Source organism: Melospiza georgiana, chromosome 26 (assembly GCF_028018845.1).
Source record: "Melospiza georgiana isolate bMelGeo1 chromosome 26, bMelGeo1.pri, whole genome shotgun sequence".
Classification (NCBI taxonomy): domain Eukaryota; kingdom Metazoa; phylum Chordata; class Aves; order Passeriformes; family Passerellidae; genus Melospiza; species Melospiza georgiana.
The window spans coordinates 3,203,891-3,344,496 of record NC_080455.1 but is presented as its reverse complement, the minus strand read 5'-3'; the positions used below and the strand labels follow the sequence as shown (position 1 = coordinate 3,344,496).

Below are 140,606 nucleotides of genomic sequence, written 5' to 3'. Positions count from 1 at the left end.
CCGGCAGGGTTGCAGCACGTCCCTGCAGGTCCCCCAGCTGTCGCTGTCACTGATCTGTGCCGGTGGGCAGCTCTCCCTGGTGGCACCGACCAACGCCCAGCCCAGAGCCTGCTCAGCACCGAGCCCGGGGCACAGCGCGGCTCCCTCGGCTCCCGCACACCGAGCCTGCCCCGGGGGCTGCCCCGGGGGGATCCCAAGCACACCCATGCCTTAGTCGGGGCTGACTCGTGGCTAAATCCAGCTTAAATAACATAAAATCCACCCCAGCTTTAAGGCTGTTGAGGTGAACACGAGCCCCAGGTGCTGCAGGAGCTGGGTTGGTGCCTCTCGCTGGGGTGGCACCGGGACCCCCAGAGCAGCGTGCCCCTGTCCCCGTCCCCGTCCCTGTCCCTGTCCCTGTCCCTATCCCTGTCCCTGTCCCTATCCCTGTCCCATCCCTGTCCTGTCCCATCCCTGTCCCTGCCCCTGTCCCTTTCCCTTTCCTTGTCCCTGTCCCTTTCCCTTCCCTTTCCCTTCCCTTTCCCTGTCCCTATCCCTGTCCCTTTCCCTTCCCTATCCCTATCCCTATCCCTATCCCTATCCCTATCCCTATCCCTATCCCTATCCCTATCCCTATCCCTATCCCTGTCCCTATCCCTGTCCCTTTCCCTTCCCTATCCCTATCCCTATCCCTATCCCTATCCCTATCCCTATCCCTATCCCTGTCCCTGTCCCTGTCCCTGTCCCTGTCCCTTTCCCTATCCCTATCCCTATCCCTATCCCTATCCCTATCCCTATCCCTGTCCCTATCCCTGTCCCTTTCCCTATCCCTATCCCTATCCCTATCCCTATCCCTATCCCTATCCCTATCCCTATCCCTATCCCTATCCCTATCCCTATCCCTATCCCTATCTCATCTCTATCCCTATCCCTGTCCCTATCCCTATCCCTATCCCTATCCCTATCCCTATCCCTATCCCTATCCCTATCCCTATCCCTATCCCTATCCCTATCCCTATCCCTATCCCTATCCCTATCCCTATCCCTATCTCATCTCTATCCCTATCCCTTTCCCTATCCCTATCCCTATCCCTATCCCTATCCCTATCCCTATCCCTATCCCTGTCCCTGTCCCTGTCCCTTTCCCTGTCCCTGTCCCCCAGCCATGCTCCGTGCCCTCCCCGCAGGGAATAGAGCAGCAGAGCGACTCCGAGCAGCACCGGGGCCATCCCTTGGCAGAGGCAGAGCCGGACATGCCCGAGCCAGCCCCGCTCGGCGGGGACAGGAGAGCGGCGGAGAAGAAGCAGCGGGTGGAGAAGGTGGGAGCCAAGGGCAGCGCTGCCGGGCCGCCAGGTGGGTGTGTGGGTGTCTTGGTTTGGAAAGACAGGAGTCTGCCAAGGAAGGCAGGAGCCTCCCCTGAAATGGAGAATGCAAACCCTCCCCATCCCCCTAAATTGCTATAAATTTTAAATTAAGGAGCTCTCAGGCAAAAATATGGGAGCAGGAAATAACAGTTCTTTAATAGGCAAGAAAATAAAAGGATAAAATAAACAATGCAGTAAAATAAAACAACACTGACAGAGTCAGAACACAACCTGACACCCTGTGGGTCAGGCTGTTGGCAGCAGTCCCAATTGGAATTGTGGCTGCAGCCCTCCTGCAGTGTCAGGGGTGGTTCTGCTGGAGCAGGGATCCTGTAGAAAGGTGCAGTCTCTTCCTCTGAAGATCCAATGGCAGAGGCAGCTGCTGTTCCTCTGGGGAATCCAGTGGAGAAGCCATGCTGGTGTTCCAGAATCTCCAGATTATATCCAGGCAGGAATGCTTGGCTCCTCCCTCTGGGCTCACATCTCCCAACGGGATGCTGTAGTTCTTATCAGCCATGCAGTGACATTCCATAGCTGTTATCAGCAGATGTCCTCTCCTGGGGGATGAGTGATTGTGGTCACTCAGAGAGAGAGATAAGGCAAACTGCCCACTTGACAAAGATAATCTGCCATACAGATGGCAATGGAAAACATCTTGAATTGCAATCTTCAACAGTGGGAAAGGCCTTTCCTGCCCCAGAATGGCCACAGAGACACAGTCCTGTGTCCCTGGACAGCCCTGGAGGCACTGTCTGACCATGGAAAGGGGAAATCAGTGACTCGGGGATGGAGATGGGGCTCCTCCGCCTCCTGCCAGATCCTCCTCCTCCTCCTCCTCTCCATCCTGCCCAGATTTGCTGCTGGAGGAGGAGCACAGGCAGAGCTTTTCCCAGCTTGATTGCCAGGATACTCTAATGCCACCATGGCCCAAACCCCTCGGTCTCAGCCCCCCGGACACTCTTGTCCCCACTCCTGCAGTGCAAACACGTGGCAGGAGCGGCTCCTGTCCCTATCCCTGGCCCTGTCCCCTGCTCCTGTTCTTATCCCTGTCCCTCTCCCCTGTCTCTGCCCTTGTCCCTGCCCCTGCCCCCATCCCTGTCACCGTCCCTTGTCCCTGTCCCTGCCCCCATGTCCCTGTCCCTGTCCCCTGCTCCTGTTCTTTGTCCCTGTCCCTGCCCCTGTCTCCCTGTCCCCATCCCTGTCCCTGCCCCTGTCCTTGTCCCTGCCCCTATCCCCGTCCCTATCCCTGCCCTGAGCAGGCTGTGCATGAGGACATTAAGAGCTCTTCCCACTCCCCAGCTCAGAGCCCTCTTCCTCCTCGCAGTTCCCCCAGTAACATTTTCCGTGTCCCAGTCCCCAGGAGCCTCCCCGTGCCCAGCAAGGCGGAGCCGCCCAGCCTGGACCCCGCGGAGGAGCCGCTGCTCTGGGAAGGGCTCACCCTCAACAAGTGCATCCTGGTGGCCTCTGTGGTGGCCCTGCTGAGCGTCACCTTCCAGGTGCTGCAAGGTGAGCGGGGAGCCGGGAGGAGCGGGAAGGGGTGGCCAGGCCGTGCTGTCACCTCCTGTCCCCTGCTGTCCCCTCCTGTCTTGCAGCTCCATGCTCCAAGGAGGGACTCGCCCGTGGCCACCAGGAGCCTCCACCTCCTCCCGTTCCCGGTGGGTCCAACCTTCCATCCCTCCCCGATGCCCCGGGTCTGGCCTGGGACAGGGACAGGGCCCTGTGAGCCCCGGGCTGGGATGTCCCACCCAAGCAGCCCCAGCTGACCGTGGCCTGTCCCTGTCCCCTCCCAGAGGTTGTGAGCCCCAAGGTGGAGGTGCCAGAGGCGGTGACTGCCCAGCCTGCGCCGCCACCCGAGAGCAGCGCGGTGGAGGAGGATGATGATGATGATGATGGTGACGATGACGATGACAGCGAAGCTGACAGCAACCTGGTATGGGTCAGGGTGGCACCTCCCTGCTTGTCCCCAGGGGGAGGGATGGAGAGGGGTCCCTGTCCCTGGGCTGCATCAGCAGTTCTGGTCCCCTCTGTCCCCACAGGGAGAACCCTGGATCTTCAAGAAGTGGTTTGGCCGTGCAACACCAGAGGATGAGGATAAGGACGGGGACAAGGATGAAGACAAGGATGAGGATGAAGACAAGGATGAGGATGAGGACAAGGATGAAGAACCTGCAGATGTCCCCGGGGTGCCAACGGCTGTGATGGAGGGGAAGAAGAGCCAGGAGAAGCAGGAGAAAAAGGTGGAGGAGGAAGAGGAAGAAAAGGAGGAGAAGGAGGAAGAAAAAGAAGAGAGTGAGGAGGAGGAAGATGAGGAGGAAGAGGAGAAGGAGGACAAGAAGAAGGAGGAGAAGAAGGAAAAAGGCCGGGAAGGCCGAGCTGTCCATGCGGAGCGGAGCAGCCGGAGGGAGCCACGAGCCAAGGACAGGGACAGACCCGGCCGAGCCCCCCGGGCCCCCAGGGAACCCGAGCAGCAGCCGCAGAGGAAACGGGACCGGGAGAGGAGGGAGAGGAAGGAGAAGCAGCGGGAGCGGGATGAGCCCAGGAGGGAGGGGTGGAGGGGCCGGCCCGGCAGGGCTGAGGGCGGCCGGGAGAGCCCCAGGCGGGACTGGAAGCAGCAGAAGGGCAGGAGGCCCTGGGAGCCGAGCAGGGACGGCAGGGCCAGGGAGGGCAAAAGGCGCGACTGAGGCCGGGCTGGGCACGGGGCTGGATGGAGCTGGGTCCAGGGGGATCCAATCCCACCCTGCCTGCCCTGCAGAGACGCCCCGGGCACAGGCAGCACCAGGACCCCGAGCAGCAGCAGAGCAGCCCAGGAGCCTGGCATGAGCTCCCCGGGGGCTTTGGGAACCCCTGGATCAAAGGTGACCTGAAAGGACTCATGGAAGGAGCTTCTTTGGGCCTCCTGCCTTCTCCATCCCCACCCAAACCCCTCTGCAGTTCCCCTCCACTCGTGGTTCTGGGGATCCCCATGAACAGAGTCGTGTCCAGACTGTGCAGCTCTTGGGTTAATGGTTTTATTGAGAGCAAATCAAGAGAGAAGAACATTCTGGGTTACAGAACCAGGCTGCAGCCGTCCTCAAAGGGACATCAGGGACAGACCCAGACCTCAGCCAGCCCAGTGCCATCACTGGGGTGGCCCAGGAGGTGCTGGTGACAGAGCAGGGCTGGAGCCCTTCACCCAGGGGATCCCTGCAGGCCTTGCCTTCTCCGAGTCGCTTTAGGAAGGAAACACAAGAGCAATATCACACAGCCAGAGATGTTCGCAGCCCCACCCATGGCAGGTTTCAGTATTTGCTAAATCAACAGTGGTTAAAATAAACTATTTTCATTTTTAATAAGGTATTCAAGTGGAAGTTTTTAAAAAATAAGGTAAAAAAAAAAAGGAAAATGAGAAAAGCCCTTGTCCCTGGTTACATGTTTTGTCCCTGGTTACATGTTTTGTCCCTGGTTATGTGTGTGTGTGTTTTCAGGGTTCATCCTGCAGGTCTGTGAGGTGGGACTGGTGGGTACCAACCTCCAGCCCTGCAAACCCCGAGGAGGTGCAGCCAGGACAAGCCCAGGAGCTGCTCCCAAGGGTTTGGCTGGGCTGGAAGATGATCTGGGGCGGGCAGTCCGTGCTGACGCCGGCGGGGTCACGGAGCAGGTGCTCTGGCACCATGAATGGTGTGAGCAGCCCGGGAGCTGTAACGGGATCGCTCCCTCCCTCCTCCCCTCGGCCCGGCGGCGGGGTCAGCGCGGGGTGAGCAGATGTGACCTGGCCGGGAGCCCCAGGACACGGCCAGGCTCGCACAGAGCCGTGTCCCCAGGGCAGGGCTGGGCTCTGCCAGGGGATTTGGGCTCTTGCTCTGCTGTCACAGGCAGAGCTGTGCATCCAAGGAGGGTCCCGTGGGATGGGGAATGGCCAGAGGATGCTGCAAGGCTTGGAGGCACCAGCAGCTGCCCTTCCCTGCACTACAGAGCAGAGAGTGAGGGATAAACAAGAATGGTCCAGCCTGCATCTGCCAAGCTTTATCCTCCCCCATTGTACCCAGCAGAGTCACTCCGGGCACCCCCAGCGACAGGAGGGGACATCCCCAGTGGGACACAGCCCCAGGGACAGGCGTGGATGAACCCAGAACCAGAGCGACGCTAAAGAGCCAAACCATGGGGCAAGGAAACACGGGAGAAGCACCAGACCCCGAGAGGGGCCGGGGTGGGGCGGGCGGGGAGAGGCCGGCGGGAGCCTCACCGGCAGCCGCACTCCTCTGCCACCATGTTGGGGAACTTGCGGATCTCCAGCCCGTCCGAGGACAGGCTGATGATGAGCTGGTCCGAGTAGCGCACGGGCACGCAGCACGGAGCCCTGCGCAGCGGCGAGCCCTGGTCCTGCATGCCCAGCAGCAGCACCGTGTGCGAGAAGTAGCTGGGGATGCGCGTGGACAGCGGCAGGCGGCAGGGCCCCTCGCAGTTGTTGGCCGCGTACATGGTGGGCATGATGACGAAGTGGCTGTCGCGCAGGTCGATGGTGAGCTCCTGCAGGCGGCAGTGCCCCTGCTGCCGGGCGCTGCGGTTCTGCCGCTGCACCTTCCTGCGCTCCTGCCAGCGCGCCCGCACCGACTGCAGCGCCTTCAGCAGCAGCAGCGTGCGCAGCTTGCGGGAGCCCGGGCCCCGCTCGGCCGCCTCGGCCTCACCGGGCTCGGCTGGGTAATAGCAGAAGGAAAGGAGGTGCTGGAAAAGCGCCGCGTTGGCTTGGAAAGCCGGGATGTCCCTGAGCTCCTGGATGACCAGCTGCAGTTTGCCCATCAGCAGCTGCAGCACGGTGCCCTCCGGCTGCCAGTCCCCCAGGTGCTGCTCCAGCACGGCCCCGCTGTCCTGGGCCAGCAGCAGCACCGAGGGCTCCTCCGACTGCACCAGCCGCTCCAGCGCCGCCTCCTCCGACAGGTTGAGCAGCTGGTGAGGGAGGGTCTCCATCATCTCGAAGTCGAGCCAGTGGTGGGCGCTGGGCTGGGGGGGCGGCTCGCTGGAGGAGCTCAGGAGCTGCCGGATGAAGCGGCTCAGGGTTGCCAGGAACTGGGCGCTGCCCCCGGGCGCTGGGGACGAGGTGTTGGCCTGGCCCGGGGCCGTGGGGGTCGGCAGCTCCTGGGGTGGGCTGCAAGGACAGCACAGGGAGAGTCACGGGGGTCCCACCAGGCTGTGCCCTACAGCCAGCCCTGTCCCCACAGCCGGGGCTGCCCCTGCCCCACTTCATCCCCCAGCCCCTGTGTTCTCCCGTGCCCGCAGCGACAGCCACGGACCTGAGCTGGGGGTACGGAGCCGTGTCCAGCACCCCCTCAGCAGAGAGGTAGGAGGATGGGGCCAAAGCCTCCTCTTCCTCTTCTTCCTCCTGCTGCCGTGACTTGGCCAGCAGCAGCAGCACCGGCGTCATGCGGGTGAAGCATTTCTCATCGGAGCCGAACAGGAGCTGCTGCACCTCTGTGCGGGGCAGGGGGGCACCTGCTGCGGCCACGAGAGGGGAGGACGTCGGTCTGGGGTCTCCTGCGTGTCCCCACCACCTCTCGCGGGCCTGAGAGGACCCCAGAGGCCCAAGCGAGGACAGGAGGGCGGGGATGCTGCTGTCCCCAGGGTCCCCCCGTCCCTACCTCCGGCGCCGCCGTGGATGCTCAGGGAAGCCGAGAAGCGGAGCCGCTCCGCGCTGCGGGTCACCGAGGCTGCGGCGGCTGCCAGGGCCAGGTACTGCGTGTCCCTGGAGAGGCAGAGCCTCTGCATCGAGGCAGAAAGCACAGAAACCCCGAGGGAGGGCGTGAGTGCGGCATCACGGGGGGCACACTCACCTGAGCCCCCGCTGCGGTCCCTGCGGGGCCCGGGTCACCCAGGCCAGGGAGCGGCCACAGGGAGGGTGGGGAGCGCTGGGAGCTTCATCCCCATCCCCAGAGCTGCTCCGGGGTGCAGGGAACCCAGAGAACCCCCCAGGGGCAGGTTCAGCACCCCAGACCGGGCTGGGGACCGGGGCAGCCCCGCTGGGCAGGGCGAGAGCTCCATCTTCAGGCACGGCGGGAGCGGGAGACGGGGCGGAGCTGCTGGGAGGGGACCGCAAAGGGACCGGGAGGGTTGGCCAAGGCCTGGAGGGGTGACAAGGGGCTGGGAGGGGATTGTGAATGGATTGGGAGGGGATGGTGAATGGACTGGGAGGAAGGATGAATGAATAGGGAGGGAGCTGGAGGGGCTGTGGAATGGGCTGGGAGGGATGACAGCGGCACTGGGACACCCCATCCCTCCCCTGCTCCCAGCAGGGCCCGGACCCACCTGGTCCCTCGGCAGCCCCGGGCCCGTGGCCAGCAGCTCCTGCGGGAGCCCGGAGCCCTCCCGGCGGCCCAGGTAGAAAAGCATCACGGCCGCCTGCAGCTGTCCCACCGCCCGTCCCACCTCCGCCTGGAAAACCAGCTGGAACCGCAGCTTCACCTGCGCCTCCCACTGCACTGCAACGGGGGAGACACGGCCGTGAACCCCCTACCGAGCGTGGGGAAGGGGCTTCGGGCCCAGCGCTATCCCCGTGAAAGGACCGGAGCAGCGGGACCGGAGCCGAGGGGCAGAAGGGACGCAGCAAATCCCGGCTCCAGGGAGATGGAGAGCGGGACACACCCCGCACCCGGCGGGCACGGAGCTGCCTCCCCCAGAGCCCATGGAAATCGGCTTTCAGTGCCTCGGGAACGCTGTGGGCACTGCCCGGGGGAGAGGCAGCTCCCCGCTGCCCGGCACTGCTGAGCCCAGCTGAAAATCCAAAGCCAGAAGCAGAAAATTTCAGGACCTCTCGTTATAGATTAAATTGGAGGCTGTAACTCCCTCTCCAGGACCGGGATCACCCCCGGGATGGGACAGGGGAATGTGTGTTGAGGATCTCCCATAAGGCTGAAGCTGCAGGAGCTCCACAGCCCCAAGAGTGGAGATCAGCAGGTGCTGGGCTACCGGCACAGCAGGAGCAGCTGGGTCTGAGCCTCTCCGTTCTCCCCAGAGCTGGGAGGGGACCCAAACACAGAAAGTGAGAAACACTCATGAGAGCAGAGCAGAAGCCACCAAGAATCATAGAATGTCCTGAGCTGGAAGGGAATCACCAAGAATTACCAGTCCCACCCCTGTCCCTGCACAGACACCCCAACAATCCCACCCTGTGCATCCCTGAGAGTGCGTCCCAAACGCTGCTGGAATGTGGCACTGGGTGTTGGACAGATGGCAGAGCCACGCTGCCATCCTCACCTCCTTCAAAACATGCCCAGAAACGTTTCACTCCATCACTTCGCTGTTTTTAAAGGGAACCCAACCCCCAGATTTAATTCTGTGTTTAAATCCCCGACTCTGGGCCAGCAAACAGCACCACCACCCCGAGCCTGCATCCTTCCCCTCCCTGCTCCACCCCAGAGCCTGCAGGGCTCTCCACCAACCTTCCTCCAGGTGCAGGACCAGGAATCTCTCCAGGCCGGGCTCCAGGACGTGCTGGTGGATCCTCTGCAGGGGATGGGGAGCAGCCCCGGCCGTCCCGGGCCGGCACAGCCCGAAGGTGCCCGGCAAGTTCCCGTCCCAGCTCCGGCGCCGCCGCAGCAGTTTGATGAAGCTGCTCTCGTAGTGGCTGAGCACTCCCACCACCTCCAGCTGCCTCGGGTGGGCCCCGTCCTGCTCCATCCTCACCCTGCACACGGGCCCCTCCAGCCCCCCGAGGGGCCAGGGCTGCGGGCGAGAGCGGGGCCAGCCCGGGCCCTCCTCTTCCTCAGCCGCTCCCTGCGGGCATTTGGCTCCCTTTGGCTCAGCCTTGGAGAATGGGCGAGGGGCAGCAGCTCTCCTGGACCTGGGTGACTCCTGCGAGCTCCCATTGCCCACCTTTCTCCCTTCTGCTTCCAGCAGGGAATCCCTTCCCTGGTTCCTGGGCAGAGCTGCAGAGGGGAGCAGCAGCAGCAGGCACAGCAGGAGCCCCCCGAGAGCGCTCATGGTGCCACCTCAGCTCTTCCCTGGAGCAGCTCAGGATCCCAAACAACCTCGGCAGGAAGAGGGAGGACAGCTCTGCCTTTTAACCACGGGTGGCCTTGAGTGGCCGAGGCACAGCCACCTCCCCTGAGCCGCCCCGGGGCTGTGGCGCTGCGGAGCAGCGAGGGAGGTGGCAAAGAAACTTTGTTTTGTTCTATTTTTGGGTCTGCAGCTCGTTTTGGAAACGTGCAGAGATCGAAGCTGTTGCACTGGCTCGAAGGGATGCACGGCCTTGACTTTGGATATTTTCTAAAGGAGGATGTGTCTGGAATGGGATCCTCATGGGGACTGGCACGTACGACCCCATCAGCGCTGAGAGCCAGAGCAGGAGGAGGAGGACAGGGGCAGAGAATGGGCTGAAATCAAAAGTAAATGTATGGAAAGCATTCCTTCTTCTCGCTGGAAAACCTTCACCCTGCAGCTCAACAGGCTGCCCTGGAATAGGGATTCATCCTGGGAATGGGAATCACGAGGGGCAGGAGCAGCTTGAGGACTTTGAGCACTCAGTGCCTCCCTTAGAAAGTCTCACACACACCATTCAGATTTCTTAATATAATTGTAAAGATCTTTCCCTCCATGAGATGCCCAGACCCACTGGAACAGCTGGAATTGTCAATGCCAGGTGGTCTAAACCATCCCAAAAGAGTTCCTGATTTTGGGGAAATGTCCCGACAAAAAAGTTCCAGACCCTTCCCTGGGTTTCCAAGCATTTGCAGTCTGGAGCTCAGGATCATCAGAGAAGGATGGAGCACCCAAACTGGAGCAGGACATGGACACAGCGAGGCCTGGAGGAGCCTGAGGTCACTTCTACAGGGGGTGACAAAGGCCAGGGAGCTGCTCCAGGGCTGGAGCCAGGCTGGCACAGCTGGGCCTGCTCACCTGGACAAGAGAAGGCTCCAGGGACACCTCAGAGCCCCTTTTGGGGCCTGAAGGGGCTCCAGGAGAGCTGCAGAGGGACTGGGGACAAGGCCTGCAGGGACAGGACACAGGGAATGGCTCCCACTGCTGGGTGGGAGATTGGGAATCAGGAATTGTGGAATCCATCCCTGGAATGGATTTCCCAGAGCAGCTGGGGCTGCCCCTGGATCCCTGGCAGTGCCCAAGGCCAGGCTGGGCAGGGCTGGGAGCAGCCTGGGACAGTGGGAGGTGTCCCTGCCATGGCAGGGGTGGCACTGGGTGGGCTTTGAGCTCCCTCCCAATCAAACCAGTCTGGGATTTTTAACTGACTGGGACCATCTCAGCCCAGCAGAGAAAGGCTTTGGTTCCCCCACCAAGGGGGTGCAGCTGCAGGGCTCCCACGGCCCCTCAAACAACCAGAACTGGTCAGGAACCCCAACCCTGGCCATGCCCTCACCCAGGATCCCCCAGTGACCCCCCAGTTCAGGAACCTGGGAAAGGGCAGAGAAATGGCAGAACTGCTGCTGGTGCTGCTGCTGCTTTTTTATGGGAACCAAGTGATGGCTGGAAGGAAACATTCAGGACAAATAAACCCACAGACAACTAAAAACTTGCCTGAAAAGAGCTGGAAGTGGGAGGAGGGCACACAATAAAATCATGTGACAGCAGGTGCTACACCATGGTACTGCCACTGAATGAATTATATCAATAAACTAAGATTTAATATCAGTAACAGAAACCTTTCTGTGTGAATGAACAGAGAATGAAGTGAATGAACAGAGATGAAGGGCTCTGGTTGAATTAAAACTGATTAATGGGGGGCAATTAATGGGGCAGCCTGAGGGGGATTCCTCAGGCCAAGACAGCTGATGGAAAGATGTCTTGAAATTCCCAGTTCTTTGCCTCCTCTTTGGAGGATTTCCAAAATAGCCTGGTTATATTTTATCTCCATATATATATTTTTAAATATATATTTGTATTTTTATATTTTTATATTTTATACAATTTTTATATTTGTATTTATATACTTTTATATTTATATATTTTATATATTTTACATATTTTATATAATTTTTATATATTTTATATATATATAAATGCAAATATATATAAATTTATATATATATAAATACAAATATAAAAATATATATTTATATATATATATTTTATATATATATATTTATATTTGTATTTATATATTTTTATATATTTTATATATATATATATATATATATAAAATCTCCTGTATCTAAGGGGTGGGGAAAGTGAACCCCAAAAGCAGCACAGGAGAGCAGAGGGAAAGGAGAATCAAAAACCTTTTAATGAACCTACAGAGTTCAGCCATCTTTGCAGAGGTACAAAAAGGATCTGTTCCCTGGATGGGGGGTGAGCTGCAGTTAAAAAGACACAAATCCCACGGGACGGGGCCCAGCAGGGGCCTCAGTTGGAGGGAGGAGGAGGAGGGATGGTGCCCGGCCCCTCGGTGGGCAGCGGCGGCCGCAGCATGGGGGGCAGCGGGGCAGGGGGGGGCACCCCGGGCGCTGGGGGCAGCTGGGGGGGCACTGGGGGGGGTGGCACCGGCCCCGAGGGGGGCATGGGGGGCAGGGCCATGCCCCCAGGGGGAGGGGGGGGCATGGAGTCGGGCAGGGGGGGCCGCGGGGGCAGCCCGTTCATCAGGGGAGGGGGCGGCGGCCGCTTGACGGTCGGGGGCCCCGGGGGGAGGTTTGGGGGGGCCGGGGGCTTCTCCATCTTGAAGTGGAACTGAAGGAAGAACTGGCAATGGGAGAGAAAAGGGAAGAATTAATTAATTAATCAGGAATTGACAGAATGCTGGAGTGCCCTGAGCTGGGAGGAGACCCTCAGGGATTATCACTCCAACCCCTGTCCCTGCACAGACACCCCAAACCCACCCTGAGCACCCCTGAGAGCTCTGGCAGCCTTGGCACCCTTCCCTGGGCAGTGCCCAGCACCCTGCTGACAGCTCTGCCAGCACCCAGGAGCTGCTCTCTGCCCCAGAGCACAGCTCAGGCTCCTCCTGTCACCCTGCTGTCCCTGGCAGCATCTGTGACTGGTGCCAGTCTGGCCTCAGATTTTAACTCCTCTGGACTCTGAGGTTCCTGTGAGGGGTGGGAGGTTCCTGTTCCTCAGGCTCCCCCAGGCAGGTGTGTGCAGGGAACACAGGGCACAGAGCCATGGAGAGGACACAGTGCTGAACATTTATCGTGGCTGGGAAAAGCCAAACCTAACCCTAACCCTAAGATCAACAAGTCCAGCCATCAGCCCAGTTCACCACTTAAACCATTTGTGGCCACAAATGCCACATCCATGTGTTTTTGAATACTTCCAAGGGTGGAAGTATGCCCCTGCCCTGGGCAGTCTGTCCCAATGCCTGACAATGCTTTCAGTGAAAGAATTTTCCCAATTTCCAACCCAAACCTGCCCTGGCACAGCTTGAGGCCATTCCCTCTGGTTTCTCCTGTTCCCTGGGAGCAGAGCCTGACCCCCTCTGGCTGCACCATCCTGCCAGGGAGCTGTAAGAGCAAGAAGGTTCCCCCTGAACCTCCTTTTCTCTGGGTATTTATGCCTCATCCTGCTGCTGAGGCATAAATAAAGAAACTGAATCCTCTCTGAGATCCGCCACAGGAGGATCTCTGTCACCTCTCAGTGCTCAGGTGCATTTAGAGAATGGAGATTTCAACAGCAGGACAGAACTGATGTCACTCTCTCAAGCTGCTCTGCTCCCCTTAAGGACAGACATCACAAAACCTCAGTTACCTGTTTGGTTTCTCTGTTCCAGTGAGTCCAAAACTTTCCCTCTGCTTTATCAATTTCTCTGCTTGGCACCTGCACAGAAAGAGAACACAGAGCTATTCTTAGCAGCACCAGATTAGCTCAAAGGCCCTTTTTAGCCCCAGAGCCTGAGAGATAAGCACAGTTATTCCAGGCCTTGCAGGGTTGTTATTAGACAGAGGTGGGGGCAGGAAAGAATTAAGTTACTTCCCTATCGGTCAAGGACAAGCAGCAAAAATCCCTCCCTGAACATCTGCACAGAGGCTGAGGAGTGAAGCCCAGGAGGCTCCTGCCTGTGCCAGACTCTGGGAATTCACAGCTCCCCAGGGCTCAGCACAGTCTGGTTTTCATGCCAGAGTCCTCCACCAAACCTCAGTGGGGTTTAAAGACTTCCAGCCACGTCTTCCTGACCCCCCCCTTGAACTCCATGAGGGTTAGCACAGACATCAGAGGGTTCATTAGGAATTAATTACAGAATGTCCTGAGCTGGAAGGGACCCTCAGGGATGATCAGTGCAGCCCCATCCCTGCACAGCCACCCCAACAGCCCCACCCTGGGCAGCCCCGGGAGCTCCTGCAGCTCTGGCAGCCTTGGCACCATTCCCTGGGCAGCCTGGGCAGTGCCCAGCAGCCTCGGCGGGCAGAACCTTGCCCTGAGCTCCATGCCAAGGCCTGGCACAGCTGCAGCCCTTGCTGGGCTCCTGTCCCTGTGCCAGAGCAGAGCTCAGCCCCTGCCCCTGTGCCTGCCCTGGGGAGGAGCTGCAGCCCCCGAGGAGCCTCCCCTCAGTCTCCTGGGCTGCAGCTGAACGAGCCAAGTGCCCTCAGCTGCTCCTCAGCCCTTCCCCAGCTCCATGTCCCTCCTCTGGGCACTCTCCAACAGCTTTGGGTCCTTCTGATCCCGTGGTGCCACTGGAGCTGAGGCTGCCCCAGGGCAGAGCAGAGTGGGACAATCCCTCCCTGGGCCTGGTGCCCCCAGCACAGGGGGGCCCTTGGGGCTGCCAGGACCCAGCAGTGACTCAGATCCAACCTGCACTGACCAGGACCCCCAGGGCCCTTTCTGCAGTGCTCTGAGATGAGCCAGATCTGCTGAGATGCCTGGAACAGTTGCTGTGCACATCCCAAGGGATGCTCCAGCCTTAGATGAGCTCAGCTTGGGCACCTTGGTCTGGTTCTCTGCATGTCTGCTGATTTCCAGGACATCTGGGTCCTGTTTGGCTTTGGGATTTGCTGCTGAATTGCTTTTTTCAGGGGGATCCCCTGTGCAGAACTGGAAGCTCCTTGATGGAGAAGCAGGTCCTGTGTGCTACCCAAGGAGAGGAGAATCCTCTCCTGGCTCCTCCATTGAGTATCCCAGAAAAGAGTTTAAAAACTCCAAGTTTTGGCTAAAAAAAACCCACAAAGCACAGGAGCAGAAGGTGACAACAACCCTGGTGGCACAAACATACAGAGGGCCAGGGGGCTGTGCTGGTGTCACCACGTGGCCCTGGTCACAGCCAGGCAGTGTCCCAGCTTTCCCTGGCAGCCTCACCTTGAAGGCAATGGTCTCGTAGGGCTCAGCTGCCATCAGCAGGTACTGCCAGCGCCGGTCCGGGGGCTCGATGCGCTGCTCGTAGGCCGACATGAAGCGGTGCCGGGGCATGATGCTCTCTGCTATCTCTGGGTAATCGATCTGGGGGGGCAGGACAGCATCAACAACCCCCCCTCTGCACCCCCAGCCCTGCTCAGAGTCACAGAATCGTCGAGTGATGAGGCTGGGAGAGATCTCTGTCACAGATGTATTTTATGAAAAATCCTTTTGCTAGGATTTGTTGTCCTGAGAAGCTGAGAGGCCTCAGAAATTAAATGTAAACAATAATAAAAAAACCTCCAAAACAAAAAACAATGCAACAGGTGCATCTTTGATTGGTCCATGTTGGTTGTTTCTAATTAATGGCCAATCACAGTCAGCTGGCTGAGACTCTCTGAGAGTCACGAGCTTTTGTTATCCTTTCCTTTCCTTTCTCCTTTTCCCTTTCCTTTCCCCTTTTCCCTTTCTCCTTTTCCCTTTCCTTTCCCCTTTCTCCTTTTCCCTTTCCTTTCCCCTTTCTCCTTTTCCCTTTCCTTTCCCCTTTCTCCTTTTCCCTTTCCTTTCCCCTTTCTCCTTTTCCCTTTCCTTTCCCCTTTCTCCTTTTCCCTTTCCTTTCCCCTTTCCTTTCCTTTCCTGAAATCCTTTCCTTTCCTGAAATCCTTTCCTTTCCTGAAATCCTTTCCTTTCCTGAAATCCTTTCTTCTATTCTTTTAGTATAGTTTTAATATATCCTTTTCTTTTAATATAATGTATATCATCAAATAATAAATCAGCCTTCTGAAACATGGAGTCAGATCCTCATCTCTTCCCTCATCCTGGGACTCCTGTGAACACCACCACAAACAACCCCTCCTCTGCACCCCCAGCTCTGCTCAGAATCCCAGAATCACAGAGAATCAGAATCACAGAATAATGAGGTTGGAAGAGACCTCTAAGATCAACTAACACCTCAACTAGACTACAGCACCAAGTGCCATGTCCAGTCTTTTTTTAAACACATCAGAGATGGTGATTCCACCACCTCCTTGGGAAGAGCATTCCAGTACTTTATTATTCTTTTGGTGAAAAAATTCCTCCTAAAATCCAACCTATACCTTCCCTGAGCTTGAGGCTGTGTCCTCTGGTTCTGTCAGTGCTGTCTGGTGGAAGAGACCAACCCCACCTGTCTGCAACCTCTCTTCAGGGAGGTGTAGAGAGCAATAAGGTCACCTCTGAGCCTCCTCTTCTCCAGCCTAAACAACCCCAGCTCCTTTACACATTCCTCACAGGGTTTGTGTTCCCAGCCCCTCTCCAGCCTTGCTGCCTCCTCTGGATGTGCAGAATGACCTCCCTGCTCCTCCTGGCCACACAATTCCTGATCCAGGCCAGGAGCCATTGGTCACCAAACACATCCCCAGTGTGGAGCACACCCAGAGCAATCCCCAGTGCAAAGGAAATAAACAGCAAAGGAAAGGATGAGAATCCCAGAATAGTTTGGGATTAAAGACCCCAAACTGAATTAGGGGAAATTTAGGAGAGATTTTGGGAAGGAATTGTTCCCTGTGAGGGGTGGGAGGGCCTGGCACAGGGTGCCCAGAGAAGCTCCATCCCTGGAAGTGTCCAAGGTCAGGGTTAGAGCAGCCTGGTCTCATGGAAGGTGTCCCTGCCCATCACAGGGGGATGGAAACAGATAATTTTTAATTTATTTTTTTTCTTCAGCCAAAACTCTGCTGTGATTCTCATCTCATTCCACCTCAGGAATATCCCTCTCCCACTACACAGCCTGACAGCTGATCTCAGGGATTTGCTCAACACAATCAGCTGCAGCAGCAAGGAAGATAAGGCCTCTTTATAATTATTGATTTATTAGATCCTGCAAAGAGCTGCTCATTTAGCAGCAGTGTGACCTGAAAAACCCTGACAAGGAGAGTTTGAACTCTGCCCTTACCTGGAAGAGAAGGCTCTGCTGGCCTGTTTCTGGGTCTCTCTGTTTGGTCACTGTAAAAAAAAAAATAAGAAAGCTGAGAACATGCTCCAGCAGAGTGAGAGCAGCATTAATCTGCATTAAATTTTCCAACAATTAAGTATTACAAGATTTTTCTCCTGTTTATCAAACAAAATGTCACAAAGCTACTTCTGTAAGGTGGGCAGGCCTTGGCACAGGGTGCTCAGAGCAGCTGGGGCTGCCCCTGGATCCCTGGCAGTGCCCAAGGCCAGGCTGGGCAGGGCTTGGAGCAGCCTGGGACAGTGGGAGGTGTCCCTGCCATGGCAGGGCTGGCACTGGATGGGATTTAATGTCCCTCCCAACCCAAACCAGTCTGGGATTGTGTCACTGCCATGGGCAGGTTTGGGTCCCTCACCCCAAGAAGGACATTGAGGGGTTGGGGGTGTCCAGGGGAGGGAACAGAGCTGGGAAGGGTCTGGAGCTCCAGGAGAGGCTGAGGGAGCTGGGAAGGGGCTCAGCCTGGAGAAAAGGAGGCTCAGGGGGGCCCTTGTGGCTCTGCACAGCTCCTGACAGGAGGGGACAGTTGGAGGTGTCAGGCTCTGCTCCAGGGAACAGGATGAGAGGGAACAGCCTCAGGCTGGGCCAGATTTAAGTTGGATATTGGGAAAATTCCTTCTCTGAAAGGGCTGTAAAGCACTGGAAGGAGCTGTCCAGGAATCCCCATCCCTGGGAGTGTTAAAACACCTGGTGACATGGTTCAGTTGTGGCCTTGGCAGTGCTAAGTTTACTGTTGGACTCAATGACCTTCAAGGTATTTTCCAACCTAAATTATTCCACGATTCTCCTCTACTGAAGTTCATTTGCTGTGGGGCAAAGCACTGGTGAGATTAAAAAGCCAAATTTGGTACTGAAGGCCAAAAACCCATGAAAAACAGAAAAAAACCCCATGAATTCTGCCTGGAGTGAGTGATTTACAGCATTGATGAAAGGTGCTGCAGCACAAGAGAAGGAGAAGATGAGATGCCATCATCTCCTTGGCAGCCTGAGACAGACCCATGTATTATTGAGTGCCTCTCCCTGCCTGTCAGCCATAAAAAGAAGTTCCATGAGCAACTTAAACAATAAAAAGACTCCAGGAAAGAGCCCATATCTTATTCATGGGCAGAGCTGCTCAAAAGACCAGTGAATAATTCACATCCCACCAGGCAGGGACTGCCCATCAGGGAGCTCCTGGGCTCACCTTTGTAGCCTGGGCGCCCAATTTTCACAAATTTCTTCACTTCCACTTTCACCTTCTCTGGGGCAGGCTGGGCTGGGGCTTCCTTGGCTTCCTTGGCAGCTCGTCGTGCCCTGGGGATTAATTCAGAATTTAAGAATTCTTGTTTCTAAAGGAGCAGTTTGAATCCCTCAGCACAGCATTCCACAGGAATCATGCCAGGAAATCCTGTTTTATCCCCAGCTGTATCCATCCTCCCCCTTAGCTAAAGGTTGTCACTCAACCATCTGATCCACCCTCACCATGACCTTGAGGCCAGGCTCCACAGATGGATTGGAGAAAACTTGAATTCTTGAAATCAACATGAAACCAAACCCACAGATCAAGCAAAGCAAACTGGATTCCTTAAAAGAACACTTAAAAACTTCTCTAAATCCATATTGACAAATTCAGGTCACAGAATTTTGGAATCTCCTGAGTTGGAAGGACCCACAAGGATCAAATCCCACCCCTGGCCTTGCACAGACACCCCCAAAATCCCACCCTGAGCATCCCTGTGAGTGTTGTCCAAACACTGAGAGGTCCTTCTAACTAGACTCAGACAATTTGCTTTTAAAACTCTCTCTCCTTATTCCTTCAGCGATTTCACAACTGGATTTTAGCTTAAAATGGAGATTTTCAGCACCATTTTTCAAGCAGATCCAGGCTGTGCCTCCTGGCTGCATAAGGAACCACAGAAAAATAACAATCAAGCAGAGTGCAGTGGAGATAAAGGGCTACAGACACCCAAAATTATAATATTAAAGTGCTTCAGTAATAAAGAATTCAGTAATAAAGAATAAAGTTATTTTGGAGGATAACTTACAAATTGGTCTGATGCTTCTTCCCCTGGGTATGTGCTAAGTAACTCCCCTGAAATAAAAACCAAGGTAGAAGTTAAATGAAGCCATGACTGAAACATTCCTGTCACAGGGTGGTTGCAGCACTCCCTGACAAGGGTGTTTTAATCCTCAGCACAGAGGAATCTCACTCCAAAAGTGCAAGTTGCTCTCAGCTGCTGAGCTTGGGCTATAAGATATGTGTGTATTTTATTTCTTATATGTTAGAAGTGAGGCAGTTATTTTTTGTTAATTGGGCAGTCTATCTCTCCTACCACTAATTTTCCCTCTGGGGAGATATCTTTTGTTAATGGGCTATTGAATCTCACTTCATAACTGATAAAATTACATCATCTCATTGAGAGATGTCCTGCAAAGAGGGAGGAGCTGAGCATTCTTACTTGGATATAATCTGAGATTTAGCACACTAGAAAAAGTGTTCTTTCAGAAGAAGTCTTTCTCTACTAGGTTCTATGAAGAACAGCTTTCTTTTCTATTAGATTCTCAGAAGATCAAGCTCATCTACACTACTGAACTTTCAGAAGAAAACTACACACTTCAACAAGATCACAGCTCACACTGTCAGGTTTAACCATCTGTCCTAGATGGCATTGTGTGTTCTATTCCCATCTGTCAGAGCTGGGGCAGGTCTCTGCTGTTCTTGGGGCAGTTTTTTCTTTATCTCTCCCACAGCCAACCCTCCCTCCAGGAGATCTCTGCTGTCCATGGCCACTGAGTGTCCCTGCAGGGCTGATCCAATCCCAGCATCCCACGGGGAGATGCTCCGCCCAGGGGAGGAGCCAAGCATTCCTACCTGGGCACAATCTGAGGTTTGGGACACCAGCACAGCCTTTCCACTGCATTCCCAGAGGAGCAGCTGCCTTTTCCACTGGATCTTCAGAGGAAAACTCCACCCTGCTGCAGCAGAGCCACAGCTGGCACTGCAGGAGGGCTGAGCCCCCATGGGATGGGGCTGGGACACCACCCTGGCACACAGGGGGCAGCTCCTATCCTGACTCTGTGTTATTTTGTACTACTCCACTGATTATTTAATTTTTTATTTTCTTCCCTAATAAAGAATTTTTATTCCTGCTCCCATATCTTTGCCTGAGAGTCCCTTCATTTCAAATTTATAACAATTCAGAGGGAGGGGGATTACATTTTCCATTTCAGGGAGGTTCCTGCCTTCCTTAGCAGACTCTTGTCTGTTCAAACCCAGACACCACCCCCCACATCTCAGCAGTCACTGAAGCTCCTGTTATTCCCAAGGTGCTGCTGCTGGGATCAGGACAGGCAGATGTTCCCTCACCTCATTGTTGTGCAGGGTCAGGCAAAGCTTGCACTCGTAGGAGCCCAGATGATTTTTCATAAAATAGGGGTCCTGGGGAAAGAATGATGGACAAGTTATAAACAAAATCCATTGGTAAAGCAGGAGAATAACCAAAATACTGCAGAGTTCTGCATTGGAGAAAGTGGTTCCTCCTCCTGAGGGTGCTGGCACTGCCCAGGCTCCCCAGGGAATGGTCCCAGTCCAAGGACAGAGCTCCAGGAATGTTTGGATTCCACTCGCAGGGGTGCCCAGGGTGGGATTTTTGGGGTGTCTGTGCAGGGCCAGGGCCTGCACTGATGTTCCCTGAGGGTCCCTCCCAGCTCAGGAAATCCCAGGATCCTGTAGCTGAGTTCAGATTTTAAATTAACAGCACAAGAGAGCTTTAGCAGGAGGAAACAGAGGGAGACCCAACAGCAGCTGTGTGCAATGGTGACAGAATTCCCAGCTGCAGCAGGAAACACCAGAACCCAAACCAGCCCTGGGGAGACTGGAAATAGATGGGTACACAAGAGCTGGCACCTCCTTGTCACTCTGTCCCAAATATTCCTTATTCAACCCCCACATGTCCACAAACAGAAGTATTTAAACCCAACCCACAGCTCAGCATGGAGATGAGAAGGCTCTGAGGGTACCATGGAGCCTAAAGGGGCTTCAAGAGAGCTGGAGGGGAACTTTGGCACAGGACAAGGAAGAATGGCTTCAAATAGACCAAGAGTAGATTTAGATGGGATATTGGGATGAAATTCTTGGCTGTGAGGGTGGTGAGGCCCTGGCATGGATTTCCCAGAGCAGCTGTGGCTGCCCCTGCACCCCTGAAAGCATCCAAGACCAGGCTGGTTGGGGCTTGGAGCACCTGAGACAGCTGAAGATGTCCCTGGATGAGCCTTAATGCTCAAACCCTGCCATGATCCCATAGATCTGACCTTGCACAGTGTCCCCGTGGCCTGGGGGTCCCTGTACCATGGATGTGACCCCCATGGTGTCCCCAGGGCTGTGGGGGGTCCCTGTCCCATGGATGTGACCCTGTCCCCATGGCCTGGGGATCCCTGTACCATGGATGTGACCCTGTCCCCATGGCCTGGGGATCCCTGTACCATGGATGTGACCCCCATGGTGTCCCCAGGGCCATGAGGGTTTCCCGTACCATGGATGTGCCCTGTCCCCAGGCCAGGGGGTCCCTGCACCATGGATGTGACCCTGTCCCCATGGCCTGGGGGTCCCTGTACCATGGATGTGACCCTGTCCCCATGGCCTGGGGATCTCTGTACCATGGATATGACCCTGCACGGTGTCCCTGTCCCATGGATGTGACCCTGCACGGTGTCCCCATGGCCCAGGGGGTCCCTGTACCATGGGTGTGACCCTGTCCCCGTGGCCCAGGGGGTCCCTGTACCATGGATGTGACCCTGTCCCCATGGCCTGGGGGTCCCTGTACAATGGATGTGACCCTGTCCCCGTGGCCCAGGGGGTCCCTGTACCATGGATGTGACCCTCCATGGTGTCCCCATGGCCATCGGGGTCCCCTGTACCATGGATGTGACCCTGTCCCCGTGGCCCAGGGGGTCCCTGTACCATGGGTGTGACCCTGTCCCCATGGCCTGGGGATCCCTGTACCATGGATGTGACCCTGTCCCCATGGCCCTGGGGGTCCCTGTACCATGGGTGTGACCCTGCCCCCATGGCCCAGGGGGTCCCTGTACCTTGTTGATGTCGATGGTCTCCAGGGCCAGCTGGCGGAGCCGCTCCCGCCGGTCGCGGTTGCTCTCGGAGGCCGAGGCCACGCCCCCGCTGCCCGTTTTGCCCCCGGGCCGGTGCTGGAAATCCATGGCGGGGATTCCTGGCCTTCAGCTCCCGGAGAAATGGACAGTCTGGGAAAAGAAAGGGATAATTGAATCACGGGATTGTTCAGCCCAGCAGCGAGGATGGGAAGGGCACCCCAGACATGCCCTGGGCACACAGCACGGGATGCAATCCCACATCTGGTACCAGCTCAGGAAAGTGGAGTGAAAGGATCCAGAAAGTCCCCCCGGAGCCCTTCCCATCTCCTCAGCCACTCCCAAGCCAAGCAGCTCCACCAGACGCCCCCCGAGACCCCAAACAGGAGCTTTCCCCCCTCACCCGAGGCACCAAGAGCCCCAGAGCTCTCCCCTCTCCACCACCCCAACACCCCCCAAAGCCCCAGGGCCACCCTCCCACCATGGGAGGCTCAGAGCCCTCCAAGCCCCCAACAAGGCTCTGAGTGTCCCCAAGCCCCAGGTGAGGTCCTGGAGTCCCCCCCAAACCTCCCCACACAGAGCCCAAACACTGGAAGGACCTTTAAGGAACCCCAAATCCTTCCCCACAGAGAGCCCAGTTCTCCCAGTCCCTCTCCAGCCACATCCCCCAGTAGCTCCAGTCCTGATTCTCCACTCAAGGCCCCGACTCCCACTGATGCTCCCCATATTCCCAGTCCTCCCCTGGCCCTACCCCAGTTTCCCACTCACAATTCTCCAGTTCTCCCAGTCCCTCCTCACTGTGTACTCCCAGTTCTGCCCTGATCCTACCCCTGGTCCCCCAGAGCACCCAGTTCTCCCAGTGCCTCTCCTCTAACCCCAGTCCTAATTCTCCTGTCAAAGTCCCCCAAATATCCCCAGTCCTGCTTCTCCTGGTCCTCCCAGTCCTACCCCCATTTTCCCTGTCCTCATTCTCCAGTACCCCCAGTCCTCCCACCCAGCTCACCCAGTTCTCCCAGTCCCCCTCCAGCAACTCCAGTCCTGATTCTGCACCCAGGGGCGCCAGTCCTGCCCTCCCAATGCTCCCAGTGCTGCTCTGCTCCTACCCCCAGTTTCTCACACGTCATTCTTCAGTTCCACCAGCCCCACCACCCCAGTTCTCCCAGTTCCCTCCTTTTCCAGCATCCTCGGTTTCTCCAGCACCCCCAGTGCTCCCACCCAGGGCACCCAGTTCCCCCAGTACTTTTCCAGTAACTCCATCCCAGTTCTGCACTCAGGGTCTCCCAGGTGCTCCCAGTCCTGCCCTGTTGACCCTCCCAGTAGCCCAAACCCTGCCTGGGCCTTTCCCCCAGTTTCCCACTTGTGATTCTCCAGTTTCCCCAGCCCCATCGCCCAGGCTGCCCAGTTCTCCCAGTCCCTCCACACCCAGCTCTTCCAGTCCCTCCTTTACCACACTCCCAGTCTCTCCTTCCCAGTTCTCCCAGTCCTTCCTGAGCCAACTCTCCCACTCCTTCCATACCCACCTCTCCCAGTCCCTCCTTCCAAGTTCCTCCAGTTCCTCCATGCCCAACATTCCCAGTTTCTCCTCACCCAGTTCTCCCATTCCCCCCTTCCCAGTTCTCCCAGTCCCTCCATACTCAACTTTTTCAGTCCCTCCTGGCCCAGCTCTCCCGGTGTCTCCTCACCCAGTTCTCCCAGTCCCTCCATACCCAAGAGTCCCAATCCCCCCTTCCCAGCTCTCTCAGTCTCTCCATACCCAGCCCTCCCAGTCCTTCCATACCCAGCTCTCCCAGTCACCCCTTCCCAGTCCTCCCAGTTCCTCCATACCCAACATTCCCTGTCCCTCCTCACCCAGAACTCCTGGTCTCTCTTCTCTCTGCTCTCCCAGTCCCTCCATACCCAGCTCTCCCAATCCCTCATTGCCAGCTCTCCCAGACCCTTCATACCCAGCTCTCCCAATCCCTCCTTCCCAGTTCTCCCAGTTCCTCCATACTCAACCCTCCCAGTCCCTCCTGACCCAGCTCTCCCAATCCCTCATTGCCAGCTCTCCCAGACCCTTCATACCCAGCTCTCCCAATCCCTCCTTCCCAGTTCCTCCATACTCAACTCTCCCGGTCCCTCATTCCCAGCTCCCCCGGTCTCTCCTCACGCACCTCTCCCGGTTATCCCAGCTCCACTTCTCCCGGTCCTGCCCGGTTCCCCCTCTCCCGGTTATCCCAGCTCCACTTCTCCCGGTCCTGCCCGGTTCCCCCTCTCCCGGTTATCCCAGCTCCACTTCTCCCGGTCCTGCCCGGTTCCCCCTCTCCCGGTTATCCCAGCTCCACTTCTCCCGGTCCTGCCCGGTTCCCCCTCTCCCGGTTATCCCAGCTCCACTTCTCCCGGTCCTGCCCGGTTCCCCCTCTCCCGGTTATCCAAGCTCCACTTCTCCCGGTCCTGCCCGGTTCCCCCTCTCCCGGTTATCCCAGCTCCACTTCTCCCGGTCCTGCCCGGTTCCCCCTCTCCCCTCACGGCCCCCTCCCCCTCTCGGTACCTGCGCGCGGCCCCGCTCTCTCCCCGGCGCACGCGCGCTCCCGTCCCTGCGCATGCGCGCCCCCCGCCGCCCCGCCAGCCCTTCCGCCGGCTCTGAGGGCGCTTCCGGCGGCGGCGGCGGCGCCCGGGCGGGGCCATGGGCCGGGGCGGGCCCGCCATGCGCTACAACGAGCGGGAGCTGCTGTCCCTGGCCCGCCAGCCCGCCGAGAAGGCGGCCGAGATCCGCATGAGCGTCCCCAAGAAGGGCAACGGTGAGGGGGAGTCGGGGCTGGGCTTATTGGGGTGGGAGCAAGGCAGGACCGGGGGTAGCTGAGGGACCCGAGTGGGGAATCAGGGCTGGGGTTGCCGGGGTAGGACCAGGGGAGGACTGGGGGTGCCTGAGGGCTCCGAGTGGGGAATCCAGGCTGAGGTTATTGGGGTGGGAGCGGGGCAGGACCGGGGGTACTGAAGGGCCTGAGTGGGGCTACTGGGGAATCAAGGCTGGGGTTATTGGGGTGGCACCAGGGCAGGACCGGGGGTACCTGAGGGGCTCCGGGTGTGAAATCAGGGTTTGGGTTACTGGGGTAGGACCGTGGATACTGGGAGGATCGGGGGAGACAAGACTGGGGGTACCTGAGGGCCCCAAATGGGGAATCAGGGTTGGAGTTATTGGGGTGGGACCAGGACAGGACCGGGGATACGTGAGGGCCCCGAGATGGGGAATCCAGGCTGGGGTTACTGGGGAGGGACTGGGAGAGCTGAGGGTGCTGGAGGATCCGGGCTGGGAAAGTGGGAGCAGTGGGCGAGGACGGACTGGGAGAACTGGGGTGGTGGCACTGAGGGGACTGGAGAATCACCAGTGAGAAACTGGGGTAGGACCGAGTCCGGACTGGGAGAGCTGGGAGTACAGGGGAGGCAGGGGGTGTGGGGAGGAAGGTGAAGGTGGGTCAGGAGTGGGGATTCCTGGGGGGCCCCAAGTGCAGAATCGGGACTGGGGATACTGGGGGGCAAGGCTGGAGAGGGATTGGGGGAGCTGGGAGGGAGCATTGAGGGTGTTGGAGGATCCAGGCTGGGAAACCAGGGCAGGACTGGGGGTGGGTGGGACTGGCTGTACTGGGTGGGCAGCACTGGGAGCACTGGGCAGAGGTGGATGGGTGGGCATGACTGGGGGCACTGGGCACAGGGGCAGGGTGGGACTGGCTGCACTGGCTGGCAGTGCTGGGAGGCAGGACTGGGACAGGCAGACTGGGAGGGTTGGAGCTGGACTGTGGGAATGGGGAGCGCCAGTGGTGGGATCCAGTCTGGGCGTGCAGGGAGGTCCTGAGGCTGGGCTGAGCTCAGGGAGATCCCCCATTTCCAGGAGATCTGGGGAAGAAACTCTTCCCTGAAATCTCCCAGCAAATTCCCTACTCCCTCCCTTGTGCTGAGCCTTTCCTGCTGGACTTTGTCCCCTGGGAGGTGACACCCAGCTGGCACCTGGAGCTCTTCCTGGAGTGCCTGAGGCCCCGTGGTGCTGCTGGGAGCCCTCCTGAGCTGCTCTGGGGCTCTGTCACCCTGAGGCCACTTTGTCCCCCCCAGGCAGTGTTTGGGGGGTGCTGTGGTGGGCTCAGGGCTGGCAGAGGTGCCCCCTGTGCCCCCTGGCTCAGCCTTTCCTGCTCCTCCTGTCCCTGCAGTGCTCAAGAAGCGCCTGGTGAAGCTCGTGGTGAATTTTCTCTTCTATTTCCGCACCGATGAGGCCGAGGTAGGGACTGAGGCCCTGGCTGGGGTTTGTTCCCTTCCTCCTTTCTTCTTTTTGTGTGGGCTGGGAAAATGGTGCTGGAAAAAGGAACAGGGCCCACCTTTCCTCTTCCACCAGCTCAGCAGGGCTGCTGGAGAGGGACTGGGGATGGAGGGACAGGACACAGGGAATGGCTCTCACTGAAGAAGTGACATTTAGATGGGAAAAAATTCCATTTAGATGGGATATTGGGCAGGAATTGTTCCCTGGCACAGCTGGGGGTGCTCACCTGGACAAGAGAAGGCTCCAGGGACACCTCAGAGCCCCTGGCAGGGTCTGGAGGGGCTCCAGGAGAGCTGCAGAGGGACTGGGGACAAGGCCTGCAGGGACAGGACACAGGGAATGGCTCCCACTGCCACAGGGCAGGGCTGGGTGGGAGATTGGGCATCAGGAATTGTGGAATCCATCCCTGGAATGGATTTCCCAGAGCAGCTGGGGCTGCCCCTGGATCCCTGGCAGTGCCAAGGCCAGGCTGGGCAGGGCTGGGAGCAGCCTGGGACAGTGGGAGGTGTCCCTGCCATGGCAGAGGTGGCACTGGGTGGGATTTAAAGTCTCTTCCAACCCAAATAGTTCTATAAAATACAAGATAAATCAGGTTTTCAATGCCTTCCCTGCTGTTTGATTTGCTTCTGACACTTTGGTTCACTTGGACAAAGATTTCCTGTGCTTGATGTTGTTCATGGCCAGTGTCACCTGCTGTCCCCATGTCCCTGGACAAAAATCCCAGGTGGATTTTTGTCCATCCTGAGCTGTCCCAGCTCCCCTCCCACTGTTCAACCCCTCACAAGGCTCAGCACAGCCCTTACACAGCTCAGTGTTGGTTATTCTGGGTGTCAGGGTCAACGTTTCATCTTTGATTTTAAAAGCAAATGTTCTCTGGTATCACAGAGTAAAGACCAGGCTGAAGGTCATTAACACCTAATTAACAAAAGCCAAGTGCTACAAGTGACACTGGCATGAATAGGCTGATTAAAGAAACATGAAATATGGTGCAGACTGAATTATTTAAAAGCAGCTCCAGCTTGTGAAAGTTGCTTTAAAGGCTCCAGGGAAGCTCTGTGGGTTAAACCCTCGTGGTGTTGGGGGCTCTGTGGGTTAAACCCTCGTGGTGTTGGGGGTTCTGTGGGTTCAGCCCTTGTGGTGTTGGGGGTTCTGTGGGTTCAGCCCTTGTGGTGTGGGGGCTCTGTGGGTTAAACCCCCTCTCTCTCTGTTTTCCAGCCCATTGGAGCTCTGCTGCTGGAGCACTGCAAGATCACCAAAGAGGAGGAGAACATTTTCTCCATCAGTGAGTGCTGCCTGTGCTCCCTTTGCCTTCCCCTTGTGGCACAGGGGGAAGGAAATGTTGGCACTGCTCAGTTCCTGCTCTCCCTGTTTCCCTGGGGGCAGCTCAGCCCTTCCCCTCCTTTTGGGGTCTCTGCCCCCAGCCCTTCTGCTCTTCCTCTGTGGGGTCAGGGTCCTTCAGGTGGGGTTCAGACTCTGCTCCCAGGGAACAGGACAAGAGGAAATGAGCTCCAGTTGTGCCCAGGGCAGGTTTAGGTTGGATATTGGGGAAAAATTACTGCCCCAAAAAGGTTTGGAAGCACTGGCACCTGGGGACAGGGGTGAACCTGGTGCTGCTGGGCTGATGGTTGGAGTTTTCCAACTTCACCAATTCCTCAGCCTTTCCCTCCTCAGCTGTTCCTCCCTGTGCCTGTGGCCCATCCTGAGATCTCAGGGATGTTCCATGGCACAGCCTGTGGGGTTTGCACTGCAGCACTAAGAGCAGCCAGGCCCCTGTGGAATCCCTGGCAGGGGGAGCTTGCTTATTGACAGATCTGCTCTGTGCTGCTGCATTTGATCCAAAAAAACACCCTGGAGAGGCTCAGATAAAGCTGCTCCAGCCCCATCCTCCCCTCTGTGTGTCCTTGTGCAGCTGCACTCCCCTGGGAGCAGCCTTTCATCCCCTGTGCCAGAGGTATGTGGCCACAATAACAGGATGTTTCTCCAAGGCCATCCCTGTATCTTTTGGCCTGGCTGCCAGGCACAGCTGTGGCTCTGCTCTGTGCTTCCCTCACACAGCCTGAGCACACTGAGCACCAGGGGCTGCATCCTGGGCTTTGGGGAGCTCTGATGGGGCAGGATTCCTGAGCAGGGTTAAACCCAGCAGTACCCACAGCACCACGGGCTGGAGTTTGGGGTTTGGGGGTGTTGGGAGCTCTGATGGGGGAGGATTCCTGAGCAGGGTTAAACCCAGCAGTACCCACAGCACCACGGGCTGGAGTTTGGGGTTTGGGGGTGTTGGCAGCTCTGATGGGGGAGGATTCCTGAGCAGCAGTTCCTGGTGTTGGGATGTGTCCACAGCACCTCCTGACCCAGGAGTTTGGCAGCAGCAGCCCTGAGGGTGAGCTCAACAGAGCCCTGGGGACAGCAACTGGGGGCATGTCCTGCAGTGGCACCAGGACCTGCTCCCCATGGTGGCAGTGCCATGTCAGTGTCACATCCCCAGAATCCTCCAGCAAAAGCAGCTCAGGGCCTGCTCCCAGTGCAGTTTCACTCCTTGGCTATCCCTGCAGGTTTCCCAGTTCCTCCCTCAGGGCTGTTTCCCACTTGGATTGAAATCCTGGTGTCTTTGCAAGGGGCCTCGGGGAGTCAGCCTGGTTCTGGCCATGCTGATCCTGTTCAGGTCACCCTCAGTTTGGGAAGTTGCTGTGAGCTGGGAAATGCTGTGGGCAGCTGCCCCAGGCACCCAGGGAATGGGAGAGGGGCTGGAGGTGGGGATTGCAGACTCACTCCCAGCTCATCTTCATTAACAGAGCTGCTAATTGTGGCCGGGCAGAGCCAGGGGAGCAGCAGCAGCAGCTCTGCCAGGACCTGCCTGGAGCCTTTTCCCTGTCCCTGGCAGGTTTCATCGAGGAGCCAGAGAGGAAATACTGCTTTGAGTGTGCCACGGAGGAGCAGTGCCAGGAGTGGGTGGAGGCACTCAAGAGAGCCAGGTGGGCTGAGCCCTCAGGGCTGGGGGCTCTGGGCTGCTCTGGGAGCAGGAACTGGGAGGGCAGTGCTGTCTCCTCCCAGACCAGCTTCCCTCAGCTCTAAATAGCATCTGAAACTTGCCCACATCCTTCCCCTGCTCTGTTCCTGTCTTGCAGCTACGAGTTCCTGAGGAGGAGCCTGATTTTCTACAGGAATGAGATCCAGAAGATGACAGGGAAGGTGAGTGAGTCCCTGCAGGTGTGACAATGGCTCTGGGTGCCAGCAGGGGCTATCTGGAGTGCAACAGAATGGGATCTAGTCTGGGCATGGAGGGAGGTTCTGGGGCTGGGCTGGGCTCAGGGACATCCCCCATTTCCAGGGGATCTGGGGAAGAAACTCTTCCCTGAAATCTCCCAGCAAATTCCCTGGCAGCCACAGGGGCTGTTGCTGCCAGTCCTGCTGTATGTGGGAAGGAGATCCCTGATCCCATAGGGAGCTGTGATCTGCACAGCCAGACCTGAGCACCTTGTCCTGGGTGCACAAATTCCAGTGCTGGAGTGGCTGGGTGTTCCAGCCCTGGGTGCTCACTCCAACCCTGATGCACAAATTCCAGTGCTGGAGTGGGCCAAGGTTTGGAGCTCCCAGGGGCTCTCTGGAGCAGCTCACACCACCCTGGGCACATCCATGGGTGGAGATGCTGCTCAGCCACGCCCTGCCAAGGTGCCAGGAGCATCCCAGCTCTGGGGAGGGAGGTGGCTGTGGCTCCCTGGACCTTGGCTGTGTCCTGTGTGTCCCAAGGGCTGCTGGGCTTTGTCTGGATCTCACTGGTGCCTCCCTGTGCTCCCCACAGGACCCCCTGGAGCAGTATGGGATCTCAGAGGAGGCTCGATTCCAGCTGGGAGCACACAGGGAGCTGTGACCCTCCCCTGCTGCAGCTCCCCACACTGACCACCTGACTTTTTTATTTATTACCCAATCATTTTGTACTTTTTTTTTTAAAAGGAATTCGTTGCACATTCCCAGTGCCCCAGCTGGGGGGGCTGAGCTGTTCTGGGGGTGCTGCAGTGGGAGCAGAGCCCCCAGGCCTGGGGCTGGCAGAGCCCCCAGCTCCTCCAGGCCATGCTGGGCCAGCTCCCCCCTTCAGCTCAGCTCCCCTGGCTCAGGATCCTCCTGCAGTCCCCCAGGCCCAGCCCTGGTGTAAGAGGATGTGACTGATGCATTTCTGGGCTCCACATTAACCCCTTCCTGCCCTCCAGGGAGGAGTGGGAATTCCACAGCTCCAGCTGATGGAGAGGAGCATTGCAGCCCTGTGCAGCCCTTTGGGGTCTTCCTTTCCCTCCCCTGCAGTTCCTGGGGGCTGGATGAGCCCATCCAAAAGGACAAAGCTGCAGAGCAGGAGGGAACAAAGGCAGGGAGGGATCCCTGTGTGATCCTGCCTGCCTGCAGAGCTCTGCAGTAATCCAGATGGAGGAGCTGGCAAAGGCAGGAGCTGCTCCCTTTGGCTGCAGGATGGAGCTGCAGGACGTGCACCAGCTCAGCCAGGCATTAACCCTTCATTCCCTGAGCCACTGCTGCAGCTTTTCACCCCTCTGTGTGTCCCCTTTGTCCAAAGGGACAGAGCAAAAGCTGTGCCAAGGTGCCATGAGCTGCCAGGGAAGCAGGGCTGCAGGGTCAGGATCAGGATAGGAACATCCCCACAGGATCAGCCCTGGCTCTGGCTGCCCCAAGGAAAACTGCCCAGACATGAGGGGTGAGGACACTCCCCACACCCAGGGCTGCTGCAGACCCAGATTCCCGAGTGCCTGAGCAGCTTCCCTGGACCCAGCCCGGGAAAACTCCCGGGAAAACTCCCAGGAGAGGCCTCTGGGAAGGTGCCAGGGGTCGCTGTCAGAGGCTGCTGGCAGCAGGAAGGGGCTGGGGCAGGGCAGGGTGGGGGCCTGGCCTTTGGGAGCTGCAGCTCTGGGCATTGTTCCCCTCCAGCTGCCCAGCCCAGGGCAGGGGTGGAGCAGCCTCCGAGCTGGGTTTGAAAGGAATTTTGGGGGTTTTTTTTGGGAATTAATGCCCAAAGCAGAGCCCACACTCCAGCCTTTGGTGTCCTGGTGTTCCCTCTTTACCTCATGCAGCTGAGCACTAGGGGTGACTCCTGTCACTGAGGCTTTAGTTTTGATCTCAAAGCTGAGATTTTCCCTTTTCCCCCCTTTCCCTTGAATCATTCCAGGTGCTTGCGATCTCAAAGCTGAGATTTTCCCTTTTCCCCCCTTTCCCTTGAATCATTCCAGGTGCTTGCTCCAGAAATTACCAAAATCAGCCGAGGGCAGCTGCCCTGAGGGATCAGCTGAGTCCAGGGGGGGCTGCAGACAGATGGCAGCTCCAGGGGGAATCCAGTGAGGGATTAAGAGCAGGAGCACACTGGAGCTGTGCTTTAGGGAATCAGTGTCCTTGCATGACTCAAGGGCATTTCAATCCTGCACTTTTCCAAAGCAGAGCTGAGTTCTCAGCTGGGCCTGCCACCACTGTAACCAATGTGTCACCTGTGCCTTGCAGGACACCTTCCCCAGGTGCAGCTGCCACCCTCCAGTGTCACTGTGCAGAACAAGGGTTTTATTTGCTGTTCCAGGGAACAGTTGGGTGAGCAAGAGCAAAGCCCAACATTTGAATGTTCATCACCAATGACATTTCTTACCTGAATGTACAACAAAAGCTGTGAAGAGTTCCAGGCCCAGGGACTCAATCCATTGTAGGGCAGGGCTGGGACACGGGGTGGGATTTAAGGATTTAGGGAGGGAGGTTGGTACTTTGTAGACACTTTGAAATCTGCATCAACTGCTGGTGATTTACAGACAATTGTTCATTTTTCACGTTCTGATGATTTTGCTTGTTGTGTTGTACAGTGAACATTCCCAATAAATCCTGTTTTAATCTTTGTGCTGGTCAGAGCTGTTGTACAACACCAAAGCCTCCCTGGGAGGGGTGGCTGGAGCCAGAGGGGCACCAGGGGTGGTTCCTGCTCAGGACCCAGCTGGGGATGGCTTCACCAGGGGCTTTGGGGAGGCTTTTTCAGACAATCAGAATATTCTGGGTTGGAAGGAACCTTTAAAAGTCTTCTAATCCAACTGGTTTTGGTGTTGGAGCCAAGGGCAGGTGCCAAAGCTGTGTAGGAAGAGGAGCTGGGTGAGGCAGGGCTGGGGGCTCAGGGTGAAGCTGGGGCTGTGTCTCCTTTTAAATTCTACAAGGAATTGGCTCAGGAAATGTTTGTGGCCTCCAGCTCTGAGGTTCAAACACATCCCTGGCTGCCTGTGGGGTTGGTGCACTGGTGCCACTGCTGCCTAAAACGGAACAGAGCTTGGATAGGTTGGGAATCATGGAAGTTTAGGTTGGAAAAGATCTCTAAAAAACTGAGTCCAAGCACTGCCATGGCCACCACTGCCCTGTGTCCCCAAGTGCCACATCCACACTTTGTTCCAACACTCCTGGGGCTGGTGACTCCACTCCTACCCTGGTTTTGCTTCCCAAACCTTTCAGTGAGTGAAGAAATTTTCCCAATTTCCAATCTAAACCCTCCCTGGCCCAGCCTGAGGCCGTTCCCTCTCCTCCTGTCCCTGTTCCCGGGAGCACAGCCCTGGGCTGTCCCCTCCTGTCAGGAGCTGTGCAGAGCCACAAGGTCCCCCCTGAGCCTCCTTTTCTCCAGGCTGAGCCCCTTCCCAGCTCCCTCAGCCTCTCCTGGGGCTCCAGACCCTTCCCCAGCTCCATTCCCTCCCTTGGACACCCCCAGCCCCTCAATGTCCCTTGATGGCCCCAGAGCTGTCCCAGGCCCTGCTGCCCCTCCCCAGTGCCAGCACAGGATCCCCAAACCCTCAATGGGATCCCCAAAGCTGAAGGTGCTGCCTGGTTCAGGGATCCCTCTGTGCCCCCACAAAACCCCAAATCCCTCTGAGCCCCCAAAACGCCAAATCCCTCTGTGCCCCCTCAAAAACCCCAACTCCCTCTGTGCCCCCCACAAAACCCAAATCCCTCTGTGCCCCCACAAACCCCAAATCCCTCTGAGCCCCCACAAAACCCCAAATCCCTCTGAGCTCCTCAAAAACCCCAAATCCATCTGTGCCCCCCACAAAACCCCAAATCCCTCTGTGCCCCCACAAACCCCAAATCCTTCTGTGCCCCCACAACCCCAAATCCCTCTGTGCCCCCACAAACCCCAAATCTCTCTGTGCCCCCCATAAAACCCCAAATCCCTCTGTGCCCCCACAAAACCCCAAATCCCTCTGAGCCCCCAAAACCCCAAATCCCTCCGAGCCCCCTCAAAAACCCCAAATCCCTCTGAGCCCCCACAAACCCCAAATCCCATTTCCCTCCTGACTCTCTGAGGCAGTGAAAGTCCACACGAGCTCGGTGTATTAAAATACAGACACTTTAATATAAAGACAAAACTTCAAAGCATCATTTCAATTACAAATCAAGGGAGACACAAGAAATTAATTGGAGGGAGGGGAGCAAAAACTAACTCTTACATTGTGGAGAATTAGAAAGGCTGGGTGGAAATATATATATTATACATACATATATACACACCAGAATTCACACTACTGCTAGGCAGGAATGAAAGGAATGACAGAACAACTTACCAGTATAAAAAAAAAAAATAAAATCCAAAAACAAACCAACCAAAAAAAAAAACCAAAAAAAAAAAGATAAATTAGGGGAAGTTTGAATTTTAAATAATTCAGTTTAATAGGCTAAACTATATAAACTAATTCCTATTCACTAGGAAACATCCCATATCACTGTCCTAAGAAAATGGGTTTTTCTAAAAATCCATTGAAAAATGGATTTTTATTAGTAGTTAAAAGTTTACTAATCAATTCCTGAGCAACAGCAACCTCATCATCTACTGCTTTCCCCATCCAAGTCCCACTCAGCGAGGGCAGGCTCTCACTCCTAAGAAGTTTAAGTAGAACAGAGACCTAAAAAGTTGGGTTTTAATTGGAAATCGATCACTTCAAAGATTAATAGGTTAAAAAGCCAAGCAGGATGGATCAACCCATTCCACCTTTTCCTCAATAACTCCAGAGACAAAACCTTTTAAAAAATATTATTTGACTGCACCAGAAAAGCAACCAGATGTACCTTGAGAAAGCCAAAGGATCACAAACCTGAGAACTTCAGGGTTAGCATTGTCAAACTTGGAATTTTCAGATGAGAGTTTGTTTTTACACCATAAAGAACTCAAGGAACCTCTTCAGGAAGAGGATCCCAAACAGTAAAAACACTGGAGAATTATTTCCCAATTTTTTTTTTTTTGTCTTGGGTTTAAACCCTGAAGTTCCCAATAACAGCATCTTTCAATGCAATATTCAGTCTAAATATATATTTATATATTTATAATGTAGAAGGATAAATAAAATATGGCACAACAACATTTTGAAACAGCTTTTAGTGAAAACCTGACCCGCAAATGGAGCGGAAAATGGAAATGGAGCAAAAAAAAAAAAAAAAAGAAAATAAACCTTTAAAACCAGTAAGATTTCAAATATTCATACACTGACTGCACATCTGTACTCCCAAAACTCCAATTCCTGTGATTTTTTCCTCAGTGCTGCAAAGATAGTTCACAAAAACACTGCGAAGTTTCTGCTCCCCAAAAGCTTTTTGGGTTCACAGCCCTGTCCAAGGCCCTCCCCTGCTCCCAGCCCTGAATCCCCTCTGTGCTTTGGGCTCAGGCAAAACAAGAAAATCAGAATTTTCCACGGGAGTTGGGATCGTTCCAGGGTGGAGTTATCCAGGACAAAACCCACAGAGACCCCTCAGGTTTCCAGGGCCTGGGGCAGAGGGGGAATTCCAGCACCAAAATCAAAGGGGTCACACGGGATGTGACCAAGCAAAGCCACCTCAGCACCAGTGACAGAACCCCAGAGCTGGGGTGGCAGCTCCAGGGCACAGGGACCCTGAGCCAGGCCCTGCAGGTGACCCCAGGGCTCAGGGGGGCAGGAAAGGCCCAGGGAGGGCTGAGCAGGGAGGGGATCCCCATCAACAACAGCCTGAGAGCAGCTCCCAGCACTGGGAGTCCCATCAGGAGGAGCTGGAGCAGGGCAGGGGAGCCAGAGCACCCCTGGGCACAGGGGGCGCAGGGGGCACAGGGGGCACAGGGGGCGCAGATCCCCAATGCCAAAGTGGGCCCTGAAGGGACCCAGAGGAGCTGGAAGCACTGACTGTCCCCTCCTGTCCCCTTCCTGAGCCAGGGCTGGGTGTCCCCAGCAGCTCTGCACTGCTGGGACTGGGACTGTCCCTGGCACCACCCCCTGGCACCACCCTGGCACCTGGACTGTCTTCCAAGTGGAAAAAATCCATGGTGGCAGATGCTGAACACACAACCCCAGCAAGAACCAAAGCCCAGAGAGAACCAAAGCCCAGAGAGAACCAAACCCCCTTCCTGCCTGCCCATGGCCACAGGAAAGGCCCTGGAAGGGGCAGCCCAGCAGAGCAGGAGGATCCAGGTGCTGGGCTGAGATGGGATCAGTGAGCACAGGCAGTGAATTCACCGTGCTGGGGAGCACCTGAGCTGTGGCACCCAGAGATGGGTGAGGGTGCAGGAGCTGCAGTGAGGCTCTCACCCACCTCCTCCCAGATGTGTCTGAACAGAACCAGAACAGTTTGGGAAGATTGGAAAGCACCAATAAAGTCGTTTAAGAAGCCAAAGAAGGCTGAAGTGACCCAGCAGACGTGTCAGAAGGAAATCTGTCCCCAGGGTGAGGGCAGGGACACAGCCCCAAGCAGCCCTGCAGCAATAATTTGGACAGGTTCCCTGGTGGGATGGAAGAGCTGAGCAGACTGGAAACCTCTCCCCTCCCAGGCTGCAATTGCTCAAATGAACTCCTCAAGGATTAAATTTGACTCAAGAAAGGAGAAAGTGACTCAGCTGAACTGAGTGTGACCCAGAGCTGGGCGAGTTTCACTCTAAGGAGTGACCAGTCCTGGGGATTTGCAATCTCTGGATTCAAGAAGAGATGAGTAAATCCATTCATGAGCAAGGGATGTCACCTTCCTGCCTGGACCTCAGGGACTGATCCCAGACAGACCCTCCAAGCTCAGTTTGATCCCAGCAATGAGGGGAAATCCCATTTCTTGTGCCAGGCTGAGCCCAGAGCCCAGCCAGGAGCACTGGAAGATAAAGTGCTGCCAACAGCAAGGAAGGTAAAGAGATGGAAGCACAAGAATTTCTGATCTGTGTGGTTGAGGAGACACAGATTCCTGGTGATCAGAAGGAGCTGGAGATGCCAGGAGAGTGAGGATGAGCTGCACTCCCCCAAAGCTGCTTTCCCTCCTCTCTCCCATTGCAGCCACAGCTGCAGGGAGGTGAAGATGCTCCAGACTGATCCTGCTGGGAACAGCCCTGTGTGTGCCAAGCCTGGAGGGGATGGAGGGACAGCTCCACTCCCTTTGTCCCCTGCACCAGCTCAGATCCAGCTCCCCATCCTCAGCAAGGCCTCCCCTCAGCAATTCCAGCTGCTGGGTGTCCCCAGAAGAATTGCTGGTGAATTCCTCATCTGCAGCACATCCCAGATTTAGGTGCAGTGCCCTTGGAGCCCTCCCAGCACTGGGGCTCCCAGGGGACTGGGCCTGGAGAGCCAGAGGTGGCAAAAGCCCAGGAAAGGAAGAGCCCACAGAATTCTTGCTCCTCAACGCTGACATTCAGCAGCAGGGACAGGTTTTCCTCAGCACAGCACTCAGGAAGTTCCAGTTTTTTGCATCAGATTTGCTCCAAGATGTGTTTTTGCTTCCTGGCGAGTCCTTTGCTGGCAGCAGGGGCCTGGAGGAGGGGGAATTGTGACAGCCCCACAAGGACTGGACCCAGCCCCAGCAGGAGAAATTCTCTTTGTTGGAACTGTTTGGCTTTGATTGCTCCAAAAATCTTCAATTATTGCAAACAGGTTTCAGCTCCTGGCTCAGGGTTGCAGCAGTGGGGTCACAGCTGTGGCCACATGGATCCAGGCAGGTGAGAGCTCTTCCCAAAGTGCAGACAGAGCAGTGAGAGACTGGCCAGGAGCTGGACTTGATGAGCCTCCAGGTCTCTTCCAACTCAGGATGTTCTGTGAGTCCAAGATTTTAAGCAGAGCTTGCCCCAGATCATGGCAAAGCAATGAAAGGTCAGGGAGGGGGAAGACAAAACCAGGAATCTCTTGGCAAGGACATCTCCCAGCTCAGCCAGAGCTCAGGCACCAACCCCCAAGTGCCCCCTGGGCTCCCCTCAGTGCTGAGCAGGGCCCAGCTGGAAGCACAACCTGGGAATCACAGCCAGGAACAGCCACAGGGCAGGGCCTGGGGACACCAGCAGGGCTGGGCAGCTCCAGAACCCCCAGAGTGGGCACAGAGGGCACTGGGGGAGGATGCCAGCACAGGCAGGGGGAAGATGAGGCTCAGGCTCAGGCTCAGACTGGATCCTTTGCAGGAACCCCAAAGATTCACTCCTGGCTCTGCTCCCCTTCCTGGGTGACATCTGGAGAGTCACAGAGCCAAAGCTCCTGGGGGTGGCAGAGGCTCAGTGCCAGCTGTGCTGAGCTCCAGGGGCTGTGCTGCCATTCCTGAGGCTGCCCTGCCCTGGGTGACAGAGGTGACACTGAGGCACAGCCAGGCTTTGCTTTCCCACAGCAGCCAGCAAAGAGCAGGGGACAAACTCCTCACCCAGGGCTCCAAAGGCTCCTGGAATCACAGAATGGTTCAGGTTGGAAAAGATCTGTCAGATCAGTGAGCCCAGCTGGGAGGGGACAGTGACCAAGCCACCCTGAGCTCTGACAGCTCTGATGATGCAGAGCACATCATTCCCAAAGGATCTGTCCCTCCTCAGCAAGCAGGGAGGGTGACACGGGTGACACAGGTGACACAGGTGACACAGGCCTGTTGTCCATGGGATCTCTGGGCTGGTTCCTCCTCCAACACAATCCTGGCAGTGCCCTGGGCACCACCCAAGCCAGGACAGGGGTGGCAGCTGAGTTTTCTTCCAGGATCTCTGTGGTTGGAGGTGAAGGGAAGCACAAGAGCTCCAAAGGACCCCAAATCCTGGTCCCTCTGCAGGAAAGGATCTGAAAAGCTTCTACTTGAATTTCCTCCTCTCTCTCTTTCACCAGAGATATAAACCATGGGGGAGAGGGAATTAGAAAATTAATTAAGGCTGCTGCCCCTCCAGCAATCACTCATTTGCAGTCTCCAGGGGCCTCAGCACTCTGCTGGGTGCTGGGGCAGAAGCTGGAGCTGCCCAACTCCCAGCTGCACAACACCTGGGTTACTGTGCTCCTGGATTCCAGGACTTTCACTGTGTTTGGCTCCTACGAGAAGCTACTGATGTTCCTCTCACCCCCTGAGCATTCCTGCCCTTCCCCAGGCTCTCCTCGAGCTGCCAGACCCTCAGCAGGACACAAAGCAGAAACTCCAAAGTGCCCCCAACTCCCAGGGCAGAGGATAAGGAGGCAAAGCCAGAGCCAGAGGCTGCACAGAGGCTGCCATGGAAGACACAGCCAGGAACCCACAGGACAACTGAACCTGGTCCTAAACCTTCCCTAAGACTGCACCTGGTCCTAAACCTTCCCTAGGACTGCACCTGGTCCTAAACCTTCCCTAAGACTGCACCTGGTCCTAAACCTTCCCTAAGACTGAACCTGGTCCTAAACCTTCCCCAAGAGTGCCCAGGGTGAGGCTCAGAGCTGAACCTGCAGAGGGAGGAGCTGCTGCAGCCCCTGAGCCCCTCCAGCACCCCCAACCCTGCTGGGCACCACGAGAGCCCAGGAGGGCACAGGGACCCCACTGACCCCAAAACCAGAGCCAGGAGGGCACAGGGACCCCACTGACCCCAAATCCAGAGCCAGGAGGGCACAGGGACCCCACTGACCCCAAATGCAGAGCCCAGGAGGGCACAGGGACCCCACTGACCCCAAAACCAGAGCAGCTCTGTGACCCTGGGGGGCTCCAAGGGGCTCCTGCAGTGCCTGATGCTGCAGTAAGAGACCCACCAGGGATCATTAGAGGGGATTTAAAGCCAGTGCTGCCCCTCTGAGCACCAGGGAAGTGTTTTCCAAAGCCTGAATGTGATTTTTTTTTCCAGCCATTTTGCTGTTGCAATCCCCTTTCTACTGTGATATTGTTAATTGGTGCTTGGCCCGGCCTGAACTCAGACCAGGCTGATTTCTACTTCAATGGATCCTCCTTCTCCTCCTCACTTTGTGCACTTGAATAAATAAGTTTTTTACAGGTTCATTGTGCATTGTACAAACTAAAACCAAAGGAAATAAAGCATAAAAACTCAGAAGTTTTCAGCACAGCTCTATAAAATCAGCCCTTCCTGCACACACGGCACCGAGTCACGACGCAGGGGGACAGGGACAGCACAGGCTCAGCTCAGGGTGTTTTTGTGAACTACCAGTCAAAAACCTACTGAAAAGCAAAGGAACACAAAAGCAAAATGCACCTTGTCAAGTATCAAATCCCTACCAAGGAAACCTGTTGTGCTTGGAAGGAAAGAACAACGAGCTGAGCAAAGTCTGCAGCCTGCAGCAGGACACAAACACAACGTTCAACCTTCCCAAAGCACCAGAACCTGCTCAAACACCAAGGCCAGCCCCAAAAAGCGTTACCAGACCAGCTACCAAAATTCACAGTGACCCCAGCACCACCAGATGGCCCAGGGAAGGAGCTGGGATGGGGCAGGACTTGGATTCCTCCTGCTCCAGCTGTGCCTGCCCAGGCTGCTCCACAGAGCCCTCGTTAGTCACAAACTCAATTAAAACCCACCCAGGTAAAAAGGGCCTGGCTCAAATTCCTTCCTCTGTCAGCCCTGGCTGCCAACCAAGAGGAGTTTGGGATATGAACACAGGCAGGGGAATAAATAATCTGCAGACCTTTAAAAACTGAGTTTGGCATTGGTCAACCCCCCGAAATCAGCACCAAGGATTCAAACCAGAGGCACAGTTCTGACGGACAAAATAGCACCGAGGAGGCTCTTTTACATCTCTGCTGGTGTGCCAGTCCTTTAGTATTCAGAGAATTTAATAATAATAACTTGTATTTATGAATCTAGGTGGAATAAAATAAGTCAAAATTGTTTTCACTTTAAAAAAAAGATAAATACTTTATCTAAACTATCAACAATACAAACTGGAGCTTTAAGCATCTCTTTTGCCTTATTTTTTTTTGCCTTTTTTTCCTTTTTTTTCCTTTTTTTTTAGTCAGATTCACAGTAAATGTTTGCTCTGTTGTTTAGGTCTTTTTTTTTTTTATGGTTTTTATTTTGTCCAGTAGTAAGAGTAGAAACCCCTGCACAGGCCAGGTGAGCACCTTTCAGTGGAAGCCGAGTGAAGTTGGTCCACGTTGTCCTTGCATAGGTCACATTGGGTTGAGGTAGAAATCCTAGTTACCTGCACAACAGGAGGAGAGGAAGAGACTCATCTAAATAAAAGGCAAAAATCTGCTGTGTTGTTAGATGTGTCAGTCATTCCTACATTGCTCCAAGACCTCCTCAGATGAAGCAAATCTTGGCCCAATCCCCATTAGAGGAAGGGATGGATGTTCCAAGGGATGTGAGGCCCCTCCAAATGCTGAAGTTTTTCAAGCTGTGTTGAACTCTGTCCTAAGGGACTGAAATCAAGTGAGGGGGAAAAGAGTAAAAAAGGTATTTTCCCCCTCAGTATTTCACCTTTTTACAGTAAGTTAATCTGCTTTTTTTGTTATTATTGTGAGGGAGGGACATGGGTTGGAAGGGACCTCAGAGCCCATCCAGTGCCACCCTGCCATGGCAGGGACACCTCCCACTGTCCCAGGCTGCTCCCAGCCCTGCCCAGCCTGGCCTTGGGCACTGCCAGGGATCCAGGGGCACCCACAGCTGCTCTGGGAAATCCATTCCAGGGATGGATTCCACAATTCCTGATTCCCAATCTCCCACCCAGCCCTGCCCTGTGGCAGTGGGAGCCATTCCCTGTGTCCTGTCCCTGCAGGCCTTGTCCCCAGTCCCTCTGCAGCTCTCCTGGAGCCCCTTCAGGCCCCAAAAGGGGCTCTGAGGTGTCCCTGGAGCCTTCTCCTGTCCTGGTGAGCAGGCCCAGCTTTCCCAGCACAGAAACAAAGCAGATTATTTCAGTCCCCAATTCCTGGTTCCACATCTGAACCCATTTCTGTTCCCACTGAAATCAAGGGCAATGCTCAAATTCCTTGGCTTCAAGTCACAGTGCTTGGGATCACAACCACCTCAGGCACCATCAGTTCTGCTCCTGTGCTCCATAACCCACCTTTGACACCCAGATATTTTTCTACAAGTCCCTTTTGTGCTTTGCCTCTTATTTTCAGTATTTTCCAGTGACAGGGACTGTCACACCTGATGGATCCTAGTCCAGCATGGTCTCAGTTCCAGGTAATTCCAACAGAGACCCTCCTTATCATCCCCATCTTCCTCCATCCCCATCCTCTCTCTGTTTGGGGTTTTTTTCCATGCCCACCTCTCTGCTGGCACACAAATCCTTTCCTCAGCCTCCCTTTCCTGCAGGGAAGGACCTGGCAATACTTACGTGCCTCCCAAAAGCCTAACCAGGGGTTTTGTGGTGTCTGAGGAGGAATTTGATGAGGAAAACACTACACACAATGCACAGAGGCTCTCTCAGGTGTGTTGTAATCGAGTTTTATAAAGCAGCAAAGTGTGTTCAACCACGTTTGTAGCTTTGGTACCAGTGGACAGCAACAATATCACAGACCTACAAGGAAAGCAGGGAGCCAGCTCTGGGGCTGGGCACACTTGGATGCACTTGGCAAGCACGAGTTTGGTACAGCAGGATTGCCACAGAGTGTTTGCATTGACCACAGGACCCAGCTCTGTGGTGGTACAGTTTATTCTGGAGACAGTTCAATCAATATCTGCTGCAGGAGAAATGCACACAGCCTCCAGAAGCTCCTCCAGCCTTTGTGGAGAGTGGAGCCCACTGCCCCCTGCACATTCCCTGTGCTCCCAGGGCTTGTGAACAAAAATAAAACATCTGCTGGGGCTGTTCCTGCTGGCCCTGGCAGCAAGTCCAGCACAGGGAAGTGACAGGGGAGTCACAGCCCCTCTCTGCTACCTGTGCTTGTGTTTCCAGTGATGCAGGGACACTGACTGCACTGCAGGCCCAGGGAATTTGCTCTCCAAGCAAAGCTGAAGCTTATAACCCAGAGATTGTTGACTTTATGACCATTTAGAGCAGCTGTTGTTGACTGGCAGTTTTTACTGACCACCACATTGTCACACAGAGTCACAAAGAGGCACCTTTGGGCACCTCAGTGCTACAGACAAGGACTGGTTTGGGATAAACAGGCTGTGCAAGAGGGGAGGGGGATCAGATGGGCAACACCCACTTCCAAAAACTGTATAAAATCACATGAAAAATAGACATTTCCTCCTGTGGCTACCTCCAGAAAGAACATTTTCTCTTCCTATGAAGAGACCTCAGCCTGAACATAACCCTGAGCCAGAGCAGAGTTACCCCTGTGAGCACTTTGTGTCGAGAAATCCTGACTCCCAGAACAGAGAGCACCAACACTTCCCATCCTCTGCCACCATCCTCTGATTTGCTGCCCACATTTTAGAGATTTCAATCCCCACATTTTAGAGATTTCAATCCCTATTTTAGATATTTTAATCCCCACATTTTAGAGATTCCAATCCCCATTTTAGAGATTCCAATCCCCACATTTTAGAGATTTAAATCCCAACATTTTAGAGATTTCAATCTCCATTTTAGAGATTTCAATCCTCACATTTTAGAGATTTCAATCCCCACATTTTAGAGATTTCAATCCTCACACTTTAGAGATTTCAATCCCCACATTTTAGAGATTGCAATCCTCACATTTTAGAGATTGCAATCCTCACATTTTAGAGATTTCAAACCTCCATATTTCAGATATTTCAATCCAGACATTTTAGAGATTTCAATCCTCACATTTTAGAGATTTCAAATCCCCATTTCAGAGGTTTCAATCCCCATTTTAGAGATTTCAATCCCCACATTTTAGAGATTTGAATCCCGCATTTTAGAGATTCCAATCTCCACATTTTAGAGATTTCAATCCCCACATTTTAGAGATTCCTCTCCCCATTTCAGAGGTTTCTCTCCCCCATTTCAGAGGTTTCTCTCCCCCATTTCAGAGGTTTTTCTCCCCCATTTTAGGGCTCATTTTCCCCATCCTCTGCCACCAGCTGATTCACTCCCCACATTTTAGAGATTTCAATCCGCACATTTTAGAGATTCCTCTCCCCATTTCAGAGGTTTCTCTCCCCCATTTTAGGGCTCATTTTCCCCATCCTCTGCCACCAGCTGATTCACTCCCCACATTTTAGAGATTTCAATCCGCACATTTTGGAGATTTCAATCTGGACATGTTAGAGATTTCAGTCCCCACATGTTAGAGATTCCTCTCCCCATTTCAGAGGTTTCTCTCTCCCATTTTGGGGCTCATTTTCCCCGTTTCAGACGTTCCTGTTTCACGGAGCCCCGGCCCCGACCTCTCTCTCTCTCTGCAAAGGAAGAAGCGTCAAGTGAGCATCTCGCCCGCAAACTCCTCTGGTTTTGTGTCTGGCCTTACCTTACAAAACAAGAACTGTTAGCTAAGCAAGCTCTTTATCGTGGCTTAACCCCCGAAAGGTGCGAAGCATAAGGAGGCTGCATGCCAAGGGTCACCCACATAGCGGCCGTGCCAGCGGCGTTGGGCTGCGGGAGCACGCGGGGCAGGGGCGGGTGGTGCACGGTAAAGGAGGGGCGGGAGGGTTTGTGCTGGAGAGAAGCCAGTTTGAGAGACAAAGAAGAGTTAGACTGGACAGAGGAAGAGGAGGAGGAGGAGGAGGAGGGCAGGAACGTCTCGCCAGGAGGGATGGAGGGCAGGTTCTGCAGGAGAGCAGGCTCGGAGTTAGAAGCGAGTAAAGGAGGAGGGGGAGGCAAGGACACGTTAGGAGGAGGTGGAGGGGGGTGGAAGACAGATTGCACTGGAGCTCTGTTGAGGTGCTGAGCAGGTCTAGTCTCACTAGATGATACTAAATTAGAGGAAGAGGGTGGGAAGGATGAGGATGAGGTGCTGGCAACAGCCTGCAGAGGGTTTAAGCTTAGCACGGTGCTGCTAGAGACAGCACTGCTGCTGAAACTGGCTCCAAACTGATGAGGAGAGGAGGCAGAAGGCACCGCATGGTTAAAAATACCTGCAAACAGGAGAGAAAAACTCAGCTTCAACAGATGGCCTTTGTACAGTCTCAAGTGACAAGAGAAACAAAACAAAACAAAAAAAAAAAGGAAAATAAACAAACAAACAAAAGCAAAATTATAATAAGTCACAGCCCCATACAAAAATGTGCAGCGTGAGAAGGCAGCAAGCATGAGGAGATAATGGTGCAGGCCAGGAGGTACAAAAGGTTCCACTTACCTTTCCTACTGCCAACCTCTAAAGGCCACGAGGAAAAATGGTCAGACCCAAGAACTGTCACTTCTATACCACACAGGCAGAGTTTTGATGAGATTAGAAGTGATCTTTAGAGTTGCTTATCTGAAGACTCAAAGTGCTGCTCTTCCCTCCCCACCCTCCTGCTCCCCCACTTACAGGGCAGCAGAGGGGAGGTGTAATTCCAGCAAATCTACGTGCTGAGAGATGTGAGAGTTAGGATTTCCCGACATGGTGCCTGAATGATTATGGACAGGTCAGAAAAACTGCCCTAGACACTTAGAGATGGCAGGTCCAGCCTATCTTCTGGTCCTGCCAGCTTGTCCCCGGTGTGGGCCACAGAAGCCAAGCCTGTGCAGAATCCCAGAAGTGCAAGGTGCATATGGCATTGCCCTTCCTGGCCAAGAAATGCTCTTCATGTCCATTCAAGGGCCAGAATGCTACAGAACTCCCAACACCAGCTCCTCTGATGTTCTGCTCCTCCTGGATCATGCTAAATCCATTCAAGGCCTAAACTCAACCTTTACTCAAGTTGACAACTTAGAGATCCTTAACATGGTACCAGGACAAGTCAAATCTGTTACCTGCAGGCAGACCTAAGTTGGTTCCAACACAGCAACATCTGAACAAGCAAACATAATCAATCACAAAGTCTGGGTGTATTGTTTCATTAAGGTGGTACAACAAGCTCATCTAGCAGACAAAGCTCATGAGATTTCACTGTAGGGAACTGAAATCATCCTAGCAATTCCAAGAGAGAGAAAGAGAGAGAGAGAGGAGACTGGTTATGTGGGACAGATCTGCTTGGCATCCTGTAGAAATGAAAGGCTTTCACCCCTGGAGAGGCAGTGTCAGATTTTCCTTTAGGCCCTGTCTTATACCAGAGAAAGAGTTCTGCCTACCTCCAACTGTTCCACCTGTAACCCCAGGAGAGAAGTTCCCCATAGTGTGAGAATTAGTCAGTCTGGTTGCAGCTGATGACACGTGGACCAGACTGGCAGCAGCTGGCATTGAATTAAATAAGGACTGCAATACTGAGGAATTTGTCACCGAGTTGAGGTTTGCTTGCAAGGCCATGGGGCCGAGGGGGAACTGTGATCCAGTGGTCAGAGTGTTGAGGAAGGGATGGTGCGTCGGGACAGACGGCGCTGGGTTCCCTGCTGAGGAAACAGCAGTAGAAAGGCTTTTACCATTCAGAAGGCCACCAGACGAAACAGCAGCAGAAATGAAAAGGTTGTGGCCGTTTTTAAACTCCACGTCTCGGTCCCTTCCCTTGCCGACCTTCCCGTTGTGCTGCACTGAGTTTTTCTCCACAGCCCCCCCGGCTCGGGCGCTCAGCTCGCCCAGCTCCTTGCCCTTCACCCCTGGCCGGCTCAGCTCTTCTCCCTTGGTGCCCAGAGCTTCCAGCTGCCTCTTGTTCAGGAACAGGTTGGTGTCTGACACCCCCAGGTCCTTGCCTCGCTGCGAGGGGAAGCCCAGGGAGCAGTTGGAGCCATCGCCAGCTTTGTGAGGGAGAGCGGCGCCGTCCATGAAGCCGTGCAGGCCCAGCTCGGAGGACAGGCCCCCGTTGTAGCTGAAGCCATTGGGGGGGTTTGTGCCAGGGCTCAGCCCGTCCGAGGGCACTGCCAGGCTCTTCCTGGGGTGTCCTGGCACCTTGGTGTCCATGGGCAGCCCGTCCTCGGAGGGAGGCCTGAAGGCAAACAGGGAGTTCTGGCTCAGAGCTGACACGGCCTGCAAGGGGCTGTCGGTGGTTTTGGTCAGGTTGATGTCAGATATCGGTGAAAAAGTCGATTTCCATTTGCTGCTGTTCATGTTCTCGTTGCTTTGTGCTTGTTTCCTCCCTGATATGCTGCCACCTAAATGGGGGGGGAAGGTTTAGAAATGTCAATAAACAGCATTCACTCAATCTGCCCCTTGAGAATGGGGTTTATAGAATCACAGAGTCCTTTAAGATCATCAAGTCCAATCATCAACCAGCCCCACCACCATGTCCATCACTAAACCATGTCCCCAGGTGCCCCATCCATTGGTATTCTGAACACTTCCAGGGATGGTGACTCTACCAGTCCCCTGGGTGGCCCCTTCCAATGCCTGACCACCCTTTTAATGAAGAAATTCTCACAATATCCAATCTAAACCTCTCACAGCTTGAGGCCATTTTCCCCTATCCTGTCCCTTGTTTCGTTGGAGCAGAGCCTCATTCCCTTTGCTGCACCCTCCTGTCAGGGAGTTGTAAGAGAGTGAGGACTCCCTGAGCCTCCTTTTCTCCAGGCTGAGCTCCCTCAGCTGCTCCTGGTGATCCAGACCTTTCTCTGGGCATCATCCACTTTTTTACCCTTCAAAACCCACCTTTTATCAGTCTTTAATTCAATTTCTGAACCAAAGGCAGAAATATTTCTGAAGTCACCTAAAAGTCCTTAAAATTCAGTTTAACACTCTGGAAAAGTTTGAGAATTCTGCTCTCCTTTTCCCCCTATATTTGTGCTACAGATCCCTCCTCAAACCCTGAGTCAGTGCAAAAACGTGTCAGATCTTCGCTGACCTTTGACTACAGAAAGAAGTGACCCAAAATCTGTAATTAGCAGCCACCTGGCTTAATGATGATTAAGAATGACACTTGGTCCAGCAGCAGAAACATCCCAGTGACTGTCAGCTTCACCCATCCCAGGCCCAGTCCTTGCCACAAACCATTCCCATTCCTCACACGTACCATTTTCAACAGTCTTCTGTGGAGATTTGCTTTCCAATGATATTGTTGCAATTTTCCTCTCAATTCTAGTGGAAAAATAGAAAGGTTATTGCACCTATAGGAAATCTTCTGTTGCACATTTCCCCTCACAATCTATACTCCTCACGATCAGGTCTTACCAGATGAGAGAGTGTAAAATACAACTCAGTCCCACAGTTTTGTGTCACTAAAGGAATTTATAAGCATCCAAAAACCCAACACAAACTTGAGGCAGGAGCTATTACAGAATTGCTGCTCTTTGACAGGATTAGTGCATGTTCAGAGAACTTTGTTGTTTTGTCTCAAAACAAGAAGTAGAACCACTTTACTGTAGTGGTTATTTTCCACAGAACCATAGGATGGTTTGGGTTGGGAGGGACCATAAGTTCATCCAGTGCCACCCCTGCCATGGCAGGGACACCTCCCACTGTCCCAGGCTGCTCCCAGCCCTGTCCAGCCTGGCCCTGGGCACTGCCAGGGATCCAGGGGCAGCCACAGCTGCTCTGGGCACCCTGTGCCAGGGCCCTCCTGGGCTCCTGTCATGCCAAGGCTGAGCCCCCTCCTGATTCCTGATGAATTGAGGGGAGGAGAGGGGCAAACCAGGCAGATTTGGGGGCTGCCAGCAGCACCTTCCTGGATAAACAGAGCAAACAAAAATCCCAGAGCTGCCAGAATGGGAAAATGAGCTGGGAAATCCTGGCTTCACTGGTTGAGGGAATAAATCCCAGAATATCTTGAGTTGGAAGGGACCCTCAGGGATCACTGATCCCAGCCCCTGTCCCTGCACAGCCACCCCAACACCCCCACCCTGAGCACCCCTGGGAGCTCCTGCAGCTCTGGCAGCCTTGGCACCATTCCCTGGGCAGCCTGGGCAGTGCCCAGCAGCCTCAGGGGGCAGAACCTTGCCCTGAGCTCCATGCCAAGGCCTGGCACAGCTGCAGCCCTTGCTGGGCTCCTGTCCCTGTGCCAGAGCAGAGCTCAGCCCCTGCCCCTGTGCCTGCCCTGGGGAGGAGCTGCAGCCCCCGAGGAGCCTCCCCTCAGCCTCCTCCATCTCTCAGTCATTTCTCCAGCAGTTATCTCCAAGGCCAGACCCTGCCAGCTTTGCAAACACAGCGGCAGCAACAGCAGCTTCCCACATTCTACTGCCTGAATACCTCCCCTGTTCACAGCTTCAGCCACATAAGAGGTTTGGCATAATGGGATGGGCCTTTAAGCAAGGAGAACAAAGAGGCTTTAAACACACCCCTGCTGCTGAGAGCAGCGTTATCAGCCCTGAGAGAAACCTTATCCTGAAACTGTGCCTGTGCATTCACCTGCTGCTATTGTGCTCATCCTCAGAGCCCTGCTCGTCATCCGATGTCAGGGGGGAGTAATGGACACCGTTGCTCTGAACCAGGGGCTTCTCTTTTTTCAGCACTGGGGGTTGGTCATTGTCCTGGTAAGGAACAGGAGAGTTCTTCAGGGAGTTTTCAGGAGAGGAAATGGCTGTTATTTCTAAGGGCTGGTTAATGTTATTGACCTGGGTGAAAAGGAAAGAAAGCAGTTACACATGAGAGTATACTTGGAAAGGCATCTTATAAAGATTTTAATGCAGGTTTAACTTGCTCTGGGACATCCAACAGATGCTGGTTTAGCACTGCTGCTGCAGACTTCCACCTCCTCCTTTTTTTAAGGTGAAAGCTTAAATGTAACTTGGAAAAATAGCTAATTTTCATTCTTTGATTTCATGTTTGACATCAGAAATGACGACCTGGGATAAACCTTTCCTTCTCAAACTCCACTGCAGGATCACATGCACACAAGTCTCTAGCTGGCTTCATTAGCAAGAATGCCATATGCTTCTGGCACTCCTCTGCTGTTTAGTCAATCTTAGCTTAAACTATTTTCAAAATATTGAATCTACAGCCTCAAAAATCAACTTCACTGCAAAAACAAGCTCTTTGTCATGAGGGAAGAGATTATTTTTAATTTTTAATGCTCTGACAGCAAAGAGCTCTTTGAAGACGTTCTGCTTATACACAAACTGTTCACCAACTTAGTGAAAACAAGAGGCAGGAATTGCTGCAAGGAGCCTTCATGGCAATTCCCGCTCCAGCCTGGGAGCCTGGAGTTTATCTCTTGTGGAATCCTCTGATTCCTTCCCTCTCAGGGAAAACCCCAGAGCCTTGCCTAGGAGAGATTTACCATAGTCTTACCATAGAGTTTACCCCACCTGGGTGGACAGAAAACACTTTCCTATGGAATCTTACCCAACACTGATCCATCCCAGCTCCTTCCCCCACAAGTCTCAACTTCCTTTAGTTTCTTCTTTCCCTGTTTCCTCCTTGGTTGTGGTACCCCTGGTGGCCAGCCCCATCTTCCCTGAAAGCCAAAGCCCTTTGTGCCACCCCTGTGCCTTCCCTACTAAACCTTGTGCACAGAACATTGTCTTTGTTTTTTGTCTCTGGTTCCCCTTCAGTGCTCTGAAATAAACCTTGCTGGAACTGACCATATGGTAAAGTTACATATTATAATATTGGCTTTTCACTAATATTAGAATGGATTTTATATGTGTGATGTTAAAGTAAAATGAATTTTATACATGTGATGTTATCTTTGTTATAAAGATATAGTTTTTGTTTCTGGTATTAATTAAGCTTAGACATCGTAGTTAAATAGCTGATATCAGTGTGCTTGTGTTTAAATGCCTGCTTGGATGGGATAACATCCAATGAACACAGCATGAGGACACCTGTACAGATCTGCCAGCCATCAGCATCTGCTGTCTGAAAAAGTGTGGACCAAGGCCCAAAAATTGAAAGTGATATAAGAAAAGGAACCAAAATCACAGCCAAGAAACATGCATGCTCTAAAAAGGCAGAGCCAAGGAGGGGCCATGTAAAATAGTTCCTGGAATATGTAAACTAGTTATTGATATGCATATGAGTCTATGGATATGCAACAGGCTGGTGTAAGAAAAAGGGTATTTAAGGGGTATCCCTAAAGGTTGAATGCCAAGATGCACCTGGCTGTAACAACCTTTGCTCCATGGTCCTTGTCTCCCATAGTCCTTTATTAAACTTAAACCTTCACAGCAGAGTGAAGGTGTTTTTCACAGCTGAACACCCTGCCTTTATTAAACTTCTTAAATTTTCACAGGAGAATGAAGGTGTTTTTCACAGCACACAAAAGGCCCTTCTGCCTCTCTTTGCTGAGCTTGGTGTGTGTGGACTTGCCTGCCTTGCCTAAATGTTCACCCACACAGCTTTTCCACAGGAGATGCTCACTGGGGAACTATAGGAATGTGCCCTCTGTTGACAGAGAGACCAAACTCTCATTTGTCCCCTTAAAAAGGAAAAAAGCACAGAAATTTCTCTCCTCTATTAGGTAAAAACACATCTCATAGGACTTGGGAGATTTCACCTCAAACTTAAGGATAGCTAAATGGACAGAAGCCAAAAAAGGCCCACCTGAGCAATTTACCAGAAAAAAAGAAGAGAACAAAGAAATAATGGCATTTGTGGAGTGCTTTACCAAGGGCAAAGTGCCTCTTGCACCTGGCTGGGTTTTAATCTGTAAAGAGTTTTGTTATTTTGCCTTTTATTAAAACCTTTTTGTTTCCAACACTATCATAGAAGCCATCCTGCTGATTTTATGCCTTCTAAAGTACCTGGTCTCTCTTGGATGTGAAATAAATCTCCAAGAGCTAATGAGACTCGAGGAGACCCACATTTCAGGGAACAGGTAACAGCCACCACCCTCTAAACACTTGTTTTTTCCAACACTACGATGGAAGACATCCTACTGATTTGATGCCTTCTAAGGTAGCTGAGCTATCTTGAATGGTAAACAGATCTCCAAGAGCTTATGAAACTTGAGGAGATATTTCAGGGATATCCCACATTAGAGGGAACAGATAACAGCAACCACCCTCTAAACCAACACTTTTTGTTTCCAGCACTACCACAAATCCTGTTGATTTTATGCCTTCTAAGGTAGCTGAGCTATCTTGGGTGTGATATAGATCTCCAAGAGCTTATGAGACTTGAAGAAACCCCGATTTCAGGGAACAGGTAGCAGCCACCACCCTCTAAACACTGTTTCCAACACTACCAAAAATCCTGTTGATTTTATGCCTTCTAAGGTAGCTGTGCTATGTTGAATGTCAAACAGATCTCCAAGAGCTTATGAGACCTGGCTCAAGGAGATATTTCAGGGAACAGGTAACAGCAACCGCCCTCTAAACCAACAATTTTTGTTTCCAGCACTACCACAGAAGCCATCCTACTGATTTCATGTCTTCCAAGGTAGCTGAGCTATCTTGGGTATGAAATAAATCTCCAAGAGCTTATGAGACCTGGCTTAAGGACACCCCTATTTCAAGGAAGAGGTAACAGCAACCACCCTCTAAACCAACACTTTTTGTTTCCAACTCTACCACAAATCCAGTTGATTTTATGCCTTCTAAGGTAGCTGAACTATGTTGAATGTTAAACAGAGCTCCAAGAGCTTATGAGACCTGGCTCAAGGAGATATTTCAGGGATATCCCATATTTCAGAGAACAGGTAACAGCCACCACCCTCTAAACACTTTTGTTTCCAACACTACCACAAATCTTGTGGAATTTATGCCTTCTAAGGTAGCTGAGCTATATTGAGTGTGAAATAGATCTCCAAAACCTAATGAGACTCAAGGAGACCCATATTTTGGGAACAGGTAACAGCAACCACCCTCTAAACCAACACTACCACAGAAGCCATCCTGTTCATTTTATACCTTCTAAGGTAGCTGAGCTATCTTGGGTCTGAAATAAATCTCCAAGAGCTCATGAAATCTGGCTTGAGAAGACCCCTATTTCAAGGAACAGGTAACAGCAACCACCCTCTAAATCAACACTTTTTCTTTCCAACACTACCACAAATCCTGTTGATTTTATTCCTTCTAAGGTAGCTGAGCTACCTTGATCTCCAAGAGCTGATGAGACTCGAGGAGACCCATTCTTTAAGGGAACAGGTAACAACCACCACCCTCTAAACACTTTTTGTTTCCAACCCTACCACAAAAGCCATCCTGCTGATTTTATGACTTTTAAGGTAGCTGAGATATCTTGATCTCCAAGAGTTTATGAGACTCAAGGAGACCCCTATTTCAGGGAACAGCCATCACCCTCTAAACCAACACTTTTTGTTTCCAACACTACCATAAAAGCCTGTTGATTTTATGCCTTCTAAGGAGGCTGAGCTACCTTGATTTTTAAGAGTTTATGAGACTCAAGGAGACTCCTATTTCAGGGAACAGACATCACCCTCTAAACCAACACTTTTTGTTTCCAACACTACCATAAAAGCCTGTTGATTTTATGCCTTCTAAGGAGGCTGAGCTACCTTGATTTTCAAGAGTTTATGAGACTCAAGGACACCCCTATTTCAGGGAACAGGTAACAGCCACCCCCCACGCTGCACTCCCCACTCCCAGAGCTGTCCCAGAGCCCATCTGGTGCCCTTACCATGGAGTTGATGTTGAGGGGTGACCCCGAGGGCTGTGTGAAGAGCCCGGCCAGCGAGGGCAGCGCTTTGCGTTTCGGGGAGACGGCGCCGTTGCCGCTGGCGCTGCCCGGGTTCGATCTCTTCCGCCGGCCCCGCTTCTTCCCGTCCTGCCCGTGGGCCTGGCAGCTGCCTGCCACGGGGCTGTGCTTGCTGCAAGGGGATTGTTTTACATGTCCTGTATTAGGAGAGATTGTAAAGATGATTCTCCTCTTGGCCTCGTTCTCGGCATCTGAAAAGGCTGCATCACACTGCGGGTCCCCCTTTGTTGCTTCGGCAAAGATCTTCTGAGCCTCTGCACTCTGCAGTCCCCCTGCCAGGCTCTGGGCCGGGCCACCTAAGCGGGGGCTCGAGTGCTGCTGAGCAGGGGAGTTCTGCCCAGAGTTCCTCATCATTAGCAAAGGATGTTGTGGAGTGGAACTCCGAGACCCTACAGAGTTAAAGAGACTCCCAGAGTCGTCCAGAGCTGCCTGATCAACACTATGGTTAAGATGGGCTGGGCTGTTTGTAAGATTTCCATTGACTGCCACGGAGCCAGAAGAGTAAGAAAAACCTGTTGAGAGGGAAAGTATAGATCATTGCTGGGGCTGAGCAAGAGAGGTCACTGAGAACAGGGCTGGGAGGGCCAGGAGGGATTCCAGCTCTGCCTGGAGGACAGCCAGTGGCCCTGGATTCCATGGAAAACACAGGGCTGCTTTTCCACATGGCTCTCTGGGTGCTGAGGTGCCAGCTGGGGGTTAGGGACTTCCACTGCTCTCTTGCCAGTTCAGGAAAATTCACCTGCTATATGGAGGTTCCCACAGAACACGTGCTCCTCCCAGTTTTATATGGAATTCAAGTTACAGCTTTATTTGAACTATTACACCTCTTTAATCAGGGCTCCTCTACTCTCAACTCCTTCCTTTCATCAAGGAAATGGATGGCCAGACTCAGTCCTTCCCTTCCCCAAAAAGAGAAGGACTTTGCCATCCACACAGCCCACCTCCTCCAAATTCAGCAAAAGCCTGGGACTTAGGGAGTGACAGGGGACCTTCAAGGACATAGTGGCAGAAAAATCCCACAAGGGAGGAATCTTGTGACAGGAATTCAGAATTTGTCACAGGGTATCATAAATGGGTTTAGGGTTCTAGGATGGCCTGGGCTCTCTAAATGAAAAGGGCAGAAGGGAACAACATGGTTTACAACAAGGTTTTTTAAATACTTCATTTGCTTTATAGATAAAAGCAGCCAAGCCCTTTGCAAAACAAATACTGAAACAACCCAAGCCCCTCAGGATGGTAAACACTGAGAACAAAAGCACTCTTTGGTGAGGGATCAGCTGTAGAACCTACTTTTCCTGGCCCACAACATTCCCAGGGTAGCAAAAGACCATGATTTCCATGGATGAGGGAGTCAGAAGCAATGTCTGCACCTAAAGGGATCCCCATCCTCTCCCATTAGAGCTTCTCCCACCCAGGTTGTTGTGCCTTTACAGCTGCTCACGAGGCACCTCCATAACCTCATTCTGCTATTTAAAGACTGTGTAAAATAAAACTTTTAGAGCCAGATCAGCTCAGGACACAGATGTGTCACCAGCTGCAGACACTCTGCAGGTTTGCCATACTATAAATCAGTGGGAATCTTTGGATCCCCACAGAACTCACAGAAGCAATTATTTATTTACAGGTAAAGGCACATCAATCCAACCCTTTATGCCAGCTGCACATCAGAGCATCATCCATGACTTTCTGGTCCCACCCAGAGCTATCCAGCACTCCAGGGCCTGCAGCACCTGGCAAGAAGTGCTTGGGAAACTCAGCTGGGTGTGTTTGGGTGCTGCCCCAAGGCAGGAGCAGCTGAGCACAGGTGAGGCTGTTACCTGAGGTAGCCAAAGCCAGAGGCTTGTTTCCAGCAGCATTGCTTATGCCATTATGAGAACTAGCACCAATCTGCTTTTCAAGTGTTGATGAGTCTCTGCTCTGGTGAACTGGGCTGGGTGTGCTTCTCTGGGGAGAGAAAAGGGCATTTCAGGAAACAGCAGCAGAAATCTCCAAATTCACATGCATTAGTACATCTGCCTGGGAAGGGGCCCTGCTTCCTGTGTGCCCCAGATTCAGCTTGTTTTGAGAAAAGCATGGATCAGCAGGTTATAGCCCCAAATGAGTGATTAATTAAGCTGCAGTAGTATCTCACACAGAGCAGGCACCATGCAGAGAGGGAGGCTCCTCATCACAGGATATTCACACTCAGGAGAGCTCTGCAGGAGCAGGAATGGCTCAGCAGCAGCACAGAGGGCACTGTGGTTGTATCATGTCCTCAGTCCTGTGCTCACAAAGCTCCCAAAACAACCCCAAAGGGAACATGAAGTGCATCAGGCCATGTTCTCTGGGACATTCTCTGAGGAAACACCTGTGAAATGGCAGCCTGGGAGGTGACAAACAGGGAGGTGCCACCCAGGGCTGGCACTGCCCTAAGGACACCCAGAGCTGAGCAGGCTCTGGTTCTCCTAAAGCCAGAAGTCTTCAGCTGGAAAAATGCAATGGGTTCAATACTGTGAACCAGCTCCAGCTTTCCCAAAATGGGAGAGAAAGACAAGTCATGGATGGATTCTAACTCAGAGCTCTCAGCAAAAGCAGCAAATGCTTCTCAGCTCTCTGCTGCAGCACTTTGGTGACAAATGGTGTCACAAACTGGACCAGGCCTTTTTGAACTCCTCCTCCACTCAGAGAGGCAGGGACTTGTCACATCTCCAAAAGAGATGACCCCAGAGGCTTTCTGCTACAGAGCAGTGAGGGATCCCAGCCCCAAGGGGCTGTTCAAGCTCACCCTGCACATGTGAGGAGAATAGGCAGCTTTGAGGTGACTGAGACAGAATTCTCCCTCATATTACTGCAGAAAGCAGGGCTAAGAACTAATTGACACATCCAATTCTCTGCCACAAACTCTCAGGCTTTTCACCCAGACACACATTCCAGACCAGGCTCTCCTGAGGTATTTAATTTACTCTCCTTTCTGGCTGAACCTCCCTCCACCCCACAGAGAAAAGAGAGGAAAAATCCACAGGATCCAAGAGGATCATCCCCCAGCAGCCACCCTGAGGAGGATCCTGGGGCACAGCACCCCATTCCTACCCCTGGGATTTTATTTAGGGATGGAAAGTGTTGACAATCCCTTACTCACCACCTTCTCAACACGGCTAGGTAGGACTACGCTGGCCAGAGGGATACTAACAGGGAGTTTATTGGGCTGCACTGTGCTCAGAGGAATACTGATAGGGAGGCTGGTGATAGTTTCTCCATTACTCACAGAGCTTCTCTCTCTCAAAACCTGTAAAAATCAAAAGAGAAAGCAAAGTTCTTACACAGGATATTGCAAAGGTTTTTTAAGGCAATGATAACCTGCTTGTTTCTTTGTGTGTGTTATTCCCCCACTCTTTTTTTAAGGAATTTTTTAAGGAATGACTACATGAAACAGGGAGCAGCACCAGGCTTCTGGGACAGCACCATCCCACAGCACAGAAATTTACCCATTTTAATGGGTAAATTAAGGCCACTGCTGGCCCCCAGCATCAGGAAAAGGCAGCCCTAGGCAAGCTCATTTTCCTTGTGTTTTGGTTGGAGCTCTGTGAAAAGCACTCAGATGTCAGATTTTGTATCTTGAGGCCCTCTGTAGCAGCCAGATGCATTTCCATGGCAACCTGCTACTGCAGGGCACCTGCTGCTCTGTGAGCCCCAATGTGCTCCATGGCTGCACCAATTACATGGACCATATTTTTTACTCTTTATTTTTATAACTGTGCAAGAGCCTCCTTTCCCAGTTCGAGACACGTGCCAGATCAAACAGCATTCCCACTGCACTACTGGTGCTCAGAAAACAGCACATCTTTCTGTCTCTCTCTCTGACCAGCTCTGATTTATTGCATCACACCCACTGGATTTTGTATCATTTCCCATTCCAAGCTGGCCACAGAAAGCAGAATTCCTGCATTTTCCAGCTTGGCCAACCCTGCATTTTCCAGGCCATTCCTGCATTTTCCAGTCTGGCCATTCCTGCATTTTCCAGCTTGGCCAACCCTGAATTTTCCATGCCATTCCTGCATTTTCCAGTCTGGCCATTCCTGCATTTTCCAGCTTGGCCAACCCTGAATTTTCCAGGCCATTCCTGCATTTTCCACCCTGGCCAGCCCTGAATTTTCCATGCCATTCCTGCATTTTCCAGCCTGGCCAACCCTGCATTTTCCAGGTCATTCCTGCATCTTCCAGCTTGGCCAGCCCTGCATTTTCCAGGCCATTCCTGCATTTTCCAGCCTGGCCAACCCTGCATTTTCCATGCCATTCCTGCATTTCCCAGCCTGGCCATTCCTGCAATTTCCAGGCCATTCCTGCATCTTCCAGCCTGGCCAGCCCTGCATTTCCCAGCCTGGTCAACCCTGCATTTTCCAGCCTGGCTACCCTGCATCTTCCAGGCCATTCCTGCATTTTCCAGACCATTCCTGCATTTTCCAGTCTGGCAACTCTGCATTTCCAGGCCATTCCCGCCTTTTCCAGTGTGGCCAACCCTGCATTTCCCCGGGCCATTCCTGCATTTTCCAGTCTGGCAACCCTGCATTTTCCAGGCCATTCCTGCATCTTCCAGTGTGGCCAACCCTGAATTTTCCATGCCATTCCTGCATTTTCCAGTGTGGCCAACCCTGCATTTTCCAGGTCATTCCTGCATTTTCCAGTGTGGCCAACCCTGCATTTTCCAGGTCATTCCTGCATTTTCCAGCTTGGCCAGCCCTGCATTTTCCAGGCCATTCCTGCATTTTCCAGCTTGGCCAACCCTGAATTTTCCAGCCTGGTCAACCCTGCATTTTCCAGCCTGGCTACCCTGCATCTTCCAGGCCATTCCTGCATTTTCCAGACCATTCCTGCATTTTCCAGTCTGGCAACCCTGCATTTCCAGGCCATTCCTGCATCTTCCAGTGTGGCCAACCCTGCATTTTCCAGGCCATTCTTGCATCTTCCAGCCAGGCCATTCCTGCATCTTCCAGCCTGGCCATTCCAGCATTTTCCAGGCCATTCCTGCATTTTCTAGCTTGGCCAGCCCTGCATTTTCCAGGCCATTCCTGCATCTTCCAGTGTGGCCAACCCTGCATTTCCCAGGCCATTCCTGCATTTCCCAGCCTGCCCTGAGCAGCTGCACACCCTTTACCTTCTCTCCTGCACTGGGTAAGGCCGCGGGGGAGGAGGGCCGAGTTTCCTGAGGACTCAGCTTGATGCCATTTGCAATTCCAGGGCTTGGGTATGTAAGGCCATTCTCTTTGACATGCTCAGCTCTGCAAGAGGAATGTACAATTGTCAGGATGCAAAAACCAGTGACAAGAAATACCACACTCAATTCCTGTCCCACCTTATTTACCCCATTAGCTCTCATTGCTTGTTTTCATGAAATAAAACTTTTTAAAACAAATTAACTTCCAGTTTGAAAAACATCTTTTCCCAATGTTAGTATCAGTGCTACTAACACTACCTGTTGCAGTAAGGTAGGAAAATTATAAAGAAAGGCCTGCTTTCCTGGAATCAGTGGCAAAGTTGGCACTTTGCAAGTTCCCATGTGAAAGCAATCCTGGTGTGAGCAGTTTGTTAACAAAACAGTCTATTCCTGAGTGAGAAACAACCAGCACCAGTATAAATTGTTTTTAGATAGAAAAATGAAAACTATCTCTCACAAACAACTTTCCCTGCACGTACACACCACGGTTTGAATGAGCAATTAATGCAGGGTAACAACTTGTTACTAATAATAATTGGCAAGAAAACTACTGACCAATTGGAGTCACACATGAGGTCTGTATAAAAATGTATAAAGCTGTATAAAAATTAATTATGCGAATAAATAAGTGTAAGAGCCTAAATGAGGGATGTGGGACTCCAGGCAGCTCTCTAAAATGCAGTTTATTCTATCTAAGATGTTGACAGCAGTCCAGGGTGGTGGGTGACAGAGCTTGTGCCTACAGCTGTCAGCTCCAGCTGCAGGCAGGCCTGGAGACCCTTTGGTTTTGGTTACATTGCATTATATACTTTTCTTTTGGTTAAATTGCATTATAGACTTTTCTTTGCTGAGCATCTTCATACAGTAGAACCAATCTATACCTTAACTTTTATCTATAGCCTATCATAACTACAATAATTACCATATTCATGTTACTGTCCTCCAAGCACTAAAAGTTAGTGCATTACAGTTTAGGCTAGAAGTTGTTTTTCAGTTGTCTTGCAGTAGAAAATTCGGAGACCTTTTTTCTACTTGCAACTTTGCTGACTTGTTTGCCTGTGCTGTCTTTCTGCTTGGTAAAAACATCTTCTTGTTTGGGGTGGGTTTACCCTTTGCTCTAAGCCATAAAACTTCCTTCTAACTAACACACCCTTTGCCTCCTTGGTTATCCAGTAAGACTGCCTCAGCAATTCTTTTATTTTCTTGTATATCAAAACTTGCTTCCATCTCTATCCCTTCATCAGACTCTACATTTAAAAATCTTTCTGCTAAGCACACATATCTGTGAGAGTTTCTTGTCAAACTTTCATCCTTCCCAACAAATGAGGGGCTTTTTACAGCATGAAGAAAATGGAATCCATGTGATTTATTCTGCTATGAGCCCTCTCACCTCTGGATCTCATTAGCTGTGGCTTTTCCATTGACTCCGTGGTCCTGATTCAAGTGTCTGCGCAGGGCGATTTTAGCAGGGGAGAACCTGGTGTAATCAGGGAGGGCCAGGCTGGTCACCTTGTCTGCCTTCTGCCTGCTGCTGTGGTTGGGGGTGCAGGGCACAATGTCTTGGTCCAGGTGGGAGTTGGGGTACTGGGGGGTGTTCTGCTTGGACGAGGGCCGGCTGAAGGCATGCTGCAGCTCGTAGGGGGTGGCGTGGCCGTTCATGGACAGCTCAGGGCTCATGCCATTCATGTGGGGCATGGGGAACTTGGAGCACTCCAGTTCCAGCTGGAACCTGCCCTGCTCAGCCTCAGGGTCACGGCTCAGGTGGCTTTTGCTGTGCAGCTGCACTGGCAGGGGCTCCTCTGAGGGGGTGTAGGACTTGAGCTGCAGCAGCTCCTGCTGCCGCTGACTCTTCTCGAGTTCCACAATGCTGATCTTTAAATGAAGAGGAAAACAAAAATTAAAGACTACACTTAATAATTCTATTGTTAAGTGTATAAATTCTGTTATTCTATTATTAAGTGTATAATCATATTATTAATAACTAATAATAATGATTCTATTATATACTTTTCTTCGCTTAGCATCTTAATACAGTAGAACCAATCTATACCAACCTATATTAAGTGGATGAATTTTATCATTCTATCAAAACTCCACATTATGGAGTTCTGTTTCTAAATTCTTTTAAGTAAAAGTGTCTCTGCTTCTGGGAATAATGCAGAACAAGGGACCTCAATATTTGAGAGAAAATTTCTGCTCTGAGCTTAAGACCAAAAGGCCCAGGTGAGGGAAGTGGTTCAGAGACCCTGAGAAAGAATATTTGAGATCTTAAAACCAAAAGGAAAATATCTCAAACTTACAGAGGGAGTGTGGAGTATCTCAGTACTGCACAGTCACTCCATGCCAAGGCATCCAGCAAAAGGCTGGAAAAGCTCTGGAGCCAATCTCACAGGGAAAGAAAAGCTCTTCACACAGAGGAGTTTAATTTCTTGTCACTCAGGGGGAAATGATTCCCACCCTACCCCAGGAAGTGTCCAAGGCCAGGTTGGATGGGGCTTGGAGTAACCTGGAATGGTGGAAGCTGTCCCTGCCCATGGCAGGGGTGGAATGAGATGAGCTTTAAGGTCTCTTCCAGGCCAAACCAGTCTGGGACCCTATGATTCCTGAATTGAGACATCAGAGCACACACAAAAATCCTCAGCTTGTGATTTTTAATTCTATGTAATGATAAACCATGATTCCTCCTTCCACAGCATCACCAAGGAATCAGGTCATGGTATCTACTGCTTTTACAAGTTATCCACATGTTTATTTACTAAAATCCTCTAATAGAAAGCTCAATCTCTGGGGGAACAAAAAAAAAAAAAGAATAAATATAAAAAGCAGCACCTGACTCATCTTTTCCCATCACATTTACTATAACACCCATAACTGGCCCATTGTCCAAGAGCTACCCCAAACTGGTGACTGTGTTTGTTTCTTGCTCTCTACCTGTAGTTCCAAACAGTGCTTTTGCTTCTCAGAAATCTGATTCTTCAAGGCCTGCTTCTCTTTCAGCAAGTTCTCCAGTGACAGAGTTGACCAATCCAGCTTCAGTTCCTCACAGCGAGCCTTCAGCTGCAGGGACACACAGGGACAGGGACAAAGAGGTCACAACAGGGACAAAGAGCTCAGAACAGAGCTCTCACCCTGCACACCTGGCTCCCAGCTGAAAGCAGGAACTTTGCACTGAATGAACAAAAACCCCTTAACCCACTGAGTCCTCCCAGTTTCATGCTAGGGAGTGTGGTGGCACTTTCTAAAACAGTGTTATCACCCACCCTCAGTGCTTCCACATCCAGACATTCCCTTCATCTACCTCCTGAAGAGGCTCAGCCTGGAGAAAAGGAGGCTCAGGGGGGACTCCGTGGCTCTGCACAGCTCCTGACAGGAGGGGAAGCCCAGGGGTCAGGCTCTGCTCCAGGGAACAGGGACAGGAGCAGAGGGAACAGCCTCAAGTTGTGCCAGAGGAAGTTTAGATGGGTAAAATTTCCTCACTGAAGGGTGGTCAGGCATTGGCACAGGTTGCCAGGGCAGTGGTGGAGTCCCCACCCCTGGCAGTGTTCAAACAACAAGTGGCTGTGACATTTGAGGACTTGGTGTCTTGGTGTTCCTTGATGGTTGGACTCCAAGACCTTACAGGTCTTTTCCCACATCACCAGTTCCATGATTCTTTGAGTTACCACATGAGCACCACAGAGCAAGCCCTGCACAACTCCCTGCCCAGCCAGACCCAGACCCAGTGACATTCAGAGCTGTTTGGGGACACAGCTGAGCCAACTGCCAGTTCAGGATCTGCTATGGGGTCAATCAAAGGTAAAAAAGGACTCCTGCAGGTTTCCCCCCATCATCCCTGAGTAGCTGGGTGATGTTTCACCCCCAGCTTGTGCCCTCAGCCCAAGGGCAGCATCCCCTGGACCCACCAGCTGCAAGCTCTGGTTCCTGAGTTCACTGTTGTCCTTCTCCAGCTGTTTTGTCTGTTCTTTCAGCTGCTGATTGTGAGCAGAGATTTCCTTCTGAGCCTGGATCAGGTCGTTGTACGTCAGAGCTTTAACTCCCAGCTAAAAGGTGAAGGGTGAGATCAGTCAAAGGGGTCCTGACACCATCATTCCTGGGGTTCTGACACCCTCATTCCTGGTGATTGTCCCATTCCCAAGTGACACTGAGGAGATCTGCAGAAATCTGCAGCTCTCAGAACCTCCCCCAGCATTCCACAAGGCACTTGGAGCTGCTCTTCCAGCCCTTCAACTGCAAAACTGGCATTTAGGCTTTGCCAGCCAACAGAACTGTCTGTGGACAGTTCCCACATTTCCCTCCTGTGCTCCTGAGGCTAGGTTGGCAGCACAGAGTTTGTCTGAGCAGCAGAGGGTGAATCCTTCACCAAACACCATAGGGGCTGAAGAGCTGAGACTGCTCTGCTCTCACTTAGCTGGACCAGAAATGTTTGCAAGCAGCTGATTTGGAAACAGCCCCCCAAGCACAGAGGTACCTCATCGAGCTTCTGCTGGAACAGGCGTTTGATTTCCTCCTTCTGGGCCTGGCAGTGGGTGAACAACTGCTGGGCTGTCCCCAGCAGCTGAGCATTCTTCTCCTGGAAGAGGGAAAAAATACATTTTAGCACCAGCTGCAGCATGGGCCATCTCAAGGAGATTTGTGGAGCACTTTAGGAGAGAACCTGGATGCAGGAGAGCTCATCCAGCCCTGCCCCAGGCTGCTGAAAACCTGGATTTGTTGGGTGTGATACTGGTGGGGTTAAATCAGCTGTAAAGAGCCTTTAAGTAGCAAATTTCTGACTAAATTTAAGTAGGTTTTAGGTAGTAAAGAGCTTTTAAGCAGCGAATTTCTGACTAAATTTAAGCAGGTTTTTCTACCTCTATGGTAAAATACAATCAAGACAGTCTTAGAAACTCATTTTTATCCTCCTAGTGCATCGTGAAGCAGCAGCAATAATCACATCCCACAGAGCAGGAATAGAACTGGAAAAGATTATCTGCATGAAATCTGCTCCCAAACAGGGAACTGGCTCTAAATCCCCAGAGCCCCAGCTCAGAGCCTCCCTGTGCAATTCTCATGGAAGAGATGCAGTAAATGAAAATACACTGGGGGGGGAGGCAGGAATAAAGTCCTAAATAACCAAACCAGTTTTCCTACTTCTGTCACCATTATTATATAATAATATATAATATATAATATATAATATATAATATATAATATATAATATATAATATATAATATATAATATATAATATATAATATATAATATATAATATATAATATATAATATATTACATATTGTATATTACATATTGTATTATATATTATATTATATATTATATATTATATACAATACACACTTATCTATTATCTAATCTATTATATATACATTTTTATATTATAAATGATTTATTTTTATATATACATACACACATCTATATATAATATATAGCATATGATATATAATATATCATATATAGTATATAATATATAATATTATATATAGTATATATAATATTATATATTATATATTATACATAATATATACTATTTTTATATTATATAATATATAATATATATTATATTGTATATTATTATATATTATTATATACTTTTATGTTATATACTCATACCACCATTATTTCAGCAGGTCACCTGAGCCACTCAAAGCAATTCCCAGCCCTGAACATTCCTTAACCAGGTCCCTGCTCCAATCCATGGCCATGCACAGCAAAGGGCACGACAGGACTGGCTGAGAAGCCTCATTTACCCAGCCCCAAAAGCAGGATTAGTGCAGAAAGCCCAGGGAGCTTTGGGATTATCCTGTTCCCCACTTTGTGCTACAGAGGCCAAGCAGGGATTGCACAGACTGAGCCACTGCTCCAGGAAAAGTGGGGAACAAGGGCAAAAAGCACCTTAATCCTTTCCAACCTTAATAATTCCATGGCCGATATTCCAAGCAGTGTTGGAAATTCCTCACATGCAGGAACACACAGACCTGGCTGGGGAAAAGTCCCTGCAATGCTAAAGGGGCTACTCTGGGGGATGCTGGAAAATCAGTTTTGTTTTCAACATCAGGCATTTCATTCAGCCTTCCCAGGCACTGCAGGGGCTGACAGCTCCATCTAAGGGCACTCTGGGAAGCAGCAGCTGATTTCAAAATCATCATTACTGAGATTTGTATTGTACTTGAAAACCTTCCTGTAAGAGGGAGTTACTGAACAGACCATACCCAGCCCCTCACCCAGCCAAGTTCTCCCTCTAGCAGGTTTAATTTGCCATGTAACACTCCATAAAAAATATTTTCATACTGAATTCCTCATTTTAACATTACAAGTGTGGAGCAGCTGTTGGATAGCAGCACCAAGTGATGACTTTTCCAGACCCCTGATTCATTCTCTCTGCAGGGCACAACCTTTACACACCATCATTTCATTTGTGCAGGAGATAAGTTCACTTTATGCTGGCTTTCCTGACAAGTGCAGAACAAGAAGAAAAATCTGCTGCTTAAGGAAAAAGATGAAAGTTCTGAGTGCTGATTGACTGTGAAAGCAAATGGAAATAACCACAGAAAAAGAGGTTTCCATGAACACCAGAGCAGCACCAACCACTTCTCAGTAAGGAATGGGGTGGCAAAAGTTAATTTCTTTCCTCTGGAGAGTTCCCAATGTGGAAAACCTGATAAAAAAGCCCAGTGGCTTTTTTCTGACACTCTCACAAAGACTACAGAGTAAGGAAAGCTTCCACAGGGAATGCCAAAAGCTGGACCTGGACAGAATTCCAGACTGGTTTGGGTGGGAAGGGACCTCAGAGCCCATCCAGTGCCACCCCTGCCATGGCAGGGACACCTCCCACTGTCCCAGGGGGCTCCCAGCCCTGCCCAGCCTGGCCTTGGGCACTGCCAGGGATCCAGGGGCAGCCACAGCTGCTCTGGGAAATCCATTCCAGGGATGGATTCCACAATTCCTGATTCCCAATCTCCCACCCAGCCCTGCCCTGTGGCAGTGGGAGCCATTCCCTGTGTCCTGTCCCTGCAGGCCTTGTCCCCAGTCCCTCTGCAGCTCTCCTGGAGCCCCTTCAGGCCCTGCAAGGTTTTAAGTGGAAGTTCAAGTTTAATTCTGAGCATTGTGGGGAAAGCTTCTCCACAGAAGCAGCAGAACAGACCCATCAGGGCTAAATGATACAGTAATGCAATCATTCATCACTGAGACAAAGCAACACAAGGAGGTTTCAGGCAGATCTCCTCCCTCTGCTGGTGGCTACATGGCAGACAAACACCTCAGTGCACAGTTCCAGGACCCTCCTGGCCTTTCCACCTTTTCCAGTCCATGATTTGGGACATTTACCCTTTGCCCATCAGTGCAATCCAACCCATTATGATATCAGTACCAATGATGCTGCGCTAAATCCACACAACCAGTGATGACACTTTGGGTTTCTTAATCCAAGTTCAATGGTTTCCTAATCCATAATTCTATGAACTGTGGTTCATAAAATCCTGGAATTGGTTTGTGTTGGGAGAGACCATCCCTGGCAGTGCCCAAGGCCAGGCTGGACAGGGTTGGAGCAGCCTGGGACAGTGGAAGGTGTCCCTGCCGGGGTGGAACTGGGTGGGCTCTGAGGTCTCTTCCAACCCAGACCATTCCAGGATTCTCTGAGTCAGCATTGTCAGGGAAAAGGGGAGGTGCAACTCTCTCATTTTTGTGTGATTTAAACACACAAAAAATGAGTTTAGCAACAAAATCCCCTGGGAGTTGTTCAGCCTAAGCAGGACTGGTGTGAATGCACACAGTTCCCATCCCCAGCACTCCTCTCCACATCCAAGGAACTTCAGAGTCTGGTAATTTTGTTTAGAAATGTGAAAAAGTCAGACCCACCTTTTCCTGCTCCAGTAACTGTTGCAGGCTTGCTTTGTACTGAGGAGTTTTCATGTATGCCATGAACTGCATGTACTGGATCTTAAATGAGTCTGCAAAATAAATCAGATGAGGAATTTCAGCATTAGATAAATGACATGGCCCTGTTCACCCCTATTTCCTCCCTGGCCACCTCTCCTCAGCTGTCCCTCCCTTGCTTTTGCTCTGGACTCAAAGTCAGACTAACCCATTAAAAATGGAAATAGAATAATAAATAAAAATATACAGATCAAATAAAAATAAATCAGATGAGGAATTTCAGCAAGGTAAATACCATGTCCCTGTTTGCCCCCATTTCCCCTCTGGCCACCTCTCCTCATGTGTCTCTCCTTTGCTTTTGAAATAGACCCAAAGTCAGACTAGGCCATTAAAAATTGAAATAAATAAAAAAATAAATAAAAATAGATTAAAAAAAAAAATCAGATGAGGAATTTCAGCAGGGGTAAATGTCATGTCCCTGTTTGTCCCTATTCCCCCCCGGCCACCTCTCCTCACTTTTCTGTCCCTTGCTTTCAATTTGGACTCAAAGACAAAGACATTAAAAAATGGAAATAAATCAATAAATAATTGAAAATAGATAAAATAAAAAATAAATCAGATAAGAAATTTAAGCAGGGTTAATGCCATGCCCCTGTCTGCCCCTATTTCCCCCCTGGCCACCTCTCCTCACTTGTCTCTCCCTTGCTTTTGATTTGGACTCTAAGTCAGACTAAGCCATTGAGGATGGATTTAGGAACAGGCTGGAAATGCCTCTCCTGGCACAAAAGGAACTCTTGGATCCATCAGGTCCCATGGAAACCATGACCCCATCCACCCTCCCCCAAAACATTCCATAAAATCACCCATTTGCCACAAAATATCCCTTCAAATCACTCTTGGGCCACAAAATATCCCTCAAATATCATTATTATTTGCCACAAAACATCCCTCAAAATCATTCTTTGGCCACAAAATATCCCTCAAAAATCACTCCTTTGCCAAAACATCCCTCAAAAGTCACACTTTTGCCACAAAATATCCCTCAAAATCATTCTTTGGCCACAAAATATCCCTCAAAATCACTCTTTGGCCAAAATAGCCCTATAAGTCACTCTTTTGCCACAAAATATCCCTCCAATATCATTACTATTTGCCACAAAACATCCCTCAAAATCACTTTTGACACAAAATATCCCTCAAAAATCTCTTTTGCCACAAAATAACCCTTAAAAAAAACCCAAAAAATCCCAAACACTCCTTTGCCACAAAGTACCCCCCAAAACAGACTCATTTGCCACAAATTATCCCACAAAACATCCCTCCAAAAATCACTCTTTGGCCACAAAACATCCCTCAAAAAAATCATTTTTTTGCCACAAAATATTCCCAGAAAAATCCTTCAAAAAAAGAAATCACTCTTTTTGCCACAAAATATCCCTCAAAATCACTCTTTTGCCACAAAATATCCCTCAAATATCATTACTATTTGCCACAAAACATCCCTCAAAATCACTTTTGCCACAAAATATCCCTCAAAATCACTCTTTTGCCACAAAATATCCCTCAAATATCATTACTATTTGCCACAAAACATCCCTCAAAATCACTTTTGACACAAAATATCCCTCAAAAATCTCTTTTGCCACAAAATAACCCTTAAAAAAAAACCCAAAAAATCCCAAACACTCCTTTGCCACAAAGTACCCCCCAAAACAGACTCATTTGCCACAAATTATCCCACAAAACATCCCTCCACAAATTACTCTTTGCCACAAAATAACCCTTCAAACATCGCTCTTTGGCCACAAAACATCCCTCAAAAAAATCATTTCTTTTGCCACAAAATATCCCCCAAAAAATCCTTCAAAAAAAGAAATCACTCTTTTTGCCACAAAATATCCCTCAAAATCACTCTTTTGCCACAAAAAAATCACACTCTTACCACAAAATCTCCCATAAAATATCCCTCAAAAATGACTTTTGCCACAAAATAACTCTTTAAAAAATCACTTTTCCCACAAAATATCCCTTAAAATCACTCTTTTGCCACAAAACATCCCTTTAAATCATTCTTTTTCTCTCTCTTCCACCAGGAATCAGCCATGACTGGCACAAACTCAGGAGAGCCCAAGGTAAGGACACCTCTGGTACCCTCGGTCCCCCTGTGCCACATCCCAGAGCATCCTGGCCTGGCTCATGGTAATGCCAAAATCCAGAAACAGCTGGGAGGGGTCAGGCAACAGAAGATAAAACAAAAAAAGCCTCCAGGATTTTCTTTAATCACCTCCTGCATTTTCCAACCACACCTTTGTGAGCTCAGCCTCTCAGGCAGGGCCTCATTTATGGGCCCTGAGCTCGGCAGAGGAATGGGAGTGGTGTCACCAGGATATTTTATGAAAAATCCCTTTGCCAGGACTTTTCTCCTGAGAAGCTTCAGCTTCTCCATGTTTCATTCCTCTAGAATATAACCTGGTAATTGTTTACCCAAACATGTGAATTGTTTTAATTAATGGCTAATGACAGCTAGCTGTGTCACTCTCTGTGTCTGTCACAGGTTTTTATTATTCTTCTTGTCTAGCTTTCTGATATTTCCTTTTTCTTAAGTATAGTTTTAATATATCATTTTCATAATATAAAATGTCATATCATATAATATTACGTAATATGATATTATACATTATGATATATTGTGATATATTATGATATTATACCATATATCTAATTAAAATATGGTACTGTATAATATAATATAATATAATATAATATAATATAATATAATATAATATAATATAATATAATATAATATAATATAATATAATATAAATTGATATATTGATATATAATACAAGAATATATTATATATTATATATATTATGTTATGTTATGGGATATTATGGGATATTATGGGATATAATATGATATTAAGGAAAAGGATATTATATATATATAATGGCATGATATAATGTTATTCATAAATATATATATATATTTACATATATAATGTCATTATTATAATATAATATCAAGAAATAATAAATCAACTTTCTGAAAACTTGAAATAACTTCACATTTTTCACCTCGTCTTGAAAGCCCTCACAACACCACAACAGAGTGGTGTTCCCCAGGATTAAGAGAATGGTTTCATTTCAAATAAAGCTGTTTCTGACTAAATCCAGGCTCACTGCCTGTTGTGCCAAAGGAGAGCTGAAGCAACATCAGAGAATAAATATAGAGTGAAACACCAACTTCAGCAGGAGGGGGTGCTGCCCAAGGATGTGTCTCAGGTTCTGAGTTGTTGCTGGATTGGCTCTTGAGGTATCAAAAGTCTTTTTTCTTAGCTTCAGACTCGAAGAAGTAGTTGTGATTCCTCAGCTCTGGTTCTCAAGGTTGTTTATTTGCTCTTAGCTACTCCATTCTTTCTCTGACCTGCTGAGATCTGTCCAGCAGGTTGGATTGTGGCACACTGGCCACCCTTGGGGTGGTGTTGGCTTTTTATACCAAAAACTACCTGTACTTTATTTACAATCATTTTCCAATACCTATCACCTATGTTAGACAGTCTGTCTCTACTCTAAACCAACCCAGAAGTGCCACCATCACAGCAGAGGATGGAGGACAAGAAAAAGAAGGAGAAGAAAGACATGCCCAGATTCTTCTATCTTGCTTCTTGAACCTTCATTCTAAAAACTCTAAAATTCTACATTTTCACATGGTAATACATTCACTATCATTCTATTTAAACCCTTGTGGCTTGTAACTCTTCACACAAAGTTGGGAATTGTTTCCATGGGCTAAAATGGAAGGCACAGGTGTCTTTGACTCTGTGCCAAGGTCTCTGAGCCCTTTGCCAGAGTCTGGAGTGCTCCAGGGCAGCCAGAGGAATGTCCTGGGTTCTGACAGATGTGGGGCAGGCAGGGGAAGGTGGGGAGGAGAGAATCCCCCTCCTACCCCATAAAAAAACCCCAAAGGGGGGTAAGCAGGCCTTACCTAGCAGCTTCTGTAGTGCAGGGGGGGTGGGTGTCACCAGGAGCTGGTTGGACGAATGCCGTTGCACTTTAGGAGGTAGTTGGAAAAATGGGCTATGAGGTGACTTGTAGGCATCTGGAGAGACACAAACACAACCTCAGGTCAGCACTCAGTGTTTGGGACAAGGACAGGAGCTTTGCCAATGAAAACATGGCACAGAATCCTGAAAACATGACACAGAATCCTGAAAACATGGCACAGAATCCTGGAATTGGTTTGGGCTGGGAAGGATCATCCCTGGCAGTGTCCAAGGCTGGCTTGGACAGGGCTGGAGCAGCCTGGGATGGTGGAAGTTGTCCCTGCCATGGCAGGGGTGGCACTGGATGGGTTTTGAGATCTCTTTAAAGCCAAACCAACCCAGGATTCTGTGATTCTAAGTCAGCATTGACAGGTGTGGCACAAAGGGGGATTTGTAATGAGATCCAGGAGCTTAGTTCACCAACACAGAGCTCCTAACACATCCACACACTGCTCTAAAGTGCTGGGAAGGGTCTCTGTGGTCCATCCTAAGAGCAGCAGCTCAGAGAAGGCAGCAGCCCCAGCTCCTGGCTGAGTACCCACAGACACATCCCACCCCCAGCCCCATCAATGCATTAATCACCATCCATCACCATTAATCCCACCCCCAAACCATCAGTACAGGAATGCCATCACCATTAACACATTAATCACCACCAATTCATTAATCCCACCCACATCCATCATCATCAATCCCACCACCACCTCCTAAAGGACAGCTCTGCTCTGGTGACAACATGGAATTCATGGCACAAAATCCAACTCAACCAGGCCACAAAGGAAAAACCAGAACATCCAGAGCTTCAGAGACTCATCCAGGCTCTTGCACACCCCTGCACTCACCCTGAGGAGAGGATGAAGATGTCTGGGAGACAGTCTGAGCATGCAGAATTTCTAGTGCAGTTTGGTTCTTCTTGGTCTTGCGCTCAGTGCTCGCCGTGTTCATTTTCTTGGGGCGCCCTCGTTTCCTCCCTGCCATTTTCCTGCCCTTCTTGCTCAGCTTCTTCTTCCTGGCCTTGGAGGGAGATGGCTTTTTAACAGAATTTGCTGCAGCTTTTTCTTCTTCAGCACCAGAATCCTGAGGGGTTTTGAAAACCTTTGGTCATTTCTACCTCATAATGCAACATTCCTTTTCAGCAAACATTCATAATAGTGTTTTATTTTTATCAATGAAACACATTTCTGATATAATATAGATATGATATATCATATCAGGAAAATAGTGTTTCATTATTATTAATGAAATCTATTTCTGATATGGTATATAAATATATATATGATATATCATATCAGAAATAATGGTGTTCCATTATTATTGAAATATATTTCTGGTATAATATTATATAAACATTATATATATATAATGTTTATATATAATGGTGTTTCTTGATTATATATATATAATGAAGAAACACCATTATTTCTGTGTTTTATATATATATAAGAGAAATAATGGTGTTTCTTCATTATTATTGAGATATATTTCTGATATGATATATAAATGATATATCAGAAATAATGGTGTTTCATTATTATTATTGAAATACATTTCTGATATTATATATATATAATATCAGAAATAATGGTGTTTCATTATTATTATTGAAATATATTTCTGATATTATATATATATGATATATCAGAAATAATGTTTCTGAAAGGAAACTGATGCACTGTAGTGCAATAATTTGCCAGGGAAGTCGACTTGCTTAGACTTGCTTAGGATAACAGTTGTTCCCAAGAGATTGTGCTCATTCTCTTCTGGACTCATTCATTGAGGGAAATGGATTTGTAGAAAACTTTTAAGTTTTCAGTTTCTTACAGTTTGTGACAGTTAAATTTTCAAAGTTTGACAGAAGGCTCACACAATGTGCACCTGTATGTAAACTTTGAAATAAGAAATACTGACTTAGAAATGCCATGGAACAGGACAGACATTGTTGAGAGAGAAATGGAACTAGAAACAAGTTTTAAAAGGTAACTTTACAAAAAAGACTAAACACTTTAGAGAAATTGAACTATGAAAGTTGCATTGTAGTGGGACCAATGAGGGGTGATTTTAGATGATTGGCTTTAAGGCATTTACAGCCTAAGCAGCTAAAACTGATAGGCCAAGAGATGCTTAAAATGTATTGTAATTAGGAAATAGTTGGCTTCTGATTGTGATGGTGTGAATTATAACATCTGTATTGTCTCACCCTTCTCATGAGACTAAAAATAGAATAAAAGTTTTTAAAGCACCTCTCAGTTACCCCATCTCTAAGTCAGAAAAAAGTCTAACCCAACAATTCATTAAAGAAAAGGAAATGCTGAGGGAGGAGAACTTCAGGCAGGGCTGGATGGGATATTGGGAATCAGGAATTGTTCCCTGGCAGGGTGGGCAGGCCCTGGCACAGGGTGCCCAGAGCAGCTGGGGCTGCCCCTGGATCCCTGGCAGTGCCCAAGGCCAGGCTGGGCAGGGCTGGGAGCAGCCTGGGACAGTGGGAGGTGTCCCTGCCATGGCAGGGGTGGCACTGAATGGGCTTTGAGGTCCCTTACAGCCAAACTGTTCTGTGATTCTGTTCAATCTGTACCTGCTGTCTAACAAAAGCTGATTATTCATCCTTCCCTGACTACATTCCTCAACTGAATTTCACTCAAAACTCAGAGCACAATCAATACTTTATATTTTTGGCCATGAACAGGCAGTGCATTTCTCACAGCATTACCCAAGAAAGGAAATGAGTCTTTGCAGAAGACTCAGCACACTCTGAGCTCCATTCAGTGGGCTGTGACTCAGGGACAGCTCTGCAAACTCCTGCTGGATGCAAGCGAGGGTGGACAACCAACTATTCATCTTGCAGCACCTTTTTTTTTCATCCTTCCAGAATTAGTGGTACAACTCCCAAGAGCAGCTTTTATTAACTCACTCCATCATATTTTTGGGCACAGCAACAGCTCCAGAGTAAAACCTTCCCCCAGAGGCTCCTCCTGACTCAGCCACAGGAATCACTCAGCACCCACAAATGCAGGATGCTCACCTTGTTTTCTTGGACCTTCGTTGGAGTCGTTGTGTTGCTTTTGTTTTCTCTTTGTTGACGCCGTCTAGCTGCCTCTTGTTCCTCCTGGGGACAAGGCAGGGGACATTTCACCATTTCTTTATGTGTTTATCACTTTTTAATGCAAATCATCTTCTTTCCCAGCTTCATTTTCCACAAGAAAAGGGAACAAACTTCCCCTTTCCCTCAGGCCACACTCAGGTGTGAACAAATCCTTTTCCACCTCCAGAGGAGATTAAATCTCAACTCTTCCAATATTGTCCCCTCCCAGCCCCATACTGCTGTATCAGGTTTCATAGTTATTATTATTATTACTATTATTATTATCGTTGTTGTTAACAAATAACATATTAACATTATATTATTGCTATATTGTTATTCTATTAAAAGTGGTAATATTATTATTATGAGTGTTGTTATTGTTATTATTGTTGTTATTATTTCATATATATAATATGTAAATAATATGGTAAAATATATATTGAAATATAGTGTATACACATGATTTTCATTAAACAACAATATCAATGATAATAGCAATAATAGTAATAATAGTAATAGCACATATAATAATAACAATAAAATAGGATTAAAATACTATTATATCAATAATATATTAATATTATATTAATAGTGTTAGTATTATTAATGTTAGTGTTGATATTATTATTACTATTATTTAATATATACATCATCTGTAAATAATATGGTAAAATATATATAGAAATATAGTATATATACATGATTATGATTAAATAACAATAACAGCAATAATAATAGTAACGATACTAATACTAATAACACTAACAATAACAAAAACAATAATAAGAAGAAATAAATCTATATAATTAATAATTATAATTATAATTATAATAGTAATAATAATAATAATAAAAAATAATATTGTGAACTTTAATAGCTTCCCACATCCTCAACATTTCATGGTGACACATTAAAAATCTTGCACAACTGGAAATGGCAAAGCCATTAATCATCATCTCATTCAACTTCAGCCAAGTTTATTGAGGTGACTAATAAAGAAAAACCAGCAATTTTTCAGGCTGATTTTCTCCCAGGCTGACAGGAAATTTCCCTGTTCAGAGAAAAATCTCTTTTTCTCTCAGAAAACAAACAAACAAACAAACTTCTTTAGGGCAGGAAATTTCCAAGGGCTCCGTCAAAGCCTTTCCTGCACCTTCCAGAGGTTTAATCTGCTTAAGATTTCTGGTATTTCCAACACTCCTTTGATTTAAGCACATTATCAACCAAACCAGTGGCAGGTTTCAGTGTGAAAAGCAGGGAAGGTCAGAAGTACCCTGATTTTTATTTTATTTTCTCTAAGAAGTCTTTTTTGCCCCAAATTTGAGTGGAGCAATCTGAAACAATTCCCTTTCAGAGCCCCCGTGAGTCTGTTCTTAACAGAGCCAGTCAGCCTGAGGATGAACATTCACCTGAAATTTTAAATTAAGTGGCCTCACTTAATTCTCTTCCTGGGAATCCATTGATTATTTCAGGTTAACCCAGCCCTGCACAGCCCCAAAAACTCTCTGGCATTTTAATTCCACATGTAACAGCCCAGACTGCAGCAAATGACAACTCACTCTGTGCCTCCAATGGCACATCCCAAAAGGAACATTTCAGAGCATTGCTCAGCTTCATTTCAGGAGCTGAGCTCTGGGACAGATTCAAACCATCATTCCCTTCTTTAATTCCAGTTCTTTAATGAAGAAATAGCTCATTACAGACCTCCAGTGCAAGGTAAAAGCACCTTGGGGCTGCCCCATTAATTCTCTATTAGAAATCCCTTGGACATGATTGAATTAGTGCTTGATGGCATCTGAGACTTCCCTTCAATTAGCTCCATGTTCTTTGCCTAGCAAGAAAATCTGATTTCCAATCAATTCTGTCCACCTGTGATTAAATTCCTCACAGTGGCTGCTCCCTTAACTCTGAGTTTTCTACAGAAAATGATTGAAACTTACTTACCCTGAGTTTTGGATTTTTGAGACTAGAAAAATAGTTTTCAAGCTGAAAATAGAAAGAGAAGAGAGTCATCCTCAAAACCATGACAGATGAACACAGAAGAATAAAATATTAGCTTAAAACAAGTGCAGAACTGCAGAAATTGTGACTGCTTTGCTTTGATAAGCTCCATCAAGAAGCCATTTACATTCATTCTTTTCAGGCACCCAGCCTGTTGTGTAACAGGGCATAATCCAACCTCTACAAGGTTTTATCATCCCCCACCACTCCTGGCCTTGTTTTGGAGCTTTGTGTCACATATCTCCCCTCAGCACAGGCTGATTTTCAATGAAATTATTTGCACTGAAGCTGCTGCACCCTCATACTTCACCATTTATCTGCACTCTGGCACATTCCTGAACAAAAGCTTTATTAGAGTACAGCAGAGGGAGGAAAACAGCATTATTATCCCACTGCAAAAACCTTGGGGTTGGATAAATGATATGGATAAAAATTTCCTCCACAAAATTTTTGATTTTCAAAGGGTTTGTTGGGTTTTATGAGGGGCTTGGGGGCTCTTTGGTGGGGGGGTTGGTGGTTTTTTGGTGGGGGCTGTTGCATGGGTTATTTACTGTTGTTATTTATTTATTCTATTGTTGTTATTTGGTTTGTTGGGGTTTTTTTTTGTTCACTTTAATTTAAAAAAAAAAACAGTGAATGCATCATCGTTATGGAGCTTGGGCTGCTTCTACAGCAGCTGAGAATTTTACTAAAATTGAGATTTACTGGTTGAATATGACTGGATTAAATGATCTGTGCACCACAGAGGAATCAAAGCTCCACTGAGTCCTCTGTGAGGAGAGGACAGCAGCAGAGCCCAATTCTGAGCAGCTGCAGAAGGAATTTTATCAGGGAATCTCTGCAGCTTCAGTAAACCAGCACTGCCCTCAACCCCAGGGTGTGTGTGCAACCCTGGAGCAGGCAGTTTGCACACTCAGGTGTGTAAACCCACAAAGGGACAGGAACACAAGCCCAGGCAGAAGGATGAGGAGCTGCAAGTGCTGCCAGGAGCAGGGCACAGGCAGCCCTGGTACTCACTATGGTTCTGTCAATGGTGTGCAGGTAGTAGGAGACTGGCTTCCCTGTCCAGGACACAGAGCCCTTCAGTGGTGACAGCTCCACAACCCTCATGATAGTGCCAATATCTGTGGGAGGAGACAGCAGCTGGTTAGGGGACACAGTGACAATTTTGGGCACTCTCAGCACTCCAGCATCTCGCCCTGCCATCCCTCCCTTTCCACAGCTCCCAGGGCAGCTCAGCACCCCAATTTTTCCCTCAAAATTTCACTCAAAACTCAGAGCACAATCAATACTTTATGGTTTTGGCCATGAACAGGCAGTGCATTTCTCACAGCATTACCCAAGATGATGTGGGTGCTGCACAGTATCCCCACAGTGGGAACAAACCTCCTTTGCCACAGCTCCCAGAGCAGCTCAGCACCCCAATTTTTCCCTGCACAGATGATGTGGGTGCTGCACAGTATCCCCACAGTGGGATGAACCTGCTTTGCCACAGCCAGCCCCCAGAGCAGCTGGTTAGGGGACACAGTGACAATTTTGGGCACTCTCAGCACTCCAGCATCTCGCCCTGCCATCCCTCCCTTTCCACAGCTCCCAAAGCTCAGCACCCCAATTTTTCCCTGCACAGATAATGTGAGTGCTGCACAGTATCCCCACAGTGGGAATAAACCTCCTTTGCCACACCTCCCAGGGCAGCTCAGCACCCCAATTTTTCCCTCAAAATTTCACTCAAAACTCAGAGCACAATTAAAACTTTATATTTTTGGCCATGAACAGGCAGTGCATTTCTCACAGCATTACCCAAGATGATGTGAGTGCTGCACAGTATCCCCACAGGGGGATGAACCTCCTTTGCCACAGCTCCCAGAGCAGCTCAGCACCCCAATTTTTCCCTGCACACATGCTGTGGGTGCTGCCCAGCATCCCCCCAGTGGGATGAACCAGCCCCAAGCATCTCCACGGCTCCAGCTCCAGGCGCTGGCTCCGTGCCCAAGGCAGAGCCAAACCCAACCTTGGCCCCACCACAGCCTCAGCCTCTGAGGAAAGGGGATGCTGCTGCAGGCTCCTGGCTGCTCCCAAAACAGTCCCAGAGGAAAAACACGTGCAGGAGCACACGTGTGAGGAAGAGGAGGATTTGGGGGAGTGGATGGCACCCCGTTTGCCCTGGCCCCGGGCACTGGGGCGTCCGTCAGCGCACGGAGCCTGGGAATGGCAGTGCCTGAGTTGATTTTGGCATTTCCCAGCGCCAGCCCCCAGCCTGGATGGGATCCAAGAGCCCCATTCCCCCCTGTCAGTGCCCCTGGCACCCCTGGGCATCAGGGGGTGACACCAGCCAGGCACCCACTGCACTATTCACATGCCCTCTGAACTGAGAGACACACTATTCTCTCTCCTGGGTTTTTTCCTGGAGAACCACAGAGGAAAAACAATTCTCATCTCATTTACTGCTCCGGTTGTTTTGTGAACATGTAGAATGTGTTAGAAGATTATTTACCTACAAAAATTTAATTATTAGATTCTAGTGATAGTGTTTTAAATTATAAACCAATTAGATCCATCTTATGTGTGTCAGGACTGTCAGCTGACAGTCACAAGCTTTCAATAGTAGCTAAAAGTAAGAAGTAAGCATTATATAAGAAATAATATAATATAATATAATATAATATAATATAATATAATATAATATAATATAATATAATATAATATAATATAATATAATATAATATAATATAATAATAAAATATAACATGTATAATAAATATATTATAATTAATATATTATACTATGATATGATAAAATATAGTATAATAAAATGTAATATAATATAATGTAATGTATGATGCTCTAATATGCTATAATATGACATAATATAACATAATATATTAATAACATATAATGTAATATAATATGATTAATATAATATAATATATTAGAATAAATAGAATAGAATATGCTATTATATTATATTATATTATATTATATTATATTATATTATATTATATTATATTATATATTTATTATAAAATATACTATGATATTATATTATATGGTATAGTATTATATAGTATGATATAATAGGATATAAATATTTTCACTATTGTAAAATATAGTTTTAATAAAGTGAGTATTCAGCATTCCAGAGCCGTGGACTCAGATGCCAATCATTTTCCTTGGTCAGGAGTGCCCTGATTTTACAATACCCAACACAGAGAAATCTGGTTTGCAGATCCTCCAGGAAAACACTGCTGGGAGTTTCAAGGGAATTCCTTCCTCTCTTGCTACGTGCAGCCCACAGGAAAGCACCATGTGGGACTTGTACCTTTGAGCCAGCCAGCCCAGAGTGAGTGAGTTCTGGCCAGCAGAACTGTGTCCCAGACTCTTTTCCAAGGAACACCACATGTGTGTGACAGGGATGAATTAAAGAGCCCCAGAACGTCACCAGCCCTGCCCCTGTCAGCTGCAGCTGCCCTATATTTGGACTGGGCACAAACATGTTTTGGGTTTGCTTTCTTGTCTATGTTTGTTTTGTTCTCCAGAATTAATAGTTTGGGGATGTGCCTTAAACATTCCCACAAGCACTGAGTCAGTGGCAGGGCTGCAGGAGAAATTATGGCACGTTTCTAATTAAACAAAAATGACCCAGAAGAGGCCAAAAGCAAGGTTTGGGATTCAGCAACCTCAACCACTATTTTAACCACATTTTAATGCTTGTTTTCATTGGTCCCAACTCCTTCCACATTTCCACTTCTTCCCACAGATGGAACTACTAAGGACAAAAGTGGAATTGAGAGAACTGGTTCCTCCTTCTTAAAGCTTGATCTTTCCCAGGGTTTTGTATAAATTATTTAAATGTTCATACTCCAGATCAGAGTATTTGACAGACAGGTGAGACGTGACTCGAGGCATGCTCAGGCACCAAAAAAAGCCTTAATGAATAAAAGTGTGATGGAAATCCTTGTGGGACATTCCCTGCTCCATGAGCAGGGCCCTGGCCATGCTGGGGATGGCATTTCCCTGGGAGTGTCACTTGGAACAGGTCCCAGCCCCAGCACATCCCACACAAGCTCATTTGATGTTAGGATTTACCAACATAACATGGTCTTAGAAAGGGATTAACCCCTAAAATTTACTCACACAATTCCCCCTCAAGATATTTTTTTTCCAGGGCCTTTTATCTGAATCCCTGGAAGTTTCCTACTGGTGGAAGCTGTTGGCTCTCCTTTTGCTAGAGCCTCTCACCCATCCAAACTCCAATTAATTATCTCACTATAATTTTAACATCAGCATTTCCATTCAGCATGAAATAACAGCTGAGATCTGAGAGTTCAGCATTCCAGAAAACACTCCCAATGAATGCAGGCTGGGCTGGGAGCTGGGATGGGATAAAGGCCTGGCTCAACTGGCAGAGGCAGCCAGGGCTGTTCTGGGGTGAAACAGCAGCACATGCTGGCCTCAGGCTCCCAAATGCAGCAGAGAGAGAAGGGAATGGGAAAAATCCAGTACAGAAAAGGCTTGAGAGGCCAAAGCCCTGTATTTTTGTGGGCAGGTCTAATTGAAACATCTCCAAGTGCATTTTTGGGTTTCCTCAAACTCTGGTGGGCTCTGCAAGAGTGCCCAAGCTTCACTCAGGCTCTCTTTGCCTCATCAGCAAACTGACAGCCTGGTCCCAGCTCTCCCAGTTGCTCCAGGAGCATCATTCCTCCCTTTTTCCCTTTCATTTTCAACTCCATGCCTCCAAAGTATTGGTAGTGCAGCACCCAAAGTTCAACAAGGTTCCAAACCACCAGAGGCCCCAGAACAGAAATCCAAATAGGAAAGGAAAGTGCAGGTTTGGGTGCCTGATGTGTGGTACATCCACAAGAATTTAAGCTTAAAAATAACTCCCAAGGGCTCAATTTACTTCATGACAGTCCAAAAATTACTGTTCTTCAAAAGCAGCTAAAGCCAAAATTAGACAGCACAGTTTGAGATTTGGAACTCAGTGAGATTGCTCCCCACGTTTGCACAGGGAGGGAATGAGGGGGGTTTGATTTAAGGAAAATTTAGCACTGAAAACAGTAAATATATGTAAGCCCTTCTTGGACTGCTCTTCTGCTTGAGAAATTTCATTTTAAAACCTCAACTGAAAGGGACCAACAAAGAACATCAGCTTCTGCACAGACACCCCAGTTTCAACAGTCAAAGTCTGAAAAGGTCAAACCCAACCACATGGAATGTCCCAAAACCTCCTTAAACTGCAGCTCATGTCCTTGCAGAGGACAAGGCTGCCAAACATTGAGTCTGGACTGTTCACAGGAGAAGGAAACCACGACCCTGTGCTGGCAATGAGCCAGACCCAGGGCCTGGGTGTGTCTGGGAGAGGTTTGTTTGCTCAAAGCACAGCACACTTCACTCAAAGCTGAACACTTCACACAGTCCTGGAATGGTTTGAGTTGGGAGGGACCTCAGAGCCCATTCAGTGCCATGGCAGGGACACCTTCAACCATCCCAGGCTGCTCCAACCCCATCCAGCCTGGCCTTGGGCACTGCCAGGGATCCAGTGGCAGCCCCAGCTGCTCTGGGAAATCCATTCCAGGGATGGATTCCACAATTCCTGATTCCCAATCTCCCATCCAGCCCTGCCCTGTGGCAGTGGGAGCCATTCCCTGTGTCCTGTCCCTGCAGGCCTTGTCCCCAGTCCCTCTGCAGCTCTCCTGGAGCCCCTTCAGGCCCCAAAAGGGGCTCTGAGGTGTCCCTGGAGCCTTCTCCTGTCCAGGTGAGCAGGCCCAGCTTTCCACCCTGGCTCCATGACCTCTAAGCCTTAGGAATCCTGCCTGGTAGGATTTCCCTGCCTGGATTTAGGGTGTAGGGAACTCCCCTGTGAGTCAGGGCTGCTCTTTGTGGCTCAAGGAATGATTCACACCCTTGAAATCCTGATTTCTCTGCAGCTCAGGGACATGTCGATGGAACCAACACCAAAACACAGCAGCACAAACCCCATCAAAAGTGTCTGCTCCTCTCTTTAAATTGATTTTAAATTGTCCTCTCCTCTTTTTAAATTGATTATAAGTACCTGTCACTAAAAATCCAACAGCATTTTCTACTTAAACAACTCTAAAACACAGTAACACCCTCCAGACATTTTCAGATAATGAACATCCACAACTGTAATGAACAATAAAAAGGGCAATCATACCACTCAAGTTTCGACTGTTAATTCTAAAATTTAGAGGTGCAAAAGGTTTTGAGGACACAATTCTCCCACCTGGAAAAAGAAGAAAAAACAAAAAAACAAAGAGCACAGTCAGCTCCATTATTTGTTCTAGAAGTAACTACTTATTAAATATAACCCAGTACAAAGCCCTAAAGAGCAATCCTATAAAACTGCCCCTGGTATAGCATTAAAAAATAAATAAATCCCTTAATTCTCATTCTGAGAGCCCCAAGAAAGCAAATCCATGAATCCTGCCAGGTGACACCTCAAGGATCATTTAAAATGACATATTTGAAATACTTGGGAAAAAAAGAGCATGTTAATTCTCAGTGGCAATCTAAAGAAATTTCAATTATCTCCATCCTACTTGGGATCTTTCATACACAAACCCCAAAAGACTTTTAATTTAGAGGCCACTAATCTTCATTTCATGGGTATTTGGGGTCATTCAGCAGAGTCTAAAGCACACTCTGGGAAGAGAAATCAGGTTTCATCATTGTAAAGGGTTCTTGAAACATCTCCACCTTCCCACTGCTCTCAAGCCACCATTAAACAAGTTTGAAAACAAAAAAACAATCCAGTTAAATTAAAGAAAACAGCTTAAGTTTGGGGGTTTTATGGTTTGCAGCAGAGCCCAAAAGTCCCATTATTTATTTCAGCACAAAGCTGTGCCATGGGAAGCCACAGCTGCTTTGTTCACACCACATATTTTTCTTTTCAGAAATTGTTATTTCTGTCATTTCTGCCACAACCAAGTAAAATTGTTGCTTTTCCCAGTGGTTAGGAGCAAAGAAAAGACACCCAGGGCAATGGAGAGGCCAGGATGGGGTTAGGGGGTGTCCCCAGGCTCCAGTGAAGCTTCTCAGGAGCACCCAGTGGCACTGTGCAGGTTTTTATGGAATTGTGGAACCATTAAGGTTGGAAAAGACCTTAAAAATCATCAAGTCCAACCATCAAAGTCCATCCCACTAAACCCTGTCACCAGGTGCCACCTCCTCACAGGTTTGGAGCATTTCCAGGGTTGGGGACTCCAGCATTGCAAATCAGGAGTTAACAGCCAGCTCTAAATGAGCCAACTCTGAACAGGAGAAATGAATTCTGTATGGAATTACAGACTGGCCTTCCAAAGCTGTGCCTCTGCAGCCAAGAATCATGGAATGGCTTGGGTTGGAAGGAGTTTAAAGCTCACCCAGTGCCACCCCTGCCATGGCAGGGACACCTTGCACTGTCCCAGGCTGCTCCAAGCCCTGCCCAGCCTGGCCTTGGACATTTCCAGGGATCCAGGAAGTTTGGCCTTGGCTGTTGGGTGTTTTGTGGGCTCCCAAAAGAGGGAAGGATGGACCAGCAGCTCCTCCCACCCCAACCCTGCTGCAGAGTTTTCCCAGCAGAGGGGATGCTCCAAGGAGCCAGGCAGGTGTGGGCAGACACCAAGGGGGGAAGAACAAATCCCACTGTGCTGTGGCCCCAAGGCACAGAACAAACCCCAAGGCCTGGCTTTGCCAGGTGCAACTGAGCCCCTCTCCCACCTCAGCTCCCACAGGAATCAGAAAACAAGGAGGAAACATCTCCAGTTGGATTTACCTTCCTTCATGTTGGCAAAGCGCTCCTTCAGCTGGTGATCCACCTCGGGCCCGAAGGCAAAGTTATTCACAAAAATAACACTGCAAAACAAGGATCCAGTAAAAGATCAGAGCCAGAAACACCCCACAAGGATCCCCCAGCCACACCACAGCCACTTGGAGCCTTCCCAGCACTCCTGCCATGGACAGACCTGCTTGTCCCCAACTCCACAGCTCCTGTAACCCAAAGCATGGAGAGCAACACTCAGCACTTCATCCTGCTGCTTCTTGGTGGGGATTTAAAATATCAAAATGTATTTTAGAATCATAAAATTGTTTGGGTTGGAAGGAACCTTAAAGCTCATTCAGTGCCAGCCCTGCCATGGCAGGGACATCTTCCACTGTGCTCCAAGCCCTGCCCAGCCTGGCCTTGGATATTTCCAGGAACCCAGGGGCAGCCACAGCTGCTCTGGACAATCTGTTTCTCTTCCAGCTCCAGATTCCCCATAATGCCAGAAGACAGTGACCTCTGAGCACATTTTCTCTGTCCTAAACCCAGCACTTCAGCCCTACCCACAACAGGAGTTACATCTTTGCTTCTGGGTTAAGAAATTCAATGAGGGGAGGGGTTGTTCCTGGAAAAAAGCAATCACATGGAAACAAAGAAATCTGCACAGAGGCAGAGTCCCACAAATGATAAAAGGGCTTGGGAAAGAACCAGAACATGCCACAGATTAAAAAATAGACACTCCTTTGGTTTAAAGGTCTAATCAGCCTGGCTTAATTGTCTCTGGTGCCCATTTGGTGCCCAGGCTGCAACAAGAGTCCTCAACACCTCTTGGAAGTGGTTGAGTTCCCTGCTGAATGAACATGCCAGGCCTTGGCATGGAGCTCAGGGCAAGGTTCTGCCCCCTGAGGCTGCTGGGCACTGCCCAGGATCTCCAGGGAATGGTGCCAAGGCTGCCAGAGCTGCAGGAGCGTTTGGACACAGAATTCACAGAATCACAGAATTCAAAGAATTCACACAATCACAGAATTTCAGAATGACTGGGTTGTCAGAGACCTCCAAGGTCATCGAGTCCAACCCAGCCCCAACACCTCAACTGAACCCTGGCACCCAGTGCCACATCCAGGCTTTGTTAAACACACCCAGGGATGGGGACTGCACCACCTCCCCGGGCAGCCATTGCAGAACTTTATCACCCTTTCTATGAAAAACTGAAAGAATGATGAATTTTTCCTAATACCCCACCTAATATCCTAATTATTTTTTTCCTGATATCCTACCTATAGGATAGGATCTCACCAACTTCCTAATATTCAACTATATTTTTTCCTAATATCCAAACCTGAATTTCCCTTGGTGCAGCTCGAGGCTGTGTGCTCTGGTTCTGTCAGTGCTGCTGCAGACAGAGCCCAGCCCCAGCTGAGCACAGGCACCTTTCAGGAGCTGCAGAGAGCGATGGGGGCAGCCCTGAGTCTCCTTTTCTCCAGGCTGAGCACCCCCAGCTCCCTCAGCTGTTCCTCACAGGGTTTGTGCTCCCAGCCCCTCTCCAGAGCCCTCAGGGGTGTCAGGGTGGGGGTGTTGGGGTGGCTGTGCAGGGACAGGGCTGGATTTGATCCCTGAGAGTCCCTTCCAGCTCAGGATATTCCAGGATTCTGTGAAGTGTAAAATCCATCCTGGCCTATTGTTCCCACATGAAGAACTGATTTCTTTGCAGGAAAATTCCCTTCCCAGTGCCTCCACACATGAAATGTGTTCAACAAGGACACAGGGAGTTTAAGAGCAGCACTCAAAGCTATTAAAAACCACGAATGAAAAAAATGTTTATGCACCAAGGGGAAAAAAAAAAGTTCTTCTTGCTACGCCTTGCTGTTGGAAATTTGGGAAACCCTGCCTGGCAAGTAAAGCTAGCAGGGGTTTCTTCCTCCTCCTTCCCATGTGCCAAAAGAAAAAAAAAGGCCTTGCAAAGGAGCCAAACATATTAATGGGACTAGAAAACATCCAGGAGAGGAAGGGGAAAAGCCAGAGGCTGCAGATGTGTTTTTATAGTGCTCACTCTGGCACAGGATGCTGTGAGTGCGTGCAGGGCACAGGAACCCCCAATCCCCCTGGGCTCAGCCCTCATTCCAGGAGGCTTTGCCAAGCCCCAGCACAGGGATGCCCTGGAACACACAGGGAACCATGGCCTGGTAGCAGCCCCATCCCTGGAAGTGTCCAAGGCCAGACTGAGCAGGGCCTGAGGGGCAGGAAGCTGTCAGAGGTGGCACTGGATGGAATTCAAGCTCCCTTCCAACCCAAACCATTCCAGAATTCCCAGATCCTGCCCCAGAGCGAGGTGGAGCAGCACTGAGACACACAGTGAGTGCCATGCCACACAAACCAAACATCTCCCAGCACTTCTGGGTGCAGCCAAAGCTCCTGCAGCCAAAAATTTCTCTAAAAAGTTTCAATCAATTCCGAGGAAAGTTGCCCGGGCAGCAGAGGATTGTGCACTTGGAATAACAAGCAGCAAAGCCAAACCCAAGTGTGCTGCAAGGCTGGGGCAAGTCTGTCCACAAATTAAAAGGCACCTCCAGAAGAAAGTGAGGGGCAGAATCCTGCAGGAGTCACCAGCCTGGCAGACGCCTCCTCAGGCACTCACAACCAGAGCTTTGGGAGAAATCCAGAAATTGCCACAACTCTCAAAGCTTTCAGAGCCCTCTTTGACAACTGCCTTCCATTCCCCCACATAACAGGGTGGCCCAGAAGGTCATATAAAAAATAAAGAGGTTTTTTTTCTAGCCATAAGGCTGAAAGAATGCAAAGCTTTAAAAATACAGACGACTTTTATTGCTTTTAACAAATTCACTCCCTTTCTGCTCCCAACCCTCTGCATTTAGTTCTCCACATAAATAAATCTTCAAGACAATTAGTTAAAATGAACTTACAATTTAAGTTGAAATAAACTCACTTGGGTCTTTTGCTTTTTAAAAGAGGGAAAGTGAGCCTGTGTGTCCCAATAGCAAAGCGAAAGAGTTTTGCCAGAATCCCTGACATGAACTATAGGGATATGCAAAACAAATGGAGGTTTGTGCTCCTCTTATAAGCAGAATTTATCTTGAATACACCCTTGTATGGAATATCATGGGACATGCACTCCAAGCCATTCTTCTAGTCAGAAAACAGGATCTAAAGAGGCCACTGTAAGAGTTGGCAGATAGACTTTGGGTATTTGCTATGGAAATTCTATATAAAAAGCTGGCCAGCCTCCCAATTTCCATTATACAAACTCCCAAACATCCAGCTCAGAAAGCAGCATTCAAGTGCTGTACTGTACCTTGTGTTTGCAATCCTCTCCCTCCATTCTTCTGAGAGGAAGTCACCTCTTTCCAGCTGAAACCAGACAAAGAACAGAAACACAGAGGGGTTAACAGGGCTCCCTCCAGAGAGGGACAAACAGGCTGCACCAGCTGACCCCACAACAACCAGGGACAAGTGGAACCTTTTGGAAAGGCAGAGGTGGAGCAGGAAAAGCTGACCCTGAGGTTTCTCCCTCCCTGCTCCCACCCTCAGCCCCTCTCCTGCATGGGAAGAAGAGGTTCTGCTCTGTGGAGAAACCAAAAGTTCTGGCACTCATTTTAAAACTGCCCAGAAAATGCCTCCTGAAGGGCCCCAGGGCTGGGGACCCCCCCTCAGCACAGGGAGCTGAGCATGGACTGGGAACAGCTCCTGCTGGGAGCTCTGGCTCCCAATTCAGGCTCTTGCTGCATTGCATAAACAACAATCTGATTTTTGTGCTGCTAAATATAAACCCTGAGCACTTCCAACACTTTCAAGTTGGAAGTGAAGTAACATAAAGGGCGTGTTTGAAAATAAAATAAGTGTACAGTTCTGATTTCAGTGGTTGTGGAGCACCTTTCTGGTGACACCACATCAAGCCCAGGTGAGCACAGAGCTCTGGCACAGGCTGAAATTTCCTCAGTTGTGTTCTGGAAATGAGAGAGGAGCTCATGGGCAAAACCTCTGCTGTGTGAGGAGGGCTGGGGGAGGGAGATAAGAGGAGGAGAGAAAAAATAAGGTGCAAGTCTCTAATTAATGCTGCTGACACCCTTTGAAGATGAGGTTTGTGCCAGAACCTCAGGAACATCAAAGCAGCTGCTGAGGATCCTTTTCCTGCACTGATTCCTCTCTCTGGGAAGGAGGGAGGATTTCACATTTAATTCTCATCAGTGACAACTCCAGAGTTGCAGACTCTGGAACAACTTCCATCCCTCAGGGCTGGGAACATCCAAAGGGAGCTCCTGGTGCCACACAGGGACACAGAGGGGTGACAAACCTGCCTGAGCCACTGTGAGGGACAAAGCCACAGGTGCCAACAGGAATGGGGCTGCTTCCAGGAGAAATGAAGGGGAAAAGCACCAAAATGTCCTGCAGTTCACAGGAGGGCTGAGAAAAGTGGACATCTCAGGCAAGAGATCAAGAACTTTATCAAGAGCCTGAAGTGCCAGAAACTGAAGAGAGCAGGTAAGAGTAGCTGAAGTTATTCAGAAATACCTGTTCCACCAGCTGGGCTGGAATCAGAGTTAAAGCAGAATTAATTCCTGTGTTCTCCCACCTGTGGGAGGGGAAACACCTTTGACATTTCTGCTGTAATAAAACCAAAGGATGAGCTGGAAGCTGAACCCAAAGATCCAACCCAAAGACATCTTGTTGAGTACTGTCAGAATCCAAACCAGAGATTTAACACAAAAAAAGTTCTAAGAAGAGTTTTTTCTCATATAAGGAAAGATATTTCTGGATGCCTATATGTGGACACCACCTCTAGATTGATTTTTAAGAGATAACTTTGTCTCAGCCTGATCTATTCTTATACTGAACAGCTCCATGGTTGAGTAACCAAGACAAAGTCAAAGAAAACCCACATAACAGGCAATTGTATTTATTTTCTAACAATTTTTGCAAGTCAGCTCCTCTATGGCATCCTCCACACCACCAGTTTCTAAAGTCTCCACAGGGTTTTCCTACACTAACAGGGAAAGGAAAACATTGGGAAAAGCAGGAACGACAAACATCACAGTCTGCAAGAGAACAGAGAAGCAGAGTAACGTGAAACTATTTTGAAATGCTAAACTTCATCATAAAGGTCTTGAAATCCAACCTATGTGGCTGTAAGGCCTCACTTGGGTCCAGTTTCACTGTGTGTTTGCCCTGTCTGTGTGGTTAGAAAAGCACTAATAACCAAAATCTCCAGGTTTTAACCTGATATCACCCATGGAGGATGAACACTTTGCAAGCCAGAGCCATTTAACAATTCAAATGAAGCACAGCCCAGCTTAAACACATCTATTTTTGTGTGGCACTGCTTCCCCAGCTCATGCTTAGCCAAGAGCCAAGGGAAGAACTTCTCCAGGAAAAACACAGAAATAATCAAATGAGCAACTGTGGCTGGGAGAAAATGGGTTATTTTATCCCTCTGGAAGCAAGGCAGTGATTCCTGGGGCAGGGACTGAGCTGCCTGACCCTGGAACCAGGGGGTTATTTTATATTTAGCTCCTTACCCACTGTGCTGGGGCACTGATCAACAAATGAGCACTAAAAAAAGGAAAGGAGCTCTTTACCCATCAACTGACACAGAGAATCCCAAAAAATCCCACTCAGCTTGGTGGTTTGCAATAATATTGAGAGTGAAACCAGAACTGGGAAGGAAAATCAGCTGATTAAAGAAAATCCAGTGTGCTGGAGCAGCAGAACTGGTCCATGCTGGGAGAAGGGACATGTCCACAGGGCCACACTCAATCTCTTCCTCCACTGTCAATAAATGATCACTAAAAGAAGGAAAGGAGCTTTTTACCCATAGAATGCCCAAAAATTCCCCCCAAAATCCCACTCAGCTTGGTGGTTTGCAATAATATTGAGAGTGAAACCAGAACTGGGAAGGAAAATCAGCTGATGAAGGAAAATCCAGTTTGCTGGAGCAGCAGAACTGGTCCATGCTGGGAGAAAGGGACACATCCACAGGGCCACACTCAGTCTCTTCCTCCATTGTCAATAAATGACCACTAAAAGAAGGAAAGGAGCTCTTTACCCATCAGCTGACACAGAGAATCCAAAAAATTCCCCCCAAAATCCCACTCAGCACAGTGGTTTGCAATAATATTGAGAGTGAAAAGAGAACTGGGAAGAAAAATCAGCTGATGAAGGAAAATCCAGTGTGCTGGAGCAGCAGTACTGGTCCATGCTGGGAGAAGGGGACACATCCACAGGGCCACACTCAATCTCTTCCTCCACTGTCAATAAATGATCACTAAAAGAAGGAAAGGAGCTTTTTACCCATAGAATGCCCAAAAATTCCCCCCAAAATCCCACTCAGCTTGGTGGTTTGCAATAATATTGAGAGTGAAACCAGAACTGGGAAGGAAAATCAGCTGATGAAGGAAAATCCAGTGTGCTGGAGCAGCAGAACTGGTCCATGCTGGGAGAAGGGGACACATCCACAGGGCCACACTCAATCTCTTCCTCCAGTGTCCCCTCCCTCACCCTGTTCCTCCTCTCTCTGAAACTTAATCTCCTTAGTGAATAATGAATGGAAGGGACCATCTGTAACACAGATATTTTCATCTGATTAGACAATGCAGGAGTTGCTTTATCTAACAGGATAATGAGCTCACAGAAATCGCCTCCAGAGCTGCTGCCTGCATTGCTGCTAAATTTAGAAGCCAGGCCAGGTTTTTATTCAGGTTTTTCAAGCAGCCACTGCAGGAATACACTCAGCAGCATCTGATTCCTGTAACTCTTCCTGCAGCTGGAGGGAAAGCAGCAGGGCCCAGCCTGGGGGAGGCAGCCAGAAGTACACAGAGGGTTTGAGTTCAAGTGACTACAGAATAAATCAGACTGCAATTTTGTGTAGAAATATGGCTTAAAAGGGTTTTTTTAAATACATAATTGTGGACAAAATAGAGTGGAAACACAGCTGGACAGTTGGGGTTTATTTTAAATGAACTGGGCCTTGCTCTCCAAAATTCATGTCCAAGCTCAGAACTTCCTGCACTAACAAGAACAATCCAGTGGGGAAGGTCAGAAGCTGAATTTCAAGGCTGCAGAACAATTTGGTGAGGGGACAGTGACTGCCCTTCTCTCCAAGGCATCTCAAACACAACTTGATTGTTTGCAGAGTTTGGGGGGTCCTGGGGTTTTGGTTGTTTGCATTCTTGAACTTTCTTTCAATGGCAAGCTGAAAAAATCATCTTGGGAGGATTTGGGGCAAGTTGCAAAAACATCATGAGGTTCTGAGTGCCTTGGACTGCTGCAACAGGCAAAAGGGACAGAAAATATTCCTCAGCAAGATTCTACCAGCTGGGAAGGCTGGAGATGCTGAAAAGCTACAGAGATCATGATTTCCCAAGTAAGAAGGAACTGTTGAGATGCACAAACCCAAACAAGCATGGAACACTCTGCAAAAGTCAACATTTCAGCAGATCACTTTCCAGGGAGAACCCTAAATCCATTTGAATTGGAAATCTCTAACTGTGCTGGGATTGTGGCTAAAAAACCTAAAAATGCAGCACGACTCTGCAGGGCATCTCCAGATTTATTGCTGCCTTAGGCACCAGTTTTTCATTTACAGCAAGAGAGAATCACCATCCACAAAGTTCAGCCAGAGCTGCAGGTGGGATCTGAAATTCTTCCCACTGAACTCCCACCAAGCCCTCCCCTCCTCCATAAAACCATCGTGAGGTTTTGAGTCCCTTGGACTGCTGAAATGGGCAAAAAGGACAGAAAATATTTTTCAAGCAAGATTCTACCAGCTGGGAAGGCTGGAGATGCAGAAATAATAATTGCCCAAGTAAGAAGGAGCAGAGCAGGAGTTTGGGAAGGTCAGGCCCCTGTGCTGGGGAGGAGGGCTGCGTTCTCAGCCCAGTGCTGGCCAGGGAGGCTCTGTGCTGCTGGAACCATAAATTCACAAATTCAGGATGTCTCAGTGCAAACACTTGGCTCCCAAACCCCCAGAATTTCTGCCTGGAAAAGTACACATGGTTATTTTTAGGTCCTTGTTCTTTTCAAAAATAACCAGAGGCACGAATCCAAACCTCCAAAATGTGGCATCATTTCAAAGCCACAGGGGACGTTTGGAGGGATTTTCAAATGCCAAACCAGCAAATTTCCTGCTGAAATGGAGAGGTCAAAAATACCAGGAGCAGACAGCTGGCTCATCCTGCCCTGAGAGCAGCTCCTAGAGCAGGAGGTTTTCACGTGCAGGTGATGTCAGTCCCCATCACAAAGCAGCTCATGGGCACTGGAACTCCCACACAGCCCCCTGCTTGTGCTCAGAACAGGAGAAATATTAAATAAAGCAGTCAGAAAAGCAGCCCAAACTTAGCACTGATGCTCAAAACTCACCCCCGATCCTCAGGGCTGAATCACCTGCAGGAAAAAGAAACTCCTGGGGTTTGCTGGGAGCAGACAGAGGCTCCCTCCAGCCCAAATCCCACCTCTAGGAATGCTGAGTTTGATTGTCACTGCCACCTCCTAAAGAAGCTTTTCTGGAGCAGGGCAGGAATTCTGTTATAACAACCCTGAGTAAATAAACACAAAACTAAGCCTGGTTCTCAGCAGAGTCCAACATAGGACTGCAGCAACTCCCAACTGCTCTGAGCTCAGCCTGGCATCCTTCAATTTGTTCTTGTTTTGTCTCCAACATTTGGAATTTTGGGGCCTCACAAAGCATTTTCCAGAAAGACAAACATGCTGGGACTTCTATTTCACATCTTCCTGTGTCCTCCAGGTATAGCATGGACAAGTCTGCTCTGTGTTTTCTTCTCTCAGGAAAAGGGAAGCACAGACACTGAGAACTCAACCAAAACCTTTGGAATTTTGGGACTTCACACAGCATTTTGCAGGGACAAAGTTTCCAGAAAGGCAAAGATGCTGGGACTTCTATTTCACATCTTCCTGTGTCCTCCAGGTACATTATGGAGGTCTTACATTATGGACAAGTTTGCTCTGTGTTTTCTTCTCTCAGGAAAAGGAAAGCACAGGCACTGAGAACTCAACCAAAACCTTTGGAATTTTGGGATCTCACACAGCATTTTGCAGGGATAAAGTTTCCAGAAAGACAAAGATGCCAAGCTTTCTATTCCACATCTTCCTGTGTCCTCCAGCAGTCTGCTCTGTGTTTTCTTCTCTCAGGAAAAGGGTCACTGAGAACTCAACAAAAACCAGAAAATATCCAAAACTTTCTCCAAGGGGAGCCCAGGAAGAGAAGAACTTTGTGCTACTCAGCAATCTCAGCCTCCTGCCCCAGATACCTGGGATGGCTCTGATTCTGAGGCCACAGGAGGATATTTACAGTTAGAAACCATCAAAACCCATCTGCTTCTTAATTGCCATGCAGGGTTTTAATTGGATGGCTGCACACATGCAGGAATTCCCCAAGAAAGACTCACTAATTAACCAGGCCTAATGACCTTCCCAAAGTCTCCTGCTTCCTTCAGAGAAGTTTACTTGGAAAGAGTGGGGTAAAGTTAATCTTGGAAACTTCTGAGCTCCATGGGAAGAGAAAGAAGAAGATAAAAGGAGCTGGAACAAAGGGACTTGTGGTGGAAGTGGGACATTCTAGTCCAAAAAGGTGAAGTAGATGATGATGAAAAGTGCTAGAGGAGGAGGATCCTCCCCTTGGAATGCAGGAGAGAAGAGCAGAAGAATCTGATTTTCCCTAAATTGAGCAGGAATTGCACATTCCCAAAGAGCAGGGCATGGAAATATTCATTTAAGAGGATTATGAGACTCAGTGACCAACAACAGCTGGAGATCAGGAGCCTCCCAAGGCAATGCATGAGGAGCAAATCCCTCCCTCTCCTCTCATGCCCCACATGGATCTTCCTCCCTCCAGCTGTGGCTCTGCAGCCTTGGGCATCCAAAACCCCCAGGGCACTTTGCCACCTGCAGCTGGAGAAGTTTAATGAGCTTTCATCACCAAGTGGCTACAGAACAAATCAGGCTGCAATTTTGTATGGAAACATTCAAGAAGTTTGTTGGGGTTTTTTTTACAATTGTAGACAAAATATATCTTTTATATATAATTTGTGGACAAACACACCTGGATAATTGGGGTTTATTTTAAATAAAGGCACTGGGCCTTGCTCTCCAGCATTCATGTTCAGCACTAACAAGGGAAGGTCAGAAGCTGAATTTCAAGGCTGCAGAACAATTTGGTGAGGGGACAGTGACTGCCCTTCTCTCCAAGGCATCTCAAACACAACTTGATTGTTTGCAGAGTTTTGGAGGTCCTGGGGTTTTGGTTGTTTGCATTCTTAGCAACTTTCTTTCAATGGCAAGATGAAAAATTCCTCCTGGGAGGATTTGGGGCAGGGTACAAAAACATCATGAGGTTCTGAGTGCCTTGGACTGCTGCAACAGGCAAAAAGGACAGAAAATATTTCTCAGCAAGATTCCACCAGCTGGGAAGGCTGGAGATGCTGAAAAGCTACAGAGATCATGATTTCCCAAGTAAGAAGGAACTGTTGAGATGCACAAACCCAAACAAGCATGGAACACTCTGCAAAAGTCAACTTTTCAGCAGATCACTTTCTAGGGAGAACCCTAAATCCATTTGAATTTGAAATCTCTAACTGAACTGGGATTGTGGTGGTCAAAATATCCTAAAAACCCAGCACAACCCTGCAGGGCATCTCCAGATTTATTGCTGCCTTAGGCACCAGTTTTTACTTTTACAGCAAGAGAGAAACAGCATCCACAAAGTTCAGCCAGAGCTGCAGGTGGGATCCAAAATTCTTCCCATAGAACTCCCACCAAGCCCTCCCCTCCTCCAGCACCTGATTCTTCCCCAAACACTGATTTTTCATATGACTGCCTCTAACACTGGAGTGGAACTCACGAGTTGAGCTCAGCTGATGACAGATTATTTCAATTTGTGCTTATTTTGTCTCCAACATTTGGAATCTTGGGACCTCACAAAGCATTTTGCAGGAACAAAGCTGTTTTCCAGAAAGACAAAGATGCCAGGTTTTCAATTCCACACCTTCCTGTGTCCTCCAGCTGCATCATGAGCGAGTTTGCTCTGTGTTTAACAGTCACCTATAGCAGATGCTGCTAAGGAGTTCCTAAAGGAAATAAACTGCCTGGCAAAAGTCTGTTTGATGAATAAAAACCAAATAAAACCTGCCCTGTGTGCCTCCTGTAAAAGACCAAAATCTGTGTTCAAGCATCACTTCAAGGTGACAGGAAACCAACCTTCCTTCAGATGAGAAGTGCTGAAAGTATTTAACTCTTCCCAAAAAAAACCTCAGATTGCATATTCAGAGAAATTTTACTCTAAACACTGCAGAAAACAGAGTTATAAAAGCCAAAGAACCTGGCAAAAATAAATAGCTTTGTTTCAATATAGCAGCAGACTCTGTCACTTGGAATGCTCAATATGGAAATGCTGCCTAAGGCAAGCAATATGCTTCCAATATTTTAGTCCAAGTTCCTCTCCTATCCCTTAAATTACCCAGCCCAGAAGCAGAGCATCCTCAGGAACAATTCCTTTCAAGTCATGCCAGCTGGGTGACACAATGGAAAAATGCCATATGGCCACTTCAGGAAAAGGAAAGCACTCCCAGGGCTCCCACAGCAGGAAGGAATTATCAACCCTGCTGCAGAGCAGGCCCAGCATCCCTGCAAGGGAATCCCTCTGTCCAGAGCAGGAACTGCAGCAGGGAGGTGCCAGGGGCAGGTGGGAGCATCTCCTTCCCTGCCTGCTTCATAAAGGAGAGTTGGAGCAGCTTTTCTGCAAGATGAGGGCACCAAGGGTCTCAGGAGACAGAAAACTGGGAAATAAAAACAGGACAGCTCCAATTGATCCCACAGTGATGGGATCCACATGGATCACACCAGCCCAGGGACAGGGCAGGGAGGGGAGAAGGGAAGGAGAAGGGAAGGAGAAGGGAAGAGAAGGGAAGGAGAAGGGAAGGAGAAGGAAAGGAGAAGGAAAGGAGAAGGAAAGGAGAAGGAAAGGAGAAGGAAAGGAGAAGGAAAGGAGAAGGAAAGGAGAAGGGAAGGAGAAGGGAAGGAGAAGGGAAGGAGAAGGGAAGGAGAAGGGAAGGAGAAGGGAAGGAGAAGGGAAGGAGAAGGGAAAGAGAAGGGAAGGAGAAGGGAAAGAGAAGGGAAGGAGAAGGGAAGGAGAAGGGAAGGAGAAGGGAAGGAGAAGGGAAGGAGAAGGGAAGAAGAAGGGAAGAAGGAAAGGAGAAGGAAAGGAGAAGGAAAGGAGAAGGGAAGGAGAAGGGAAGGAGGAAGGAAAAGGGAGGAAGGAAAAGGGAGAAGGGAAAAAGGAGGAAGGACAAGGGAGGAAGGACAAGGCAGTTCCCCAATCCTTGCTCACAGCTGGATGCAGCACACATGGCCAGCTGCAGCCTCTGAGCAGTGACCTGGCTTCCCTGGGATATTTGGGAATATCCCTGATCCACTCAGGCTCTCCCCTGACCACAGGAAAGTGGCAGAAGCAGAAATAGATGAGTTTTCATAACCCCCAATGGGTTCCTATTGCACATCCATCTCCTGACTGGGAGATGATTAAGCAGAAAGCAATTTTCTTAATGACAATTACAAAGGGAAAAAAAGGGGAAAGGAGAGGAATGGACAGGACAGTGCATGGATTTGCACGGGGCAAAACATCCTCAGACATAAAGAATCATCAAATTCCAACACAACCCTTACCCCAGGCAGGAAGATCCCCCATAATGATCCAATTACTCTTCCTGCTCCAGCTCCACCTTTGCAGCATCCAATTCCAAACCCAAACCACCCTCCCCTGAGAACCATCCAGCCTGAAATCTGTTCCTGGAGCTCTTCCTGCTCCAATCTCCACCCTCCCATCCCCTCCAGAACTGGGCCCAGGTGGCCACACCTTCCCCTGCCTGCAGAACCAAAGCTTCAGCTTTAATTTCCAGCAGGAGAGTTCAAAATCCCAAGAAGGAGCTGCCACACCTGGCAAAAACCCCAATCCATGGGGAGAGGGAGGGGAAAGGGGATTTAACACTAACAGAAGGCTCATGGCAGCCCCAGTCAGAACAACATTTTAGAAGACTAGATCTTCCAAAAAAGTTTCTAGAAAGACCTGGAAGTGCTCCCAATAACACCACACTCCACATCAGGCAACACAAATAGAGGGTCTGAGTGGATAAATTGGAAACACCATCCCCAGGATCAATACAAGAACCAGGGAGCAGCTGTGCCTCAGCTGCTGCTGCCTGAGGGGAGGATGGAGGGGACTTTACAAACTCTGCACAGGGGTGTGGATGCCAGTCTGCAGCTGAGTGTCACTCACTGTGTATTCTGCATGTTTCTTCCCGTACCACTTCATCCATTTTCTGAACTCTCTGTCCATCGTCTGCAAGAGGGAAGAAAAGCAAAACCAGCCATGAGGACATGTCACATTTCCAGTTCCATCACAGCAATGGAGACACAGCTCTGAGGCACTCATTGATCCCCAGGAACTCTGTCTGCTTGGAGGTTTTTTGCCATGAACACTCCAAGGACAGGCAGACACAGAGCTCCTGCTGTTCAGTTTCCTTAAAAAACCAAACCCTCACTTTTTTAGGGCCAAAGCAAAGCTGGCATTTTCACCCCCTCCCTTTTCCATGAAATTCCATGTTCTAAGAAAAGCCTAGCATCTAAAAATAGCCCAGCATTAAATTATGGTGCATAATCCCACCAGGAGGAGGGGGGTGAGCCCAGCCTAAGCCCAGGGAGCAAAGGCACAGCCAGGACAAGGCCAGGTCTGCTGGGGTCACTCAGGAGGCAGAAAGCAGCAGGAAAAGCATCCCAGCAGCAAAGAGGGAGAATCCTGCAGCAAATCTGCTTCCCACAGACACTGAGAGTGCTTCAAACTGCACTTAAACATTTCAGGGCTGCTGAGCAGGGAGGGCTCTGCTGGTTTTTATTGTCCAAAGAAGGGAGAAGGGAACAAAATCCCATATCCAGGCAGCTCAGTGTCTCACACATCCCCACAGCACCCTGCCAGCAGCCTGGCCCAGCTGATCTTTAGGATTTAGCCAATATTTGGAGGTGAGTTTCCCTCCCTGGAGATATCCCAAAGCCACCTGGACACATTCCTGTGTCTCCTGCTCCAGGTGACCCTGTCAGAGGTCCCTTCCAACACAAACTACTCTGTGATTCTATGTGAGAAGCCCAGCAGAAATTCTGATCCCTCTGAGAACTCAAGCTGATGCTTGATGAGCTCAAGAAAACTCTGTGTGTGCACAGGCATGTTTCATTTATTTCCTAAGCAGGAAAGCTCAAAAATCCTCAGTATTTCCATGTAGGAACTTCCATTTTAATTTATTAAGGCAACTTCACTGAAATAAATCTGTAACATTCTTCCTCTTTAGGTGAAGCTTTTCAAATTTTATTGTCAATCTATTATCATGGTACCCACAGATGTGGTGCCACAGCCAATTTAACTGGAAACTAAACCCAATTTCTTCCACAAATATCTGCAGGAAAAATGGGCTCTAACAGAGGCACAAGGCAGCTCCACACACTCTGACACTGCACCAGCTCCTTGGTTGTTAAATCTGACGGGATTGAAATAATGCAGAATATTTTGTTCACCCAGTAATCTCATGGAAGACTGAAGTTACCCCAGCAGTAATTACCCCTAATTTTTCATTTGTGGGTCATTCTTTTGATTGCTGTTTGCACCAAAGCCCTGTGTTTGCACAGTGACAGGAAGGGGCATTAGTAAAAGTGAGAATTTCACTTTTCCTTATAAAGCTGATCTCTAAGTTTCATGGTAAACACAGAGGGGATTCCTGGTGTTGTAAATGCCCCAAAGCAAAACCAGGATGTTCACACAGAGGGACTGCAGAGTCCTCCAGGTAAAAACTTCCACTCTGTCCTGGCGGGGGAAATAAAAGTGGCTTTGTAGGTCCTTGACTGATCATCCTCACCACTGTGTTTATGCATTTTTGCCCATATCACTGAAGAGAGGGATCAAAGAGTTTTATTTATTCTCTCCCTCCATGAGGGATAATTTTCCAGCTCTTCAGGCTGAATCTGTTTTTTGACAATTCAGAGGGATCAGTTTCTGTTCAGGCTACTGAAGGAAGCAAACTTCTTTTGGTAAGCCATGACCGACCTTCCCCGTTTGCTTGTGGCCTCCAGGTTTGCCTTGAACTCATCATCTGTGTGTGTCCCATTGGCACAGGATTAGAGATGTAAAGAAACTTCACTAAAGAAGCCTTTAACATAAATATTAAAATATACTAAAGAGGCCTGACTAATCATTATCAAACAATCATGGAATGGTTTGGGTTGCAAGGGACCTTGAATATGATTTAATTCCACCTGCCATGGGATACCTCCCACTGTCCCAGGGTGATTCAAGCCCTGTCCAACCTGGCCTTGGACACTTCCAAGGATTAAGGGGCAGCCACAGCTGCTCTGGGCACCCTCTGCCACTCTCATGGCAAATAATTCCTTCCTAATCTCTAATCTAAATCTCCCCTCCTGCAGCTTCACGCCATTTGATGGTTTTCCTCACTAAGGTGCCTCCTAAGCAGACACCAGCACAGGCTCAGAAGGAATTCTGGTGGTTTAATCACTGAAAAAGGGGCATCACCACCATAGCAGAGACATGGCCTTTAAAATAGTTAACACTAATTGTTTGGTGAATTTATTCCTGGATTTGCTGCATGCTGTGGCCTCTGGGAGCTGCATTAGAGCCATTCCAGACATGGAACGACTGCAGGTATTTGGGAGAAGCTTACACTGCACTCCCCTTTGAACAGACCCTGGCATTATTGTAGAAGAGCTTTCAGGCCTGAAATCACTCCAGAAAGATGCTTTTGAACAATCCAGACTGGACACACTTCTTTCCTCAAGCCCATCCTTGCATGGCTGATATTTCACAGCTCTAGGACAGGCTGAGCAGAGCAGCAAAACCAGCAGGGCTGGAATTCTGCTTTTCCTGCAGCAGAGAGTCCCTGGCCCAGCAGCAGCACCCCCAGCTCACTCACCTCAGCATACTTGGCTGGAATATCAGCTTTCTCCACTCCATAGTGATGTTTGCAGTTTGTGGCTGCAGCCACCTGAAGCACCACCTGCCCCACACCTACAGGGAAGGAACAAAAACCCCAGAGCTGAGAAAAAAAAAACACTGCCAGGAGATAGAGGCTTTGAGAGCACAAAAAAGCAGCAGGGGAACTGGGGACAGGGCATTTTTAAAGTCATTCCTACTGCCCTGGTGCTGCTCAGCCCCAAAACCAGAGTGAGGAACGCCTGATTTATCTCTGGGGACAGCAGATTAAAGTCTCTGCTATAGGCCTGGGACTCAGCCTGCAGCACTCCCAGATATGATCTGCTTTAACCTTCCTGGACAAACAATTGTGAGAATCTGTGGAGGTTTTCTTTCCCTCCAGATGGAAAAGAGTTTCTTAGCTCTCTCTAACAGTTTCTTAGCTCTGATGTCTTTCTAAAGGTCTCATCTGAGCATGAGTCCCTGACATGAAATTTTAGTCAGTCCCACGGAGAGGGGAAGTAGAGGTAAGAATATCACTGAGGAGCCTGTATGTGTATTTATTTGTTTGTTTATTTATTTATTTATCTATATATGTATATCCATATATTTTATTTATCTATATATTTAAATATTTATATATTTATATTCTTAATTGTTTATTTATATTTACTATATATTGTATGCTTATATTATACAATACTATACTACATTATACTATTTTATATTATATATCAATATATAATACATATTATTTATTTAATATATAATATACCATATACCATATACTATATACCATATACTATATACCAAATACTATATACCATATACTATATATAATGTATAATGTATTAAACTACATTTTATATATTGTATATTATATATGGTATATAATATTCTATACATAATACATATTATTTATTATTATATTTTATTTATTTATATAAAGACGTCTATTTTTCTACATTATCAATATATATATCTTATAGCTAATACTATATAATATACTATATTATTACAATATATTGTATGTAATATAGTATGTATATTTATTATATATTAGTATATTTTATATTTTATCACATGTATACTATATTCTTATACTTTTTATCAATATACTATTTAATATTAAATTATTCTACAATCTATTGTTTTACTATGTCTTACATAAATAATGAATATTTATATATAAAACTGTTTAATATTTAAATATGCTTTCAAATTTAAAATATAATTTTTTAAATCTATTTTTCCCCAGAAGTCCTGTATCATACCTAACACATTTAAACACAAACATACTTGTTTGTGTTTAAATGTGTTAAAACTTCAGAACACACCAAGCAAGAAGGGAAATTCTTATTACTCCTTTCCTGTTCTGAACCAGATTTACCAAGAAAAAGAACATTTTCTTACTCAGTGTCTCTGTTGCACATGGGCTTGAGTCATACCTGGTTTCCTCACCAACCAGACACATCAATTTCCTTTTAAAACTCGACTCTTGCAGATATGGGTTAGATTTTGTGGGTTTCACAACCGTTCAAGTAAACTATAAAAGCTTTTTTGACACACTGACAAGTCAGAGGTAAAAAAAACCTTCATTTTCAGATTCTACACCAAGTGTTTCACATAGGAAGGATCAAGAAATCCAATTTTCAGATATGAAAGGCACAAAGCAAATCCAGTGAAAACAGATGAATCCTCAGGAATGCAACTTGATGGGTCAAACATCATTTTTAACATTTCTTCTTCTTCACAAGTGTATCCAACAATAGCAACACAAACACAGGGGTTTGTAACAAGGGTTTATTGCATTGCAGGCTGATATTTCCCTGCCACCAGAAAAGAGGTCTGAGGAGTTTGTCTGGTCCATTTAATCCTGGCATAAAAAGCAGGAGCATCTTTGGGGATTATCTGGAAAAGATGCTTGTGAAAAATGTGTATTTTATGATTGGCTTTTCACAAATATTAAAATTAATATTATATGTGTTGTGTTAGAAAGTGATGCTTTATTGGTTTTCTTGAGTACTGTGTTAAATACAGTTTTAGGTTATACCATAGGGCTGGAGTGCAGACTATGCTATGTGGGATACTTTTTTTCTAAAGAAAGGACTCGCACCAGATAGCAGCCACAGGACACCTGAATCTTTCAGAGAAAGAGAATTTATTGCTCCATTATCAGGAGAAACAAACTTCTTCCCATCTCACTCAGCCATGAAGATGCCAGTTAGGGTTAAGAAGAAGTTGAAGATGACCAGACAGAGTTCTGTATTTGAATGGAATTTATGCATCATATATGAGGTGTATGAATATGCAACAGGTTATTGTTTTTAAGGGTTAATCCTCTGTTAATGTGGGTCCTTTTTCAGGCTTATGTTGCCCAGAAAAAGGTACCTGGACTGTCCATACCTCTTTGTTTCTATTGTCTCCTATTGTCCTAATCCAAATTGTCCAAAATTATTATTACTCTACTTATATTGCTATTTTTATAACCATTTTATTACTATCAAACACTTAAAATTTTAAAAACAAGTGATTGGCTTTTTTCACAATGCTTATCCTATAACTCAACCCTCAGCCCTGGGGGCTGTGTTAGAGGATAAGCCCATATTTGGCTTCCCAAATATGAGGTTTTTAAAGTATAAAGAAAAAGAGAAAAAGCAAAGCAGAAAAAGGAATTGCTGCTCACTTACCACTGCCCAAGTCAACGAACAAATCATCCTCTGTCATTTTAATCTCATCGATCATTTGGGCCACCAAGTCGAAGGAGGTTTCTCCGTAGACCTCGGGCGAGAAGGGCTCGTAGTTGTTGAGTTTCTCGGGGTCGGTGACCGAGTGGTTGTAGACCTGCTGCAGGATGTGCCTCAGGAGCCCGTTGGAGGGACGGGTGTTCAGCTTCATGGGCTGTGTGGTCCCCTTCCACTGCAGGGACACAGATGGGTCACGAGATGGTTGGACCTATGCTGCCTCAAACAGTCTATAACAGCCAAACACTTCACCATAGGTTGGCAGAGATGGTAGGACCACTTGAGATGGTTGGACCTACACTGCCTCACACAGAGTCTGTCACAGCCACAACCACTTCACCACAGGTTGTCAGGACCCAGAACATCCCTCTGGCTGTCCTGAGCTGTTGTGGTGTGCTGTAATGTCCCATTTTAGACTTCCAGGTCACCTCCCAGGTGTGCCTATACCTCTTCCCCCTTGCCCCCATGCTGAGTGAGTCCTGTCAATCAGGCTGAACATTCCAGCAAGGCGTCGTGTGGTTGCTCAAGTTCAAAGGATGCCCCTCAGGCCCAGGGGTCATTGGCCTGTCTGGGTGTCATCTTCCCCTGAGACCCTGCCCCTCTCACCTGGTTGGTGGCTCACCTGTACCTCCCCTCCCCCTGTCCCTGAGCTTAAAAGGTGAATCGAGCCATGCAGTCGGGATTCTGTTGGAGCAGTTGCTCACGTTCAGACCTCTGTAACCATGGAATAAACCTCTGGACATTAAACCCTCCAGCAGAATCCTCTCTTTTTTCTCTTCACTATCGCCTGAAGCCATTCCTCCTGAGGTAAACGGGGTTCCTAACAAGCCTGGACTTGTTCAGTGCCCAGCTGCAACCTCCAGCAAGCCAAGGTATCTCTGGGGTGATACACCACAGTTGCTGCCTTTGGCCCAGCAGCGAGGGTCAGACTGGCCCAGGCACAATCTAACTGGTAATATTGGGATTCATACTCCAATACTGAGCAGCCAAGACCCTTACACAGAGCCCAAAATGCCCCTGTGGGTTTGATTATGACCCATGGAGCAAGTTACCAACCTTAGATGAAGATCTGCAAGCAACGACAAATTAAGTAGAATGACAGCAAATTTATCACAGGGTGAAAAAGTAGATTTTTGGGCTTTTGGTATGGGGGTTCAGGAGGAGAGATGGAGGGAACTGGGTGTGCTAAGCCTTTCTCTTTCTTCTTCTTGGCCTCCATCTTCTGCTGTGATGGTGGCACAAGTTGGGAATGGCAAATATCAATAATGGCCAGAGCAACGAGCTCCAGTGGTGTTGGAATTCAGGAAGGGAATTCAGGACATCCCTTTGGCTGTCCTGGACTGCCAAGGCCTCTGCTAGGGGACTCAGAGAGAGACCCTGGCACAGAGCCCAAAATGCCCCTGTGGGTTTGATTATGACCCATGGAGCAAGTTACCAACCTTAGATGAAGATCTGCAAGCCACAACAGTTTCACTATCATTTTACTTGATTTATCATGGGTTGAAAAAAGTAGATTTGGGGGTTTTTAGAATAGGGATTCAGGGGGGTAAGATGGAGGAATCTGGGCATGTCCAGCTTTTCTCCTTCTTCTTCTTCTTGGCCTCCATCTTTTGCTGTGATGTTGGCACTTTTAGATTGGTTTAGAGTAGAAGCTCACTGTCTAACAGAGGTGACAGGTATTGGAAAGTTATTGTAAATATTGTATATGTAGTTTTTAGTATAAAGACATAACACTGCCCTGGGGGCAGGCAGAGTGCCTGGAACTGTCCTGCTGGATGGACCTCCATCCAGCAGGGCAGGAGAATGAATTTTATAGATAAGATACAATAAACAACCTTGAGACCGAGAAATGAAGAGCTCTGACTCCTTCTTCAAGCACTGGGCTGGGAAAAGACTTTCCAACTTTTCTTGGGGTCACTCTGACAAGCAAGAGACCCCAACAACAGGTGACAGACAAATATCCCCTGCATCACTAAAGCCTTACTTAATATTCACACAATATTTTAATTGCAAGAGCAAATCATCTCTTTATCCATCTATAACAGTGATGTATGGTTATGTTAGAGCAAATCATCTCTTTATCCATCTATAACAGTGATGTATGGTTATGTTATTGTAGTTTAGATGTCCTCTGTTCTCCCATAGTTCCCTTTCCCCCCTGTGTTGTGACCATCAGACAGCCTGGGTTGCCTAGGACAAGTATAAGAAGGCTGCACAGGTGTTCTTGCATGAGGCAGCTGGGAATGGAAAAGCTTGGGGGTGCTCAGGGGGTGCAGCATGGCAATACCTGACCTCCAATCCAGTTACAAAGCAGTCTCCACTGATAAATGGCAAAGAAGAGCTGACAGACAGACTTTGGGAGGGTTGATGCAACCCCCAGGGGTATAAAAGACTGAGCATCAATCTTGAAGATGAACCAGCCATGTGGTATGCACCAGGGGCAGTTCCCAGTGCTGTGAATTTTCCCTTAGAGAGTCCTTTTGTTGTATTTTTGTTAAGGTTGAATAAACCTTTTTTAAATATTCCAAGTCAACAGTTGTTTCTCATGAGGGGAATGAGGGTGAACCCACAGTGGGGACAAGGAAGTGGCACCAAACCCACTGAGGAATGAGGGACAGGTCCCTCCTAGCCCCTCACCCTCAGCTTGGGCTGCAGCTGCTGCTTAAAGATAAAAACAGGGAATGGAACTGGAGTCAGGCTGGCAGAGCTGGGGGTGCTCACCTGGACAAGAAAAGGCCCTGGGGAGAGCTCAGAGCCCCTTGCAGATCCCAAGCCCTGTGACTTGAAGCCAGGGGATTTCAGCAGTGCCCGTGATTTCAGTGAGAACAGAAATGGGTTCAGATGTGTTCAGTTCTTGGGGAAACAGGGCTGGAACCAGGAATTGGGGACTGAAATAATCTGCTTTGCTTCTGTGCTGGGAGAGCTCACTTGGACAAGAGAAGGCTCCAGGGAGAGCTCAGAGCCCCTTTTGGGGCCTGAAGGGGCTCCAGGAGAGCTGCAGAGGGACTGGGGACAAGGCCTGCAGGGACAGGACACAGGGAATGGCTCCCACTGCCAGAGGGCAGGGCTGGGTGGGAGATTGGGAATCAGGAATTGTGGAATCCATCCCTGGAATGGATTTCCCAGAGCAGCTGGGGCTGCCCCTGGATCCCTGGCAGTGCCCAAGGCCAGGCTGGACAGGGCTGGGAGCAGCCTGGGACAGTGGGAGGTGTCCCTGACATGGCAGGAGTGGCACTGGATGGGCTTTGAGGTCCCTCCCAACCCAAACCTTTCCGTGATTCTACAGAAACTGCACAGCAGCAGTTGCTCTGCACTTTGTCACACTTCAATTTACAGGTAATTTCACAGGTGATAAAGGGGAATTTAAAGAAATGGAAAAAACAATTGTCAATGTAAAGTGCAACACTTTGGGGTGGGTGTAAAGGTTTGTTGACTCCTTTTTCCTATCCCCATTGAACTGATGTTGACTGTCAACACAAGAACAGGTTAATTCTGCTCCAGGAGCTGTCACATGGGAGGGATCAGATGCACTCAGACAGGGAGTGGCAGGAAAGAGATGGAAATCAAGCTTCCTTTCTTCTTCAGAAAAAAACTCACGCTAAGCAGAAAAGTTGTTAAGTTTTAAAAATGTCTGCATCTCCCCTTGATAAAAACAAACCAAAAAAGGGCAATTCCAGTACCCCTCCTAAACTTTCCTGTGAAATTCAAATGGGAAGGAAAAAATTAAACTCATCAAGTTTGCCAGTTCAGATAGCAACTGCAAATGCTGAATCGCTGCTAATATTCAGCTATTAACCAACACAGACATGAAGGTGCCTGAATCCGAATAAGGACAAGTTTTTAAGGCTCAAAATATTTAAGAAAATCCCAGAAAAAAAGGCTGCTGCAATAATATTGCATATTTCGAGTAATTCCCACAAACACAGCAGAGAAAAAAAATCCACCTATGCTTTCAAGTTAAGCAGAATAGTAACATTATTCATTGTTCAGGTTTTGCTTCCTCCAGTTCAACCTTTTTGAGGGGTAAGAGAACCAAAAAGCTCATTAAATTGGCCTGAAAAGAGATTACATTCTACTTCAGCCAGTGATCCCACAGGCCAGAGCAGCTGAACTGTGGCAAGGAAATTCCTAAGCCATGGATCACTTCCACAACACACAGGAGAGTTCATATGGATTATTTAAGTACCCATAAGTCACAGATTTCCCTGTGCTAAAGTCAATCTATATGAGAAATCCCTGTGTTAAATGTAGATGAACCTTTCCTTCCTCCTAAAGATATGTCAGCTGTTTCCAAGTGCCAAAATAACAGTGCCAGAAATGCACAACGAAGAGGAGAATTTGGGAACAAAAAGTGGCGTTTAATTCCCTTTCTTTCTGTAGGAATATCCTTCCAATACTAACTCATTGACTGCCCGGGTGTGATCAAGAAAATACGTTTAATATCAAGCTCAAGCGCCCCAAAAACTGGAAGTTCCAGGCTGTTCCTGGAGCATCACATTTCTCACACCTCAATTAACAGGTAATTTCACAGGTGATAAATGGGAATTTAAAGAGATGCAAAAACCAATTGGCAATGTAAAGCACAACACTGAATAGAGTTGGGGTGGGTGTAAAGGTTTGTTAAATCCTTTTTTCTTTGCTGTCCCCACTGAACTGATGTTGGACTGAGTAATGATGCAGAACTGAGGCAGTCACAGCTTTCTGCTGCTGTTCACTACCTGAATTCAAAGGTGGCACACAAAAACCATGGCAGGTTTTAGCCAAATTCAATACTCACCAACTGGTGGATGCTGTCAATGGCTCGGTTGTACTTGTCACACAGTCTCTGCATGCTCTCAAAGCTGGGGGGAGAACACAGGGGCAGCTCAAAACAGGCAGGTTTGAAGGTGAAATTTTGTGCTTTTCCATCCTCTTGGCTAGTAGCTATTTAGGGTTTGCTTTCCTCAGGATATGTAATTACATACATAGATTTAAGTCTTTGTTTCCTTTAAATAAAATCCCCATTAGACCCGGAGTACATGACAAATAATATTAGTTCCTTTATTTTCAGTCATACTTTGAGTACAGCCCTTTTTCCTGGTAAACTTCTGTATTCTCAGAACCTCTTCTCCATATTTTCAGCTGCACAGAAATTTAAGAGCTGTGTACATTTTCCTCCTTTTTGCTGTCATCTCTCCACAATAATCAGTCCTGAGACAAGCAGATGCTTTTCCAGAAATTCACCCTGGGACTGAAAATGCATTCAGAGCCAGCACAGAGCCTAAAGCATCACCCATCAGGGATTGCTCCATGGGCTGCCTGGGATTATGGTCAGCCCAGCAGATGCCCTAATGACACAAACTGAGAGGATTAAATCAATTCATCTCAGGCCAGGAAAGAAAATATATTCCTGGGGACATCAACGGCTGTGTAACCAGACCCACAGAGCAGAGCAAAAACAACACAAGAAGTTACAGCAAGGAGTGACATCATTAACCATGGGCATTCCCAAAGCTGGCAAGGGGACATCAAAAGGGACACTTGAGATCTTGTCTTGATCCTCAGGGTCACTACACAGGCCAGGACACCTCTCCCAGGAGCTCTCCCAGCTGCCTGTGCTTGTTTCCATGCTGGAAAAAGGAAGAGGCTGCAATGGGGTTTGTCTGCATTTCCATAGCCTGCTGCTGCTTCTCCTTCACATCCCTGCCTCAGCCCATCTGCCGCCAGGGGTTTTTCCAACAAATTTTCTTCAAAGGAAGAAAAAAGACTGAAATCTTTACCAGAATTCCAGTCCATTCACTTTCTTGAAAAGATGCAGGAAGATAGTGGGGGGGTGACTTTGGGGAACAGAAAGGTTTTCCTTTTATTCAGCATTGCTGCCAACCACACTGATGGTCCCCAGTGAAACACACCCAGTGAGGATGCCAGAACCACAAAAATACAGTGATGCAGCTGCTGTGAGTAATCCACAAATCCAAATTAATGGATTTTAATGGGATGCTTGACCTTGATTACTCCTTTTGCATTTTCCAGGAGGAAGGCAGAGACTAACAAGTCTTTCAACGAAACCATGAAAATTGAGAGAAAAGGGAGAAACACCTTAAGTAGATCATGACAGAAGTATCTGGTGATGGGGGGGTTTAGGTTGGGAAAGGTTCTTTCCCCGAGGCTGCTGGGCACTGCCCAGGCTCCCCAGGGAATGGTGCCAGGGCTGCCAGAGCTCCAGGAGCTCCCAGGGGTGCTCAGGGTGGGATTTCTGGGGTGTCTGTGCAGGGACAGGGCTCCACTGATCATCCTTGTGGGATCCAGCTCAGGCTATTTTGGGATTCTGCTCACACTAACGCAGTTTCATCAGTAAACTTTCTTCTAACAGTTTAATCATTCTGTGCACTTGGATAAATTCAGTCTTTCCCATGAAGGCAACCAGGGAGGTTTTTGTAAACTGCAGCTTGAGCATCCTCCCTTTTCCCAGTGTCAGTGGAGCCAAATCCATGCACAGAACCTCAGAAGTCTCCACAGACACAGCACAGCTCAGGATCTGCCTCTCCCAGAAGGGGAATATCCCATAATTAATTCTGAACTCCATGGAGCTGAGGCACCTCAGAACCCCTCCAGCTGCCCACAACACTCCTGGAAATTTCATCTTTGAATTCAGCCCCCAACCAGCAGGAAAGAGAGGGAGGGGAATGTGCAGCTCCCTCTGCCACCCAGAGAACAGGAGATTCTTCTGCTGAGAACAGGAATTCCTGGTTACTACAGGAGCAGGAATCATTGAAATTCCCATGCTGGCCATACTCCCTGGGAATTTCAGTTTTTAATTCAGCCCCCAACCAGCAGGAAGGGAAGGAGAGGAAGGTGCAGCTCCCACTGACACTCAGCTCTGCCATGGCCTGCTGAGAATGGGAATTCCTGGTTTCTGCAGGAGCAGGAACCATTGAAATTCCCACTCGGGCCTTGGCCTTGCTCCCTGGGAATTTCACTTTTTAATTCAGCCCTCAACCAGAAGGAAAGGGAGGGAGGGAGGGGAAGGTGCAGCTCCCTCTGCCACCCAGCTCTGCCTTGGCCTGCTGAGAACAGGAATTCCTGGTTACTACAGGAGCAGGAACCACTGAGATTCCCAACCTGGCCCTGCTCCAAGGGTGCAGATACCAATCATTGTTTCACAGTGAGTAATTCAATGTACAGCAGAGCTGCACTGGAGCTCGTGGAGTTTCCAATTATGTCCTTAATCCAACTGCCTTTGCCAATGTTGCTGTTACACATTTCCTACCAAAATAACTCCAGCAGAGCCTGAAGCCAGTTCTGAGAGAAAACTTCAGTTGGTAGTGTCTAAGAATAACCAGTTACACACTGGTTCACTACACCCTCAACTCCTGCTGGGAACAAAAACATTCCTCTCACCTTTTTGTATCATAGTCAATTAAAACATAGTTTTCCATGGCAAGCTTGAGATCTGGGATTTCTTCACAGACCCACCTAAAAGGAGAGAAGAAATAATGAATAGAGGTATTGCCAATTAGGTGTAATAAGGTTATTTGTCTCAATTTGGAGTGCTTTGCATGAAGAGGACACTGCAGCAGCCCTGGGAGCTCACAGGAATTCAGGAATAAGGCAGACACCATGGGAAACTGCAACAGTTCACATTTGTACTGAATAAACAGCAAGATGCCTGTAGACACTGGCAGGAGCATAAAGCTTCAAAATGAGGTGATAAATGTATTCCACGTGTCTAAAAATACTCAAAGTCATGGCTGATGTTAATCTAACAGAAAATGCAGAAGTGCAGCATTTCCAAAGAATTCTGATGCTGCAGGGAGCTTTGACAAGGCAGAATGTGGAGAAGACATTTCCCACAGCAGCCCAAAAACCTTTCACCAACCACTCAGTGCCAGGATGTTCCCTGGGGAGTGACTAAACTGCTCTCACACCTTACACACCCAACCAAACCAGGATTTTAGAAGTTATTTTGCTAAAAGACCCCTTTGATACTCTGAATTAACAGAGCCCTGTGTGTTGTGGCCAGCAGAAAGGGGCAGCACATTCCCACTTGCAGTGCATCCAACAATGGCAGCTCACAGGAGAGAGCTTCACTTGTGCAATGGAGGAAGATTAATTCCCTTCAAAAGCAATTTAAAAGCCACAGAAGCTTTGCACACAAATTTCCTCCACAAATATCAAACTGGAAAGCACTGTCAGCATCAGAAAAACCCACATCACAGGATGAATTCCAATAGGAATCACAGAATTTCTTCCTCATGAACTTTGCTCCATTCTTCACTATTAAAAAGGTGAATAAAAACTGAAGATCCAACAGTTCTGTTCCTTCTGGCTGATTCACACATGGTTAATAACTAATAACTACACAAGCCAGTGAAAACCTGAACTTGGACATGCATGGCTGGCCATTTTCTGGTATTTCACATCTCCCCAAAAAGCACCAGGGCTCAGAGGGGTGGCTGGAGTGGTTGGTGCTTCTTAAATCCCAGGAACAGGCAGTCAGCAGCTGGATCCTTGTGTCCAGGAATATTCCATTATTCCACTGCCTGATGAGATAAAGAGATATTGGGATATTCCCTGCACTCTCTCACCAACACTTTCACAACACTGTGGGCACTTTGCACAAGGCAAAGACAGCACTTGTGACACAAAATTCACTCCAGAAAACAGTTGTGAAACATCACCTGACCCAACTGCTTCCTAAGACAGCTTCCCTTTGCCTCCATCCAGCACAGAAAGCACCAACCACTGCAGCCACCCCCTGTGAGCCCCTTGGAAAGGGGCCCAAAAATGATGCCACAAAACCCCAAGGATCTTATCCCCACCAGTCCAAGCAAACTGGCAGCACCATGGCAGCGCTTTGTAGATAGAAAAAGAAACTCCTTTAGGAGAAAATGTTCAGCTCCAGCCTCATTCCACATCCTCTGCCCCCAGACCATGGGAAATGCTGATTTCATGTGAGTGATGTGGGCACTGTGAGGCATGTGAGTGATGGTATCAAGCACTTTTCTCTCTCACACTCACACTGGCAGCACACAAGGCTCACTGCTACCTTTGCCTTTGCCATCTGTGACCAGATTTTGAGCTCAGGTGGTTCTGCAGGTAAAACAGCTCCTCCCTCAGCTGTATCTGCACCACCCAAGCACTAAACCCTGCTGCAGACACAGCCCTGAGCTGAGCCAAGGGCAGCCTGTGAGGATCCACAACAGTTAACAAGAGCAGCTTTGTAATGGGGATAACTCATCCTCATCCCTCAGGTGGTTGGGGAATTCGTGTAGCATTTATTAAAAGTTGTTCTTTGGCAAGTCCCCTCCTAATCCTGCTGAAATAACAGCAAGTCACGTCCTGAGAGCCTGTGTTGGGAAATCCTCTGACTTCCTGCTCCTCTCAGTTGTCTTTCACCTTTATCCTCCCATTTTCCCCACGCTGTTCCAACTCTATCAGCAGGATTAGGAGCAATGCTACAGGGAGATCATTGCCAAACAACCCCAATGCTGCAGGATCACAGCAACAGGGGAAACAGAGAGGGTGGGCAGAGGCAAGATCAGCACATAACACATCAAGCCAAGGATGTTCCCTTAACCTTGTCTGTCCACAGCTCAAATACCAACTGCCACAAGTACTAAACTGAGCACCACCACTCATTTTGAACTCTGTTCACAACAGAACGGAATATGGCAAGACAAAACAAAAATCTTTTTGGTAGGGAGCTCTGTATTGCAGCAAATTTAGCTTAGAAAAATAACTCAGAGGTGCTAAATGGCAACTGCTGCCCTCCTGTGTGTCCTGAGCCCAGCCATCCCCTCCCAGAGCTGCAGTGAGCACAGGAAGGGTCCCAGGCAGGCTGCAGCCAGCACTTACCGAATTGTCTCAATGATTTCATGAGCAGCATCGTGGTGTTTGTCCTGAAATTAAACAGAGAAAAAAGACACATCAGGTGCTATTTGTCAGGAGTTTACAGAAATTAACAACACATTGTTTTTTAGGATACAGGTGTCAAGCATACAGGGAAAGGAGTGTTTGAATTCCACCCGTTAAAGACACCAAAATGAGCCCTCTAAGGAAAAATAAGGTTTAGGGAAATATATTTCTCAACTGTCTCTGAACTGCCATTCTACCCATTTCTCTGTCATTCCCTGCAGTCAGGACTGTGTGGCTGGGGATTGTGGGACTGAAGCCTTTGGGATTGTTGGGATGCAGCAGGTACTTCCCTGCAAGCTCCCAATGAGCAGCTGATTCCCCTGGCCCAGCATCTGGCACAGGCTCCCAGCTCCAGATGGGCAGTGAGATTCTTGCACAGGGAATGGCTTTCCAAAATAAAGCAGCCAATAAACAGTGGGAGCAGATGTCAGTGCAGGAAAAACAGCCTCAGAGCACACAGAAAAAGGCCTGGATGTGCAGCCCTGCTCATGAGCTGAAAGCCAAAACACACCAAACCCTGAGCAGCACACATCCACAGCAGGGTGAGACACTGAGGTTTGCTGATTTCATTTGGGAGTTTATTCAGGAGCAACAGAAGCACAAATTATTACAAATTCATGCTAAGAAAGAGCTCTTGGAGCTGCATTTATATGCAGCATTGTACAAAAAAAGTTCTATTTTAGGGAAGCCACAGGAGTTCCTCATACACATTGATGGATCCAGCCTTGGTTACCAGAGTCCATCTGCACCAAGCTGGGGTTATATTTAGACATTTGTTTCTGCAAGTGGCTTTGACCTTTTAATTAAGAGTCTTGTATCTACAGCCCTTCCAGAAATACAAGTGCAAAGGCTCCTTCAAATCATTTCCCTTGCTTTGTGCTGCAGAAATGTCATTTCTGTAGTTACCAGGGGAAATTCTGTAGCAAAGGGCAGAGACAGGTAACAAAGCAGAGGACTGGGGGCAGGGGAAGGAAAGAAGAAAACCACTGATGGTTGATAACAGCAAATGGTTGGATTATCTCATTTTCAAGACATGGAAGGACATGATCTGAGTCAAATTGAAGCATTTTCCATCATTATCTCAGCTTTCCTATTTTCAGGAGGAAACACATTTCCCCTTGTATAACCTCTCCATGCACTTGGGATCAGCCAGGCCTGCAGAAGTTCTCATTCCAATAAATTTGTACACAACCCTTTTTAATGCCTAGTTAAAAATCTCAGGACAATTAGGCAAGAATTTCTGAGCTCTGCCATCCTTCCAGTGCCTTAAAGGGGCTCAGAAACAGAAGGGAGAGGAAATTTTAAAAGGGGAGTTAGGGACAGGACACAGGGAATGGCTCCCACTGCCAGAGGGAGGGATGGATGGGATATTGGGCAGGAATTGGGTGGGCAGGCCCTGGCACAGGGTGCTCAGAGTAACCTGGATCAGGGGTGTCACTCTGTGACTGCCCCTGGATCCCAGGCAGTGCCCAAGGCCAGGTTGAATGCGTCTTGAAACATCCTGGGATGGTGGAAAATGGAATTAAATTATATTTAAGGTGCCTTCCGACCCAAACCAGTTTGGGATTCTCTGCTAAAGCTATGAGAGAATATTATTCCACCAGGAAAAAACCTCTTCTTTTCAGATGAAGTTAACCCCAAATCTAGAAGTCACAAGGAAGGCTAAGCCAAGAAAACCAAATTATTCCAGTTACAACACGGAGAAGGAAAATCAGCCAACAACAGTAGCCAGGACATTTGGGATGGATCACACAGAGCCTGAGCATTGCCCTGGGCACATTTAACAACCTGCTGCTGCCACAGCAGCACCAAACAGCACAGAACAGATTTGGGGCTGGGACAGTCCAAACCCTACAGAAAACAGCAGCATCCATAACCCAGTCTTCCAGGAATGTCAGGTAATTCCTCTGATAAATGTTGGCCTAGAAACCAGGGAAACAATCAAACTAAAACCTGCTCCTGCCTCTCAGTGCAGTGCACAAATAAAAGAGAATGTGTTCTCTCCTCTTTTCTCTGTGCACTGAAAGGAGGGGACAAGGAGGGAGGAGAACTTCTCTTTCTTCTCATTTCTTATCTGCCAAGTGTAAGAATAACCCAGGACAGCAGCTCATCCATAAACATCTCCCAGAAATGTTCATGTTTCACTCTGTGCAGAATTATCCCAGCAGAGCCCCCCTGGCTGATCCAGCTCTCTCAGTGAACTCCCAGTGTTCCTGAAGGGTCATAATTTGCTTTATCAACACAAGCACATTGACCAGAAAAGTGAATTCAGGCTTATTCTGGCAGAACCATTTCCTGGGAGGAAGTTCTGGGGTTGGACACTTGCAGTGAGAGCAGAGCACATGAGAGACCCCTGCTCCTACAGATCTTCATGAAAATATCCCTCTAAGTGACTAAAATTGTCTAAATAACAGACTCTTTTGTCTTGGGTTAAAAACTTTAAAAAATCAATCTAAGAAATAATAAATTACAATTCACATCTACAACTACAGATCAGCCAATCTAAGTGACTTTGCACAACCCCACATGGAAACTCCAGGCAGAAGGGGCCTTTGAGTTTAGTTTGTGACATTATCTGGGAATAAAGAAAGCCAAACCAGTTCCCCATCTACTGCTGCTGAACTCCCCATGCTGAAACACTTCCCAAGTTTACTTCACTCTCTAACAGACTTTGGCTGAGCAGAGAAGCTCCCAAGGTCTCAAGCAAGTCTTGCAAAAGAATTAAATTATTTTTTTTTATAAATCCAGTAGGATCTCCTACATTTCTTCAAAGCAGAGCTGGCTGTGGAAAATTGATGGAAGGGGGAAAGATATCTGAAAGGAATACAGAGTAGCTTCTCTTTTCTTAGAGAAACTTCCAGCCCCATTTCATTATTATGGCTGTTTGATTTAATCAGAAAGGACATTGAACAGCAACAGGCATCACATCTGTGTGCAGGCAAGTGGATATGGCACTGGCAGGGAATCTGAGGCAACCAAAAGGCAAATGGAATAGAAACTGTTGGATTATGCTCTTTTCTGACTCACAGATGAGACAGCTGAGGTGTTTTAAGAACTTTTATTCTATTTCTAGTCTCATGTCAAAGGTGAGACAATACAGATGTTATAATTCACACCTTCACAATTGGAAACAAACTATTTCCTAATTATAATACATGATAAACATTTCTTGACTTATCAGTTTTTGTCACAGCGTGATGTAAACTGGTGATGTAAATTGGCCACAAAGCCAATCTAAAATTATCTCTTGTGGGTCCTACTACAGTGCATCTTTCACAGTTCTATTTCTCTAAAGTATCTAATCTTATTTGTAAGGCCATCCTTTGAAACTTATTTCTAGTTCCATTTCTCTCTCAGCAATGTCTCTCCTATTCCATGGCATTTCTAAGTTTAAATACAAATACATCCTATATAAACCTTCTATCAAACTTTAAAAGTTCTCTACAAATCCATTTCCCACAGAAACCTCCCCCAGATCCTGCCCCTGCTCCATCAGCAGCCCAAGTAGGTAGGAGGGAAAGGAAAGGGGAAAAGGAAAGGGGAAAAGGAAAGGGGAAAAGGAAAGGGGAAAAGGAAAGGGGAAAAGGAAAGGGGAAAAGGAAAGGGGAAAAGGAAAGGGGAAAAGGAAAGGGGAAAAGGAAAGGGGAAAAGGAAAGGGGAAAAGGAAAGGGGAAAAGGAAAGGGGAAAAGGAAAGGGGAAAAGGAAAGGGGAAAAGGAAAGGGGAAAAGGAAAGGGGAAAAGGAAAGGGGAAAAGGAAAGGGGAAAAGGAAAGGGGAAAAGGAAAGGGGAAAAGGAAAGGGGAAAAGGAAAGGGGAAAAGGAAGGGGGAAAAGGAAGGGGGAAAAAGGAAGGGGGGAAAAAGGAAGGGGGAAAAGGAAGGGGGAAAAGGAAGGGGGAAAAGGAAAGGGGAAAAAGGAAAGGGGAAAAAGGAAAGGGGAAAAAGGAAAGGGGAAAAAGGAAAGGGGAAAAAGGAAAGGGGAAAAAGGAAAGGGGAAAAAGGAAAGGGGAAAAAGGAAAGGGGAAAAAGGAAAGGGGAAAAAGGAAAGGGGAAAAAGGAAGGGGAAAAAGGAAGGGGAAAAAGGAAGGGGGAAAAGGAAAGGGGAAAAGGAAAGGGGAAAAGGAAAGGAAAAAGGAAGGGAAAAAGGAAGGGAAAAAGGAAAGGGAAAAAGGGAAAAAGGAAAGGGAAAAAGGAAGGAGAAAAGGAAGGGAAACAGGAAGGGAAACAGGAAGGATGGTGACTCCTGCTCTGCTGATCAACCTCACCCTGCTCAGCCAACAGCCCCCCCTGCACCCCAAAGGTGCCCTGAAGCTTCTCCCCTTCAGCCAGGGCTCTGATTTTGTGGTTTTGGGCTCAGTTCAGAGGGTTTCTATTCTTTTCCCCAGCTGCAGTGCCCATGAGTCAGGTTGCAGGCAGGTTGTGCTCGTGTGTCACGCTGGACTCTTGACACCCACAGGGCTTTGGCAGTGGAAGCTGCTGGGGAAGAGCCTCCCACACACTCCATCAGGGCTGGAATCCCGTGTGCAGGAGCCTTTTGGCCCAGGCTCAAGCAGCCTCTGTGCTCTGCTCCCAGTCACGAGATGAGATGATGCCAGCACGGTGCTCCCTGTCACAAAGAGCAGCTCCATTCACCCTCCTCCTGCTCCAGGCTCCCCTCCCTCCTCCCTGCACACTACGTGCTGCTCCTGCCCTCTGTGTACTTTCCAATGTTCCTGTACTTATGTTGTCTGAGAGGCCCTTGGAATCTTCTGAGCCACATAAATGGAAGCTTTTCACAACCAACCTTATCTCTTTAATGTGGAAAGTATTTAAAGTAAAGAGTTGCAGTCTGAAGTAATTATTGAGACTGCCCAAAGCTCTTCACAACAAGATTTAAACAAACCAAACTTAAACACACACTGAGTTATTGCAGCCAACTCTCTCCAGCTGAACTTTTCAGAGTTCTGGTCTTCAACCTAAACACTGAATTTTAAATTGAAACGTGAGTTCCCAGAGAAAGTTCAATAGTTTTTGCCAAGATATTTCATTGGAAAAAATAACAGAAAGAAAGCAGACACTTTGTCAAAAGTCATGTCAAAGAGCATCCAACATTTTCTATGGAAAAGTGGAGCAGTTTCAGCCAGCAGGACTGAACAGCTTCACCCTTCTGTTTCTTACAACAGGTTTCTCCAACCACACATTCCTACAACTCTGAGTACAGAATTCGGAGCCAGGAACAGCCCCAGAGCTGGAACTGAGCACAGCAGAGTCCCAGCACACAGAGCTCCTGTCCCACACACACACACAGAGCTGGGTTCTCCTGTCCCACACACACACTCAGCTGGGTTCTCCTGTCCCTCACACACACAGAGCTCCTGTCCCACACACACACAGCTGGGTTCTCCTGTCCCTCACACACACACAGCTGGGTTCTCCTGTCCCACACACAGAGCTGGGTTCTCCTGTCCCACACACACACACAGCTGGGTTCTCCTGTCCCACACACACACACACAGCTGGGTTCTCCTGTCCCTCACACACACAGCTGGGTTCTCCTGTCCCTCACACACACAGAGCTGGGTTCTCCTGTCCCTCACACACACAGCTGGGTTCTCCTGTCCCATACACACAGAGCTGGGTTCTCCTGTCCCTCACACACAGAGCTGGGTTCTCCTGTCCCTCACACACACACAGCTGGGTTCTCCTGTCCCATACACACAGAGCTCCTGTCCCACACACACACACAGCTGGGTTCTCCTGTCCCACACACACACACAGTTGGGTTCTCCTGTCCCATACACACAGCTGGGTTCTCCTGTCCCACACAAACACACAGGGCTGGGTTCTCCTGTCCCTCACACACAGAGCTCCTGTCCCACACAAACACAGCTGGGTTCTCCTGTCCCTCACACACACAGCTGGGTTCTCCTGTCCCACACACACACAGCTGGGTTCTCCTGTCCCACACACACACAGCTGGGTTCTCCTGTCCCTCACACACACAGCTGGGTTCTCCTGTCCCACACACACACACAGAGCTGGGTTCTCCTGTCCCACACACAGAGCTGGGTTCTCCTGTCCCTCACACACACAGCTGGGTTCTCCTGTCCCACACACACACACAGCTGGGTTCTCCTGTCCCACACACACACACAGAGCTGGGTTCTCCTGTCCCTCACACACACAGCTGGGTTCTCCTGTCCCACACACACACAGAGCTGGGTTCTCCTGTCCCTCACACACACAGCTGTGTTCTCCTACAGACACCAACTCCTGTCACCCTTCAGGCCATGGAGTTTGGACCACAGAGAAATTTTTAAGAGTTCAATCTTTCCCTTCACCTTCTCATAAAAAACATCTTTTGTATCCTGCAGATAGGAGAAGCCCTAATGTGTCATTTGAAAGCCAAATAAGACAGTGTCCCAAGTCTCTTTCCAAATATGTAGATTGAAGCAATCATTATCCTTTTCTATAATCACATTCTTTGCTTGTGAAATAAAATTTTAAAATCACCAATATGACCAGAACTTAGCGTGCTGGGCACTGCCCAGGCTCCCAGGGAATGGTGCCAAGGCTGCCAGAGCTCCAGGAGTGTTTGGGATGCTCAGGGTGGGGTTTTTGGGGTGGCTGTGCAGGGACAGGGGCTGGATCAATGATCCCTGAGGGTCCCTTCCAGCTCAGGATACTCAGCAGTACTCACAGCTCTTCCTTGGCCACCAGGGTGAGAAAACCAAAGCAGCCCAAATAATACCCCAATAATAACCCCAAGAGATCACAGTGTGCATGCCGTGATCAGCACCAGCCACAGCTCAGTAATCTGTGCAAAACTTTCTTCCACAAAGCACCAAATTCCTACTAAAAGCAGGCAAATCAGACATTTCTACTGAACACTCTTCAAGGGCAAGGTAAGGTACAAATTAGAGTTGGCAACATTTTTGCCACAAGTTGGCTGTTGGAACAGTTTGTAACTGCCCCCCTGTAATTCCCCTACACTCCTCCTCCAGGTGTGGCTGCTTTGGTTACATCAAATCTTCAAACTAACATCCCTTAAGATACTTAAATGGCAATATTTTGAGTTAATTCTGTGTTCCAGAACCATATCCCAGACTCCTGGGTGTGTTTGGACAGAACAGTTAACCCCCAGTGCAACAATCCATAGTCTAAAGTGAATCTATAACCTAAAGCAACAGTTTTAAATGTTCTGGTTTCCATCCTCAAACACCAAGAATTTGTTCAGTTAAATTGGGCAGCCTGCACTGCCTGGAGGCACAAATCACCACCCCAGTGCCCTTCCAGATTTACATCTTTTTTTATTTGAGTTTTTCTTATGAAACTGTGCTTAGCCTTGGGGTAAGCCTGAATTGGGGCTTGAGGGTGAACATCATATTTGTCTGAATTTTATTTCCCCACATGCCAAGCTGCACCTCACCCAGGTTGGACAGGGCTTGGAGCAGCCTGGGATAGTGGAAGGTGTCACTACCCATGGCATGGGTGGCACTGGATGAGTTTAAGGTCCCTTCCAACCCAAACCTGGGATTCCATGATTTTCTGAAAGAGGAATCTTTGTGAGATCTGATCATCTACACAGCACAGGTAGTGAAAAGGTAGCCCAAAAAGCCTGCAGACCTGAGCAGCAAACAAATGGTTTGAAAACATGGATCAGTTCTTGTAAAAAACAAAATACAGCTCAGACCCTTTCAATCTTGCACTCTCCCAGCACCACACACAGACTTTTATGAGCCCTTATCTCCTCTTCATAGGCAGGAACATTTCTGGGCACTGCTTTGGCTGCCCAGACTAAACTGTCCCACAGCAAAGCAACCCTTGTCCTTTCAGAGCCAGATCTGGCTCACCAGACCGTGCTTCCTCCCCTAAAAACAGGCCAGGTGACCAAAGCAGCTCTTCAGAAATGTGAAAAGCAGCTGTGGTCAAGCAGGGGCAGAGCAGGCAGGACAGATCTCCCACAGCTTTCCCCTGCCCACCAGATGTGTGAAAACCAAAGCTGAAACAAGGCAGTTACAAATAATTCAATGTGTACCTTTTAATGACCTGCCTGGATACACTTCCAGCCCTCCAATGTAACAGCAGCTCCTCCCAAATCCTGGCCACTGACCCCACTCGTGGATTAACAGAAGTCACAGGGATTTGCCAAATTCTGATCTCCACATGACCCATTTAACTTGCAAAACAAAAGAGGTCAGTGCCACCAGCCCCTGGGTTTAAAGAACAGCTTGGTTGCCTGCAGTGGCAGCTCTCTCTCCCCAGGCAGCAGTCCATAAATCCAAAGCAGAGGATGTTACAGCTGCAGACAAGATGGTGAGCAGAGATCAAAAAGATGGATTAGGAAAAGCCAATCAATCTTGCAGAAGGCTGGTGGGACAAGTGCCTCTTTCAAGCCCCTTGCTTCCCTCCATCTGGTGAGGATGATAAGGGTTTCTCTGGACACCAGCAAAGGCAACCAGAGCCACTGCAGCTTTTCTGGGAGCCAGGAAAGATCCAGCACTCTGCACAGCACACGGATGCCCTCACAAACCTGGGATTTCAGCCTGTCACCAGTTTGTGTTCCTCCTCCCACAGGGTTTAATTTCACTTAACCCCCCTAGAGAGACCCCTCAGCACATCCCCCTGCCCAGGGCAGCTCCATGGCCCACACACCTGAACACAAGAGGGTCACAAGAGTCTGAAAAGCCAAAGCAGTTCCAGCCCTGCAGCAGCCAGGAGCTGCTCAAGGAGGGAGGATCTCAGGCTCCATGTCCTGCCAGCTCTGCCTTCCAGCACTTTGCATTTTCAGGTGTTTGCCTTGTGCTCAAATGCCAGGAAGGGAAAGGGGAAAGGGGAAAGGGGAAAGGGGAAAGGGGAAAGGGGAAAGGGGAAAGGGGAAAGGGGAAAGGGGAAAGGGGAAAGGGGAAAGGGGAAAGGGGAAAGGGGAAAGGGGAAAGGGGAAAGGGGAAAGGGGAAAGGGGAAAGGGGAAAGGGGAAAGGGGAAAGGGGAAAGGGGAAAGGGGAAAGGAAGGCCTGCTCCATGCAGTATTCCATATTGGATAGCAGGACTTGGTTGAATGTTACCAGATTTTACCCCAAATCAAGATTGTGCCATTTTAGCTCCCATAGCAACAACCATAGCAGTTTTTCTTACCAAGAGAGACAAGGATCAGTCTCCTCTGAACCACCCAATTACTGTCATTCCCTTAATCAAGAAAGCACAGGGACATTCACAAGAATACATTTTTATTAGAATGTATAAAAAGAGATCTCCTGCAGAGAACACCTTGTAACCATATTTTCCTCCCAGTTCCAGGGAAGGAAGAGCTCCCAAGACTGCATTTGGAAGCCCATCTCCCACACAGCAGGAGGCAGACAAGCCTGAGGTAGTTTCTAGGTTACTGTCACACAAAACCAACTGGAAAACATCGTGGTCACCATGGCCTCCTTAATGGCTACATAAGGACATTTAAATAAAAAAGAAAAGGTTGCTCCAAGGTCCAAAATAAACTAACAAAGGAAACAGGCATTGAGAAAGAAGATCCAAACTGCTCTGGATAATCATTTAGCATGGTTGCACCAGGGACTGCACTTTCACTGCTGCTGCTCCAAGCACAGAAGCAGCTCTGCCTCTGCACACAGCAATCCCAACTGTTGCTACGGACACTGCACAGATGCAGGAGGGAATGGTTCCCCTGGTACTGCAGGAGGGGCTGGCTCAATCCATTAACATGCAATCAGCCTGCAGGAGTGGTGGAGGCACACAGGACAGCCACAGCAGGATGAGCCAGACAAAAGAAGCAATTCCACTAGGCAGAAAGGCAGTTTAAAATAATGTTTATGTTAGAATATATAACATAAACAGAATACATGGGGGAATGCAGAGATTCTGGTAAATCAGCATTCACTGCTGAGTCCCACTGCCCTCCCAGGTGGGATTCAGGCAGTGGCACACCCTGCCCACACCAGGGCAGCTGCAGGCAGGGGGCAGAGGCTGTGGTGAGCCCGTGTGAACCCAGCACTGTTTGTCTGGGACTGCTGGGCTTTCACTCCCTGGGGCAGAGGAGGCAGCCCTGCCACCCTTTCACAGCCATTCAACCCCACCCAGCCACCTGCCCTGCCACCACTTCCCCAAAAGTCACCTCTCGCTCTGTCCCTGTGCTCTCACACAGCAAAGGCAGGGGAGGCCTGAACTAAAACCAAACCTTGGTGGGGTTTTGGCTCAGTTCCCTTTCCACCACTGCTCCAAGGGTGAGAGCAGCTCAGCACAAGGGAACAGAGATGACAAGAGTCACTTTTACCTGCAGGTGTCCCAGCCACAAAAAAGCTGCACCAGCAGGGAAATACCCCACCCCTGCAGCACAGAGAGCTCAAGGCACCTCTGATCATCCCCACTGCCACAAACAACCCTGCACGCTGAACCCAGGGGAAGGAATCAACACACAGCCCCAAAATTGCTGGTGCTGGAAGCAGCCACCATCTCCTTCTCAAGCCCAGGGTCTTCCCACAGCCTCGGTGGGAGCTGGGAGGAAGCTCCTGGCACAGCCTGAGCCCCATCTCCTGCAGGGAAAACTGGTGAGACAACAGCTTAAATAACCACTTTATATTCTGTAAAGATAACTCAGGCTTGGACAGCTCAGAAATTCTGTTCCTACTTAACACACATAAATATTCCACAGAACAGAAATTAGCAGGAAAATTTTGTGCTCTTTTTGAAGCTCACTGGGCATGGAGTTTTGGTACCAAAAATATATATATATATATCTATACACACCCATATATATTATGGGTTTTCCTTTTTAAGCTTCAACTTGTGGAGCAGAGCAGTGATCCAGTAGAGGTTCTGAACAGCAAACATCAACTTCCAGCCACCAACAATTTCCACAAGTTTTTGCTTTAGACTTATAAATGACCCTGCAATATTACAATACATTCTTCACAGATTGCAGAATTTCACATGAGTGTTTGCTGTAATGAGCAGGGGTGGAAGCCAAGATCCACAAAGACTCCAAACCCAGCTCCAGGGGTCAGAGGCCACCCTGAGCCAGCACCTGATCTCCCAGGTCTTGTGGGATGTGGGAACCAGCCCAGTGAGAATCCCACTGAGGAATGAATGAGAAGCCTCAAAAGCTCACACTTGTTAGAATTTTACAATTGTCAAATATTAATATTGCTGAGCTCCAAAAAGTAAATGACACATTAATGACAAAACCTCAGGAAACTGGCCTTCACAGGACACAGAAAATAACAAGCACTATTAAAACTCATTCATTTTTACTAAGAAATTTATATCAGAACTTTCTGTAGGATTGGTTCAGAAAAGTTTTCCAATGTTTCATTTATCTGTCTGCAGTAGTTCCTTAGACTGTTCATCCAACACTACCAAGTCCATTCAGTGTAAATGTTTAGAAAACTCTCATTCACTCGTGAAATGAACCAAAACAAAATACTCTGAACAGGAACTTTTTCGTTATTCACTGATCTGCTCCTATCTATGAAACCATCATTTCCTGCTGTAAAATACACTCACCCTTTTCCTATGCTCTAAAAATAGTCCCTGCTTGATTCAATAGCTCTAGCAGCATGTGGCCAACTTTCCTATTCAGTTTTATTTCTTGTTCCTCTTCAGAGTTAGTTTTGTCTTTAATAATTACCATGAAAGTAAATATGTTCACAATTCCCAACATGAACTTTTCCTCCCTCTGTGGATCCTTCTGTTAGGAAGGAGAAAGCAATTGAAGCAAAAATACGTTGAGACAATTTATGGTTATCAATATGTGATAAAAGCCACAAAAAAATCACCCCACCTCTGGTCCTTGTGTTGATCTTTACAGTGCAAAACTTTAATCAGACAGTTAAAGGTTAACTCAAAGCAGGAAGGAAAAAAAGCAAATCAATGAGAAAGGGGGAAAAGAAAGAAGGAAGAGTACAAAAGTAGACATATGGATGTCTGGGGAGAAGGGTGATTAAATCCCCCATAAATCTCACATACCAAGAGGTAAGATGTTTTGCCTAAATTCCCAGAGGCAACACAACTCAGTCCCGTATCTGAGCCCTGAAAGGATAATCATCTCCATATATAATAAGGCTGCCACGAAGGACAAGAGCTGGAGCTGCACGTGGGGGCATGGATTTCCCTTGGCACACTGAAAGCTTTCACTGTTGTGTCCAACTGGAGCTGATGGGTGAATTTTTAGGTAGATAAATCTGAATTGCCTGGGCTGGAACTTTGGCCTGGACAGGAACATTAATCCTCACTCATCTGCTGATGAATGAAAGGGGGAAAACAAGCAATCCTGGACAGCTACTCTGCCTTTCAACAGTTGCCTTTCAGATGCACCAGTTATATAAAAAAATAAATACTAGTGTGCTCTTTAAGATGCAAGACAAGAGACCAACTTTCACTTTTCAAACTGGGCAAAAAAAAATGTCTGTTAACTGAACTCATGATTTATCTTGTATCCAGTGGGTCAGGGCTTGGAACAAAGGAGTTGGAGAACTGAACAAGCACCGATTGTCACTCAGGGCAAGTTCTGCTTCAAAGGGTGAAGCCCAGAAGGAAAGTGCTCTTCTGTGCTGCCCACGTGCTGCACAATTAACGCTGCAGGGCTCTTGTGAACCCCAGGAGCACATCCCTGAGTCCCTCTGGCACTGGGGAAAAGGGCAGGGAAATGATGTAACAGTGCCAGCTGTGTGAGGTGCTGGGCAGCACAGGAGCCCGAGTGCTTCTGAAATGACTGAGTCAATATTTCAATATTTCCCAGCTTCACGCTGCGTGCTCTCCCCACTCCAGGTGTTTTTACAACTGGGGAGGGCAGACAGAGAGAGAGAGAGGTGCTGAGAAATCGGAACTGCGCTCAATGTTCAAACCTTTCCTTCCCCAGACAAGCTTGTTCTGAGTGATTACTCATCCCCACAAGCATTTCCCAACAAGCTGAAGCAACAGGGAAACCCCCCCCCCCCCCGGACTGTGCCGAATTTCTGGGCCATTACTCAGGGGGTGAGGAGGTTTTTGCCTGGCAAAGGCAGAGCAACAGTTTCCTCCTGTGCCTCCTCTGTAGGGCCGGCTGCCCCGGGCAGAGCCTGACTCACATTTCACAGAGCAGGGCGGGGGACCGCCTCTGAATTCACTGCTACATTTTTTTTCCAGCGATCCTGTTCCCAGAGCTACCCCACAGGCACCAACACTCCCAACCCACAGGGAGGATCAGTGGGGCTTCACCTTCCCCCTCCAGCTCAGGCTGCTGCCAGAGGAAAGCAAGGAGCACGTGTAAAATGTGTTTTCCATCAGCTCATCCCACTGCAGGGCGGTGGGGTGTGGAATAAGGAGCCCACGGGAGGGGTCTGTGGCAGAGGGAAGGATGCACAGGACCACCCTCAGCAGCAGGGCAGCTCCAACCCCAAGGGAACAATTCAGCTCCTTCCCAAAATCACCTACAGCACCATCCTATGGCACTGCCACACCTGCCTCCATGGCTGGGAAGTCAAAGGCAGGCAGCACAGAAACTCTTCCCAGGAAAGCTGAGTGAAACGCACAAAAAAAGAGGATTAAATTCTCGGACAAGGTTTGTTATTCATCTCCACCGTTGAGCTTTAATTTCAAAGGTGACAATCCCCTCTGGGCTGTGATTTTCATTAACACTCCCCGCCCTTGAGGTCTCCCAGCACAGCACATTCCTTTGGTGACAGAATGGTATCAGCTGGATAAGGAAAAAATATAAATAACCAAAACCCACACCCTGCACCCTCCCACCTGTATAAAATCTAGTAGTAAGAAGCTTGCATCCCATTACTGCCAGTAGCAGCCACACAAACACCTCCAGGTGCAGGGTGATGCTCTGACAACACTCAATTAGAAAATGAGAATTTTCTTGCCATCACAGCTGAGTGGAAAGTCAGCAGTAACAATGAGGAACACAAACAAATAAATTAATTATTCAAGCCAGACTTCTCATCACAGGCGCTGATTTGGAGGTTTAAGCTCCAGCAGCTCAGGGCAGAGGCACCTCACCCTGGTAATATTGGTAATATGTGCACAGTGGCACAACCAGGACTGTCCATTCCTGGGGGACAGAGTCAAAGGCTGGAAGAAGGGAATAAAATTGGTAGATAAAAAAAAAAATTGGTATTACCATATGGTAACTAGGGCAGAAGATAAATTCTTGGCTGTGAGGGTGGTGAGGCCCTGGCAGAGGGTGCCCAGAGCAGCTGTGGCTTCCCCATCCCTGGAAGTGTCCAAGGCCAGCTTGGAACAACCTGGGACAGTGGAAGGGGTGGAACAAGATGGGCTTTAAGGTCCCATCCCAGCCAAAGCATTCCATGATCCTGTGATCCCATACCCAGAGCACAACCCTACTGGGATTCCCAGGTGCTGCCACAGCTCAGCCCCCACAAATCCCACAGGGAGAGGGGAACACAACCCACAACAACCTGATGCACATGGACACTTGTAGGGCCTTCCAAGGGAATGGCACCCAGCAGGGATCACAGCACAACAGGCACATGGCTCATTCTGGACCTGGAAGGGACTGGCAGCCTATTGAACACAGCAGGCAGCAGGGCCAGGACAGGGTGCCACAAGAGCCCTGCACAGCCCTCAGCACCTGCCTGTGCCTCCTGTGCCCAGTGGCACTGAGCACTGCCAACCCGCAGTGCAGGCCCTAAGGAGAGCAAAATGAATGAAGCACAGTGTCCTTCCTCTCTCTGACACGCTGCAAACAGGCTTTTCCACATTCACCAACTCTCTGCTGCAATAGGGTGCAGCCCAGCAAACGTCGATTTTGGTGACAATTATCAGCTTCAGCAGCTCTGAACCTCCTGTTGCTCAGCTCCCTGTGCAAGCAATCCCTCCCTGGTGCCACAGATTTATCAGCAGAACCCTGCCAGACCAGGCTGTAGAGCTGATCCACCCCACAACACCCCCACCCCTTTCTCCTCCTGCACACACAGCAGCCTGCCATTCTACACAGGAACTTGTCAGGAGTTCAAAGTACAACCTGAGACACCTCACAGAGCAGGCAGGCCTTACTGTGGTATAAAATGAAAAATCTTCACTTTATACTGTGGTATAAAACGAAAAAATCTCCAATTTAAACCTGATTCATATTCAAATTAAACAATAGTAGAAGTCAGAGACAAGAATGAACCATTTCAGGAAAAATTCTCAGGGGAAACAACTAAATATCTGCAAGTCTTAAAACTACACAAGGGGACTTCACTCCTTAAACCCTTCAGATGTAAATGTGAGTACCAAGATATGCTTAGCAACACTTGAAGTGTGACTGAAAATGCCAGTAGCCTATTTAAGACCAGTTAGATCCATTAACTCTGGTCTCTCACCCAAATACTTCCTTTATCCAGGCCTGTATCTTTCGTAGTGCCAAAATTAAAATTTTAACACCATATCCCTGGGTCTCTTGTCAACCTGGCACCAGCAAAAAGTGGGGCAGGTACGTGGGAGCCGAGGAGTTAACCAGCCCACAAAAGAGTACACTCACTTCAGCTCTGATTAAGCGGGGCAGTCACAAAAACAGAGGTCAACATCAGAAAATATTTTGTGAGTCATGAGGAGAGATTACTCACCATGCACTATTCAACTTACTCATCGCAGTGTGGCACGGCCAGCACGGCTCACCACGGCTTCATTAGGGCACCGTGGCCTTTCCTTTGAGGCGGCGGAAGGCGGGGGAAGGAGCCGCACTTTCAGTTTTGTGTGGGAGCCAGTGGGAGGCTGGAGCTGCACCACCGCCGCCGCTCTCTCTCCTCCCACGGCCCTAATTAGACTCGCAGGGAAATACATGTTTCACATCAGCCTCCCCGGCTCTTTTAGCATCCCAACAAGCGCCGGGTTGTCAGCCGGGCTATTATCCGGGCTCAGCAGTCTGGAGAGACCCCACTTTTCCTATTATACAGCAGCCCAGCAATAAAGAGACGCGGTATTAACGCAGGCGTCCATTAATGGGAGAGACCAGCCTTCAACGCAGCAACACTGACGCCGCTAATTTAAGATGTAGTAAGGGCATAAAAATAGCCAAGTTACTCAAGGCAGGGTTACATCACACCGCGGAGCCCGGGCACGCAGCAGGTTCACACTACGGAGCCTCGGATGTTGGGAAAGATGACTCCGCACCACTGCTGCTGCTCTCACCAAAAATAACCTGAGTTTCCCGTTCCCTTTCCCTCGGAAAAACACATCGCGCAGAGTACAACAGGAAGCAACCAGAACGCTGCTAAATAAAACTCCTTGAATCAGCATGGTGTGTTTTTTTTTTTTTATTTTTATTTTCCCTCCTCTCGGCTATCCCACCTTGCTTCCTCGGCAGCACGGGCGGTGAAACTAAGAAATGTTCTGCTTACGTCAAAGCGAGCCGGGCTCTGCCGGCAGCTCGGGGCCGCGCCAGCGCGGGGAAAGCGCGGCTGCCGTTCAGCAGAGCACGATGTCAGCAGGCCAAGCGCTGCCACGAGCACGGGGATCTGTTTGCAGAGCCCCCAGGGCTCAGCCGGAGCAGGGGAGTGCGTGTGTGCGAGCACGCCTCGGCCGCAGCGCTCCGCTCCGCTCGCTGCCCGGCTCCCGGAGGAACATCCACTCAGGAATGGCTCTGGAAAGGCTGGCAGCGCCGAGCGGACGGGTTAAGGGCAGGATGTTTGGGGTTTGTGGTATTTCGCAGTACATAGGGGGTGACAGCCCCCTCGCCCCCGCCCACCACCACCACCACTACCATCCGCATTTCTGATTAACTGCGAAAAAATTCTATTTATTCTGCCATCCTCAAAACCAGCTGCTCAAGTTTCCCCAAATCAACTAAATCCTTATTTCCCATGCTGCAAAACACACGTTTCACCCCTAAAATAAAGGGCAGGGGGGTCGGTATTTCGGTTTTTAACCCCGTAGTAATCTCTGTGAACAGACATAAAACCATCCCTCCCTCCCAGAACAATCCCTATCCCGCGTAATCTTTAACCTCCGCTTCACACAACCCGCTCGGAGAGGGGAGGGGGGGGACACGAGTTAATATTTGGCGAGGAAAACCGAAGCTGGTCATCGCTTGTACTTTCAGTTTCTGACAATTTGAGCGGAGCGCGCGCCCGCCAACACTGACAGAGCTGCCCAAACAGGAAAGGCTGCGCTTAACCAGTGTGTGTGTGCTGGGAGACACGCCGGGAACAGCACTGCATGGAGGATGTTTTGGAAAAGCAGCACGGCCACAGCGGCAGCCCCCGAAAGGCAGGCGGCAGATAGGAGCAGGCAGCCGTCTGCCCCTGCCACGAGCGATATATCCCTAATCGCTCACACACAAGCGGCGATTGCCAAAAGCGAGCAACAACATCAGCAGTATCAGCTGCCCCAGCCTGTGCGTCCCAGCGTGTTCTCGCCGGGAAACGGCTCACGTACAACAGCACAGCCTGGAACGCAGGGATAATCAACAGTGCCTGCGCCAAGTAAACATATAGAGAGACCTTATGCCTTTGCAAACTGTGCTCCGAGGGGCTACGCGCAGTTAGGGAGAGAAATTGCTCAAGGGTTGATAGGAAGCCTACACACATCCAAAAATACCCTCCCCGGAGCCTTTCGCCTCTCGTGGGATTGTCACTAATTTGAACATGGACATTGTTATCAAGGTCACACATCGCTCGTCCGGGCTCGGGAGAAAGTCAGGCAAGTTAGGGGAAAACGCCGCGCGGTAGCTAAGCAAGGACAAGTGACATTTTATTTGGAAGCACGAGGACTGCGGCTGGCTCGAATTCTACTCGGGATAAATAAAAGGGGAGCTCCAAGGGCACGGCTGGAGGGGAACTGGCGGCAGCCCCAGACCCACAAGCGCCGCTGGCCGCTGTTTATTCCCCCTCTGCGGCTGGTCCTGGGGTCCCCACGACCACCCGAGACCATCCATAATTTAAGCGCTATTCCCCCATCCAGAATCCCTGGATTCCACCCCGCTCGCAGCAGCACCGGTTATTAACCAGCTACACGAGCCCAGCGCGAGGAAAACACGAAAACTTTTCATTAACCAGTCCTCCTCCTCCCCGCCCTTCGGTTTAGTCAACCAATTATAAAATGAAATTGGGGATTTGACTTCCAGGCGAGCAGCGGCGGCACCCGGGGCCGGGGCTGCGGGAGGGTTCCCTCACGGGGGGCGATCATCCCGACGGATCCCGGGAAGGGCCGGCGCTGAGGGATCGCCCGGCGGCTGCCAGGGCCGGGGCAGGGCCGGGGGCGCTGACAGGGCGCGGGGCAGGTGTGGGGCCGGGCCATACTCACGTAGACGGGCAGCGGCCAGGGGTACACGGCGGGCTCGGCTCCCACGGGCGACTTCAGCCGCAGCTCCAGCCTCTCGCCCATGTCGGCAGCCGGAGGACGAGGCGGCGGCGGCCCCGCACCATGCTAGAGGGGCCGGCCGGGGCGGGGTGCGGCGGCCGGGCCGGGCCGGGGGCGTGGGCGCGGTGCGGCGGGCGGGGGGCGGCGGGAGCGGCGGGGAGGGGCGGCCGGTGCCGGGGGGGCGGCGGGTCCCGTCCCTCCCTCTATTGTCGTTGGCGGCTCGCGGGGCTCTCGGGCGCCGCCGCCATCTTGGGCCGGCGTGAGGCGAAGCACAATGAGGCGCCGGGGCCGGGCCGGGCCGGGCCCGAGCGACGCGACAGACGCGGGGAGGGGGCGGGCGGGGAGAGGGGCGGGCGCGGCCCCGCGGTCCCTCCCCCCTTCCCTTCCCTCCCCTCCCTCCCCCCTGTCCTCAGCTGCCCCCGCGCCGCGCGCGCTCCCGCGGCCTCTCGTGCGCGCGCACCCGCAGCCATTCCCCCCCCCCCTCCTGCGGGTCGGGGTCGCGCACGGAGTGGGGGGGCTGCGGGCACGGGACCCCCGGACAGGCCGGGGGGACACCGGGATGGCACTGGGATGGCACAGGGGTGGCACCTGGCAAGGAGAGCAGCACCGGCTGCGGCGCCAGACACGTGTGACAGGCCAGGGTGGCACATGGGACACGAGAGAAGGACGGGCTGCAGTGTGACACGCGTGTGACAGGAGCCGGGTGGCACATGGCACATGGGAGCAGGACAGGCCATAGTGTCACACACATGTGGCAGGGCCAGGGCAGCACATGGCACACAAGAACAGGATGGACTGCAGCGTGACATGCATGTGACAGGGCCAGGGTGGCACATGGGACACAGGAGCAGGATGGGCTGCAGTGTCACATGTGTGTGACACAGCCAGGACAGCACCTGGAACACGGGAGCAGGATGGGCTGCAGTGTGACATGCGTGTGACAAGGATGAGGGCAGCACATGGCACAAAAGAGCAGTATGGGCTGCAGTGTGACAGCCGTGTGACAGGGCCCAGGTGGCACATGGCACACAGGAGCAGGATGGGCTGCAGTGTCACATGTGTGTGATGGCGCAAAATGGCACACGGGCACGGGAAGGGACAGGCCACGTTGTCACACACGTGTGACAAGGTGAGGGTGGCACATGGGAGCAGGAGGGTCTGTAGTGTGACACATGTGACACAGCAAGAGTGGCACATGCAAGTAGAACGGGTTGTGGCATGACATGTGACAAGGCCAAGGTTGGCACATGGGCACAGGAGTGGGACAGGCCATGTTGTCACGTGTGTGATGGGGAGAGGGTGGCACATGGGAGCAGTACAGGCTGTGGTGTGACACAGGTGACAGGGTGAGGGTGACACATGGCACATGGGAGCAGAATGGGTTGCACTGACACACATGACAAGGCCAAGGGTGGCACATGGCACACATGTGCAGGATGGGCCACATTGTCACACGTCACACAGGGCAAGGGTGGCCGTGGCACTCAGGGTCTGTGTGAGGGGGGAGCACCCCTGTGACAGCACAAGGCTGGGACCCTCCGTGCGACAGCACCAGGCTGGCATGGGACATTGAGGTGGCCTTGCAGGGCTGGGTCACTCATGGGGTGGTGCAAGGCTGGCACACACATACTATGGCACAGGGCTGTCACATGCATGTGAGGACACGGGGCTATCACACACATGATGGCACACAGCTGGCACACTCATGATGGCACAGGGCCGTCACACACATGATGGCACAGGGCTGTCACACTCATATGATGGCACAGGGCTGGCACACACATGGTGGCACAGGCCACTCGTGTGAGGCCAGGCTGTGCTCATGGGTCTCTGCACCAAGCCCCCAAAGCTCCTGGTGCAAAGTCTGTTCACGAGTGACCTGTGAGCTTTGCCGGTGCCACACGGTGACAGTCACGATCATGGGGACGTGTCACACGTGGGGGGCACAGAGGGGGTATCCCCATGGCACCCGGGTGTGCGTGCCAGGCTGTGCAGGGGGCTCCACACAGCTCTGAGGAGGAGCTTTATGGGCACGGGGGAGCAGAGTGAGCCCTGCGCACAGCAGTGTCCAGTGGGGACAAGGGGACAACGGGACAGGGGGACAACGGGGATGGAGGGACATGGGGACGGGCTCCATCAGCCACAGCCACCAAGCATTGGGTGCCCAGAGCAACATCTGTGGCGGCCGCTACAGCTTTGCAACACGGTGTAACCTGGGAGTAGGGCTGAGGGCACCCCAGCCGCGCAGGGACAGGACCGGGAGGTGTCCTGGGCGGGGACAGGGAGCGGGGACACCTGGGTGGGGGTGGCAGCTGCATCTCTGTGGCGGCCGGTGATGGGCTCAGTGACAGCCATTTCCATGTCTATAGGTGCCCGCAGGGCAGGGCGACACCGTTTGCATGTCTATAGGTGCCCAAGCGGGCGATAAATCAGGCCGGAGCTCCCTCCTTCACAGCCTTTCGGGTGATAATTTCCCTCTTCCCGGGACAAGCGCATGCCCTGGGGTGCAGGGACATTTGGGGACCGTGCCACCCTGTCCTGCACTGCGAGGGAAGGGCACCGAGCAGCACCGCAGCACCCACACCCTCTGCTCACCTCCCAGGGGACAATGACACCGTGCCATCCATCCGAGGGTGGGAAGAGCAGCGGGGAGCCGGTGTCTCTTGGGGATGAGCATCCCCGCGGGACAGGAGCATCCTGAGGAGGTGCCCTGAGCCCGGCTGGGCATGGCTGAGCCCAGGCTCTGACCTGCAGCCGGCTCCAGCAGAGCCAGGTGGCACCTGGAGGGAAAACCAGTCCTTCCCAATAAACTGGTGGTGGAAGTTCTGCTGGGATCTGCTGTCCTGCCGTGCCAGTGTGGGCTGGGACCTTTCCCCTTTGTGGTTCCTCACTTTCTCAGCCAAATACGTGTAAACACAGCTCAGGGCAGGATGATTGTGCCAGCTGGCTCTCCTGGCTGTTGTGCCCAGTTTATTAATCCCATCACTGTTTTATGGTGCTGCAGAGGAAGTGGCTCAGCCGTGCTGGGGAGCTCAGCTTTGGTGCCATCACATCCACTCTGCTCCTGCTCTGCCTCCAGGGCCAGGCAAAGCCTCCTGCACCCACTGAACCTGTGCAAATCCTTTGGGATGGAGACATGGAGACATCCAGTGTCTGCTGTCCTGCTTGGGGTCACTGTGCTCCTCAGGAAGGCAGGGAATGCACCGTGCCTGAAGTGCATCCTGAGCAGGATATTCCCTGCACAGGGATTTTGTGCATTATTTAATACCTTTATTTCCTGACAGGTCTCTGCCTTCAGCACAGACAGGAGCTGTTTATTGAGGGCAGCTGCACAGCTCTGTGATGGGGGCTGGGTTGTGCCCCTGCTCCTCCCCATGGCTGCTCCCTTATCCAGAAACTGCTCCAAACTCATCCACTCCCCTCTTTGTATCCTTTTCCTCCCCCTTAAACGTCTGTACGTGCAGAAAGCTCCATAGCTAGCAATGCTTTTCTAAAGAAAACACTAAAATCATCAAGTCAGCAGTGCTTAAACTGCTCTGACTGCCTCTTAAATAATCAATTCATTTTTAATTAGCTTACCACAAAAATTCCATTAAATTTAAATAAATAGACATGGCAGGAGTTCTCCAAGGCACAGCAGGCTCCATTTAAAGAATTCTCTTTGAGTTCGTTAGGTTGGTCTTTAATCAGTTTGTCGTCCAAGTCCTTGTGTGGCCCAAGCAGGCTCCTGGGCTGCTAATAAAGAGTAATGGAAGCTTCCAGCATTTCCCAGATGAATCCCAACCATCTGGCCACCATGCAGGGGTGCAGTGCTGGAGCTGATGTCTCCTGGCAGGTAGTGGGCAGTGGGTCATTTTTGAAGCACCTGCCTGAAGCAGGACATCTTTTCACTGATTTCTCTGAGTTTTACATCTGGAAGAAGAGAGGGAAGCAAGGAAGGGCAATGCCTTCCAATGTTCCAACCTTCCAATGTTATCTGCTGGTTCAGTGAGTTGAATTGACCCCTGAGATATGTGAGAGAGCTGGGAGCCACTCTGTCCCTTGGACAGCTCTGGATTTTTGCTTTTTTGGGTGTCTTAGGGGTCTATAAGAAATCTCAGGAGGGACTTCTGACCACAGCATGTAGTGACAGGTCAGGGGAAAGGCTTCCAAGTGCCAGAGGGCAGGGTTAGATGGGATTTTGGGAAATAATTTCTCCCTGTGAGGGTGGGCAGGCCCTGGCACAGGGTGCCCAGAGCAGCTGGGGCTGCCCCTGGATCCCTGGCAGTGCCCAAGGCCAGGCTGGGCAGGGCTGGGAGCAGCCTGGGACCGTGGGAGGTGTCCCTGCCATGGCAGGGGTGGCACTGGATGGGCTTTGAGGTTCCTCCCAACTCAAACAATTCCCTGATTCTCTCTGCCCACTCACCCTGTGCTGTCCTGCAGCTCCTCTCTGCTCTGCACCAGGACACACTGGGTGCTGCCAGGGTTCCAGAGATGATTTTCCAGGGACAGCAGGCAGTGACCTGCAGCACTGGCCCTTCCAGAGAATCAATAATCCAATTCCAAATCGGCAGCAGTTGGATTTTTCTGGTGTGGAGGTTTTTTGAGGAGGAGGTTCCCATCTCCTCCCCAGGTGTGCTGGTCCTGCTGCATCCCCCAGCTTCAGCTCCTGGCTCCAGGCTGACACAATTCAGAGCTGATTTTTTTTTTTTTTTTTTTTTTTTTTGCCACCACCAGATGAACCAGTTTGGATAGGGAAGAATGGGGAAGCTCTGCACAGCTCTGTGCACACAACTCTGCTCCTGTAGCACTGGAAAAGAGATTTTTCCCCTGTCAGGAGTGCACAGTGGGCAGCTGGTGCCCACAGGCAGCTGGCACAGCCCCTCCTGCCCCCACATCCCACCTCTGCTCCCACACAGCCCCAGCCAGGGAGCCCCCAAATGGGGGTCCCATGTGCAGTGTGGGGGGACACAGGGAGGGCATTAATGCACCAAGGACACTTTACACGGGCACTGCTCTGACAGTCTGTGCACAAACCGCGTGCAAAGGCTCCTCTGGAGCTCATCCCACACTGGGGTTACTCCCCTTGGACTCTGGGGTCAGCTTCTATCATGTTCACGTGCCCATTGACCCTCAGGCAGGGCCAGGGCTTGGCACAGGGGCTCGAGCAGCACACAGCTCCTCTGGTGTTAACCTGCCTTCCAGCAACAGCTCATCCTCACTACTGACCCAATTTAGCTGACAACAACAAGCTGGATCACGAGGCAGGTTCCTGCAGGCAAGTTTGCTCCCATCAGATGAAATATCCCAAGGGGAGCTCTGGTAGTGGCAGGGCAGGATGCTGGTGGTCCATAGCCCCAGGGGTGGAGCCAGCTCTGTGCACAGCTTCCCTTTCCCTCAAACAAAATGCCCTACGTGCAATTTTCCAAGCCCCACTTTAATTTCTTGGGGTCAACCCTGCGTGGCACCAGGGAGTTCCCTTCCACACGATGGAGCAACATCTGTCCTTTCCATCTGTCCTGCCAGCTCTCTGGGCAAAAGCTCTCCAGGGATGCTCTGGCTGCAGTTGCCACAACAACAGTGATGCAACAGTTTCCTCTGCACTGGGAGCCTGTTGAGGGCCTGGGCTGGGTGAGGCATCAAAGCCCTGCTGGTGCCAGTGGAGGTCCAGGCAGGATAAAGCCACTTGTGGTTGTCAGTGTCCCCCTTTTGGTCCTGGAGCTGGTCTCAAGCTGGGTTTGAGCCCAGTTTGGGTTTTTTTCTCCCTAGGGAGATGTGGCTGCCACTCCCTCACACAGTGGTGGGAGCACTGTGCATGAGGAGCCAGAGCTCCAGATTCAGCCAGGAATGAGAGGGACAAAACCAGGGGCACCGCTGATGGCAGAAGTGTCACCTGCTCAGCCCCTGGAGCAGCCCTGAGCCCAGGGGAGGTACCAGCAATGTTTTCACTGTGGCTCCCTCCCACCCAGCCCTTGGGGGTTCCCATCAGCTCTGCTTTGCCAGGGGAAAACAAACCCAATTTGGCTCTTTTAGGCTCTGCTGGAGCTTGAATTGATGCTGCAGTGCTGGCTGTGCCTAACCCCACACTGCCAGAGAGCTTCTGGTGCCATCCAGGGAGCCTCTGCCCTGCCCTGGCCCCTGGCAGAGGGGAGACAGAGGGGACAAACCAGGTCCCGTGGGTGGGCTGGGGTGTCCCTGCTGCTGCCTCCCACCTCTGTCACCCCTTTTAACTCCTTGTTTGGGGGCAGCCAGGGCTGGGGACACCCTGGCTCCATTTTTCAGGCAGAGGGAGCAGTGCCCAGCTTTCCCCTGGCTCCGGGCTTTCCCTGCCTCCACCTTGCCTGCCCAGCCTGCTCCAATGAGCTATGCATCGTTCGGGATTGTGAAAAATGCATGTGTTTTATGACTGGCTTTTCGCAAATATTCAAATGAATATTATATGTGTTGTGTTAGAAAGTGATGCTGTATTAATTCTCTTAAGTACCGTGTTAAATATAGTTTTAGGTTATAACAAAATGTTAAAATAGAAATGATGCTATGTAGCATACTTTTTTTAAAGAAAGGACTCACAGTGAGATAGCAGCCACAGGACACCTAAATCTTTCAAAGGAAAATAATTTATTGTCCCATTATCAGAAGAAATGAACTTCTTCCTGCCTCCAAGGTGCTATCAGGATTCGGAGGAAGAAGCTGATGATGACCAGACTGAATCCTGTGTTTGAATGGAATTTATGCACCATGTATGAAGTGTATGAATATGCAACAGGCTGTTGTTTTTAAGGGTTAATCCTCTGTTAACTGTGTCCTTTTTCAGGCTGGTGCTGCCCAGGAAAAGGTACCCAGACATCCTTAACTCTTTGTATTTATTGTCTCATAATGTCCTAATTCAAACTGTCCAAATTATTATTACTCTAATCGCATTACTATTTTTATAACCATCTCATTACTATTAAACTTTTAAAATTTTAAAAACAAGCGATTGGCGTTTTTCACAGGACGGATTCCAAGCATTCTATCAGCTGTGGAATTTGTGAGCACGGGGGGCGGGTGTTTAACCCTCGGGCTCCATCCATGCCCTATTCCAGCAGGGAATGTGGGGGCACAAAGGCTGGTGGGGGCGAGGGCACCGTGCCAGCTGCCCGTGCAGCGGTGCCCGACCCGAGTCACCCGCAGTGCCCAAGGCAGCCGCGGCTCACGGAGCCTCTGAATTGGTCCCTTGTCCCCGCAGCCCCGGCTGGCCACGTGTCCCGGCCCGTGCCTGGCCCGCGGGGACACCGCTGCCACCCGCAGCCATCGTCACCCACACCCTGATGTGGGGGTGGGAACGTATTTGGGTCACCCCCAATCGAAATGTGAGCGCCCATCACCTCCACCCGAATGTGGGGCACCCATCACCCCCAACCAGACACCGCGGAGGCGTCACCCCAGTGCCACACATGGGGCACCCCAACCCACCGCCCCATCCAGCCGCAGTTCACCCAGTGTGAGAAACGCCAATCGCTTGTTTCTAAAATTTGAAAAGTTTAATAGTAATAAAATGGTTATAAAAATAGGAATACAATTAGAATAATAATAATTTGGACAGTTTGGATTAGGACAATATGAGACAATAGAAACAAAGAGTTATGGATGTCTGGTACCTTTTTCTGGGCAGCACAAGCCTGAAAAAGGACACAGTTAACAAAGGATTAACCCTTAAAAACAACAGCCTGTTGCATATTCATACACTTCATACATGATGCATAAATTCCATTCAAATACAGGATTCTGTCTGGTCATCATCAACTTCTTCCTCCGAATCCTGATAGCACCTTCGAGTGGGAAGAAGTTCGTTTTTTCTGATAATGGGGCAATAAATTCTCTTTCTCTGAAAGATTCAGGTGTCCTGTGGCTGCTATCTCACTGTGAGTCCTTTCTTTAAAAAAAGTATCTACATAGCATCGTTTCTCTTTTAACAATTTTTATAACCTAAAACTATATTTACCACAGCACTTAAGAGAATTAATACAGCATCACTTTCTAACACAACACACATAATATTCATTTGAATATTTGCGAAAAGCCAATCATAAAATACACATTTTTCACACCCATCACCCAAACACGGGGCATCCATCGCCCCCCACATCCCCTAAAGGTGACAGCCCTGCCCCCGGACAGGTCCCCACGCGTGTCCCAGCCCGGGCAGGTCCCCACGCGTGTCCCCCCGGCTCTCCCGGGCCGCAGGCGCCACCTGGCGGGGACGAGCGGGGTCTGAGCTGGGCAACGCGGGCACCCCGACACGGCACCCCAGCACAGGGCACCCCGCATGGGGAACCCCAAAAAGGGCACCCCGGAATGGGGCATCTGGATATGGGCATCCCAATAGGGGCACCCCGGAATGAGGCATCTGGGTATGGGCATCCCAATTGGGGCACCCCAAAAAGGGCACCCCGGAATGGGGCATCTAGATATGGGATCCCAACAAGGGGAACCCCAAAATTGGCACCTCAACATGGGGTACCTGGATACGGGCATCCCAATAGGGCACCCCAAAAAGGACAGCCCTGCATGGAGCACCTGGATATGGGACTCCAATAGGGCCGCCCCACAAAGGGCACCCCGGACTGGGGAACCTGGATATGGGCACCCCAAAACGGGCATCCCGGCATGGGGCACCTGGATATCAGACCCCAATAGGGACACCCCAAAACGGACATCTGGATATGGGCACCCCAAAACGGGCATCCCAGCACTGAGCATCTGGATATGGGACCCCAATAGAAGCACCTCAAAACGGGCATCCCGGCATGGGGCATCTGGATATGGGCATCCCAATAGGGGCACCCCGGAATGAGGCATCTGGGTATGGGCATCCCAATTGGGGCACCCCAAAAAGGGCACCCCGGAATGGGGCATCTGGATATGGCAGCCCAAAAGGGGCACCCAAAAAGGGCACCCCGGCATGGAGCACCTGGATATGGGCACCCCAAAACGGGCATCCCGGCATGGGGTACCTGGATACGGGACCCCACAAAAAGGGGTACCTGGCATTGGGCACTTGGATATGGGACCCCCAATAGGGACATCACAAAAAGGGCACCCCGGTATGGGGCACCTGGATATGGGCACCCCAAAAGTGACATCCCAAAACGGGCACCCCGGCATGGGGCATATGGGTGTGGGCACCCCAAAACGGGCAGCCCGGCACTGAGCATCTGGATATGGCAGCCCAAAAGGGGCACCCAAAAAGGGCACCCCGGCATGGAGCACCTGAATATGGGCACCCCAAAACGGGCACTCCGGCATGGGGCATGTGGATATGGGACCCCAATAGGGGCACCCCAAAAAGGGCACGCCGGTAAAGACATTCCAACACAGACACCCCAATATAGACAGTGGGGCATGGGGCACCCCAGCGTGATGCACCCCAAAACTGGCAGCCCAAAATGGGCATCGTCTCGTGGACAGCTTGGCATAGAGACCTGCAACATGAGGCAGCCCAATAGGGGCACCCCAAAAGGGGCACCCCGGCATGGGGCATCTGGATATGGGACTCCAATAGGGGCACCCCAAAAACGGGCATCCCAGCATGGGGCATCTGGATATGGGACTCCAATAGGGGCACCCCAAAACTGGTGTCTGGATATGAGCGCCCCAATAGGGGTGCCCCAAAAATGGGCACCCCGGCATGGAGCATCTGGATATGGGCACCCCAGTAGGGGCACCCCAAAAAGGGCACCCTGGTATGGAGCATGTGGATATGGGACCCCAAAAAGGGCACCCCGGCATGGGGCATCTGGATATGGGACCCCAATAGGGGCACCCCAAAAAGGGCACCCCGGAATGGGGCACCTGGATATGGGCACCCCAATAGGGGCACCCCATCATGGGCACCCCGGTAAAGACATTCCAATACAGACATCCCAGTATGAGCACCCCAATATGGACACTGGGGTATGGGGCACCCCAGCGTGATGCACCCCAAAGCTGGCACCCCAAAATGGGCATCCTGTCACAGATACCTCAGCATGGGGACTGCAACATGGGGCACCCCAATATGGGCACCCCAAAAGGGGTACCCCAGTATTGTCACCTGGGAACAGGGAACCCTGGCTCAGTCACCCCATCCTGAGTGCCCATAAAGGACACCCCAAAAAGGGCATCCTGGCACGGGATTCCTGGCAAGGACATTCCAACACAAGCACCCCAATATGGGTACTCAGGTATGGGGCACCACAATGTAAGTACCCCAAAAAGGGGCACCCCAAAATGGGTATCCTGTCACAGACACCTCAGCTTGGGGACTGCAACATGGGGCACCCCAAAACGGGTACCCCAAAACGGGTACCCCAGTATTGTCACCTGGGGACAGGGCACCCTGGCTCAGTCACCCCATCCTGAGTGCCCATAAAGGACACTCCAAAATGGGCATCCTGGCACAGACACTTCAGCTTGGGAACGGCAACATGGGGCACCCCAATATGGGCACCCTGGCTCAGTCACCCCATCCTGAGTGTGCCATAAAGGACACCCCAAAAAGGGCATCCTGGCACAGGATTCCTGGCAAGGACACTCCAACACAAGCACCCCAATATGGGTACCCAGGCATGGGGCACCCCAAAAGGAGTTCTCCAAAATAGATATCCTGTCATGGAACCCTGGCTGCACCCTTGGAGGCTGAACAGCCCCAATTTCATGTTTCTTTCCTTCAATTCCATGTGTTTTTCCTTGTGATTCACATAAAAATCACAATTATCATAACCAAGTACAACCTCTTAAACATCATTGGGATGGGAAACCCACAGAGTGCTGAGTGCCAGGAATGGGGAGAAAGCTTTGGAAGCACGACCACGGGGGAAAACAAAAAAAAAACCCAAAAAAGCAGCTCAGATTCGGTTCCATTGGGGATGTGATGGCCGGGATTGTGTTTTGTGGGACTCAGCAGAGCTCTCCAAAGGCACAGCATTCCTTAGGGATACTCTGTCAGCAGCTGGAGAGGGAAAATTCCTTCCCTGGGAATGCTGCCTGTGTAAGTGCAGCAGGGAAAACAGGAGGTGGCGTAATTTATTTTAAAAAAATAATAAAAAATATCTGAGCTGCAAAAGCAGGAAAGACAAAAGCTGGGAAAGACAAAAGCTGAGAATTATAAGATTTAGGTATCACCGATGGCAGCAATTAGGGTTAAAGCAATGCTGTTA

General features: G+C 49.7%; 5 protein-coding genes across 10 annotated transcripts in view; 2 read left to right on the top strand and 3 right to left on the bottom strand.

The window, feature by feature from the left end:
• LOC131093789 (cilia- and flagella-associated protein 251-like) overlaps nt 1-4,024 on the top strand; it is a 40,172-nt gene extending 36,148 nt beyond the window's left edge. The window contains exons 3-7 of the mRNA XM_058041127.1: nt 1,167-1,332; nt 2,697-2,849; nt 2,936-2,998; nt 3,134-3,273; nt 3,380-4,024. Coding sequence (XP_057897110.1) covers nt 1,233-1,332; nt 2,697-2,849; nt 2,936-2,998; nt 3,134-3,273; nt 3,380-4,024 — 1,101 coding nt within the window. The 5' untranslated portion in view covers nt 1,167-1,232. The remainder of the gene's footprint in view (nt 1-1,166; nt 1,333-2,696; nt 2,850-2,935; nt 2,999-3,133; nt 3,274-3,379) is intronic.
• Nucleotides 4,025-5,561: 1,537 nt separating this feature from the next.
• Nucleotides 5,562-10,313, bottom strand: AMH (anti-Mullerian hormone). Its single transcript, XM_058040679.1, has 5 exons — nt 8,753-10,313; nt 7,620-7,792; nt 6,956-7,076; nt 6,611-6,812; nt 5,562-6,465 (listed from the first exon to the last, which is right to left on the bottom strand). The coding sequence occupies exons 1-5, from the start codon at nt 9,291-9,293 to the stop codon at nt 5,562-5,564; spliced, it is 1,941 nt and encodes a 646-aa protein (XP_057896662.1). The 5' UTR covers nt 9,294-10,313.
• Nucleotides 10,314-11,524: 1,211 nt separating this feature from the next.
• Nucleotides 11,525-24,236, bottom strand: SF3A2 (splicing factor 3a subunit 2). 3 transcript variants are annotated; one of them, XM_058040675.1, is made up of 9 exons: nt 24,173-24,236; nt 21,631-21,798; nt 19,910-19,981; nt 18,588-18,634; nt 17,747-17,856; nt 16,510-16,559; nt 14,544-14,684; nt 13,002-13,070; nt 11,525-11,999 (listed from the first exon to the last, which is right to left on the bottom strand). In XM_058040675.1, the coding sequence occupies exons 2-9, from the start codon at nt 21,754-21,756 to the stop codon at nt 11,667-11,669; spliced, it is 948 nt and encodes a 315-aa protein (XP_057896658.1). In that variant the 5' UTR covers nt 21,757-21,798; nt 24,173-24,236; the 3' UTR covers nt 11,525-11,666. The 3 variants fall into 3 exon arrangements, with proteins under 3 accessions (XP_057896658.1, XP_057896660.1, XP_057896659.1); XM_058040677.1 differs by lacking the exon at nt 24,173-24,236 and adding an exon at nt 23,796-23,936; XM_058040676.1 differs by lacking the exon at nt 24,173-24,236 and adding an exon at nt 23,166-23,436.
• Nucleotides 24,237-24,296: 60 nt separating this feature from the next.
• PLEKHJ1 (pleckstrin homology domain containing J1) lies at nt 24,297-29,959 on the top strand. The gene is made up of 6 exons (XM_058040670.1): nt 24,297-24,422; nt 25,824-25,891; nt 27,146-27,212; nt 28,809-28,899; nt 29,053-29,116; nt 29,727-29,959. Exons 1-6 carry the CDS (start codon nt 24,308-24,310, stop codon nt 29,793-29,795), a joined length of 474 nt encoding a protein of 157 aa, XP_057896653.1. The 5' UTR covers nt 24,297-24,307; the 3' UTR covers nt 29,796-29,959.
• Nucleotides 29,960-36,034: 6,075 nt separating this feature from the next.
• On the bottom strand, nt 36,035-129,489 carry DOT1L (DOT1 like histone lysine methyltransferase). 4 transcript variants are annotated; one of them, XR_009115583.1, is made up of 29 exons: nt 129,391-129,489; nt 111,113-111,156; nt 108,656-108,730; nt 106,053-106,116; nt 101,222-101,450; nt 98,533-98,627; nt 95,841-95,903; nt 85,854-85,909; nt 82,556-82,635; nt 80,957-81,025; nt 75,799-75,905; nt 74,725-74,766; nt 72,721-72,804; nt 70,544-70,778; nt 69,644-69,757; nt 65,639-65,730; nt 62,257-62,358; nt 61,691-61,828; nt 60,720-60,845; nt 59,179-59,660; nt 57,729-57,852; nt 55,716-55,862; nt 54,415-54,541; nt 52,520-53,109; nt 48,347-48,552; nt 47,016-47,080; nt 45,208-46,161; nt 38,507-40,275; nt 36,035-38,419 (listed from the first exon to the last, which is right to left on the bottom strand). XR_009115583.1 is itself a non-coding variant. In XM_058040669.1 (28 exons), the coding sequence occupies exons 1-28, from the start codon at nt 129,469-129,471 to the stop codon at nt 40,268-40,270; spliced, it is 4,599 nt and encodes a 1,532-aa protein (XP_057896652.1). In that variant the 5' UTR covers nt 129,472-129,489; the 3' UTR covers nt 36,035-40,267. The 4 variants fall into 4 exon arrangements, 3 of the variants coding, with proteins under 3 accessions (XP_057896652.1, XP_057896650.1, XP_057896651.1); XM_058040669.1 differs by having other exon boundaries at nt 36,035-40,275; XM_058040667.1 differs by lacking the exons at nt 36,035-38,419; nt 38,507-40,275 and adding an exon at nt 43,162-44,069.
• Between the last annotated feature and the right edge of the window lie 11,117 nt (nt 129,490-140,606).

Excerpts from the sequence above, each read along its gene's own strand:
- PLEKHJ1 (XM_058040670.1), top strand. The coding sequence starts at position 24,308 with ATGGGCCGGGGCGGGCCCGCCATGCGCTACAACGAGCGGGAGCTGCTG. Across the intron at positions 28,900-29,052 it reads GAGGCACTCAAGAGAGCCAG|CTACGAGTTCCTGAGGAGGA; the intron begins GTGGGCTGAGCC and ends CCTGTCTTGCAG. Across the intron at positions 29,117-29,726 it reads TCCAGAAGATGACAGGGAAG|GACCCCCTGGAGCAGTATGG; the intron begins GTGAGTGAGTCC and ends TGCTCCCCACAG.
- DOT1L (XM_058040667.1), bottom strand. The coding sequence starts at position 129,471 with ATGGGCGAGAGGCTGGAGCTGCGGCTGAAGTCGCCCGTGGGAGCCGAG. Across the intron at positions 70,779-72,720 it reads CGAAGGTCCAAGAAAACAAG|GATTCTGGTGCTGAAGAAGA; the intron begins GTGAGCATCCTG and ends AAAACCCCTCAG. Across the intron at positions 59,661-60,719 it reads AGCACTGTTTGGAACTACAG|ATCAGCATTGTGGAACTCGA; the intron begins GTAGAGAGCAAG and ends CTTCATTTAAAG.
- AMH (XM_058040679.1), bottom strand. The coding sequence starts at position 9,293 with ATGAGCGCTCTCGGGGGGCTCCTGCTGTGCCTGCTGCTGCTGCTCCCC. Across the intron at positions 6,813-6,955 it reads CATCCACGGCGGCGCCGGAG|CAGGTGCCCCCCTGCCCCGC; the intron begins GTAGGGACGGGG and ends TCGTGGCCGCAG. Across the intron at positions 6,466-6,610 it reads GCTCCGTACCCCCAGCTCAG|CCCACCCCAGGAGCTGCCGA; the intron begins GTCCGTGGCTGT and ends CTGTCCTTGCAG.
- SF3A2 (XM_058040675.1), bottom strand. The coding sequence starts at position 21,756 with ATGGATTTCCAGCACCGGCCCGGGGGCAAAACGGGCAGCGGGGGCGTG. Across the intron at positions 17,857-18,587 it reads AAGAAGCATCAGACCAATTT|GGCACGACGAGCTGCCAAGG; the intron begins GTAAGTTATCCT and ends ATTAATCCCCAG. Across the intron at positions 14,685-16,509 it reads AGCAGAGCCTTCTCTTCCAG|ATCGATTACCCAGAGATAGC; the intron begins GTAAGGGCAGAG and ends CTGCCCCCCCAG.